Below are 144,179 nucleotides of genomic sequence, written 5' to 3'. Positions count from 1 at the left end.
AAAAAAAGAGCAAAGTATTTGTAAGGTGTTAAGCATGGGTCAAAAGATGCTTAAAACTATTAAAATACAAAAAATCTAGTGTGATTGTGTTTGTTAGGTATTAAGCATTGGTTAAAATATGCTTAAAACTATTAAAAGACAACACATCTAGTGTGATTGTGTTTGTTAGGTATTAAGCATGGGTTAAAATATGCTTAAAAACTATTTAAAAGACCACAAATCTAGTGTGATTGTGTTTGTTAGGTTTAAGCATGGGTAAAATATGCTTAAAACTATTAAAAGACAACAAATCTAGTGTGATTGTGTTTGTTAGGTATTAAGCATGGGTTAAAATATGCTTAAAACTATTAAAGACACAATACTCTAGTATGATTGTGTTTGTTAGGTATTAAGCATGGGTTAAAATATGCTTAAAACTATTAAAAGACAACAAATCTAGTGTGATGGTGTTGAATTGTGTTTGGAAAATAAAGTTAGACGTGGTTTTAAAAAGGTAGTGGTAATATTTCATTCAGTACAGGCTGCTTAACTGATTCCCCTTCTCACCCACACAACACCCCAAAACGACAAAGTGAAAACAAGTTTCTAGTATTTTTTTGAAAATGTAGTGAAAATTAAATACCAAAAGATCAACTTACTTTGCCCCATACTATGTGCCAAGAGCACTTTTTTGGGACAAGCTATGTTATCAAAACTGTAATGTTAACATGAATTCTGAATATTTACAGAGATACACCACATCCTGAAATATACTGTATGTGGATATCTTTGTTAGAGAGAATACAATATTTCCCTTGAAGGATTGATGCTGAATGTAAAGAATGGCTCAACATACCCCACTCCCCCCTACAGTAGTTATTGCACGACTTTACAATGTCATAGACTTGTTGCTGTAATGGCAGTTTGCATTGTGTTATTTAGATCAAGTGATTTTAGACAGGAGTTGTGCAACCCTTTAACTTTATCATCTTGAGTGTGTTCAGTTTTTCTAGCAGGTTGCCATACATAGGCCTTAATCAAAATAATACAGACATAACACAGATGGATGCAGTGATATTTTTGTGAAAATTGATTATTCGTTTAAAAATGCGCATTTTCCTTGATCTGGGTTCTTAGACTAGGCTGTAGATACACTGCAACCAACAAGCTCCCACAGACTCCAAAACATTCACTACTCAATGTTCTCACTATTTAATTGTGCAGTTGCTAACAGATAACTAGTGTAGCTGCCTGCCCCGGTGAAACACTGTCACATAACATATCATTGATCTGTTAGAAAGGACTACTTTGTCAGGTTGCCTCTGCCCATGGCCATCTTTGCCAAGTTAAAGGGTACAACAGTAATGTATTCAGTGTGTGTTTGTTTAAAAACTAGGCCAATCTTTGGGCTTGCCCGAGCAAGCTACCCTCACTACCCTTGATTGTCTTTCTGCTTCTGATCCATACTCATTTGGCCTGCATATTTTCTTCCAGGGAATGTCTAAGTTGTGTATCAGTACCTCGGCATACCTCCTATGTCAGAGTTGATTGATTGATTTTATTTTGGGTAAAACAATTTGTACAGTTTAAAAACAGTTTTACAATAAATCCAGAGGATGACACATGAACGCGTAAAACCACTTATTTCCAATGTGATCCTCTGTGTAGGACAAAAACAGGACATAACACACAGAAAAATACAGTTGATCTACTTTTCATTTTGACTAGCCTGGTGAGGACATCCAACCAGAAGGACAGACGTCCTCTATGAGGACTCTACTACACTAGATAAATGCCTCCTTTATTCTGCGTCTCCTCCAATGTCAGCTAGTGAGGTTGGGAGAGTTGCAGTGACCCAATTATCTTTGGAAGCAGAGTCACAAGGGTCCGCTTAGATGCTCTTTGTTTTCCACTTCTCAGAACAAGGCTGTCTGATTCCGTAGAATCTGGCCGCGCCGAGGCTCTTTCCCCCTAGAACTCTGCCACAAATCAGGGGGAGCAGATGCGACAGGACTTACCGCTCGGCTCTTCTCTATTTGAATATGTCTGTCTTTCTCTTTAAATTTGTCAAAATGTACAGATAGCAACCAATAACTGTAAAGAACAGATACATTGTATTTGTTGTTGGCCTCTATAGGTCTAACAGATACCCAAGCAGCCAAAGAAACAATGATTTCCACCATATTCTCACAGTTTGCAAGCCTACTTTTTCTCTTCACAGCATATTGCTCCTTTTCATCCCTGGGGTTCATAACAAAGGTATTCTTTGCTTCCCCCCTCTGTTCCATGTGCCCTCGAAGAGATAGTTGTAGATATGACTTCCACCTCCCTTCCCTAGCCTCCAACAGTTGAGCTGTTTTCTGAGTGCCCTCTCCCTGGGGCCATAGGGGTGATAAATTACATGAGCTCAGTTCAACACACACATTGGCCACATCTACTGACATCCCTGAGTAGGTCGCCACAGCCGCACAGCCCTCCCCCTCACAAACTGTCTGTTTTGATGTTAATGGAAAGTCCGTCTGTTGCATAGCGATCCGCAATGTAGTGTCCCTCTGTACCCTGTTAAATAAATTACAGAAAACATTCAAATATTCATGGTATTTTATTTTTCTTCTCACATCCCTGACTTATTTTTTACATCTGTATGGCTACTTTGCATAGTGAATCTTTTTTCCTCCGTGTTACAGTGCGTGATGTGTAGTGTCTCGTGATTGAGATGAGTCACTCTAGTCATTTGTAAGAACATGAAAATGAACATCAGAGGAATCCTTGTTTGGCTGAGGTTAACTACCCTTGGCTGCCTCTCCTGGTTCCTAAACTGGAACTGTGATCGCATTACCCCAGTGAACCAATGTGGTCTGCTGTTCTATGTGTTCCTGTGGTCTGGTGGACCTTTCCTGGGTGTCTGATTGTCCTCTGGTTGATCCTCAACCAATCTCCATGTAAGCTACATGGTCCCTACGAAGGTCCAGTGAGGTCCAGTACAGACCATAATCATGTATCTTACACTCTTGTTCCACGCAAAGCAGACAGAGAAAGTTGACAGACGGATTCTAAAGCTTGAGGTTCAATGAAGCATAAAGACATTTAAATGGAAATTGTTTTAACTATTTTGTCATGTAAGTACTGTAGGATTAACTGATGCTTGAGTACAGCAGAGAACAGCTAGTCAAATTCCACAATGCCTGAAGTAGACACACAGCCATGCAGGCAACAGATGTTTTCCTTTGTTTTCATGTCTCATCCTAGTGCAAAATGTAGTTGTGCAGGCAATCTTTAAAGGGATAACCAACATGGCAAACTCTTTTGATAGGCGTCTTGTGGTCCGTGGTAAACAATATGGTTCCTATATATCTGGTTTCAGATGGGAATGAAACCTCCAATTCTATAATGTTAAAACAGACGTCAGTGTTCCATGACTATACCTCATGTTGTTGACTTCAAAATCTAGGTCAAAGGTTTTTGCAGTGACATTTCTGTTGGAATGCAAAATGAACCAACTAATAGTTGTATCTCTATATTTCACCATAATTATTCCAACCCTTCTTCATTTTCTATTCAATTATTATTTTTATCCAGATAAGCATTCATTGCCCTTATTGAATTTCAGATTACAATTAATTTCATTTTTCATAAAATATTGGATTGAAGTGATGTAGCATACATTGGAATGAGCTACCCAGCTTCAATTTGCTGAGGTGATTTAACCCCAAATTGAAACTTGTTCCAGAGAGAAAAATCTGGCTGCAATAGAATGCTGTACATGTACTGAGACGATAACATGGTGTAGAACCATTCTAGAGAAGAATGGAAATCATTCCGGTGAAGGTCACCTAAGTCACATGTTGGGATTTCTGCCGGATTCACGACATGACAGTCCAGTTTAGTACTAGTTTTCTCTTTGTTCTCACTTGGTCAGCCAGCCTTCTTTCCAGATGATCCAACTCAGGGAAAAACAGCGAGAGAAGAAATGTGCATATAGAATTAGCAGCTGAATATGTCAGACTTTGAAGCAATTTTGTACTTACTTCATGATAAACCCTGACTCATTGCAGCACTAAGGGTGTGCAAATGAGAACTAATTGGATCTCTCATATGGTTCATGTTGCAACATCAGCGCCTGTTGGCACAGCCAAGAAATTCACAACAAGATCGGAAACATTTAAAAAGAATGAAATTGAAATCCATTGCATTTGAGTCATAGATTAGCACACATATTTTCAGCCTTTGATAATGGAAAGGGAGGACATCTGTTGTCTCTTTGGGGCTGTAATGAAACTAAATCCTGTTCCTTGACAAAGATGTTTGCGTTTACAGTTTTTCTGTAGTGTCATGTTATTATCATACCCTTGTCAGAGTCCATAAGCAAATTCATTTTCTTTTTCTTCAATCACTTTTTCACATTTGATGTCCAAACTATCAAGTTATGCACTGTCAAGTCTGACTCCAAGGCAAGTAAAATGTGCATCATTAACCCCCCCCCGTAATACTTTAATTTGTTTGTTTTATAGGAATAATACGGGACGATACAGTGAAAAGGGTTGAAAATGTTTCATTAACCAGGTTTTCATACAACCTTTTTATGTGAGTAAAGTGACGTTGGGATAAAAAAAAATGTCATGACAGGTCCGATAGAAACAGAACATTTCGACAAAACACTAGATACTAGATGTTCTGTTATAATCTCCACCCGGCACAGCCAGAGGAGGACTGGCCAACCCTCATAGCCTGGTTCCTCTCTAGGTTTCTTCCTAGGTTCTGGCCTTTCTAAGGAGTTTTTCCTAGCCAACGTGCTTCTACACCTGCATTGCTTGCTGTTTGGGGTTTTAGGCTGGGTTTCTATACAGCACTTTGAGATATCAGCTGATGTAAAAAGGGCTTTATAAATATATTTGATTTGATTTGATTTGAAGGTGGGATGTCTTTGTGTTGGTAAAATGTAATTAATGATAACTTGTATTCATTATATGGTACATGGGAATTTAACCGCAAAAGGTATTTTTATGTGCACTACGTCATCACGCACAGCTTTTTATATTCAACAAGTCAATTTGATGGAAACACATCTCTGTTGGGACAATGCACATATTGTTTTTATGTGGATTTTTGAATATTCGCATGAAAATCTGTCGCCAATTGGATGAAAAACGTGCTATTGACAGACATTGGTAGCAGCATTTCATAGTTCCTCATAGGAAGGGAGTTAGGATGGTTATGAGTCTCTATTGACGTCTCAACAAATTGTATTATTATTTTGGTCTACTTGTGAATATAAATGGATGTCATTTTTTAAATGATATCTACTGTAGCAACAAAGAGACTTCTGTACAGATGATTTGCATGGATCAGCAACTTGGTGAATGAGAAAAGTGTTTAAATGGCAACTTGGTCCTTGGCCCCTTCCTTTCAGAAGGTGTGCTGGCCGGCATACTAAGTAGCCTGGATTTATTTATTGTTCATGGAGACGTTTGACAAATGTCTTATTGATGTTGTCCAGGAGCCGTCTCTCTATTTTTGAATGGGAAATCAATTAGAGGTGGCAGAGTCTGTGTCCTGAAAACCTCTAGATAACTTGGAGCTTTCAGACCTGCCATCTCTCCTTTATATCACCCAAATCCAGAGATTTAGACCTTACACTGTAAATTGGATTCAAGTTGAATCCAAGATGGCGTAGCAGTCGGACGTGTGTTTGTCTTGTCTTGTCCCGTGTAAATAGTCCTCGTATTTTTCGTATACATTTCGTATATATTTTAATTTCACTTTCCATCTAGGAACTGAATATACATTCCTACATTCCGCCTCACCCAATGTGGTACGGACCTGCTATTTTTTTATACTTTAGAACCGTAACCCCAATCAGAAGCTAGCCAGATAACTAGCTACTAGCTAGTAGTCAGTTAGCCACTGCTGCGGTCTTCACCCTTAACTCGGACACAACCAGCTTCAGCTCGGGCCAATACCTGCCAGTCTGCATGCGCGATATCAACCCAGAGCATATAGGACTGCTTTTTCTCTACCACATCACCGGATTCCTGACGCAAGCTCTGGACAATTACACCGTATTCATCACAGGCTAGCTAGCTGCAACCGAGTGGCTACTACTGGCTAACACCTCTGTCCCGAAGCAAGCACCAGTTAGCCTTGAGCTAGCCTCGAGCTAGGCCCATCTGCCGGCTAGCCGAAGAGGTCTACCAGCGAATTCTTGGGCTACAATACCTCTTTTGCCAATTGGACTGGACCTTTTTTTTTTTTTTGCCGACACAGAGCCCTGCCAATCCATCACAACTGGTCTAAATCAGCTACAAGCTAATTTAGCCTTTTTTCTTGCCGCTGCTATAGCTTTTACCTTCTGCACAGACACCAGCCCTGTTATTAGCCTGGATATTACTCACCAATTTACCAGCATCGGACTGTCTCTCGACAACAACGCCGGATTCCTGCCGTAATCCCTGAGCCACTACTTCTGATCCTCACAGCTAGCTTGCAGCTAGCGCAGCTAGCGCCACTGCCACGAAGCTAGCACCAGTTAGCAAACACAATTCTACAATTCACAACCTCTCTTTCGCTACCGCCATCCGGCTTGGATTCTCTCATGTCGACACACGACCGTCTGTACGGCAGACCCCCTCCGTCGACAGACCACCCCGGCTCCCTTCTAAACTCGCAGCGTGCTAGCTTAGTGGAGGCCTCCCTGCTCCATCTACGGCTGCCCCCTGGACACTATGACACTCGGCTACATAGCTGATGCCTGCTTGACTGTCCATTAATTCACGGTACTCCATTCTGTTTATTTGTGTTTTATCTGTCGGCTCTGTGCTTTAACTCAGGATCTGTGTGTAGTTAATCCGACCCTCTCTGCCTAGCGTCGCCATTTTTACCTGTTGTTGCTGTGTTAGACTAGACACCCTGTTATTGCTGCTGTTATCTTACCTGTTGTTTTAGCTAGCTCTCCCAATCAAGACCTGCATACACTATGCCTTATTGTATGTCTCTCTCAAATATCAATATTCCTTGCATACTGTTGTTCAGGCTAGTTATCATTATCATTTGTTTTGGTTTGCAATGGACCCTGTAGTTCCACTCTCCGTACCTCTGATACCCCTTTGTCCCACCCCCCACACATGCGGTGACCTCACCCTGAGACCAGCATGTCCAGAGATACAACCTCTCATTATCATCACCCAGTGCCTGGGCTTGCCTCCGCTGTACCCGCGCGCGCCCACCATACCCCTGTCTGCACATTATGCCCAGAATCTATTCTACCACGCCATAAATCTGCTCCTTTTATTCTTTCTCCCAACGTCTAGGCGACCAGTTTTGATAGCCTTTAGCCGCACCCTCATCCTACTACTCTCTGTTCCTCGGGTGATGTGGAGGTAAACCCAGGCCCTGCATGTCCCCAGTCACCCTCATTTGTTGACTTCTGTGATCGAAAAGACCTTGGCCTCATGCATGTCAACATCAGAAGCCTCCTCCCTAAGTTTGCCTTACTCACCGCTTTAGCACACTCTGCCAACCTGATGTCCTTGCGTGTCCGAATCCTGGCTTAGGAAGGCCACCAAAAATTCTGGGATTTCCATACCCAACTATAACACTTTCCGTCAAGATAGAACTGCCAAAGGGGGAGGAGTTGCAATCTACTGCAGAGATAGCCTGCAAAGTTCTGTCATACTTTCCAGGTCTATGCCCAAACAGTTCGAACTTCTAATTTTAAAAATGAATCTCTCCAGAAATAAGTCTCTCACTGTTGCCGCCTGCTACCGACCCCCTCAGCTCCCAGCTGTGCCCTGGACACCATCTGTGAATTGATCGCTCCCATCTAGCTTCAGAGTTTGTTCTGTGTAGGTGACCTAAACTGGGATATGCTAACACCCCGGCAGTCCTACAATCCAAGCTTGATGCCCTCAATCTCACACAAATCATCAAGGAACCCACCAGGTACAACCCTAAATCCGTAACATGGGCACCCTAATAGACATTATCCTGACCAACCTGCCCTCCAAATACACCTCTGCTGTCTTCAATCAAGATCTCAGCGATCACTGCCTCATTGCCTGTATCCGCCACGGGTCCGCGGTCAAACGACCACCCCTCATCATGCAAACGCTCCCTAAAACACTTCTGCGAGCAGGCCTTTCTAATCGACCTGCCGGGTACTGGAAGGATATTGACCTCATCCCGTCAGTTGAGGATGCCTGGTCTTCTTTAAAAGTTACTTCCTCACCATATTAGACAAGCATGCTCCGTTCAAAAATGCAGAACCAAGAACAGATATAGCCCTTGGTTCACTCCAGACCTGACTGCCTCGACCAGCACAAAAACATCCTGTGGCGAACTGCAATAGCATCGAAGAGCCCCCGCGATATGCAACTGTTCAGGGAATCAGGAACCAATACACGCAGTCAGTCAGGAAAGCAAAGGCCGCTTTTTCAAGCAGAAATTCGCATCCTGTAGCTCTAACTCCAAAAGTTCTGGGATACTGTAAAGTCCATGGAGAACAAGAGCACCTCCTCCCAGCTGCCCACTGCACTGAGGCTAGGTAACACGGTCACCACCGATAAATCCGTGATAATCGAAGACTTCAACAAGCATTTCTCAATGGCTGGCCATGCCTTCCTCCGGCGACTCCAACCTTGGCCAACAGCCCCGCCCCCCCCCGCTGCTACTCGCCCAAGCCTCCCAGCTTCTCCTTTACCCAAATCCAGATAGCAGATGTTCTGAAAGAGCTGGAAAACCTGGACCCATACAAATCAGCTGGCTTGACAATCTGGACCCCTATTTCTGAAACTGTCCGCCGCCATTGTCGCACCCTCCTATTACCAGCCTGTTCAACCTCTCCTTCGTATCATCTGAGATCCCCAAGGATTGGAAAGCTGCCGCGGTCATCCCCCTCTTCAAAGGGGGAGACACCCTGGACCAAACTGTTACAGACCTATTATCCATCCTGCCCTGCCTATCTAAGGTCTTCGAAAGCCAAGTCAACAAACAGATCACTGACCATCTCGAATCCCACCGTACCTTCTCCGCTGTGCAATCCGGTTTCCGAGCCGGTCACGGGTGCACCTCAGCCACGCTCAAGGTACTAAACGATATCATAACCGCCATCGATAAAAGACATTACTGTGCAGCCGTCTTCATCGACCTGGCCAAGGCTTTCGACTCTGTCAATCACCATATTCTTATCGGCAGACTCAGTAGCCTCGGTTTCTAATGACTGCCTTGCCTGTTCACCAACTACTTGCAGACAGAGTTCAGTGTGTCAAATCGGGGCATGTTGTCCGGTCCTCTGGCAGTCTCTATGGGTACCCAGGTTCAATTCTCGGCCGACTCTTTTCTCTGTATACATCAATGATGTTGCTCTTGCTGCGGGCGATTCCCTGATCCACCTCTACGCAGACGACACCATTCTATATACTTCCGGCCCTTCCTTGGACACTGTGCTATCTAACCTCCAAACGAGCTTCAATGCCATACAACACTCCTTCCGTGGCCTCCAACTGCTCTTAAACGCTAGTAAAACCAAATGCATGCTTTTCAACCGTTCGCTGCCTGCACCCGCACGCCGACTAGCATCACCACCCTGGACGGTTCCGACCTAGAATATGTGGACATCTATAAGTACCTAGGTGTCTGGCTAGACTGCAAACTCTCCTTCCAGACTCACATCAAACATCTCCAATCCAAAATCAAATCAAGAATCGGCTTTCTATTCCGCAACAAGCCTCCTTCACTCACGCCGCCAAACTTACCCTAGTAAAACTGACTATCCTACCGATCCTCGACTTCGGCAATGTCATCTACAAAAATAGCTCTCAATACTCTACTCAGCAAACTGGATGCAGTTTTATCACAGTGCCATTCGTTTTGTTACTAAAGCACCTTATACGACCCACCACTGCGACCTGTATGCCCTAGTCGGCTGGCCCTCGCTACATGTTCGTCGTCAGACCCACTGGCTCCAGGTCATCTACAAGGCTATGCTAGGTAAAGTGCCGCCTTATCTCAGTTCACTGGTCACGATGGCTACACCCACCCGCAGCACGCGCCAGCAGGTGATACTCACTGATCATCCCTAAAGCCAAAACCTCATTTGACGCCTTTCCTTCCAGTTCTCTGCTGCCTGGCGCTGGAACGAATTGCAAAAAATCTCTGAAGTTGGAGACTTTATTCTCCCTCAAACAACTTTAAAAATCTGCTATCCGAGCAGCTAACCGATCGCTGCAGCTTGTACATAGTCCATCTGTAAACTACCCACCCAATTTACCTACCTCACCCCCCATACTGCTTTTATTTATTTACTTTCTGCTCTTTTGCACACCAGTATCTCTTCTTGCACATGATCATCTGATATTTATTCACTCCAGGTTAATCTGCTTAAATTGTAATTATCGATTTATTGCCTACCTCATGCCTTTTGCACACATTGTATATAGATTCTCTTTTTTTTTCACCATGTTATTGACTTGTTTATTGTTTACCCATGTGCTAACTCTGTGTTGTCTGTTCACACTGCTATGCTTTATCTTGGCCAGGTCGCAGTTGCAAATGAGAACTTGTTCTCAACTAGCCTACCTGGTTAAATAAAGGTGAAATAAAAATAAATAAAAAAACACTGTAAACCCCAAGGCATTGTTTTGTGCGGGCGATTGGTACTTTTGGAGGCCGGTTCAGTTTTTGATATCGGTTTCGAATATTTTTAATTTTATTACTTTATTATTTCATTCCAAGTCATCATCTCATCTCCATTGAGCTGCTGCCTACGCTGTCTGACAATATCACTGTTTTAATAGTTCTTCAAGGTAAATAAGGCATACTTTTATGACTGCTGAACACCGACTATCAATCACTTAGATCAGGTATTTTCACGTAGAGAGGTAGTACCTCGCGAAGAAACAGCTTTCTAGAATTCAAGTAATTGAACCTATGTCCATCAATTAGTTGTTTAATTTCGGTTAATCATTTTAGTAAGTTGAAGTCAAAGTAATTGAAAAGTAATTATTACTTAAAATGTTTATGTGGTACTGACTACAAAACGAAATGAGAAGTAGCTACATTTTTGGGATTTATGTTAACAAATAAAAAATTTACCCAGCATGCTCTAATGCGGGTTCGTTTTTTGGAATTGTTTTTAATATCTGTGTTTTTGTATGTACATTTCTTTGTTTATGTAACATGGTAAGTCAGTTAAGAACAAATTCTTATTTACAATGACTGCCTTGTTCAGGGGCAGAACTACAAATTTTTTACCTTGTCAGCTCGGGGATTCGATCCAGCAACCTTTTGGTTGTTTTGTTAATCTGTCGGCCCCAGCCTCGAACTCAGGCCCTGTGTGTAGTTAACCGACCCTCTCTGCCATTCATCGCCATTTTATCTGTTGTTGTTGTCTTAGCTGATTAGCTGTTGTTGTCTTACCCGTTGTTGTCTTAGCTAGCTCTCCCAATCAACACCTGTGATTGCATTATGCCTATGTCTCTCTCTAATGTCAATATGCCTTGTATACTGTTGTTTAGGATAGTTATCATTGTTTTAGTTTACTGCGGAGCCCCTAGTCTCACTCTACATGCCTCAGATACCTTTTTGTCCCACCTCCCACACATGCGGTGACCTCACCCAGCATAACTAGTGCATCCAGAGATGCAACCTCTCTTATCGTCACTCAATGCCTAGGTTTACCTCCACTGTACCCACACCCTACCATACCCCTGTCTGTACATTATGCCCTGAAACTATCCTACCACGCCCAGAAATCTGTTCCTTTTATTCTCTGTCCCCAACGCACGACACAACCAGTTTTGATAGCCTTTAGCTGTACCCTCATCCTACCCTCCTCTGTTCCTCGGGTGATGTAGAGGTTAACCCAGGCCCTGTGCGTCCCAAGACGCTCTCATTTGTTGACTTCTGTAACCGTAAAAGCCTTGGTTTCATGCATGTTAACATCAGAAGCCTCCTCCCTAAGTTTGTTTTACTCACTGCTTTAGCACACTCCGCCAACCCTGATGTTCTTGCCATGTCTGAATCCTGGATTAGGAAGGCCACCAAAAATTCTGAGATTTCCATCCCCAACTACAACATTTTCCATCAAGATAGAACTGCCAAAGGGGGAGGAGTTGCAATCTACTGCAGAGATAGCCTGCAAAGTTTTGTCATACTTTCCAGGTCTATGCCCAAACAGTTCGAGCTCCTAATTTAAAAAATGTATCTCTCCAGAAATAAGTCTCTCACTGTTGCCGCCTGTTATAGAACCCCTTCAGCTCCCATCTGTGACCTGGACACCATATGTGAATTGATTGCCCCCAATCTATCTTCAGAGTTCATTCTGTTAGGTGACCTAAACTGGGATATGCTTAACAACCCAGCAGTCCTACAATCTAAGCTAGATGCCCTCAATCTCACACAAATCATCAAGGAACCCACCAGGTACAACCCTAAATCCGTAAACATGGGCACCCTCATAGATATTATCCTGACCAACTTGCCCTCCAAATACACCTCTGCTGTTTTCAATCAGGATCACAGCGATCACTGCCTCATTGCCTGCATCCGCTATGGGTCCACGGTCAAACGACCACCCCTCATCACTGTCAAACACTCCCTTAAACACTTCTGCACACAGGCCTTTCTAATCGACCTGGCCTGGATATCCTGGAAGGATATTGACCTCATCCCGTCAGTCGAGGATGCCTGGTCATTCTTTGAAAGTAATTTCCTCGCCATCTTAAATAAGCATGGCCCTTTCAAAAAATGTAGAACTAAGAACAGATATAGCCCTTGGTTCACTCCAGACCTGACTGCCCTTGACCAGCACAAAAACATCCTGTGGCGGACTGCACTAGCATCGAATAACCAATACACGCAGTCAGTTAGGAAAGCAAAGGCAGGCTTTTTCAAACAGATATTTGCATCCTGTAGCTCGAACGCCAAAATGTTTTGGGACACTATAAAGTCCATGGAGAATAAGAGCACCTCCTCCCAGCTGCCCACTGCACTGAGGCTAGGAAACACTGGCACCACCGATAAATCCACGATAATTGAGAATTTCAATAAGCATTTCTCTACAGCTGGCCATGATTTCCTCCAGCCTACTCCAACCACACCCAACAGCTCCGCACCCCCTGCATCTACTTGCCCAAGCCTCCCCAGCTTCTCCTTCACCCATATCCAGATAGCAGATGTTCTGAAAAAGCTGCAAAACCTGGACCCGTACAAATCAGCTGGGCTAGACAATCTGGACCCTCTCTTTCTAAAATTATCCGCCGCCATTGTTGCAACCCCTATTACCAGTCTGTTCAACTTATCTTTCGTATCGTCCGAGATTCCTAAAGATTGGAAGGCTGCCGCGGTCATCCCGCTCTTCAAAGGGGGTGACACTCTAGACCCAAACTGTTACAGACCTACTGTATATCCATCCTGCCCTGCCTTTCTAAAGTCTTCGAAAGCCAAGTTAACAAGTAGATACTTCTCAGATATAGTTCAGTGTGTCAAATCGGAGGGCCTGTTGTCCGGACCTCTGGCAGTCTCTATGGGGGTATCACAGGGTTCAATTCTCGGGCCGACTCTTTTCTCTGTATATATCAACGATTTCGCTCTTGCCTTGATCCACCTCTACGCAGACGACATAATTCTGTATACATATGGCCCTAATTTGGACACTGTGTTAACAAACCTCCAAATGAGCTTCACGCTAGTAAAACTAAATGCATGCTCTTCAACCGATCGCTGCCCGCACCTGCCCGCCCGACTAGCATCACTACTCTGGACGGTTCTGACCTAGAATATGTGGACAACTACAAATACCTAGGTGTCTGGCTAGACTGTAAACACTCCTTCCAGACTCATATTAAACATCTCCAATCCAAAATGAAATCTAGAATCGGCTTCCTAATTCGCAATAAAGCCTCCTTCACTCACGCTGCCAAACATACCCTCGTAAAACTGACTATCCTACCGGTCCTCGACTTTGGCGATGTCATTTACAAAATAGCCTCCAAAACTCTACTCAGCAAACTGGATGCAGTCTATCACAGTGCCATCCGTTTTGTCACCAAAGCCCCATATACCACCCACCACTGCGACCTGTGGCCCTCGCTACATATTCGTCGCCAGACCCACTGGCTCCAGGTCATCTATAAGTCTTTGCTAGGTAAAGCTCCGCCTTATCTCAGCTCACTGGTCACCATAACAACACCCACCCGTAGCACGCGCTCCAGCAGGTATATCTCACTGGTCATCCCCAAAGCCAACACCTCATTTGGCTGCCTTTCCTTCCAGTTCTCTGCTGCCAATGACTGGAACAAATTGCAAAAATCACTGAAGTTGGAGACTTATATCTCCCTCACTAACTTTAAGCATCAGCTAGATGAGCAGCTTACCGTTCGCTGCAGATGTACACAGCCCATCTGTAAATAGCCCATCCAACTACCTACCTCATCCCCATATTGTTTTTATTTACTTTTTTTGCTCTTTTGCACACCACTATTTATACTTGCACATCATCTGCTCATCTATCACTCCAGTGTTAATTTGCTAAATTGTAATTACTTCGCTACTATGGCCTATTTATTGCCATACCCTTACGCCATTTGCACACACTGTATATAGATTTTTCTATTGTGTTATTGACTGTATGTTTGTTTATTCCCCGTGTTTAACTCTGTGTTGATGTTTGTGTCGCACTCGCAGTTGTAAATGAGAACTTGTTCTCAACTGGCCTACCTGGTTAAATAAAGGTGACTGGCCCCTCTGAACACTTGGCTACCTGCCACATTGAGTGATTTATTGATTAATCTTACGCAACAAAAATATAAATAACATACATTTTTCTAAACTAGATTTTTTTTAACCTCTTACTGAATTTCCAGTTTAAATGGTTTAAATGGGTTAGGTAGTCTCCTCACACTATTCCAAACCCTGGCAGTTATTATGAATGCAGGTTGTGGGTAAATGAAAAGTCTAACTGTTGGATATCCTAATTCCAATAGGAATTACACATTGCTTTGCAAGCCAGCATAATGTGACTTGCAGGTAGGGTTGTAAAATTCTGGTAAATTTTCCAGGTTTTCCAGAACTCCTGGCTGGAAGATCCCTGGAACCTCCTAACAGGATTTTTTTTACTGGAAAGTTATAGAATTGTGCCACCCTATTTGTAGGCCTGATGTGGCCTGTAAACCATGTGTTTCAGGCCACTGTAAGGGTAAAGCGTGGCCTCAAAATAAGGACTAAAAGATAAGTAGTGTTGTATAGAGTTGAAATATAATGATAATATTCACCTAGGAACTCATTTGGTGAAGATCCCAGTCCTGAACAAATTCAACAACCATGTCTCTGTCACTAACTAATACAATCATGGGTAGTAACTGCAGTTCACTTGAAAAGGCATAGCACACTGGGAAATTATATTTGAGGCGTAGCTTTGTGGCGGCGTTAGTCAAAAATGTCAAGCTGATACAAATTAAAACTGGACTCCATACAGGGTCACAGTGATTCTATCGGTTTGAGTAGTGATTACAAAATCACTTTAAGTAACTGTACTCAGATATATTAAGTGCAACAGGTTTTCTCAAAAGTTTTCAATAATGACAGCACATTGAGGTTTACAGTGATCAAGTGCTCATTTGGCAAATGCCTAGATTCTTGAGATCTGTGCAGTTGTGAAAGGAATGTTTGGCAGAGTTGACTCCTTCCTCGTTACTCCAGGTTAGGGGAACCACGGCCAACAACAATAGTTCCATTGGGTAAATCTACGATTATGTTGGGAGAAATTTGGAGCATGGTGTTGAACTATTATTTATGAATGTTCTATGATCTAAATACAGATTTTTGATATTAATAGATTTTTACCAAAGTGTATTTTTTCCATGGTAACATATGCATTTAAAATGGAACATCAGATTTGTAACATACCTTAACAGAAGACCTTCAGCTAAGGGAAGCTAATTGAAAAAGACTCTTCTCATCCCCATAGTGACATTGAAGAGCTAGTCAACTATCCTGCCATGCAAACTGGCTCCCTTAGCTCCCTCGCTCTCTCCTTATTCTCAACAAGCGGCTGATTGTAGTCTTACAAGTCACACAGATTCCCCAATAACACCACAGTCAACAAATGGGTTTTAACAAACAATTCCACAGGAAGTGAAGGTCTAAGCTGCCACTGTTGAGCAAAGGAAATAATTCTGAACAATTAAATGTGTCTGTACCTGTGAAATGGGGCACCCTGCTACCTCTACTCAGTGGTGAACCTCTTATGCTGGCCAAAAATGGACATCTGTAAAAGGAAATATTACCTCAAAGGTCTGGGATTGATTTAACATAAGTGTTGCCTAGCTGTCTATAGACATCACCAGATGAATTTGATGTGTGTGTGTGTCCACTGCTTTAAAAGCTGTCTATCTGTCTGCTGTCTGTCAGCTGCTGTTCTACTGTACCAGCAGGCACAGTGCTGGAATGCTCTCCTTATTGACTTAGACACATGTAGTAATGTATACAGACATACAGAATCAGGGTGTTACTCACATACTAGTGTGTTCTAGAAGGTTGGCTCACGATTCATGAACTCTGTAGATATTCTTGTTGATATTGATGGCAAATATATGACTGAGGCTGATGACAATCCTTTACTCAACTACTCCAAAACACAATATCAATTCCTGTTTTCATTAAATAAAGTAAACAGTAGATATCCCCTCGCTCTCAGTGATACCAAGAAATTCCCTTTTCTATTGGTTGTCCTTGACCTGTTGGGCGGAAGCCCTGCTTGACCATTAAGCGGTGCATTGAGAGTTGGCCATTTGGCCGACAATGAATAGACTGGGCCTGGAGAGCACTGTGGCCTCCTTGGATACCAGATAGCAATGCACTGGATCGATGGTGAATGGCATTGTGTGTTTCCCCACAGCGGCCCCTCTTTATTTTTTATATTTTTTTATTTCACCTTTATTTAACCAGGTAAGCTAGTTGAGAACAAGTTCTCATTTACAACTGCGACCTGGCCAAGATAAAGCAAAGCAGTGCGACACAAACAACAACACAGAGTTACACATAGAATAAACAAGCATACAGTCAATAACACAATATAATTTTTTTGTCTATATACAGTGTGTGCAAATGGCGTGAGGGGGTAGGCAATAAATAGGCCATAGTAGCGAAGTAAATACAATTTAGCAGATTAACACTGGAGTGATAAATGAGCAGATGATGATGTGCAAGTAGAGATACTGGTGTGCAAAAGAGCAGAAAAGCAAATAAAAACAATATAGGGATGAGGTAGGTAGATTGGGTGGGCTATTTTCAGATGGACTATGTACAGCTGCAGCAATTGGTTAGCTGCTCAGATAGCTGAGGTTTAAAGTTTGTGAGGGAAATATAAGTCTCCAGCTTCAGCGATTTTTGCAATTTGTTCCAGTCACTGGCAGCAAAGAACTGGAAGGAAAGGCGGCCAAAGGGGGTGTTGGCTTTGGTGATGACCAGTAAGATATACCTGCTGGAGCGCATGCTACGGGTGGGTGTTGTTATTGTCACCAATGAGCTGAGATAAGGCGGAGCTTTACCTAGCATACACTTATAGATGACCTGGAGCCAGTGGGTCTGACGACGAACATGTAGCGAGGGCCAGCCGACTAGAGCATACAGGTCGCAGTGGTGGGTGGTATATGGGGCTTTGGTAACAAAATGGATGGCACTGTGATAGACTGCATCCAGTTTGCTGAATAGAGTATTGGAAGCTATTTTGTAGATGACATCGCCGTAGGATAGTCACTTTTACAAGGGTAAGTTTGGCGGCGTGAGTGAAGGAGGATTTGTTGCGAAATAGGAAGCCGATTCTAGATTTGATTTTGGATTGGAGATGTTTAATATGAGTCTGGAAGGCGAGCTTACAGTCTAGCCAGACACCTAGGTATTTGTAGTTGTCCACATATTCTAGGTCAGAACCGTCCAGGGTAGTGATGCTCGTCGGGCGGGCGGATGCGGGCAGCGAACGGTTGAAAAACATGCATTTGGTTTTACTAGCGTTTAAGAGCAGTTGGAGGGAGTGTTGCACGGAAGGAGTGTTGTATGGCATTGAAGCTCGTATGGAGGTTAGTTAACACAGTGTCCAAAGAAGGGCCAGATGTATACAGAATGGTGTCGTCTGCGTAGAGGTGGATCAGGGAATCACCCGCAGCAAGAGCGACATCATTGATATATACAGAAAAAAGAGACTGCCAGAGGTCCGTACAACAGGCCCTCTGATTTGACACACTGAACTCTGTCTGCGAAGTAGTTGGTGAACCAGGCGAGGCAGTCATTTGAGAAACCAAGGCTATTGAGTCTGCCGATAAGAATGAGGTGATTGACAGAGTCGAAAGCCATGGCCAGGTCGATGAAGACGGCTGCACAGTACTGTATTTTATCGATGGTGGTTATGATATCATTTAGTACCTTGAGTGTGGCTGAGGTGCACCCGTGACCAGCTCGGAAACCGGATTGCACAGCGGCGAAGGTATGGTGGGATTCTAAATGGTCAGTGATCTGTTTGTTAACTTGGCTTTCGAAGACTTTAGAGAGGCAGGGCCGGATGGATATATGTCTATAACAGTTTGGATCTAGAATGTCACCCCCTTTGAAGAGGGGGATGACCGCGGCAGCTTTCCAATCTTTAGGAATCTCGGACGATATGATAGAGAGGTTGAACAGACTGGTAATAGGGGTTGCAACAATGGCGGCGCATCATTTTAGAAAGAGAGGGTCCAGATTGTCTAGCCCAGCTGATTTGTACGGGTCCAGGTTTTGCAGCTCTTTCAGAACATCTGCTATTTCGGTGAAGGAGATGCTGGGGAGGCTTGGGCAAGTAGCTGCAGGGGGGGGGGGGCAGAGCTGTTGGCCGGGGTTGGGTAGCAAGGAGAAGCATGCCAGACGTAAAGAAAGCTTATTGAAATTTCCGATACCATGGATTTATCGGTGGTGACCGTGTCACCTAGCCTCAGTGCAGTGTGGCAGCTGGAGGAGGTGCTCTTGTTCTCTATGGACTCACAGTGTCCCAAATTTGGGGAGTTAGAGCTCCAGGATGCAAATTCTGTTTGAAAAAGCTAGCCTTTGCTTTCCTGACTGACTGGATTGGTTCCTGAATTCCTGAACAGTTGCAATCGCGGGACTTTTCGATGCTAGTGCAGTCCGCCACAGGATGTTTTTGGGCTGTGCAAGTGCAGTCAGGTCTGGAGTGAACCAAGGGCTATATCTGCTTACGTTCGTACTAAATTTTTTGAAAGGCCATGCTTATTTAAGATGGCGAGGAAATTACTTTCAAAGAACGACCAGGCATCCTCGACTGACGGATGAGTCAATATCCTTCCAGGATACCCAGGCCAGGTCGATTAGAAAGGCCTGTGTGCAGAAGTGTTTTAGGAGTGTTTGACAGTGATGAGGGTGGCGTTTAACCGTGTACCCATAGCGGATGCAGGCAATGAGGCAGTGATCGCTGTGATCCTGATTGAAAACAGCAGAGGTGTATTTGAGGGCAAGTTGTCAGATAATATCTATGAGGTGCCCATGTTTACGGATTTAGGTTGTACCTGGTGGGTTCCTTGATTATTTGCGTGAGATGACGGCACTAGCTTAGATTGTAGACTGCTGGGGTTTTAAGCATATCCCAGTTTAGGTCACCTAACAGAACGAACTCTGAAGATAGATTGGGGCAATCAATTCACCTATGGTTCCAGGGCACAGCTGGAGTGAGGGTGGTCTATAACAGCGGCAACAGTGAGAGACTTATCTGGAGAGATTCATTTTTTAAATTAGCTCGAAATGTTTGGGCATAGACCTGGAAAGTATAACAGAACTCTGCAAGCTATCTCTGCAGCTAGATTGCAACTCTCCCCTTTGCAGTTCTTCGATGGAAAATTGTAGTTTGGGATGAAATCTCAGAACTTTTGGTGGCTACCTAAGCCAGGATTCAGACACGGCAAGGACATCCGGGTTGGCGGATGTGCTAAAGCAGTGAATAAAACAAACTTGGAGGAGGCTTCTAATGTTAACATGCATGAAACCAAGGCTTTACGATTAAGCAAGTCAACAAATGAGACTGCCTGGGACACGCAGTGCCTGGGTTTCTCCACACACCAGAGGAACAGAGAGGAGTAGGATGAGGTACGGCTAAAGGCTATCAAAACTGGTCGTGTAGTGCGTTGGCAGAGAATAAAAGGAGCAGATTTCTGGCGTGGTAGAATAGATTCAGGGCATAATGTGCAGACCGGTATGGTGGAGTGCGGGTACAATGGAGGTAAACCCAGGCGCTAGATGATGATAGAGAGGTTGCATCTCTGGACGTGCTGGTTATACTGGGGAGGGTCACCGCATGTTGGGGTGGACAAAGAGGAATCTGAGGCATGTAGAGTGGGATTAGGGGCTCCACTGTAAACTAAACATTGATAACTATCTTAAACAACAGTATACAAGGCATATTACATTTGAGAGAGACATAAAGCGAGGCATAAACAATCACAGGTGTTGATTGGGAGAGCTAGCTAAGACAACAATGGGTAAGACAACAACAGCTAATCAGCTAAGACAACAACAACAGGCAAAATGGTGATGAATGGGCAGAGAGGTCGGTTAACTACACACAGCCTGAGTTTGAGGCTAGGGCCGACAGATTAACAAAAAAAATAAACAAAATGGAGAACCGTGATAAATGAACAGTCCAGCAGGCATCAGCTATGTAGCCAAGTGATCATAGGGTCCAGTGAACAGCAATAGATGGAACAGGGAAGCCGCGGGTGTCATTACTACGCTAGCACGCGGGAGACACAGCGTTTAAAGTTAACAGGCCGGGATACGTAGAAGCGTCTGCTCCGACGTCCGGCAACGGCCGTTGGGCATAGCGGATGGATTTACGCCTGCGTACCAGTTGTGGCGTACGGGTCGACAAAGGGTCCGGGCCAGATGGCGAAAGAGGTATTGTAGTTGTAGTAATTTCGTTTGCTAGCCGGGAGATGCGCCTGCTCACGGCTAACTGGCGCTAGCCTCGGGGCAGGTGTTAGCCACTATAGCCACTCGGTAGCAGCTAGCTAGCAGCGATGATCCGTGCAAAGGTCCAGAGCTTACGCAAAGTATCCGGTGGAGTAGTGGATTCTAGCCGTGTCCGGGAGGCATCGGCTGGGTAGCCGGGTGATCACAGAGTAGGCCGGGAGGTGGGGCTGGCTCAGGGCTAGCTTCGGGGCTGGGTCACTCGGTGGCAGCTAGCTAGCTGTGATGATCAGGAGTAATGGTCCAGGGTTTACGGCAGGAATCCGGCGTTGTAGTGGAGAAAAACTGCCTGAGGCTGGTAGGTATTATCCAGGTAAAAAAAAAACGGTTGGTGCTGTGCAGAAGGTAAAGGCCGCTAGCAGTGGCTAACAATAACTAAATAGCTAGTAGCTAATTAGCTGGTTAGCCTCTGATGGTTAGCTTCTGATGGAGGTTCTGGCTATAAGGTCGAGAATTTTTTTTGGGATCCGTGTCACATTGAGTGAGGCGGGTTACCGGAAGGTATATTTAATTTAAAAATAGAAAAGAGATTGAAAATAAATGGAAATATATACAAAAAAGATGAAAAATACAAAAAGTAAACGAGAGGACGACAAACCACGTCTGCACTGCTACGCCATCTTGGGGGAAAAAAAGATTGAAGTTAGTGAGGGAGATATAAGACTCCAGCTTTAGTGATTTTTGCTATTCATTCCAGTCATTGGCAGCAGAGAACTGTAAGGAAAGGCAGCCAAGGGAGGAGTTGGCTTTGGGGATGACCAGTGAAATATACCTGCTGTAGCGCGTGCTACGGGCTCCAGAAACAGAGGGACTGGAATTTATGCCAGTGGACAGCAGGTTGGATTCACTGACACTGCAAGTCTAGGGCTAACCTAATTTAGCAGGCGTAAAAGAAAAGCATGAGCGGAGTTCCCACGGAAAAGGAAGCTAGTTTGAAGATAGCTGTATCACTGAAAACCGGAACGATCCGGTTGGTGGCAATTCCGCTAAGGGTGGTCTGGGGCTAACCTCTGATCTGTCATTGGTTCCTTGTCCTTGTTGTCTTTCTTGGACAGGACAGCCTAGCTGACCTGACAACTTAACACCTTATCCAAAACATTGGATTACTGGGAGCTTCAGGGGTACATCACAGGACACTGCAGCATTGAGAATAAGCCTTGGCTTACCCTGCAATGCTAAACTTGTCTCACCAGACAAATATAATTTTGGGGGTATTATTTGATGTGTCATTTCACTTGAATTACACGTTTATTACATTCCCTCAAAACATCTCAGCTAAGGCATTATGTGGATAATTTAACCCAGGTATCGCCTTTACCCAAGCAATGGCACATTTTCATTGATCTAAATTTAGACCAGTGGTCTTTTATCTGGACCCCCATAAGAATGTTGTGCATGCTGCATAACTGGGCTGAACAAAGATAAAGTATCTGGTGTTGAATGAGCAACAAACTTGTCACAGTTGTCATCTGAAGAGGGGCGCGTTAAGGGGCCTAAGCACTACGCTGTCCTGTCCTACCCAGACCTACACACTAATCCTCCGGTGGTGACGTCACTCAGCCTGTCTCCAAACGGGACGCGGTGCAGCAACAACTTTGTGGACTAGTTAGGCGTTCGTTGTGCATCTCCGGACGCAACATCACCCGTTAGCTGAACTTTTAACAGACTCCTCAACTTCGGAAACTCTGGGAAACTAAAAATGGGTAGGTTTAAAATTAAATATAAATACATGTTTATGTATGACTTAACGTTTAAGATTGACCACTTTTTCCGTGATTGTTGATTCTTTTTGTCCTCCAATGAGATCTCTCCGCGCAAACCACATCTAAAGGTGTCATGTTTACAATACTTTCCACCCAATTTATTTTTATCTGACCCGGTTTAGTAGGCTATCAGCATTAGAGTAGTTGACCAACTCGACACAAGACGATTATAGGGAGATAAGTCTGAAAGGATTTCCCTACTACCAGGCGCAACTCGGCATGGGCTGAGAAGTTCCAACTGGAGTTGATAACCCACATCATTATCAGCTGTCTGAGGATGTACATTCCTCATATTGCTCTTTGGTTTCTCAACCACTAACTCAATGAGTTATTGATCACAAATACATGTTTATAATGCCATCTTGTATGAGTCATTTTCCAGTATAGATTGGTTTTGATTGAAGAGATCATAATGTTTTGACTATATAATTTAGTTGATGGATTGGAAATGCATTCTCCAATAGCTTTTATAGCGATGTTTCAGATTGTTATTGAATAATTGGTGGTGTAATATCCATGGAGCTTGTGGAGCTTTAGTTGCAGCTACATCTGGGTATGCAACATGCAACATATTGAGCTGTTACTAACGAGTTTGAGAGTTGTGTGGGCGGACAGTGGATGAGTTTTAGTTTATAAACAAAAACCTATATTATGCTATATCATTTGGGTATCAAAACCAACGTAGAGTCCATAGACTATACACCCTCCATCAAGTTTCGCACTGTCTCAGGCAGGCTAGGCAAGTGATGCAGTGCCGTGCCTGTGAGGGGCTGGGAGTTGTACTGGGGTGTAATTCCTGTGTCCCTCTTGACTCTCTGACTCAGTCCCAAGTGTTGACCATCTGTGTTTCGACCCAGGGGATGCCTGCCTGGCAATAGGGAGCTAGGCGCCAATGCTATGGATATTCAGCAACTTCTTAAAGGCTCCCAGCGGACTTATGGGCTTTGGGGCTCTAAGAGGCTGTCGGCCAGATGGGACAGACAGTATAGATTGAGAAAGAGCACTCTCATTTACCCCCAAAGTGTCTATGAGACTGTTAAGCTATAGTCAGTGTCTTTTATGTTCTTAATATCATATCACACGGTCCTTCATTAATAGGAGCAGAATCATTCTCATTAATGCAGAAATAGATTGTTGATGCTCTCCAAGGCAGGCCTAAATGTTGCTTTTTTTATTGGGGGAACTGAGCCTTCCCTCTTACAGGATAGATGGATTCTAAGAAAACAAATAGAATAGCGCTCTCACATAAGCCTGTTGATTTGCAATGGAGCAGCTGAGGCTATGGGAGGACTGGGAGGAGAGAACACTGTCAGTGTGAGAATGTGTATCAGCATTCATTAATTCCCTATGAAGCTCCCACAGTGGCCTCTTTGTGTTCCTAATTTGGCCCTGCTCCTTTGTGTGCAACTTTAGTGGCTGTTGATGCCGAGGGAAGTTCACTGAATTGCAAGTTGCAGAGTAGACGGACTCCCTGTGAAATAACACATTGAGGCCCCTCATCCTGTATCTCTCTCTCTCTCTCTCTCTCTCTCTCTCTCTCTCGCTCTCGGTCGCTCTCTTGCTCTCGCTCTCTCTCTCTCTCCTCTCTCTCTCTCTTCTTCTCTCATCTCTCTCTCTCTCTCTTCTCTCTTCCTCTCTCCTTCCTCTCCTTCTCTCTCTCTCTCTCTCTCTCTCTGTCTCTCTCTCTCTCTCTCAGAGGATATTGCCTTGCATTGCAATTGACCATTGTCCACTGCCCCAAGGCTCTGTTCACATTCATATGTCTCTCAGTAGGACATTAAGACAATAGGTCCCCTAGGAGGGATAGGAATGAGAAGTTAGTTGTGTATTCACTTCAACCTATCATTGAGTATAGTAGTGCTGGTGAGCTTCTTATAATGAGGTATTGGCTGGCGGTGTTGTTGAATTTTTCCCTAAGATGTTATCCGTAACGCACGAGAAAGACTAATAAGACGTGATCTAACAGGATGTAATGTGTTGATGACTATATTATCACTGTGGAAAAGTGGAAAACAAGCACAAGGATCTTTCCAGTGGTTCTGATGGTTGACCTGTTTTGCATAATGAAATGAATGTCTTACAGCTGTTTAGGGATATGTTTTGTTCTCCGTGCTTCATAGGAATACACAGAGAAGACTCTGCTGTAGATTAAATCAGGAATGCAGGCATGGACTGGTGACTACATCCCAAAAAATACAGGATGCCTTGAAGACATGGAGAACAGATGATGCCCTTCAGACATTAGCCTGTAGGTTACTGGCACTGTCTAAATGGATTCCCTGGTGACTTTCTCATGGAGGTGGTGTCACATTTAAAACATTCCCCACTGTTTCTCTGATGCCTCTATGGTGTTAAAGAGGTTTTATAACAGTGGATATATGGACAATGTGGGAGGATGCTTGGCTCTGACTGGGACCTCCGAAGTCCAAGACTTAATTCAGTGAGTAAGCAGCATGGAGTTAGATGTTCCAGATGTTTTGCCAACTTCTACTCAGCTCTATAGTCATGTGACTCTCACCTGTTTACTCAGCATTGGCCTCTGTTGCTATGCATCTCCTCCATGCCAACAGCCCAGAGTAGAGATTGTGGACGCATGCAACACTATTATGGGATCTAAACTATCACCCCTTGGGATATTACCATGATATAATTGAGGAAGGATAACTGTTTTATAGTGCTTGTGAGGATCATGCATGTTTATGCAGTACAGCAGCTAAGAACTTACGTTTTTGTTTGCAATACAGGGGCCTAGGAGTGGCTTCTGGCTGTTTCATTAGTCAAAGTACTTTACAGATGGCATCAATATGTTTCTGCCATTTCTTGATCTACTGCCGGTTTATAGATACTCTGAAAGGAGAGAAGGGGCAGATGCGAAAAGGGGAAACTTACAAGCCTGTCATTTTCCATTTTATAGAGACAATTTAATTATATGCTCGTTCACATTTGGGGCTGTCTTGTGACTGCAGGAGTTAAGGCTAATCAAATACAGCGAATTATGGACTTACTTGACTCTGAACAATTCCTCTCTGAGCCAGACCTTGAGAGCCAAAAAAATAAAAATAGTTTTTCCTGCATGGAAACTCTCAAACCCCAAAAACTGTTTTGATCTGTACTTAACATAATTGTTCTCTGGAAAGAGTGATTCACCACTGGCGTCATTGTTTATGACTGTAATCGGAGAAAGAGAGAAAAAATCACTTGATTGCTAACCCAAATCAATAATGTAATTTTGAAAGACTCATTTGATTAAACATCTCATGGGTGCTGTTGTCTGTCATACGATTGGCTTATCTCTATTACTCATGGTTTACGGGTAGAGTTTAGTGGTGACATAAGTCTTGTGCCAAATGTTGTTAATCTCCCTCAATCCCAAAGTCAATGTCTCCATTGACTGTAATTTCAGAACGTCATTGTTGACTACATTGACACACCAATTGAGAAAACAGACATATTGTTTATTTCTGCTTCATGGAAATTATCTATCTCAGATGTTGTCCCTCCTTGGGACTTTTTTGAACTGCCTGTCTGCCTGGTGTTTGTGCAACCATCTGGGATGTCCGGAAGGTGTCAGATTATTTTTGTCACACCAAGCAGGGTTACTGTGACAGGGTTATATACACAGTGCGCACACGACTGTGCAGTGACCCTGCATCCTGAGAGGGACGAGAGGAAAGGAGAGGAAATGTTCCACATCTTTGAATGTCATGCCACTGGGCGAGTGTTTTTTTGCTCTCAGAATCAGCGGCTTGTCAACCGATGCCTGAGCAATAACAGAGGGTGAGATTATTTTTCTCATGCTCTGAGATGATTCAAGGTTATCTCTGTGTGTGGGAGCACAGCTGGTCCAGGCCAGGCCCACTCCAGATAATGGATACTGGAACAGAGGACAGCTCATGAATAACTTTTACATCCATATTTTTGTGAAGTCTGCAGAGACCCAGTTTGGCCTGTTTTCTGTTCAAATACCTGGTATTCTCACATGTGACCGCTGTCATTTTACCACCTGTGTAGGAATGATGAAGTTAGAAAGGATGACATTATAACACATTTACTCAGCCACTGATGCAACCATTTGTTTATTATGTTTCATCAACCACAATTTCACCCCCCCCTCTCTCCACATACTCTATGTTTTTGTTGTTATTATGAAGACAATTTCATTTTCAGCATTCACGATTTTTCATTACTCTTTATTATGGGTTTGCGGGCATCAAATATGCTTAATATCCATGTTAATGAGGTATTTGTTGTAATAATTTAACGATTTCTGGGCTTCTTTCCATTTGGCAGAGGATCTTACTGAGCATCTTTGGCAATTAAGCAGCAGATGAGGCCCACATATCCTCTCAGACAATCTGAGCTGCTCTGATGTGAAACCACTTAGTCCAACCAAATAAACTCTGCTATTTAATCCCTTTCTCTTTCTCTCCCCTCCTCTTTCTTCTCCTGTTCCACCTTCCCACCTCTCCTGCTGTCTCTCCTCCTTCTCTTCATTTCCTTCTCCCCTCTTCACTTCTCATTCTCTCCACTTGTCCACACCTCTTATCCTCTCTTCTCTGTCTTCACTGTGGATGGTTGATTGCCCGGCACCAACATTGCGGCTCCGTCCAAGCGCTCATGTTAATTTGTTGAGCTTAATAAGTCCTCCTCCTGTCACAAAGAGGGCCATTGTGTATTGTGATATGAAATGATAGGAATAGAAGTTCCTGAGTGGGAATGCTTGCTCAAGCATGGCCCGTCCCCCTCACTTTTATTAAGGGGCTATTCACATGCTTCCACAGGATGTTGGGGCGAGGGGGGGGGGGATTCACTGTGCTAACCTCCAGAGTTCACCCTTGTTAGAGAATGTCACATTGGTGCTGGAAACAGGATGGAATCTCAATGCCTAAAATATCCAGGATATGTAAATGAGTACATCCTGCCTCCTCCAGAACACTTGTTTTGACATGGTCGGTCATAATATAGACATTGACTGTGCGATTGTTTGTTGAGCTTGTTTTTTAAAAAAAATGTAACTGTGAGTTTTTGTTATTGAACATTACCTCCAGAGTAACAAAAACTTTTTCTACAATAGCCTTTTTATTAATAATTTTAAAAATCGCACTGATAGTATAAAGTACCTTATAACATGAACAACCCATGATGGACAAAGTGTCTTCAGATACTCTGTATGCTGGCAGTGGCCCGAGCCTAGCTGAGGGATATTTGTCATCCCTGTCTGTGGACAAACAGTCTGTATCAGTTTTTTTGTACAGCACAGAATGTGTGGTCCACACAAACATTTCCAGAAGGCCGGGTGAAAGCCGACAGTGGACCACAGACCAACACAAAAGCAGACAGTGCCACAACTGACACAAAGCAGACAGTAGCCACAGACCGACACAAAAGCAGACAGTAGCCACAGACCGACACAAAAGCAGACAGGGGCCACAGACCGACAAAAAGCAGACAGTGGCACAGACCGACACAAAGCAGACAGTGGGCCACAGACCGACACAAAAGCAGACAGTACCCACGACACAAAAGACACAGTACCACAGACCACACAAAAGCAGACAGTAGCCACAGACCGACACAAAAGCAGACAGTAGCCACAGAACGACACAAAGCAGACAGTACCACAGACCGACACAAAAGCAGACAGTAGCCACAGAACGACACAAAAGCAGACAGAGCCACAGACCACACAAAAGCAGACAAGCCACCAGACCGACAAAAAGCATTATCGGCCACAGACGACACCAAAAGCAGACAGTGGCCACAGACCGACACAAAAGCAGACAGTAGCCACAGACCGACACAAACAGACAGTAGCCACAGACGACAAAAAGCAGACGTCGGCCACAGACCGACACAAAAGCAGACAGCTGGGCCACAGACGACACAAAAGCAGTTAGTCGCCACAGACCGACACAAAAGCAGACAGTGGCCACAGACCGACACAAACAGACAGTAAGCCACCAGACCGACACAAAAGCAGACAGTAGCCACAGACCGACACAAAAGCAGACAGTGGGCCACAGACCGACACAAAAAGCAGACAGTAGCCACAGACCGACACAAAAGCAAGCAGTAGCCACAGACCGACAAAAAGCAGTTATCGCCACAGACCGACACCAAAAACAGACAGTGGCCACAGACCACACAAAAGCAGACAGTGGGCCACAACCGACACAAAAGCAGACATCCACAGACCACACAAAAGCAGACAGTAGCCACAGACCGACAAAAAAGCAGTAGCGCCACAGACCGACACAAAGCAGACAGTAGCCACAGAACGACACAAAAGCAGACAGTCGGCCACAGACCGACACAAAAGCAGACAGTGGGGCCACAGACCGACACAAAAGCAGTAGCCACAGACCACACAAAACAGACAGTGGGCCACAGACCGACACAAAAGCAGACAGTAGCCACAACCGACACAAAAGCAGACAGTAGCCACAGAACGACACAAAAGCAGACAGTCAGGCCACAGACCGACACAAAAAGCAGACAGTAGCCACAAGACCGACATAAAAAGCAGACAGTGGCCACAGACCGACACAAAACAGACAGTAGCCACATCCACAAAAAAGCAGACAGTTACCACAGACCGACACAAAACAGACAGTCGGCCACAGACCGACACAAAACAGACAGTGGCCACAGACCGACATAAAACAGACAGGGCCACAGACCGACACAAAAAACAGACAGTGGCCACAGACCGACACAAAAGCAGACAGTACCACAGACCGACACAAAAGCAACAGTAGCCACAGAACGACACAAAAGCAGACAGTCGGCCACAGACCGACACAAAACAGACAGTAGCCACAGACCGACATAAAAGCAGACATGGCCACAGACCGACACAAAACCAACAGTAGCCACAATACCGACATAAAAGCAGACAGTGGACCACAACCGAACACAAACAGACAGTCGGCCACAGACCGACACAAACAAAGCCCAGACAGTCGGCCACAGACTGACACAAAAGCAGATAGTGGGCCACAGACTGACACAAAAGCAGACAGTGGGCCACAGACTGACACAAAAGCAGACAGTGGGCCACAGACCGACACAAAAGCAGACAGTAGCCACAGACCGACACAAAAGCAGACAGTAGCCACAGAACGACACAAAAGCAGACAGTCGGCCACAGACCGACACAAAACAGACAGTAGCCACAGACCGACATAAAAGCAGACAGTGGCCACAGACCGACACAAAACCAGACAGTAGCCACATACCGACATAAAAGCAGACAGTGGACCACAGACCGACACAAAACAGACAGTCGGCCACAGACCGACACAAAACAGACAGTCGGCCACAGACTGACACAAAAGCAGATAGTGGGCCACAGACCGACACAAAACAGACAGTCGGCCACAGACCGACACAAAACAGACAGTCGGCCACAGACTGACACAAAAGCAGACAGTGGGCCACAGACTGACACAAAAGCAGACAGTGGGCCACAGACCGACACAGTGCTGATGTGCATTCACACCCTCATTGAACAGGCCACTGTAGTGCATCATGCACTGCTGCATGCTGCCCAAATCAAATTACACAACACTGGAGAGAGAGAGAGAGATGACACCAACACACCATTTACTTTCTGATACACTATCATCTGTCCAGCCTACGCTTGGGGACTGTATTGATGCGACGGAAATCAATAACCATTTCCAACATGACCCAGAACTATTGCCAAGCTTCGGTTAAACAAATAGCCTACACAGATCATAAAGTATATAGGCTAGGGCATAACAGTCACTTTGTTTCAGGGTCAGGAATAGTGGCTTGACATAATTGGTATATAGTGATAGACAGCATCATGCCTAGCTACTGATACCAGGGGGCAGAGGTATCTGTAGGTTGTGACATCATTTCCTATACTAGTAACCCAGAGGCCCCAACCCTTCAGTACTAGATCAGGATCTGGGCCAGTGAATTAGCTAGTAGGTCAGAGGGCGAGATGGGGGTTAATGATAGTGTCGTCAAAGATGGGGCTGATGCAATTAACAAGACAGACTACTTCCTTTGGATTTGTATCTTAATTTTGTGGGAGCAATAGTATTTAATGATACGAGTACGAAATCTTTCTGTATCTCTGCAGAGAAAGCAAAATAATGAAATAAAATCCAATTGGACCGAAGTAGCCCCAATAATCTTTCACCTTCCATTTTATAATGTGCCTGAAATAGACAACTGGCAGACCCTTTTGCGGTGATTTCGCTGTCAACAGTGATAGCTCAAGTGAAATATTGGAGCCATTCAACACACTTCAACATACTGCGGTCAGTATCTCTCATTGTCTTCTGACCTTGTTCAAAGCCACCGCTTGAACTTCTCATGTTGTAGCCTTGATCTGTTTTGTTTTGTATTTTAGTTCAGTTCAGTCTTTGCTTTTTATGGAACCGTAAAAAAAAAGAAAAAATAACTGTTTGGCTGTGGATGGCAGTTAGGGTAGCAGCAACAGAGTTAGCTTCCAGCTAATGCCCTCCAGGGTCATCTGCAGAGAGCCAGAGAGAAAATACCCCCAGAATACATTACGCTGTGGGAGACTGGGAATGTATTGTGGTGGTGGAGGACTGTTATATACCTTTCATACCTAGACGTTTTTTCGCTTACTTTATCATGCCACCAACTTTTTGACACCTTTTCTCTATGTCTGAAAGGTATTGCAACAAAACCTGTACTATTATTACTGCCAACCAACCAAGCCATGATTGCGGTAATGTATTTAAAAGTCCCGCCAACCCCTCTCCTTTCATCTTACCGTCTTTGGCACACATTGAATTATGAACATTCTATTGTTGTCCGACATCAAACTTGTCCTTGTCGACCACAGAAATGCTTTTAATGCATTTTTTTCTCTCCATTTAAATGTATGTAGTTCTGTACTTGAGTTGTTCTTGTCTATTGTCACAGAAATGCTTTGTAATTTAGCTTGGGGGAATGCACACTACCATTTAATCTTTTTTTTCTTGACTTTGATGGGTAAATATTTAAAGGCAAGTTTGTGGTCATACGCACATGCTTAAAAACATAGGTGCTGGGCTAATAAAGAATACTAGTACAGAACAAGAAGGCCCACACACTGTTAAAGCTCCCAATTCACCGCTTTTCGATACGAAACGGATCTTCGTCAGGTATTTAAAGTCTTCATCTCCAGCACCACCCCAACATCAACATACTATTGTGAAAATGGCTCGTTGCTATGTTCTGTAGTAAAAAAACACAGAGAAAGATAAATGTTTCCAATGACATCATCAACCAATTAGTAGGCAATGCCTACTCATAATTGGTTAAAATCATACGATGCACACCAATGATATTATTGGAAACACTTATCTTTCTCAACAAAAAAAATACTACAAAACATAGAAGCGCACCATTTTCACATTGATGTTGGGGTGGTACTGGACATGATGAATATGAAATCTCCCTTTAAAGGCCCTTATATTTAGCTAATARATTCTGGATTAAAGTCGCTCCGCCATTTCCTGGTTGCAAAAATTCTAATAAATCGCCTAATTTCAGTTTATGTGACAAAACAAGCAAGTATAGTGTAGAGTCATTGTGCCATCTAAACTGCTGTGAAAAAAATATTTTCCATAACCAAAAATATAGTATTTTCAAGTTTGAGGCTGATGTACAAAACTGGAAGGTAAAGACGCAAAAACTAAACTTAAGAAAAGGAAGCATAGAAATAGCGCACATAGAACAGATCTACCACTTCTTAGACTTGCTTTCACAGAGAAAGACAGATCTATAGCACACATTTCTATGCAAATTTGATTGGGTCGCCCAAAAAGTTACATATTGCAGCTTAAATACTTAATATGCATAAGTTTCTAATTTAAACTAGAAATCGCTAGTAGGCTATCTGTCATCAGCCAATATAGCTGTTGGGGAGTTTGAAAGGAAAGAAGGTGTGCGATTTTGTGATTACATCCAATGTGGATAAAAAAAGGTGCTTTCTGAAATCATCCTACAGAGTTTCATCCAGGTCAGAGGTTTTTATTCTGTACATGATCGAACAGAGCAGATTCTAATGCCGTTCCAAATATTATTTCCATTTTATTCTGTTATATTCCTTTAAATGAATTCTTACAATAAAATATAGGCCATATGTGTGTTGGTTGTGATCAGGGCAGTGGAATGTAGGCTAAGTGTGTCTCTTGTCTGTTTAAAAAATAACTATTGATTTCATTTGCATGTTGCAGCAGACCAGTAACATAATAAACTCAAATGCTATGCTATTCTGTTCTTTCGAAAATACATTTGATTAGTCTTATAATGTTTTTTAGGACCTGCATGAACAAATTAATAATGGATTTCTTTGTCTAGCCTGCTCATATAATTACCAGAACATAGAATGTTTTGAGTAGCCAACTTTTTATTCACCATAACAGGAAAATGCAAGGTCATTAATTACTAAAATTTACAAGTAGGCTATGACAAGCTGCTAACCTACCATTGTGAATGTGAAGAAATGAAAGCAGTGGAACGTCAGAATTTAAATAGGGGAATAGAAACTACAGCTGTCAGGTTACCGTGACAACGATCACAACAACAGGGTCAAAGTTGAATGTCTCTTGCTCTTTCCCGGCAAAAGCAATGGCTAGATAAAGAGAGAATGCCCACAAGAAAGAGGTAAAAATAGGGCTGTTTAAAAGAAACATTGACCAATTGTTTTTACAAGCAACATACTGTGAATCCTATGTGAAAGCAAAATTACAGAAGAAGGCTGTAGGACCAGCCTGTTGGCCAAGTGCCCATGGAGAATATTCAACAACTTCACAGATAGCTCTTTGTGCTCGGCTCCTTTAGCACTGCTGCTAAACAACCGTAAGACAAAGGCATCTGGGGTTCCCCCAGTGCAGCGCTAAGAAGTGTTCACCATATGAAGAGGCATGCTGGCCTGCCCCGGGCCATTCACATGCAGCCAAAAGGGTACGCTGTATCGAGCAGACTTTTAAATGCAAACTAAAGTAACCCTCTCATACTTCCTCTGGGCCTCTTCAGGACAACATGAAAAATAATACTTTTGTGAGATCTGGTTTAACAGCCAAGTATCTGGTGGTGTTTACCTGTTGCATAGCTGTGGATGGATACTGCTTCTGGCATTCTGATGGAATTTGCTAATGGCCCAATACAGTGATTCTTTTGACTCGTTTTATGTGAATAAAGAGAACTCCGTTTAATATTTATCAAATCCAATCAAGCAAATTCCAACCCCCAAATACTGTACAAATGCTCAATGTTTACGAAAAGATGTCAAATGAAAAGACACTAATTAGACCAGCGTCCTTATAAGCAAGTCATAATTGATCACTGCTATTCAAAGATACATTTAAGAGATAAATCAGTTGAACTGTTCCAAAGGTCGACATGTACACACATTGCCTAACTCCTTTTAATTGAAGAATATTCTTAGCACATCTTCGATGTTACAGAATGTACACATGATGACGATGTGTATAAGAGACCCCCCCCCCCCCCCCCCCCCCCCCCCCAGTCAGCTCACTGTGATTCTAATGCATGTGACTATGGAGCCAGTGTCTCAGAGCTTTGACCGTGTTAGCCGAATTGTTCCGCTAGGAATGCTTTTCCTGTGGAATGAATGAAGGCTCTGAGTCAAGCTCACATTGTCCACCTGTTATCCTCCTAGGATTATCTTGATAGACATAGAAGACACCTCTGCCCAGCAGATGAAAATATCGGTAATAGCTGAGCATTCTGTCTGGTTAAAGCGACAGCTGCAGGAAACCCATTAGCTTGTGTATCCAGGGATCACATTTGCCGCTAAGACTGTTTGGGGATTGAAAAATTGGAATAAAGAATGTAGTTTACAGTATCTAGATGCATGACTGAGCCTCATATTCTCTCAACACAAATATGAGAGATGTAGAAAGATATCTGGTGTGTTGGCTGGTAAAGAATTATCAATGTTATTGGTAACATTTATATCTTGACCAAACTATACTGGAAGCATTTTTTCTGGTGTCTAGCTAGCATCACTATGGTTCTTTGGTTAATGGGACAGTATTTAAGCTGAGAGGATTTTGTATCCTTCTAGTTCATTTATGAGGAAATGAGAAGTGAAAACATTGAGAACAGTGTGAGAGCTGCAAAGCCCTGGACTAAGAGAATGTCAATGAGAATGAAGCTTCAGGGCCTGGGAGAGGAAATCCCAGATGTTCCTGTCTGAAAAACAACTTGACCCCCGAAACTGTGTTCAGTGAGCAACACAGACCAAGGGAGACCAGGGGAGAGGAGTTAGCGGTGCTGTGTGATATTTAAACTGCTGCTATGTCTCATAATTCATTTCAATGTTGGACATCTGCTCTATAAGAAACTAATGCTGTAACAATAGAGAGGCCACAGCTGAGATGAAAAAATAATGCAGTGAAGGGGAGAGAACATCTGGAACATAGGGAGCGACCAGCTTCCTGGTTTACTGTTACCCAAACAGGGTTGGGACCAATTAAAGAGCTTTGTAGAACCGTATTGGGGATAGTGGACCTTATTAACCAGATGTACATGAGAAGTAGGATTCAGTGTGTGTGTGTGCGTCATCTATTTGACTTGACCAAGTTCAAAGCTGCTGGTTTCATTTAGGCTTAACGAAAGCTGTTTAAGTCGCCTGGCTGGCTTTTCAGCTATGGTCAGTTTTTTTCTGAACATAAAAAATGGGATGATCATTTGCTATGTTTTTAGATCTGATGTTTGGCTATTGGCACTAGAATTGAGGGATGTCTGTGTTTTTCGTCTGTGGTTCACAATTGGATGGGTGAATCTAATGAGGAATAACATGGCTTCAGTACATATTAAAGTATGCACTGTCAGATGCATGAGCCAAGCAGTTGGAAATTGGAATTCAGCTTGCAGTCTATAGTGTTTATGAAATGATGTCTGTTATTTTTCACATTCAGATATACCAAACAGTTGGTATAACTGTGTTGTGTCCTTCAGGATGGTTTAATGTACACATTCAGCTACAGCTGAGAGCAGGAGACATTTAGAAGTACAGTACAGAGGCTGATGTTGGCATAAATGGGTCATCCACCGTCTGTGTTTTCATTGCTCCCTCTACTCTACCTCTCCTTAGACATACCAATAGACTTGGAAATTATCCAGTGTGAAAACAAAATAAAATGTGGGAATTTTGGGACCCTACTTGCAGTCCTGTATGAACTGGGGTACAATTATGCACTTATAACTAAAGGTACATAGGATGACCTTACAGGGTACCACTACAGGGACAAGTGAATGGATGAATGCAACAACCATGTCTCTGTCACTAACAAATACAGTCATAGGTGTTAACTCTACAATTTACTCGAAAGGCAGGGCACTCCGGGAAATATTTGAATAAGGCTTTACTCTAAGCAGTGTGTTCACTTAACACTGAGTATATGGGTCCACATACTCAACACTTTCAGTGTTGATTTCTTTGAAAAAATAACACTGGAGAATTTTCTGTGTAGAGTAATGGAATGACCCACTTACTAAAATAGRTTAGTTTCCATCTTCATCTTACAACACTTGTGACCCTATATTCACTTTAGTCAGAATTGAATAAAGGATAACTGGTCAACACATCTCCTGGTTGGTGCCTGGGGCCAGCAGCGGGGTGGAAATGCCAAGTTCAGGTTGCAGCAGGTCTTTGTCCTTCCAGGATCCAGCTCCAGGATGCAGATCATAGCTCACATAGCCGGGTTGGGAGGGTTAGGAGTGCTGCGTGGCAGAACAAAGGCATTAAAGTGAGCTGCCCCATCCATTCCTCTGTTGTCATAGCGCTGCTGATGAATCCTGACACTCCTTTAGATGCCTGGCCTGTGGAGATAGAGAGAGAGAGCGAGAGAGAGAGGGGGGAGCTCTGGCTGGGCTGAATGGAGAAGGAGGTCCCCGTGTTAAAGATGTCTGGGAGCCTCGAGCCCCGGAGTTAGAGTAGGGTAAACTGTTGGGTCAGGGGTGAGAGGTTGGCAGCGTGATGCTGGAGACAATAGGTATGCCGATACGGAGACCGCTGGAAGAGAAAGAGCTCCCAGCAGCTGTGAGAGAAGGAGGGAGGAGGAGGGAGTAGGGGGTGGTCATGGGAAACCCCAAAGATTAGCCTGGGAGTTTTGTGTCTGTGTTTCATTATGTCTCCATTGTGTGTGTGTGTGTGTGTGTGTGTGTGTGTGTGTGTGTGTGTGTGTGTGTTGTGTGTGTGTGTGTGTGTGTGTGTGTGTGTGTGTGTGTGTGTGTGTGTGTGTGTGTGTGTGTGTTGTGTGTGTGTGTGTCCCTACCCCCTGTGTGACAAGTAGCAAAATTAAAGACCTGATCAGAGATAATGTTATGCACAATCATAGCAGCTGCAGCATGGGAACTTCTAGAAAGTGATTATAGGCTCATTAGAAACCGTTGGGACACAAGTAAAGCACTTTTCTTTGAGATACTATCTGAACAATAAGCGTATTTTTGCCCTTAATAGAATACAGGCTTATATGAAATTTAGAGCATGAGCAACCTCATGCTTTCATACATGCAAGGAATATTAAATGCATTATAATTCCTTGGCCACAGGCAATGGCCAAACTGTATGATCCATACTAACCTTCTCATAGATAGCGAGGTAGGCCTACTTATCCATTCAATTCCAGCACTTTTATATTGAATTCTATAGGAGCAGCTGTTGTTACTAATGAATATTCATGTACACAGTTGATTTCTCAAGTCTGAGGTTATTCACATGGCTGGCTAACAATGTCAAGTTTGTGTGCCTCTCGTTGCCTGAAGGACATGTTCAGATGTACTGAGACGTGAGAAAGTAGCATAAAGAGGGCAAGAAAACAGTATTCAAGAGTCAAGTAACACAGTATTCTCACGATGGAGATACAGCAGATGGCTGGTAATATTAGTGTTTACTGCTGAGTAATTACAGCAATGAGTTTTTGAATTATTTATGATACAAGTAGCAGTACCATGAACCTTTTGCTGGGTTAAATATAAAAGGCTTATGATGATGAACATTGTATTTAGGAGATTAAGATCACTGAGGTGAGGTTCTGTTTCATGCTGTATACGGTCCAGCTCCAATGAACAGTACACACTTCAGATCTGAGCTTATTGAGTCTTCTCTGTCTTCTCTGTCTTCTCTGAAATTATAGATCAGCAGAACAAGTGGGTGCAATTTCAGTTCCGTTATCGTTTGTCATCACGGAGACTTAGAGCTTTATTAGCAGGGCTGTGATGTGTCAATGTGCCCCTCTCTTCCCCTGAGAGATAGATAGATAGATAGATAGATAATAGATAGATAGATAGATACAGTGAGGAACGGAGGGGACAGATTGACTCAGATTAGAGGGATTTCATCCACCCGTGCGGCTGCCTGACTAATGCCTTTACCAAATGAGTCTTCAGACACACAGAGAGCATACACTTGGAAACAGTTTCTCTAAAAGGGTAGATCAAGCCTGGTGATCAGCCTGTTTGTACTTTAGTCAAAGACAATGATAGAAGACTTGGCTACTGTACAGCAGAATTGTAGCACCAATTTTTTTTCTGTACTGCTCAATGTCAAATACAGTTTGTTATTGTCACTTGGGAACAAAGAGGGTTGTGCCAATTGACTTGATAAGCGTCGCTTTTACCACAAAGAGCCTTGTCCAGGCCAGAGGCACAAGTCAAGGATCCCTCGTCTTTTCACTTTGAGTAGAGAACAGTCTTCTATACTCCATTGAAGAATGTCAACAGGCCCATTTACTTAGAAAAGGAGCCAAACGAGATGGTTTCATTCTACCTGGAAACAACTACATTACCAAAGCGCTGTAAACCGCATCTCATAAAGTTTTTTAAAATATATATACAGTTGAAGTCGGAAGTTTACATACACTTAGGTTGGAGTCATTACAACTCGTTTTTCAACCACTTCACACATTTCTTGTTAACGAACTATAGTTTGGGCAAGTCGGTTAGGGCATCTACTTTGTGCATGACACAAGTAATTTTTCCAACAATTGTTTACAGACAGATTATTTCACTTATAATTCACTGTATCACAATTTCAGTGGGTCAGAAGTTTACATACTCTAAATTGACTGTGCCTATAAACAGTTTGGAAAATTCCAGAAAATGATGTGATGGCTTTAGAAGATTCTGATAGGCTAATTGACATCATTTGAGTCAATTGGAGGTGTACCTGTGGATCAAGGCCTACCTTCAAACTCAGTGCCTCTTTGCTTGACATCATGGGAAAATCAAAAGAAATCAGCCAAGACCTCAGAAAAAAAATTGTAGACCTCCACCAGTGTGGTTCATCCTTGGGAGCAATTTCCAAATGCCTGAAGGTRCCACATTTATCTGTACAAACAATAGTACGCAAGTATAAACACCATGGGACCACGCAGCCGTCATACCACTCAGGAAGGAGACGCGTTCTGTCTCCTAGAGATGAACGTACTTTGGTGCGAAAAGTGCAAATTGATCCCAGAACAACAGCAAAGGACCTTGTGAAGATGCTGGAGGAAACAGGTACAAAAGTATCTATATCCATAGTAAAGCAGGTCCTATATCGACATAACCTGAAAGGCCGCTCAGCAACGAAGAAGCCACTGCTCCAAAACCGCCATAAAAAAGCCAGACTACGGTTYGCAACTGCACATGGGGACAAAGTTTGTACTTTTTGGAGAAATGTCCTCTGGTCTGATGAAACAAAAATAGACCTGTTTGGCCATAATGACCATCGTTATGTTTGGAAGGAAAAGGGGGAGGCATGCAACCCAAAGAACACCATCCCAATCGTGAAGCACGGGGGTGGTAGCATCATGTTCTGGGGGTGCTTTGCTGCATGAGGGACTGGTGCACTTCACAAAATTGATGGCATCATGAGGAGGAAAATTATGTGGATATATTGAAGCAACATCTCAAGACATCAGTCAGGAAGTTAAAGCTTGGTCGCAAATGGGTCTTCAAAATGGACAATAACCCCTGACCTCAATCCTATAGAAAATTTAAAAAGCGTGTGCGAGCAAGGAGGCCTACAAACCTGACTCAGTTACACCAGCTCTGTAAGGAGGAATGGGCCAAAATTCACCCAACTTATTGTGGGAAGCTTGTGGAAGGCTACCCGAAACGTGACCCAAGTTAAACAATTTAAAGGCAATGCTACCAAATACTAATTGAGTGTATGTAAACTTCTGACCCACTGGGAATGTGATGAAAGAAATAAAAGCTGAAATAAATCATTCTCTCACTATTATTCTGACATTTCACATTCTTAAAATAAAGTGGTGATCCTCACTGACCTAAGACAGGACATTTCTACATGGATTAAATGTCAGGATTTGTGAAAAACTGAGTTTAAATGTATTTGGCTAAGGTGTATGTAAACTTCTGACTTCAACTGTATATGTACACAGTTATAATAACCCAGCCTTGTCCTGGTGGCAGCGTTAAAATGACGGCAGGGTCCTGAGGCTTTCATCCTCGTCGCTATCTGCATTCTGCCCAGCCAATGGCTCTTCAAGCCTGATGGCAGTTTCCAAGGTGGAACAGACAGGAAGCACGGGTAATATGAAACATCTGGTGCTGCTCACCACAGCCAATCCCAAAGGCCCGCTGGAGGTGCCAGCTCTGGGAGTGTAAAGTCACATGAGAGGCGAAACATGGCTGCCAGGCATCCCCCAGTGTGGCTTCTCCCCTTCTTTTCTTCCTTCTTCCAGACCTAAAACGACAGCAACACAAACATGCAATTTGAGAAGCACTGAGTCAGAGGTCCGGGGGATTATTTAGTCAAACACTAGCTCGCAATTACACCACAGGCAGAGAATGTCTCCTAGACCAGAGAGAACAACACAATGAGTAGTGTGTCAAACATCAAACTAACTTCAGCAGATATGGGTTTCTAAAGAGAAGCATAGTATCTATGAAGAAGATAGCTAAGGTTAGCTAAGGTGATGAACTTTCAAACACAGCCAACATGTTGACATGGTGTAAATAACGCCTGTCAGGCTACTGGAGTTTTTAAGCACAAATGCCTAATGTGTTGGTATGCATGAAGAGACTTCTGATGCACCACACAATGACCCTGTGGTTTGTTTGCAAGAGGTTAACAATATATCAAACTGTGGCCCCTCAAGCAGTTGAAGGAGTTTGGACATATTCCATGTGTTTTTGATCAGCATTCAAAGGCTACCAGCTTGAGGTGTAAACAACATGGTGTTGTGTGAAGGGAATTTATTTCCCCAGTCCTTTAGTTGTGGATTTGTGTAAATTTGAAAATTTAGAGACCCTCGGTTAAATCTTGTCTGCCCATTTAGCGTCACTTGATTCTAAATTCACTCTGTGAGGTTTTCTTTGCAAATCCTTGTATGCAATACTTTTAGTTTACAAAGTTGACTTCATCAAATCAGTTGTTATAGCTAGCATGTCAGTTTTACTGTAAGCTCAAATATTTTCACAAGTGAAGATTGTATTTCTATTATGACCATTCAGTAGCGAGTTCTACATTTGTCCTAGCCCGTTGCCTTACTGAGGCTCATTACTGACAGAAAGCCTGTTGTTGTATCCTCCTCCCTACATGAATCTCTCTGTAATGAATGAGGACAGTTATTCTTAAACAGCAGTTTCTCAGCAATAAAAGAGAGGTATTTCCCAGAGGAGGTAGGTTCAAGGGCCTCAGACGGTACATCAGAGCATTAGAACAATGACTGGGCAACATTAGCTACACTCCTGGGGTTAATTGGAAGCATACACGTTGAATAATGCTTTCTTAAAGACCTTAGCAAGGTCTCCTTTACATGGACATGTGGACTGCATTTTGTTATGGGTTTGGTACGTACACTGAGTATACCAAACATTAGGAACACCTTCCTGATATTGAGTGATTTGTTTCCCCCTTTTGTCCTCAGAACAGCCTCAATTTGTCGGGGCATAGACTCTGCAAGGAGTCAAAAGCGTTCCACAGGGATGCTGGCCCATGTCGACTCCAATATTTCCCACAGTTGTGTCAAGTTGGGTGGATGTCCTTTGGGTGGTGGACCATTCTTGATACACACAGGAAATGTTGAGCATGAAAAACCCAGCAGTGTTGCAGTTCTTGACACAAACCTATGCGCCTGGCACCTACTACCAATACCTTGTTCAAAGGAACTTACATATTATGTATTGGCCATTCACTCTCTGAATTGCACATATCCACAATCCATGTCTCAATTGTCTCAAGGCTTAAAAATCCATCTTTAACCTGTCTCCCCTTCATCTACGTTGACTGTAGTGGGCGGCAGGTAGCCTAGTGATTAGAGCTTTGGACTAGTAACCGAAAGGTTGCACGATCGACTCCCTGAGCTGACAAGGTAAAAATCTGTTGTTCTACCCCTGAACAAGGCAGTTAACCCACTGTTCCTAGGCTGTCATTGAAAATAAGAATTTGTTCTTAACTGACTTGCCTAGTTAAATTATTGAATTTAACAAGTGACATCAGTAAGGGATCATAGCTTTCACCTGGTCAGTCTATGTCATGGAAAGAGCATGTGTTTTTAATGTTTTGTAGACTCAATGTAGGTGTGCGCTGCACACTAGGCTAACTATAAGTGGTAGGTTGAGACTTGTTCAGCTAGATAAACTACAGGGCTCAATGTTATATGTGTTGCATTTCAACTGCCTTTGTTCTTGTGGAGCCACTTACATTAAATGGGTCAACAAACAACAGAATGGATATGCATAACAAATCAATGACATAATGGATGGTGCAGCATGCCAACCATGATGTCAGAAATATAGATCATGTTGACTTATGAAGTTCTCCCAAAAAGTGGGTCAACACAGTCTACTCTGGCGTGAAGTTATCTGGGGTTATCGCCAATCGAATCCTGCTTCATGGTTTCCTGGCATAAAAGTCTACCAAAATGTTTGAATATTTCCACCCTGGCCTGCTACACCACATAACTCACAACTCATCAAACTTGATTTTTCTCTGTCCTTTCTGTCATAGACAAGGGACAGGATGTTCASAACTCCCTGTGCCCCACCCCACCCTCCTTGACCCAGTCATCAGTCCCAGTAAAAGGAGATAGTATGTTGAGTCTGAGCCTGTTCTGTTGTTAGTGTGTATGAATGAATGGTGTCGGGGCTGAGGCCATAGGCTTAAGGCTTGGGAACTCCTTGGTCCATGAGAACGCCTTCCTCTGTATGGGCCAAGCAGGGCGCAGGTCTTCACGGGTGAGTGAGCACTCAGGGAGCATTCAGGGCCAGTCTCACGCCATAATGACTGAGCCACAATGACTGAGCCATAATGACTGAGCCATAATGACTGAGCCATAATGACTGAGCCATAATGACTGAGCCATAATGACTGAGCCATAATGCAGCTCCCTGCATTCTACTGTGCTTCATCAGCGTTCAGATTGTGCCCTTGACAAGGGGGCTGGTACACACTCTTAACACTGGTACTGAGTACGCAGTGACGCCCTGCTTTGTCAAGTATGGCCGACTGATCTTCTCACAGTCATTTAGGCAGTCAAAGTAGTGTTTGGGGACCTCAATGGCTATCATGTTTCAGGCAGAGATACACATTTGGTAGTGTTGAGATTGTTCTCATGGAAAGCTATCCATGTAGTCTGAAAGGCCCACTGGTGCTTTATGAAGATAAACACACATTAACATTTCAGGCTGATGTTATATTTATATCATATCAACTTGTGCACCGCAATAGTTTGGACCCTAATTACTACAACTGTTCATTTTCTGCCTCTGAAATGTCCTGAAGTCCACAAACATGTTTGCGGTGTTAGAATACAATAAGGATAGAGACATGTGGTTTGAATGTGGAACGTAAAAGGGAGGGAGTTAATGTTTGGAAGCTGGTACTTACAGGAAAGTGCAATATCCTCACAGGCAGGGTTACACAGGCCATTCTTTCGTTTTTTTCTCTTCCAAGATCTGGCCTCTTTTCCCGCTAATGTTTTCTCTGGTGGAAATAGGAATTGATTTGCTGCAGCATACCCTAGGACAATAAACATCAACTTGAGCAAATTATGTTTCCTTGTTCTGATCTTGTCTTGAGTGAAATTRGCAGTTCTTCGAAAAATAGCATTCTGAAATGTCATTTAGACACTTTAGAATGCGATAGTTTTGAACAGTGGCCAGAGATGTAGCGTTTGTGCAATGCAAAAGTAATAAAACAATGACGACCTTTGCGGCATAACATTACATATTTAGGATGATTTATGTTAAAACAACAGTCAACTGCTGATGACCTGATTAAACAAAGCCCTATTTGGCCAGGGGGAGACACACACAGAGAGAGAGAGAGGGAGAGAGAGAGAGACTGCTTTCACATAGGATTTACGGTGGCTGTGTCCGAAAAACCATACTAGTGTACTACATATTAAACTGCATACTATGTACTCATCATCGCATACTATTTAACATGTACCGTTTAGTAAAAGGTATGCTGTATGCCACAGCTGCAACGCGGTATTTGACTTTATTTATTTATTTAACCTTTATTTAACTAGGCAGTTAAGAACAAATTCTTATTTACCATGACGGCCTACACCAGCCAAATCCGGACGACAAGAGAGACAACACAACACTACATAAAGAGAGACCTAAGACAACAACATAGCAAGGCAGCAACACATGAGAACACAGCATGGTAGCAACACAACATTGTAGCAGCACAAAATATGGTATTGGGCACAGACAACAGCACAAAGGGCAAGAAGGTAGACACAACAATACATCACGCAAAGCAGCCACARCTGTCAGTAAGAGTGTCCATGATTGAGTCTTTGAATGAAGAGATTGAGATAAAATTGTCCAGTTTGAGTGTGTGTTGCAGCTCGTTCCAGTCGCTAGCTGCAGTGAACTGAAAAGAGGAGCGACCCAGGGATGTGTGTGCTTTGCGGACCTTTAACATAATGTGACTGGCAGAATGGGTCTTGTATGTGGAGGATGAGGGCTGCAGTAGATATCTCAGAAATGGGGGAGTGAGGCCTAAGAGGGTTTTATAAATAAGCATCAACCAGTGGGTCTTGTGACGGGTATAAAGAGATTACCAGTTTACAGAGGAGTATAGAGTGCAGTGATGTGTCCTATAAGGAGCATTGGTGGCAAATCTGATGTCCGAATGGTAAAGAACATCTAGCTCCTCGAGAGCACCCTTACCTGCTGATCTATAAATTATGCCTCCGTAATCTAGCATGGGWWGGATGGTCATCTGAATCAGGGTTAGTTTGGCACCTGGGGTGAAAGAGGAGCGATTGCGATAGAGGAAACCAAGTCTAGATTTAAATTTAGCCTGCAGCTTTGACATGTGCTGAGGAAAGACAGTGTACCGTCTAGCCATTCTCCCAAGTACTTGTATGAAGTGACTACCTCAAGCTCTAAACCCTCAGAGGTAGTAATCACACCTGTGGGTAGAGGGGCATTCTTCTTACCAAACCACATGACCTTTGTTTTGGAGGTGTTCAGAACAAGGCTAAGGGTAGAGAAAGTGCTGTAACATATATCAATTAAATTAAGTRTTCTAGTATACACACCAAAACGTTTCAAAAGTTCAAATCAAAAGGCTATTGCACAGTCGGGGGAATCGCAAATTCAGAACCGCTGGATAGCAACATAATAAACTAAAGAACTGATCATTGGGAACGAGATCAGAATGACTRCTAAGGCTTGATCCATAAATTAAATAATTAAAAAGGTAGCTTAGCCTACAAAACTAAAACAATCCATATGTTYAAATAAAATACTATAAAACTATAATTTTTTCGCATTTTCAAATGGCCTACTATTTAGGACGTAAGTAAGTATGGGTATTTAGACACGGCCGGTATGTTGCCTTTATTTCACACAGACCTATTTTTACCTCATTCTTGTGCCGGGAAGGAGCAAGAGGCATTCAACTTGGAYCCTGTGGTTGCAACTGTTGTCACGATAACCTGAAAGCTAGCAGCTTGCCATAGTCTACTTGTAAATATTTGTAAATAATGACCTTGTTTTTTCCTGTTGGCTACTCAAAACGTTGTCGGATAGCCTATGTTATGGTAATTATATGAGCTGGTTAGGCAAATAAATCCATGATTAATTTGTTTATACACTATGCAGGTCTTAAGAAACATTATAAGACTAATCAAATGTATTTTCAAAAGAACAGAATAGCATATTTTGAGTTTATTATGTTACTGGTCTGCTGCAACATGCAAATGAAATCAATAGTTATTTTTTAAAACAGACAASAGACACACTTAGCCTACATTCCACTGCCCTGATCACAACCAACACACATATGGCCTATATTTTATTGTAAGAATTAATATAAAGGAATATAACAGAATAAAATGGAAATAATATTTWTTGAACACATTCTAACTTGAACGTCAAGAACATGTGGAACCGTGGTCATGTGACAAAAAAGTATCATTTTGAAAGAGAGCCCATGTCCACATGTTTTGGCCCATGTCGTCATTTGTAGGATTATTTCAGAAAGTWGCTTTTTTGATCCACGTTGGATGTGATCACATCGCACACTGTCTCATCTTTGAAACTCCCCAACAGTTATTTTGGCTGAAGAMAGCCTACTGAGCGATTTGTAGTTTAAGTTAGAAATGTATGCATATTAACCTATCATGTATCATGTAATATAAGGGTCTTTAGATATTTACCTGTCAAAGTAAAAAAACGAATGCAATGGCAGTGCATTTCCCCAGGCTAAATGCCAGGCTAAATGCCAGGCTAAATGCCAAAGCATTTCTGTGACAATTGACACGAACATCTCAAGGACAGAACTGAACATGCATTTAAATGGTGCGAAAAAAAATGYATTTAAAGCATTTCTGTGAAGCTTTGTGGTTGACAAGGACAAGTAGAATGTTCATAATTCAATGTGTGCCAAAGACGGTAAGATGAAAGGCGACATTTATGCTGAGGGGTTGGCGGGACTTTTAAATACATTACCTCAATCATGACTGTGTCGGTTGGCGGAAATAAAAGTACAGGCTTTGTTGCTGGCAATTCCTTTCAGATATAAAGAAAAGGCATCAAAACGTTGGTGGCATGGTAAAGTTGGCGGAAAAAACGTCTTGGTATGAAAGGTATAAGAGAGAGTGAAGGAGAAGAATTCTCATGGGGAGTTCTACTGTATCTCCAAAAGAGAGAACTGAACTCTATCTCTTGGCCAGAGAAAGGAGAGCTGACTGTGGATAGGGAGGGACATGATTGTCATCATCATTCATTTGTTCGCTCGGCAGTTCTCACAATCTATTTAATTGGATAATTACAAGGTTCGCCATAATGCCAAGCCTCAAATGAACCACTTATATCAATTAGCATCAATCACATCCAAATCACAACAGAGCTAAATCTGTGTCATCCTCACATGTAAAATGCAAACCTGCATTTCTATYTTATGAGATTTTGCTCATGAAGAATTAGCTTTAGATGTAGTTAGCCATACTCATGTTCTGACCGTTTTTTTTCTTCTTCAAACGATGATGTAAACTCTTTAGGTTTTATAGGGGAGATAAATGAAAAAGCTTGCAGATCTGTGCAGCCTAGCGTTTGTTGTTGTGAGACCCCTGCTAAGTTCACTTCCCTGACCCCTGAGGCTCCCCTCTCCTTTTCTCTCCCGCTGCTCCCCCTCCTCTCTGTGGTGTGGAATCCATGAGAAGACCCCACTTTACCAGCACTCCAGCAGCAGGGCTCCACACTCAAAGATGACTCTCTCATTAGCATGCCTCAGGACTCTCCCCAGACCCAGACCGATTCAGATAAACAAACACAGCCTCTCTCCAAGACTCCTCTCTCTGTCTCTCTCTGTCTGTGTCTGGATGTCTCTATATGTCCCTACTCTGTCTCCGGTCATCTCTCTTGTTGTCTCCTTGTCTCTCTATCTCTGTCCCTGTCTGTCTCTGGTCATCTCTCTTGTTGTCTCCTTGTTTCTCTTCTCTGTCCCTGTCTGTCTTGGTCATCTCTCTTGTTGTCTCCTTGTCTCTCTATATCTGTCCCTGTCTGTCTCTGGTCATCTCTCTTGTTGTCTCCTTGTCTCTCTATCTCTCTGTCCTGTCTGTCTCTGGTCATCTCTCTTGTTGTCTCCTTGTTTCTCTATCTCTGTCCCTGTCTGTCTCTGGTCATCTCTCTTGTTGTCTCCTTGTTTCTCTCTTGTCCCTGTCTGTCTCTGGTCATCTCTCTTGTTGTCTCCTTGTTTCTCTATCTCTTGTCCCTGTCTGTCTCTGGTCGTCTCTCTTGTTGTCTCCTTGTTTCTCTATCTCTGTCCCTGTCTGTCTCTGGTCATCTCTCTTGTTGTCTCTTGTCTCTCTATCTGTGTGTCTGGCTGCTGTCACTCTGTTATCTCTCTGTCTCTCTGTTCCTATCTCTATCTGTCTCTGTTTCTATCTCTATCTGTCTTTCTGTTTCTATATCTCTGTCTCTCTGTTTCTATCTCTATCTGTCTCTCTGTTTCTATCTCTATGTCTTTCTGTTTTCTATCTCTATCTGTCTCTCTGTTTCTATCTATTATCTGTTTCTCTGTTTCTATCTCTGTCTGTCTCTCTGTTTCTATCAATTCAATTCAATTCAATTCAAGGGGCTTTATTGGCATGGGAAACATGTGTTAACATTGCCAAAGCAAGTGAGGTAGATATTATACAAAAGTGAAATAAACAATACAAATTAAACAGTAAACATTACACATACAGAAGTTTCAAAACAATAAAGACATTACAAATGTTATATATATATATATCAGTGTTGTAACAATGTACAAATGGTTAAAGCACACAAGTTAAAATAAATAAGCATAAATATGGGTTGTATTTACAATGGTGTTTGTTCTTCACTGTTTGCCCTTTTCTTGTGGCAACAGGTCACAAATCTTGCTGCTGTGATGGCACACTGTGGAATTTCTCCAGTAGATATGGGAGTTTATCAAAATTGGATTTGTTTTCAAATTCTTTGTGGATCTGTGTAATCTGAGGGAAATATGTCTCTCTAATATGGTATCAACATTGGGCAGGAGGTTAGGAAGTCTCTATCTGTCTATCTCTCTGTCTCTCTGTTTCTATCTCTATCTGTCTCTCTGTTTCTATCTCTATGTCTTTCTGTTTCTATCTCTATCTGTTCTCTGTTTCTATCTATCTGTTTCTGTTTCTATCTCTATCTGTCTCTCTGTTTCTATCTCTATCTGTCTTCTGTTTTATTCTCTGTCTCTCTGTTTCTATCTCTGTTTTCTATCTCTATCTGTCTCTGTTTCTATCTCTGTCTCTCTGTTTCTATCTCTCTGTCTCACTGTTTCTATATCTATCTGTCTCACTGTTTCTATCTGTCTCTCTGTTTCTATCTCTGTCTCTGTTTCTATCGTCTGTCTTGTTTCTATCTATATCTGTCTCACTGTTTCTATCTCTATCTATCTCTATCTGTCGCACTGTTTTCTATCTCTATCTGTCTCTCTGTTTCAATCTCTATCTGTTTCTCTGTTTCTATCTATCTCTCTCTGTTTCTATTTTCTATCTGTTTCTCTTGTTTCTATATCTCTGTCTCTCTGTTTCTAGCTCTGTTTCTATCTCTCTATCTGTCTCTCTGTTTCTATCTCTATGTCTTTCTGTTTCTCTCTATCTGTCTCTCTGTTTCTTTCTCTATGTCTTTCTGTTTCTATCTCTATCTGTCTCTCTGTTTCTATCTCTATGTCTTTCTGTTTCTATCTCTATCTGTTTCTCTGTTTCTATATCTCTGTTCTCTCTGTTTCTAGCTCTGTTTTATCTTCTCTATCTGTTCTCTCGTTTCTATCTCTATGTCTTTCTGTTTCCTGCTCTATCTGTCTCTCTGTTTCTATCTCTGGCTGTCTCTCTGTTTCTATCTCTATCTGTCTATCTCTCTGTCTCTCTGTTTCTATCTCTATCTGTTTCTCTGTTTCTATCTCTGTTTCTATCTCTATCTGTCTCTCTGTTTCTATCTCTATGTCTTTCTGTTTCTATCTCTATCTGTCTCTCTGTTTCTATCTCTATCTGTTTCTATCTCGATCGGTCTCTCTGTTTCTATCTCCATCTGTCTCTGTTTCTATCTCTAGCTGAGTCTTTTCTTTCCCTCTCTCAATCTCCCTATCATAATTTCAGGCATCCTTTCTCAGCCTCTTCTTCACTTCTCTCTCTCTCCTTCTATTTCCTAATGCCTCTACAGTTCTCATGTTTTTTTCTTTCTCTTTCTCCCTTTTTCTCCCTGGCTTTCCTCTTTCACCCGTACAAACATCGGAGATGCTCCTTTTGCTTGTTCGGAGGAGAGGGATCATCCACCTTTTCTTGTGTGCTTTTATGTGGGAGTTAAAAGTTACCAGATGGAGAGGAGACAGCGTTCAGAGGTTGTGAATGTACGCCACGGGAGCAGGGGGCATATGGTGCAAATCAGTGGCCTGCCCCTCTCCCCCAAACTCCCACCCTCCCCCTCCCCCTTTAACTGTGGATGGGAAAGAGAGGCTGTGTGCTGACATGCATTCTCCCCCATTCTCTCCCAGCAGCACACAAATACAGAGTGGGGCTTTCATCMAGTGGAGCCCCCCAGCAGCCAAGGGAGGGGGTCCCTACTCTCCCACACACATCTACTCCTGTGATGTAACCAGTCCATTCTTACCAGGCAGGCAGGGCAAGCAGCCCCCTAATTGTCATTCATGGTGCGCCTCCCTGAGCCCGAGACGCCTCAGAGGAGGGAGTGTCTATGTGGGTTGAGCAGGGGGGGTCGATGTGTGTGAGGGTGTGTGTGAGGGAGGTGTATGGTTGATGCGACAAGTGGTTCCATAGCTACCCAGACTGATTGCCCAAACAGTCAGTGTAAATAAAGCAGACTTCCTGAGAAAGTGGAATCTCACGAGACGTATGGTGGAGCATTAGGTTAGCTGGCAGCGTTGCTTCTGGACCTCTAAGCTACAACCAAATATCATCCGACAAGACCTCTGCATCTTGGAAAGGAACTGTGATATACTAGGAGCGAGGGAACGTGCAAGAGAGAGAGGGAGGGAGGGAGAAAAAAAGAGAGCGAGAGTGAGTGGAGGAGAGCGAGCGAGGGAGGGAGAGATAGGAGGAGAAAATTCTGCTGAAAGGAAGCATTTTTGGTGGATGGGATAAAACCAACCATGGAAACTACATCAGAAGAGAACCAAGAGCAGAGCCAGGAGAAAAAAGGTACCAGAATGAACAGTAACAAAAGAGATGTTTAACTCTTCTCACCACCTTGTTTACTGGGGCTTTAGCCTACTTGAGGCTGCTTGTGTGGCAGTCTACCCTGCCACACAATAGCAGGGTAGACTGCTCAGCAGGGGGCTCCATTCACACGCTCGATATCTCATCGCTCCGCTTTAAGCAATTGCAATCTCTCCGTTTTCCTTCATTCAGTACAGTCGATGATGTGATGGTTGTGTGTGGCGTTGTATTTCCGTGTGTACATCTGTTGGACAATCCACAGTAGATGACCCATGCTGTATGTAGGGTATGAAGAATATGTGAGAGGCTGTTGCAAGTGTATTAGTAAGGCGTTGACTGCTTGGTTTTCTGTGTCGGTGTCTCTGTCTCTCAACGTGTGGTGGATGCTGTATCTTATGTTGCTGTTGTCATTGGCATTATTGGTCCCCTTATGAAGGACCTATTTCATGCCTCATCATAAGTGAACATTTATTACTCTACTGTGAGAATTGGATGTTATTGGTGGGTCGATGTTAATGAGGTGGATGAGAGAGAGAGAGAGAGAGAGAGAGAGAGAGAGAGAGGAGAGAGAGAGAGGAGAGAGAGAGAGAGAGGAAGAGAGAGAGAGAGAGAGAGAGAGAGAGAGAGAGAGAGAGAGAGAGAGAGAGAGAGAGAGAGAGAGAGAGAGAGAAGAGAGAGAGAGAGGAGAGAGGAGAGAGAGAGAGAGAGAGGAAAGAGAGAGAGAGAAGAGAGGAGAGAGAAGAGAGAGAGAGAGAGAGAGAGAGAGAGAGAGAGAGAGAAGATAGATTTGGGGATCAAGACAAAGAGACAAGCCCATCATCAGTCCCATACACAGCGCTACAGATTAATCACTCCTCTGCGGCTGGCTGATCTGTCGACACCACACACATGCACACACAAGCACGCATGCCCACAACGGTAGACATTCTCACACATGCACACACACACACGTCTTCAGGGATATATTGATTTGTTTCCTCTTTCTTCTGTTTCACCCCCAGGAGAAAAGGCTACCGTTTCATATCAAAGCACACAAATGATGTGTGTTTTTATGTCATTGATGTTAGATGTATCGAACAGTAATCAAATACAACAAAGGCAGATGGGATGGTRATTTATTGGTCATTATAGGAACCTTTATTTATTGAAATGATTATGTTTTGTTAGTACCAGATCACATTTCTCTCTGATCAGGTGGACAGTTCTAGCAGGATTGTTGCTTTGGAACATTGGCTGTTTTCCAGAGTTAAAGCTTTTGACAAGACCAGAGTGGATTTACCAACGCACTCAGTTTGTCACTACCTTTGTTTACAATGCCTTTGGAAAGTATTCAGACCCCTTGCCTTTTTCACATTTTGTTACGTTACAGACTTATTCTAACATTTATAAAAAAATAAAAAAATAAATCCTCATCAATACAATACCCCATAATGGGGTTTTTGCAAAAACGGAAATATCCCATTTCCATAAGTATTCAGACCGTTTACTCAGTACTTTGTTGAAGCACCTTTGTCAGCGATTACAGCCTTGAGTCTTCTTGGGTATGACGCTACAAGCTTGGCACACCTGTATTAGGGGAGTTTCTCCCATTCTTCTCTGCAGATCCTCTCAAGCTTTGTCAGGTTGGATGGGGAGCGTCGCAGCACAGCTATTTTCAGGTCTCTCCAGAGATGTTCGATCGGGTTCAAGTCCAGGCTCTGGACTACTCAAGGACATTCAGAGACTTGTCCCCAAAGCCATCCCTGCGTTGTCTTGGCTGTGTGCTTAGGTTCGTTGTCCTGTTGGAAGGTGAACCTTTGCCCCAGTCTGAGGTCCTGAGCGCTCTGGAGCAGGTTTTCATCAACGATTTCTCTGTACTTTGCTCAGTTCATCTTTCATCTCCCTGTTCCTGCGGCTGAAAAACATCCCTGCAGCATGATGCTGCCACCACCATGCTTCACCGTAGGGATGGTGCCAAGTTTCCTCCAGACGTGACGCTTGGCATTCAGGCCAAAGAGTTCAATCTGGGTTTCATCAGACTAGAGAATCTTGTTGTCATGTGCCTTTTTACTGAGGAGTGGCTTCCGTCTGGCCACTCTACCATAAAGGACTGATTGGTGGAGTGCTGCAGAGATGGTTGTCCTTCTGGAAGATTCTCACATCTCCATAGAGGAACTCTGGAGCTCTGTCAGAGTGATCATCTGGTTCCTGGTCACGTCCCTGACCAAGGCCCTTCTCCCCCGATTGCTCATATTGGCCGGGCAGATAGCTCTAGGAAGAGTCTTGGTGGTTCCAAACTTCTTCCATTTAAGAAGGATGGAGGCCACTGTGTTCTTGGGGACCTTCAATGCTGCAAATATTTGTTGGTACTCTTCCCCAGATCTGTGCCTCGACACAATTCTGTCTTTACAGACAAGCTCTACAGACAATTCCTTCAACCTCATGGCTTGGTTTTTGCTCTGCCATGCACTGTCAACTGTAGGACCTTATATAGGCAAGTGTGTGCCTTTCCAAATCATGTCCAATCTATTGAATTTACCACAGGTGAACTCCAATCAAGAAATAGGATGCACCTGAGCATAATTTCGAAGTCTCATAGCAAAGGGTCTGAATACCTATATAAATAAGTTATTTCTGTTTTTTATTTCGAATAAATTAGCAAACATTTCTGAAAACCTGTTTTTGCTTTGTCATTATGCGTTATTGTGTGTAGATTGTTGAGAAATTTGTTATATTTCATCCATTTTAGAATAAGGCTGTAACGTAACAAAATCTGGAAAAAGGGAAGGGGTCTGAATACTTTCCGAATGCACTGTATACCTGAAGATGTCATATCACACACACACACACACACACACACACACACACACACACACACACACACACACACACACACACACACACACACACACACACGAACAAACAAACAGACACACACAAATCTCAATCTAACATTATGTCATTATGAATTACAGTCAACAGCAGTCTGAATAGGCAACCCCAGTCATGGGCGAGCGTTAGCCAGCGTAACATTTCTTTGCTCTGCAACACAAGTAAACAATACGATCCTTTGATGTGTGAGCGAGGTTAGACCTCTTCATCCCTAGAGAATGATCACTGTTGTCTTTCTAACTGCTGATCTACCTCGTGTCTAGGAGTGTGGAAAATCCTTATGTCTCATAAATGGTGTTTTGGCCGCGCCTCAGTGAGTGGAACAACAAGCAACAACACTTAGTCCTAGCAGCAACCAAGGCACATCTGTTAATAATGAAGATAGATGGCAGATTAGGCCGGAGAGTTGTTATTAGCTTCTCAGTGCTGCTCTGTGCTGCCACGCTGACTGGGTTTAGTAACAAAAGTGAGGAGGAGGCTCCATGGAAGAATCACACTGGAACTTTGTGTCCCCTTTACGTATTTAGCTAGAGGGCTGTGGTGTGTGCGCTCATATAGAACAGAAGTTAATTTAAGAGGAGTAATGGGAGGACGTCCAACATGCTGTGTTTCTGTTTTTAATTTTGTCGTTTGTTTTCTCTGTTGGCAGCTTCTACCTTGATACAGCAGTAGGAAAAACAACCCAACACATGTCAAATGGCATAACTGTCCTGACTGTAAATCACATATCTATAGTATTAATAGGGAGCCAGGAAGCTACAAAGCATTTCATATATACGTAACAAAAATATAAATGCAACATGCAACAATTTCAAATATTTTACTGAGTTACAGTTCATATAAGGAAATCAGTTAATTCAAATAAATTCATCGGGCCCTAATCTATGGATTTCACATGACTGGGAATACAGATATGCATCTGTTGGTCACAGATACCTTAAAAAAAAGGTAGGTGCGTGGATCAGAAAACCAGTCAGTATCTGGTGTGACCACCATTTGCCTCATGCAGCACGACACCGTCTCATTTAGAGTTGATCAGGCTGTTGATTGCGGTCTATGGAATGTTGTCCAACTCCTCTTCAATGGCTGTGCAAAGTTGCTGGACATTAGTGGGAACTGGAACACTCTGTCGTACATGTCGATCAAGAGGATCCCAAACATGCTCAATTGGTGACATGTCTGCGGGCCTTGGAATAACTGGGACATTTTCAGCTTCCGTGAATTGTTTACAGATCCTTGCGACATAGGGGTGTGCATTGCTGAAATATGAGGTGAGGAACGACAACGGGCCTGAGGATCTCGTCACGGTATCTTTTTGCATTCAAATTTCCATTGATAAAATGCAATTGTGTTTGTTGTCCATAGCTTATGCCTGCCCATACCATAACCCCACCACCACCATGGGGCACTCTGTTCATAACGTTGACATCAGCAAACCGCTCGCCCACACAACGCCATACACATGGTCTGCGGTTGTGAGGCCAGTTTGATGTACTGCCAAATTCTCTAAAACAACATTGGAGGCGGCTTATGGTAGAGAAATTAACATTTCATTTTCTGGCAACAGTTCTGGTGGACATTCATGCAGTCAGCATGCAAATTGCACACTCCCTTAAAACTACACATTTTAGGGTGGCCTTTTCTTGTCCTTATCACAAGGTGCACCTGTGTAATGATCATGCTGTTTAATCAGCTTCTTGATATGCCACATCTGTCAGGTGGATGGATTATCTTGGCAAAGCACAAATTTGTTCACAACATTTCTGAGAAATAAGCTTGTAGAACATTTCTGGGATCTTTTATTTAAGCTCATAAAACATGGAACCAATACTTTACATGTTGCATTCATATTTTTGTTCAGTTTACAATGGAAGTGTTTTTTCTCATGCAATAGCTACCTGTCTGCAGTTATAGAATCCCCATACAATAATGAGAACAGCTGTTATGATCTGCATTGCTCAGCCTAAAGATTCAAGATTTTTCTGGTGGGCTTTATTCGGACAGCCTCGGTTCCACGGTTCCCACAGAGGGTCCCAGGCAGCTGTTGGGGATTGAGAGGGTCTGAGTGGGGGCTGTGTGGGGGTGTTGACAGGCTGTGGTGGGTCACGTGACAGCTGGTGTTGAGGGATGGACGGGCATGAGGAAGCAGCCCCAGCTGTGGATGTGGAAGGAAGTGGAGTCCATGGAGGGGTCTGGAGCTAGAAACATGGGGATGAGCTACAGCAGCAGGGTTAGAGGTCAACACCCTCTCCCACCCCCACCTTCCATATCACTTTCTCTCTCTTTCGCGCTCTCTTTTACACACAAACGCACATAATGTCTCTCTCCTTCTATTTCTCTCTCTATCTCTAATCCTAGTCTCTTTTTCTCGTCTTCTCTCTCTCTCTCTCTCTCTCTCTCTCTCTCTCTCTGTCTCTCTCTCTCTCTGGACAGTCTGCTCTCTCCATGTCTCTCCTAATGAGCCATCTGACACAGGGGATGAGTCCTGTTTGTCTTGTCAGATGCCCAGATCAACAGGATGCTTCTGGAGTGTGAAGTGGGCTGCCACCCATCTCCTCCGCCGCGCTTTGTAGCCGGCGCAATGCATGCTGGGTGGACAGGATGGAGCTCTGTGGTTGGCCTGCCCTGTGCTCCAGTCCAAACTAAGAGGCTGGAAGAGCAGGGCCCTGGACCAGAGCTGCTCTGAATGAGCCTTCTCCATTGAGACTGCAGCTTGACGAATAGTCTGGGGCTACACACACTGGCTCTTTGTGTCAGGGCTCTTTTGACTGCCGTCCATACGGCAGTCTCTCTCTCTGTCTCTCTGGCTCAATCTCTCTTTGTGTTTCTGACTCAGTCTCTATAGCATGACCAGAGTAATGAGAGACTCAACAGTTTGGCATGGTGTGACTGCAGATGGTCACAGTTGTTCTGTACTCACTTTTCACGTCCCTCCTGGTCTCCCTATTTGTCTGTCTCTCAGAATACTTCTTTCCATCTCTGTCTCTCGCTCTCTTGCCTACTTAACCTCAGCCTCTGTCCCTCTTTCTGTCTCTCTCTCTCCCTTGCTCATTCTGTATTTCTCTCTCTCTCCCTTCCCTCTCTCTCTCCCTCTCTCTCTCTGTCTGTTTCTGCCTCTTTCTCACTCTCTCAGTCTCTCTCACTCTTGCTTAGTCTTTCTGTCTCTGTCTCTCCCTCCCTCACCCTCTCTGTGTCTTTTCAATCAGGAGGGAGGGGATGAGTGGAGGGAGAGTCACGGGAGTGGTTTAACCGGGATATCAATCAGGCTCTATGAGCATATGAAAGTCATCAAAGAGAAGAGGGCCAATTAGATTTTCCTTTGGAACAGTTTTCTATTCGGAGTATGCCAGGAGGCTCCATCTTGTGTGTCACCCAGAGAGAGAGAGTCAACAAATCCCCTTCTCTCTCTCTGAGGAGGACTTTACTACAGAAATCAAGACCTGTAATATCCTGTAATATTTGGTGTATCATAAAGTGCTGGATTTATAGTCTCCCGGGTGGCGCAGTGGTCTAGGGCACTGCATCGCAGTGCTAGCTGCGCCACCAGAGTCTCTGGGTTCGCGCCCAGGCTGGGCTGGGTTCGCGCCCAGGCTCTGTCGCAGCCGGCCGCAACCGGGAGATCCGTGGGGCGACGCACAGCGTCGTCTGGGTTAGGGAGGGTTTGGCCGGTAGGGATATCCTTGTAAAAAAAAATAAAAAAAATGTATGCACTCTACTGTAAGTCGCTCTGGATAAGAGTGTCTGCTCTTGGCCGGTAGGGATATCCTTGTCTCAGTATGTAAAAAAAAAAAAAAATGTTATAAAATGTATGCACTCTACTGTAAGTCGCTCTGGATAAGAGCGTCTGCTAAATGTCTAAAATGTAATGTAAATGTAAGAGGTTTATAGAGAATCCTCTGATCTGACTTGTATGTCAGGTTTAGCCAGCATGAAGGGTTTGTGTGTTGTTATTGATCTAGTCCCTGGTGCCAGGCCACTACCTGTTGATGGCCAACATGTTCTTACACTGTACATCACTCCTCTCACAACCGTATGCCCATTTACTCTCACTCCTGTACAGAAGCTCTCTGGTGAAAACGTTGTTTCAATATCATCTTTGATAAAGTTGTAATTTGTAAGTGGTGAATGGGAGAGCAAATAAGCCTAAGGGCTCCGTTCAATCCGTATCGCGGAAATTCTGTGTTACAGCGCACTTGAAATTTAAAGGCAATGTTCCCGCGGTAGTGAAGGCTTAACTTCCGCTAGACGCTGCCAATGTCAGCTCAATAGGAAATGACCTTATACATTTTACCGCGCTTTCTGTAACGCTCCAGTAATACAGATTGAATAGAGCCCTGATTGAATACAGCCCTAGATCGCGATGGCAAAAACAGGGACTGAATATTGTCTAGTGGCCCTGGAGACTTCAGTTATTGTTCTGACTCTACAGTGTTTCTCACAGTCTGATATTTGGACAAAAATAGCTACAGGGCTAACACTGCTCTCGTCCTATAGTGTACTATCTACACTGACATGGAAAGACTACCACACTATGTATGTGTGTGAGAGAGACTGTACTTACTGTTCATCACTGTGCTAAACGACTTACCCATAGGGGACCTCCTATCTCACATCCATAATCAGTACTGGATATTATTACTCCTCTGTACTGAATGAGTCTCTGCAGAGATGAGAAGAGATAAGAAGAGATTAATACCACATAATGCAAACATGATGCATGATGGTCAAGCCAGACAGCCCTCTCTATGGTTCTTTGTGAAGGACCCATTGAGGATCTGCGTAGGCGATAGATTATGTTTTTTCAATTTCCTCCGACTCATGCACCAAAGAATAAGTCCTTTATAGTGGTTCTATGTAAATAGAGTGGTATTATTGTGGTGGTTAAACGCTAAACCATGTCAGTGGGCCTGTCTTGGTGCCAGTGTTGTTTCAGGGTTAGGGTTAGACGTAACACACAATCCAGCCAACAGCATGGCAAATGTTACTCCAGCTGAGAAAACACCACCTCCGATTTATAGAGTAATTAAACACAACACCTTAGGAGAGAGGCCTAAAGCTTCTCCATGGAGAGAAAAGGAGCGTTGTGTGTGTGAGGAGTGGTGTTTAACAGCACTCCAAGGTGTAATAGCATCACAGTCAGTGTTGAGGGGACAGAGAGGTCACATGACAGCATACTGTAGTACAGTAGAGGACAGTACAATAGCTTTCCAGTTTAACTAATGTGTTCTGGGAATTGAAAGCAGGCCAGGTCAGGCCATTGTTGAAGGACCTCTTATCAAATGGATGGTAAATTGATTGGATTTGTGGCCTTTAATCACCGATGCCCCCTCCCTCTTTCTCTCTCTCTCTGTCTCTCTCAATTAAATTTCAATTCAAGGGGCTTTATTGGCATGGGAAACATACGTTTACATTTTTCCTATTTTGTTGCCATACAGCCTGGAATTGAAATGGATTTTTGGGGGGTTTGTATCATTTGATTTACACAACATGCCTACCACTTTGAAGATGCAAAATATTTTTTATTGTGAAATTAAACAAGAAATAAGACAAAAAAACTGAAAACTTGAGAGTGCATAACTATTCACCCCCAAACTCAATACTTTGTAGAGCCACCTTTTGCAGTAATTACAGCTGCAAGTCTCTTGGGGTATGTCTCTATAAGCTTGGCACATCTAGCCACTGGGATTTTTTCCCATTCTTCAGAGCAAAACTGCTCCAGCTTCTTCAGCTTGGATGGGTTCCGCTGGTGTACAGCAATATTTAAGTCATACCACAGATTCTCAATTGGATTGAGGTCTGGGCTTTGACTAGGCCATTCCAAGACATTTCAATGTTTCCCCTTAAACCACTCGAGTGTTGCTTTAGCAGTATGCTTAGGGTCATTATCCTGCTGGAAGGTGAATCCCCCTTCCCAGTCTCAAATCTCTGGAAGACTGAAACAGGTTTCCCTCAAGAATTTCCCTGTATTTAGCGCCATCCATCATTCCTTCAATTCTGACYAGTTTCTCAGCCCCTGCTGATGAAAAACATACCCACAGCATGATGCTGCCACCACCATGCTTCATTGTGGGGATGGTGTTCTCGTGGTGATGAGAGATGTTGGGTTTGCGCCAGACATAGCGTTTTCCTTGATGGCCAAAAAGCAAAATTTTTGTCTCATCTGACCAGAGTACCTTCTTCCCTATGTTTGGGGAGTCTCCCACATGCCCTTTGGTGAACACCAAACGTGTTTGCTTATTTTTATCTTTAAGCAATGGCTTTTTTTCTGGCCACTCTTCCGTAAAGCCCAGCTCTGTGGAGTGTACGGCTTAAAGTGGTCCTATGGACAGATACTCCAATCTCAGCTGTGGAGCTTTGCAGGGTTATCGTTGGTCTCTTTGTTGCCTCTCTGATTAATGCCCTCCTTGCCTGGTCCATGAGTTTTGGTAGGTGGCCCTCTCTTGGCAGGTTTGTTGTGGTTCTTTCAATTTTTGAATAATGGATTTAATGTTGCTATGTGGGATGTTGAAACTTTCAGATATTATTTTATAACACAACCCTGATCTGTACTTCTCCTGAACTTTGTCCCTGACTTGCTTGGTGGTGCCCCTTGCTTAGTGGTGTTGCATAATCAGGTGGACTTGATTTAACTAATTATGTGACTTCTGAAGGTAATTGGTTGCACCAGATCTTATTTAGGRACTTCATAGCAAAAGGGGCGAATACATATGCACGCACCACTTTTCAGTTATGTGCTCCGCCTCTCCTCGAGCACGCTCACTTGGTTGTGGTTAATGCGCTGCCATGGAAACTGTTATTCACCAACCCTGGGACAAAAATGTTTTTATCCCTCTGTGTGACACAAAAGGCTACAGGATGAACTTTCTGTTAACACACAACTATTGAGTGGCTCTGTTCTGGCTCTAATATATTAATGTTTCATTTCCTTTGTCGCCAGAGAAAGAGGACAAACACAAACACACTTTCAGGATTCCCACCTCATGGAAGAGGTTTGGATTTCGATAGGCATATTCTGCCTTGTCTCTCTTATCTCAGACTTTTGCATTGGAGTAGTCTCTAGAACATGCACCAATGGGCTTTTTATGTTCTGCTGAAATCCTGGCTGGGCATTTATTGAATGCCATGTCCACTGACAGTTAGTAAGCCTCCATTCAGGCCATATCCAATGGAGGAAACAGTTGTCTCTAACACAATTTTCCACACTTGAACAAATCAATGTGAATCTCTGAATCTATCCATACAGTTTTATGGAACACACATTAGTAAGGCCTTCACATATGCAGCTCACTCTCCAACCAGGATCAGGCTATGCTATAAATCTACAGCCTGCTGTTTGAAATACAACATCCTTCTAGACAAACATGTGGATTTTATTGGCAACACATTGTGGTCTGTTTACATACTGTCTGTCTAAGAGGCACTGCTCTGCTGGTGCGTCTGTACCAAATAGGCTACAGTGCCTTCGGAAACTATTCAGAACCCATTACTTTTCCCACATCTTGTTATGTTACAGCCTTATTCTAAAATGGGTATATAAAAAAAGAGAACTCAGCAATCTACACACAATACCCCATAATGACAAAGCGCAAACAGGTTTTTAGATATTTTAGCAAATTTATTAACAATAAAAACATAAATACCTTATTTATATAGGTATTCAGACCCTTTGCTATGATACTCGAAATTGAGCTCAGGTGCATCCTGCGGGGATGTTTTTCAGTGGCAGTACCTGGGAGACTAGTCAGGATCGAGGGAAAGATGAACAGAGCAAAGTAYAGAGAGATCCTTGATGAAAACCTGCTCCAGAGCGCTCAGGACCTCAGACTGGGACGAAGGTTCACCTTCCATCAGGACAACGACCCTAAGCACACAGCCAAGACAACGCAGGAGTGGCTTTGGGACAAGTCTCTGAATGTTCTTGAGTGGCCCAGCGAGATCCCGGACTTGAACCCGATCTAACATCTCTGGAGAGACCTGAAAATAGCTGTGCTGCGATGCTCCCCATCCAACCTGACAGAGCTTGAGAGTATCTGCAGAGAAGAATAGGAGAAACTGGCCAAATGCAGGTGTGCCAAGCTTGTAGTGTCATACCCAAGAAGACTTGATCCTGTAATCGCTGCCAAAGGTGCTTCAACAAAGTACTGAGTAAATGTGCTATTTCCGTTTTTTATTTGTAATAAATACGCAAAAAAATCTAAAAACGTGTTTTTGCTTTGTCATTATGGGGTAGATTGATGAGGGGGAAAAATTATTCATTGCATTTTATAATAAGGCTGTAACTTAACAAAATYTGGGAAAAGTCATGGTGTCTGAATACTTTCCAAAGGCACTGTGTACCATAATGCAGTAGTGGAAATGGATTCTACAGTACAACTCATCTGGTCACTTAATTCTGCCATTATGAATTGCCATTGATTTCCATTAGGGTTTGGCTGGCTTCCACAGCCCAGTAGTGACCTGTCTGCCTCCCATTAGTGCACTTTAATTCTAGCGATGAATAGTCAGGACAGGCTGCTCTCGCTGGCTGCACATGCAGACACAGCTAGATGACCCTACTGAGTGGCAACGGTAACGGTCAGTCTCATTCTAGCATGATAATCAATGTATGATCAACCGTCACTCATAAATCGTCATCAAAATACCACTCCACTCTCCACTCTATGTCTGATGAGGAGTGTGTGTTGGCAGTGTGTGTACATTGTTTTGTAGTGTATTGGTAGATGAGGATTCCGTGATGATGGGTCATTTGGAGGAGGTTGAGGAAGTCAGTACATGTTCTTATTGAGTTCTGATGAATAATGAATAATTAATTGACCTCTACTGTACTGTCGTTGGTTATGCAACAGCTCATTTAAATGTTTCAGTGAGTTGAACTTGAAACGTCTCCCTAAACTCATTACTGCAAAGATGGCTATGTATATGATTTAAATGCATTGTGCACCAATACTTCAGCTCGTCTGTGTATTATAGAGTGAAACACAACCTCCTTATATGGACGTGTCACTGTTACACTGCAGCCTACAGTAAAAAGTTCACCAAAGAATTTAAAGAGAATGTCAGAAAGAAAATAACTTCACTTTAACTAGTCTGTGATGAATGATGATTTCAATAAATTGACTGATCTCACACTCTGTTTCTCTCCATCTGTGTTTCCATGTAGGTTGCTTTGAGTGCTGCATCAAGTGTTTAGGTGGGGTGCCGTATGCGTCACTGGTGGCTACGATCCTGTGTTTCTCTGGCGTGGCCCTGTTCTGTGGCTGTGGCCATGTGGCCCTCACCGGCACCATCAGCATCCTGGAGAACCACTTCTCCAAGATCACCTCTGACCACGCCATGCTGACCGACGTGTGAGTGACCGCACCTCTTTATACTGACCCCATGAGTATGGTTAGGATTTGTAGACCATAACCTGACCATGAAACACGATCTAGAAGTAGGGTCTGGCTAACCATAAGTAGTCTACTGTATGGTCAGAGTAGAGCAGCAATTAGATACTATTGGATCCCACCTCATCCCAAAACCTATACATCCTGATGCTATCTGCAGTAGCACAGTGACTATATGTCTACAGCGATATCTCAAAACACATTTTTTTCCACTTACAGTACCAGTCCAAAGTTTTGACACACCTACTCATTGAAGGGTTTTTCTTAATTTTTTACTATTTTCTACATTGTAGAATAATAGTGAAGACATCAAAACTATGAAATAACACATATGGAATCATGTAGTAACCAAAAATGTGTTATATTCAAGATTCTTCAAAGTATCCACCCTCCGCCTTTTTTTATTTTACTAGGCAAGTCAGTTAAGAACAAATTCTTATTTTCAATGACGGCCTAGGAACAATGGGTTAATTGCCTTGTCCAGGAGCAGAACGACTGTTTTTTACCTTGTCAGCTTGGGGATTCAATCTTGCCACCTTTAGGTTACTAGTCCAACGCTCTAACCACTAGGCTACCCTGCTGCCTTGATGACAGCTTTGCACACTCTTGGCATTCTCTCAACCATCTTCATGACGTAGTCACCTGGAACGCTTTTCAATTAACAGGTGTGCCTTGTTAAAAGCTAATTTGTGGAATTTCTTTCCTTCTTAATGCATTTGAGTCAATCAGTTGTGTTGTGACGAGGTAGGGAGGGTATACAGAAGATAGCCCTATTTGGTAAAAGACCAAGTCCTTATTATGGCAAGGACAGCTCAAATAAGCAAAGTGAAACGACAGTCCATTATTTCTTTAAGACATGAAGGTCAGTCAATCCGGAAAATTTCAAGAACTTTGAAAGTTTCTTTAAGTGCAGTTGCGAAAACCATCAAGCTCTATGATGAAACTGGCTCTCATGAGGACCGCCACAGGAAAGGAAGACTCAGAGTTACCTCTGCTGCAGAGGATAAGTTAAATTCTTCACAGAGTTCAAGTCAACATCAGCTGTTCAGAGGAGACTGCGTGAATCAGGCCTTGATGGTCAAATTGCTGCAAAGAAACCACTACTAAAGGACACCAATAAGAAGAACAAGAGCCAAGAAACACGAGCAATGGACATTAGACCGGTGGAAATTTGTCCTTTGGTCTGATGAGTCCAAATTTGAGATTTTTGGTTCCAACCGCCATGTCTTTGTGACACGCAGAGTAGGTGAATGGATGATCTCAGCATGTGTGGTTCCCACCGTGAATTATGGAGGAGGATGTGTGATGGTGTGGGGGTGCTTTGCTGGTGACACTGTCAGTGATTTATTTTGAATTTAAGGCACACTTAACCAGCATGGCTACCAAAGCATTCTGCAGGGATACGCCATCCCATCTGGTGTGCGCTTAGTGGGACTATMATTTGTTTTTCAACAGAACAATGACCCAACACACCTCCAGGCTGTGTAAGGGCTATTTGGCCAAGAAGGAGAGTGATGGATTGCTGCATCAGATGACCTGGCCTCCACAATCACCCGACCTAAACCCAATTGAGATGGTTTGGGATGACTTGGACCGCAGAGTGAAGGAAAAGCAGCCAACAAGTGCTCAACATATGTTGGAAYTCTTTCAAGACTGTTGTAAAAGCATTCCAGGTGAAGCTGGTTGAGAGAATGCCAAGAGTGTGCAAAGCTGTCATCAGGGCAAAGGCTGGCTACTTTGAAGAATCTAAAATATATTTTGATTTGTTTAACACTTTTTTGGTTACCACATGATAMCATATGTGTTATTTCATAGTTTTGATGTCTTCCCTATTATTCTATAATGTAGAAAATATTAAAAATAAAGAAAAACTCTTGAATGAGTAGGTGTGTCCACACTTTTGACTTGTACATCAACCCCTTTTATCTAAATAAGCTGAGCCTCCTAGTGTAAGCATAGATAAGCCCAATCCATAAATTACAAGTACTTTTATATAGATATGTTCTTTCTTCAATGAGCTCATCACTGCGACTATTTTTAACTGATAATATCCCCTGTCTGAACCTCATCCTGTAGACAAGGCCTAATATGGAGCTCTTCTTATCTGGATCCATTAGTCTAAGGAGAAAAACAGAGGAGAGAGAGGACAGGACAGAGCATGTGTTTTGTGTTGAGGTTGAAAGGGGAGTCTCTGTGAGTGCACTGTTTAATTAAAGATGTCTAGCAGGCCGATCGGTCTTTTAGCAGATTATTTCCCCAGGCATGTATCCCCTGTTATCTGTCCAGGCTGTGTTAAGGGTTTGGGACTGTTTCTCCTTTTTTTGGGAAACTGAGACAGTCATCCTCCACTCGAAGACATCTGTTTACAGTTCATCAGCCAAAGTTGTTAATGATTTCAAGATTTTCACAGAATGAATGGTATAGGTTGCAGTTTTCCAACCCAAGACTAATGTAAACTAATTCAGCTCTGTGCCTTTGATCACACACAGGACACTGAGATGGTTTATGTGTGATTTGCTCCTATACAGAATACAACTGATGCAGTACGTCATCTATGGCATCGCCTCCTTCTTCTTCCTCTATGGGATCATCCTGCTGGCCGAGGGCTTCTACACCACCAGCGCTGTCAAGGAGCTGCACAGCGAGTTCAAGACCACCATTTGCGGGCGCTGTATTAGTGGGATGGTACGTCACTATCAACACCACTGGACTGTGATTGCCATGAACTGAACTTACACAAAACACAAATAACCAACTCACTGCAGTCTCGACTGGCTATCAAACCCTTTTGTCAACAAGATCGAAAAGTATTTCCACCAAACCACATGATATTTTAATCCTGGGTAGATGCAATCAATCAAACAAGTTGATGAAAACCATAATGAGAAAATATTGTTGCAATTGGACACAATTGGACACATAAACAGTCTCTCCCACATGACCTACTCGTCAAATAGGCTGCGAAAATGTTTATGTTTATGATTCCGTTCTGCCTAATGCTAATAGGATGATGTGTAATTTTGTCTGTCTGTGTGTGTGTGTGTCTGTGTCCTCTCAGTTTGTGTTCCTGACCTACATCCTGGGTATTGCCTGGCTGGGAGTGTTTGGTTTCTCCGCCGTGCCCGTCTTCCTCTTCTACAACATGTGGTCCACCTGTGCCGCCATGAGGTCACCAGTCGCCAACTTCACCAACGTGGACTCTATCTGCGTGGACGTCCGTCAGTACGGTAAGAGAATGCCTCAGTCACAGTCAGGGTCATCTTCATTAGGCACCATGTGAAAGAAAACAGACTGAAATTAAGGAGGGACTACCTAAACTTGTCCAATAAGAAACGTATATTTTCGTTTTCTTTTAAACGTTTTGTTACGGTGTGCTTTACTGAATATGACCCTTATTTCACCATAGTGGCTGAGAGCCAAGATGGTAGTGGGATAAATAACGAATAGGATAACAAACCACGTGTGGCATCTTTTCTACAGCTCGATTGCCTCCCTGTCTCCTCTCAGGCAGAGTTTTATAGCAGCAATAATCATCATAATGTTCAGTGTGTCGCGTTTAGCAGCTTTAATACACTCAACTCTCCAATTATGACATTTTAATGGTGATTTGAAGTTGCAACCATTCTGTAAATTGTAATGTGATATGTGACATTAACGAGTTTACTCTGATTCGTTTACTGCATGACTATCTGATTTATATGAACACGTTTTATGAAGACATGATGTGAAGAATTTGCTCAGTGTAAATATTAACCTTTAACGACTGTCTGCAGGTATCATCCCCTGGAACGCTACACCAGGCAAGGCTTGTGGGTCCACACTAGGAGACATCTGTAATACTAGTGAGGTAAGGCTTCTCTCCTCTAATTTGGAGACATTCATTCACATCTGTAATACTAGTGAGGTAGGGCTTCTCTCCTCTAATTTGGAGACATTCATTCACATCTGTAATACTAGTGAGGTASGGCTTCTCTCCTCTAATTTGGAGACATTCATTCACATCTGTAATACTAGTGAGGTAGGGCTTCTCTCCTCTAATTTGGAGACATTCATTCACAGGTGACATACTGTCTATTATTTGGTGTCATTACTTTGAGATGCATGCGCTCACAACTATATTAAGTGTTTGGGGGCCACAAAGGCTCAACAAATCGTATTCACAATGTGTTAAAAAAAAAACGAAACAAAAAAACACCCCTTCCTTTCTTGAACACACTCGTACTTGTCTTTTTTTACTTGCTGACAGGTACTTTATTGAGGACAAATGTACTTACTATGACTGTGATATGGGGTTGTCTCACCTAGCTATCTTAAGATAAATGCACTAACTGTAAATCGTTCTGGATAAGAGCTTCTGCTAAATTACTCAAATGTAAATGTAAGTTACTGTACTGTGGTACTATGTTCATTCACATAAATCATTGTTTTTTCTTGTCGTTTTTAGTTCTACCTGTCCTACCACCTGTACATTGTAGCATGCGCTGGAGCCGGGGCTACCGTCATTGCTCTGGTAAGCTCACCTCTCTCGCTATCTCTCTCTCATCCTCCCACTCAGTCTATCCTTGCACGGTTTGTATCTGACTGTAGATCATGAATCCAGTGCTACTCTCCTCATTTCCCATATGGTTTATGTAACCTCTGTAAAGCAGATTACACATAGGCTTTTCCACATCTCCAATCCCATTCGCTGTAAACCATCTCCGTAGATGCCCCTGGCCCCAGTCTTATTATAGGAAAAAGGAAACAGGGTGGAGACTTGCCTTGACAATGTTTATACAGTATCAAGGAGAATCTCTGTAAGGATATAAACATTTGTAGACTAAATCAGAGTGCTTTGAACTAAGGGCACCCCATTTCCAATCCCATCTTGGGTGTTTTGAAAACAATGAGTTTGATAGTGGAGGAAAATTCTCTGTCTAGGCCATGGGGACCATTTTGTTCTCTGATTGCTTCCAAAGATAGTTTCATACGTTTCTACTTCACTCACATCTGAAAGTGATAAACAATAATATTTGACTAATACTTATTTTTTTTACAAGTAAAAATGTGAACGTTGAAAGATCAGTTGTTGCCAATATGGCAGCCATGCACGTTCCTGGAGTGTTCTCTTACCGCCTGTATTCTGTTCTCTTCCACCAGCTGATCTACATGATGGCTACCACTTATAACTTTGCCGTTTTGAAGTTTAAGAGTCGAGAAGACTGCTGCACTAAGTTTTAACTGGTGTTCAGAGACACAGCACAGCACAGTCTATGACACTACACTGAGTAGAGACAGCAGCCACTTACTACATGAACTAAAAACCAACAGAACATAGACAAAAACATCTTCCCCATTAGTATTCACCTAAAACGTAAATAGCTGAGTGTATGCGTCCTTTAGCATTTGATATCCAGGGACAGGCCTGTCGGAAGGTTCAACGGTACCCGAGGAGAGTTGTCTTCAGAATGGGGTGGTGTATAGTTAGCAGGGTTATGCTTTTCTCCAGGTCATGTTAAGGTCTTATAAGGACATTAAATCAGTAAGAACTCCCTTAAATGAATAGCACTCAAGCTATTGTAGAGTAGGCTTGGAGGAGGAAGACAAAACACACTTAATCTGAGGACAATACAGTATTCAGTGCTATGACTATCGCTCTTACATTCGGGGTGAAAAAAATTATTTGTTTTTTATTAATGGTCAATTTGTCCGAGGACCAGCCAGCCTTGGCATAGTGCCCTTTCCCCATTCATGTTTTCGGTTTGATCATGTGTACTTTTGTATTTTCTTGGTGCAAGACACAAAGTGTTACATAGAGAATTGTCAGTATTACAAGCTTCTGTCACAAACTAGCTCCTAAATCGTATCATGATATAGACACTTCATCTGTAAGATGACATAGACAAGATGAACAATGTTGTACAGTAGTACTTCAAAAATAACTGCGCATATAACTAGTATTTTGATGGGTTAGGGCAGTACCAGGGGTATATTTTTGCTCAAGGTATATAGCCTCAGTTTATGACTTCATACATTTTATAAAGGAGGTTTTCCTATTTTAGAGGAGTAATGTGATTTTTTTATGCAATCTGATGCCTTCCTAGCTTCAGCTGATAGTTTCATGTTTTGTTTAATWATTTTTTCTTTGACTCATCCAGAAACTGCCAATCAGTTGTTTAAAGAGCCGCTGTTGTTGTTTTTTAACACTGAGCCTGCATGCGTACTTGTAGTTTTTTTGTATTACTTAATCTGTTTATGATTACTTATATTCCATATTTCATAAATATTTAATTATTTCCTAAGATTTTTGAAGACTGTAGTTATTATTTTTCTCTTTCTATACAAAATAAACAATCTTTGTGTACAAAATATCCCTATTGGTCTATGTTATTGTCAAATGAAAGACAGACACTAACTAAGAACAGTACCAGTGACAGAACACAGGAAGATAAGGTTGACTCCATCTCATGTCTCAATCTAATTTCCCACTAACCTCTAACCTTCACTAACCACCATCCTCATCAAGCTTGCACGCAAAACCTCAAACCCCACTCCCCTTCCTCTCCCCTTTAAAATGTCTCTTCTGTAGTATGGTTTGTTCATGGTGTAATAGTAATGTTAGTTGCGTTGATAATGATATAACGTTACTGTGCAGGTTTGTCTGTTGTCAGCTTAACGTTGTGTTATATGTGTGTGTGACGTAGCTCTGACTCTTGTAGCCTGCTTTGCATCTTGACATGCTCACCGGCCATCCACCCTCACCCTTCTCTTCCAGATCCACTTCCTCATGATTCTCTCAGCAAACTGGGCCTACCTAAAGGAYGCCAGTCACATGCATGCCTATCAAGACATCAAACTGAAGGAGGAGCAGGAGCTGCATGACATCACGTCTCGTTCAAAGGAACGCCTCAATTCCTACACATAAGGATTACGCTCTGGTCCCCCCTCACACCTCTATGGTCACACACACACACACACCCCCAGGCCATCTCAGGCGGTCTGACCAAGAGAACACTCTTCTCCCATAACCTGCCAGCTGCCCTCATTCAGCGCAGTACTAACACGGCTCCTAACAAACTAATGCATCGATGTCTCTTTCTACAACTAACTGATCAAGATGTCTGTCAGAACCTCTGTTTTGTGTTTCGTGTGTGACTATACTTTTGTTTTTATTTTTCACATTTGTCTAGGACTTTTTTGTAGCTATTATTATTTTGATTTTTGATTTTTTTCTAACCAGTGATTGCTGGTGAACTTGAAACATTGCACTATTCTAACACAAGAACGTAAAGAAATAGTGAAACTTGTTTTAGAGTGTTCTGTTATGATTCTGGCCTGACTGTTGGCCATTTATGAATAAGGGAGAGCAGGAAGTTCGTGTCAGCGAGAAGAGGATCAGATTTTTTTTAAATCAAAGATGCAGTTTTGATAACACTTCATAGCACAACATGAAACGCCTTACAAAATCAGTTATATTAAAGTAGTGCAATGTGTTGTTTTTAATTGCACACAAGTTTGGTCCTCCTGGCTTTGAATGGAGAGATTATAAGGAAGAGAAATATGAAGGCACAACAACATTCCATTGTAGAACAGAACATGCATTTGTTGGCTTCATTGACAATTTATGTTACCCCTCTGCCCATTGAAACTATGTTAGGTTTAGATACATTTTCTCTTGATAGTAGTTTTCCTATTTTAGGGCTGACATTTTGTTTAAATAGGTATGCTAATTCTAGTTACATTCGTCACGTACATAAATAATGATGCAAAATACTAATTCCCTCAGGTGTACAATAGTGGGCCTACGTAGGTACACTTTATCTACATACATAGGTATTTTACTTAACCACGTGCCCATGTGACTGTAAGCGAAACCGTGGTGGTTTCAGATTTTAGTTTTAGTGCTTTTGGAAGGGAGGAATCCCTTACACTAAAATACATGCAAAGGTTTTTTTTCTTCTCTTAGACTTAAAAAAAAAAAAACTCTGGCAAGTGAATGGTGCCAATAACAATTCTACTGTTAGACTGACCAAAATATATTTCATCTTAATACATCACCAAAGTGTGATGCCATGGGTAATAATTAGTATCATTTTTTTTTTTTTTAAATGCAGCAATTTAAAATGTCATGGTTAATGTCTTTGTGAGATGAAAAATAAATGTCAAATTTGACAATAGAGCATGAGGATGGTATGCTACCCTGTTGGACAGAGGGGCTTGTATATCCAAAGTATTGTTGGGATGAATAAATGCTTCCCATTGTATAGTGTATGATCTCCCACAGTTCATTCCAAATTCCCATGTGACTTGAAATTCCCATTTGCGATTGTTAAATGTTCATCCCTATAACTACAAGATACAGGATGCTTCCATTATACTTGGTTGAGAAAAAAACTGTCTGTAACGAAACATTTGATATAATGTGATGTGCTTTGTTACCATGGCAGACCTTACAACTTAGACAGTGCAAGTAAAATGTGTGAATGTTATCCCTTCTACATCCAGGCTAACTCAGTCTTAGGATGTGGATCTACAAACAAAATCTGTGCTTGTATGTGTACAATGTAAAGATGTTACAAGTCAGGAATCTTTTGGTGATGTTTCAATCTTGTTTTTTTATTGAATATATAACCACTTAAAAAAGAAAAAAAGTTTCAAAACCTCTTGAATTTGCATCTCAGCATTGTTTTTGACCTGCAATTGTTAAAATACTGACAAGTACTGATGTAATCTTTTTCTTTACGTAGAGAAGACACAGGGATATTGATGTTAATTCATTATTGCATGAAGGAGAAAGCTGTTTCTGCAGTGATACAGGTGATGTGTAGTCATATGTACTGACAACTATCGTAGGCAGTGTTTGCCTGTTTCCTTTTTTTTTTCTAACAAGAGAACCAATTAATCCATTGTATGTCCATTGTATGGCATAGTAGTCCTAGGTGTTTCCAAGTCTGACGTATGTGAATCCTCTATAGTATTTTGTAACCTAATAGTGTACCCCATTTTTTTCTATGAGTGTCAAGGGCTTCCTTGTGAATTTATTTCAGATGATACTTAATGCATCACAGTATTATGAATATTAATCATCACTCATCACCATATAATTAAAAATGGCAATCTGACCATGAATGGAATACGGTTCAGCCAAAGTTTATGCCACTGTAACTCTTGATTGACAACATCTTGTTTTGTGAATAAAGCGGTCTCAGAAATATTGTAGAAGAGATGCAAAAGCGGCCTGCAGGAAGATGACTGATGTGAAGTGAATGTCTTTGATCATGCAGTCTCATTATACAGTGTTTCCTGTGTATAACGTACCAAAAAATTATAGAAATCAAAATGGCTACTGATCAATCACCAGGAGGACACCAATCCAACATCCTGTCTGACTGGGATCCCCTCTGACATCTCTCTCTCTCAACAAGCCTGTTAACTGTTTTTATGAAAATAAAGAAATACAAAAATGAACTCCACTCAATTATGTACTGCATTTATTTTCCATGTCAAATGGGCATAGAACCTAATGTCAAGGTACACACACATACAAAAAGTTGTAAGCAAGTGTCGATAAGTCATTTTGAGGCACTGTGTGATTTATAAATCAAAGGTTTATTCGTGTTAATGAACCAAGAYTGACATTTATACAACTTAAACATCTAAAAACAACAAAGTAAAACGTACAGTAGTATTGTACCTTTCACACTCACACTCTGTGCAACCTCACCAGAACTCATCTGCATCTTCATGTGAGAAAGCAACGCTAAAGAGGAATAGAATAATGATCTATTAACAGTAGTCTATGGATAGGATTGAAAAACACATGTTCTTGATAAATTGGTCTAAAAATCAAAAGACTGGCATATCAGAGGAGAGGAGGTCCTTTCTTGTGAAGTGAGTCAGGAAACCTCACTGGCAGTCTCTCTGCCATATCTAAAATCTGCCCTGCTCTTCTCCTCTCTCACAAGCACTGTGAAATGTTTAGACTTACCTATCATCTTTCTCATCAGACAAACTCTTTGCCTCGGGGCTTCTGTGTTCTGGCTCCTCTCTCCCAGCAGGGCTCTAAAAAAAAAAACACAAATTCAAACACTCCGCTGTATACACTCGACTGCCGCTTCCGTTCCGCAAGAAAACCGGGTCTTCACACTTCAGAGGACAGAAAAGTGTGTGAGAGTGTGTTGCACCTGTACATGCGGACTCCGTCTTTGCTCCATGATCATCTTCAAGTACTTCTCGAGTGGATCTTTGTTTAAGGACGGGGCTTTCTCCTCCTCAGGCTCTTCTGCCTCCTTCAGTTCTTCCTGCCCTCCTCTCTCCTCCTTCTCTTCATCTCCCCCCACCTCCTCTCCATACTGCTGCACTTCTTCCAAAAGCTAAGAAACAGATAGGTCAATCCATCAATGCTAAGGTCAATCCATCAATGTTAAGGTCATTATAGAAGGAGGTGAATGTGTCAATGCAACAGCCTAGAAGTTAATCCCCACCCTTTCTTTCTCCAATCTCTCCAGTTCTCTCAGCTCCCTCTCCTGGGCTTCTTCCTTTTCCCGCTGTCGTTTTTCTTCTCTCTCTCTCCTCTCTCGCTCCCACCTCAGCTCCTCTTCTTCCTCCTGTCTGGCATGTTCATCCAGCGTTTGTTGAACTTCTACAAATCAAAGTGGGTTCACTTGGGTTAAAAGAATGAGCGGAATCGGTGCTCCCTGCACAGCGGTTTTAAAAACGGGACTACCGTATTGCAGTATAGTGGTAAGCTATCAAACATCAGCTTGGATAAAACATGGGCAGAGTATAGCCAGTGCATTGTGGGTGGGGTGACAGATCAGTTAGTCTAAAAGTTGGGTGTGCTCTTCTAGGGAGAGGGGATGTGCTCCCTTACTCACCCCCCTGCAGCTGAGCCTCTGTGAGGTCCCAAGGGGCCCGAGACGGGGGGACAGACAGGGGCCCATCAAGGGCCTCCTCATCAGTGCCCGCCGTGTCCAGGAGCAGCTCTGGAATGTGGCTGGGCTCTAGAGGGTGGGGGGGGGGGGAGATAGAGAGAAAGAAAAAGTCACAATGAGGCCCTTTATGCTCAGGCCAGGAGGACCAACACAGAATACATAATCAGCTGCCCTTCATCCTTACCATTGTGCCGGGCCAGTGAGAGGCCACTCTGGAGGCCAGTCACACATTAAAAAGCAGCCATAACTGATTTAGCAGTAGGTGTTGTCGTTACAGTGATTTATAGATTACCTGTGTAAATATATGGAAAGAGTCATTCCTGATTAAGGCCACCTTAACCTGATATGTATTACTAGATGTCTAGCAGTCATTCTAAATGGGATTCCCCAGTAAAAGTATGGGACTTAATGCGACACATTGGGTTAGGAGGGGCATTTGGTATGGGCAGACATATGGCATACTGTATGGCCCATACCCTCTGTTACCTGGTACTGATTCAGCACTGAGAGTCATAGGTGAAAACATGCCTGGATTTGCAAACACTCCCAAATCTAATATGGATCAGTCAATCGGCTACATCAGATGCAGAAAACCTTGGATGCATCATTGATAACGAAATAGGTGAATATTTCAATGCCACTGGTCAACAACACAAACCAATATCCCAACACCATTCCTGCAGTGCTGCAGGTGTTTGCTCCCCCCCTTGCCCCTCCCAAGGTATGATTCCGGTATTACAGCAGTACAGTGGGGAAACGCACAGGTGCTGTTTGTTTAGGAAGGAAAGCATGCTGGGAGCACAGAGGGCTGTGTCATCTCTGCCTGGCGTCCTATAGAGAAGGCGTCTGCCATCTCAGATATCTCCAAGCCACAGCAGTTATTAATAGACCGACTACAGCATGGCGAACTGCCGACCACGGATTAAGGTGACATTTTAACCATACCGCAGTTCGATGGTTACGGTCAAGAGAGATTATATAGTGGAATGTAATAACACGACTGGAAACAGACACATCAATCACAATCCTGCTTGGTGTTCTAGCGCTTTGTATTTTTCACGGCAGAATGGAAAGGCTGACTGGTTATGAAGTAAATCCCACTAGTTAAGGGCGACGATGTAGAATAAAATGCACGTAGCAGCACATAGTCGACATAATGTGAATTGAAGTACACTAGAGTCGTCAGTAGTGGAAATCATCATGGAAACTAAACGCCATGTTGAAGAAAGAGAGACGGAGGAGTCATTTTGGTCCAATTTCAAGTACATTAAAACAGTACAGAACATACCCCCCCATCACAGTATCCCAGGAATATACCCTGAACCCGTTGTTTTTTAAGAAGCAGCAGATGACACAAGACGGACACCAACACAACATAACGAAACTGATCTGGGATTAAGAGTACCTGGCAAAGGCTCCGTGAGATCTTCAATGGTTATCTTCTCAGGCTGAGGAGAAGACTCTGACTCGGAACTGGAGAAGATGATTTGCTGTACCTGTGGTGGACTACAGACGAACAAACAACTGTACAACTGAACTGATCGTAATATATTGTTATAATGCCGATCATGTGGTGAACCCCGGTGCTACCTGCATTGGCCTCGTGCAGTGCTCCTGAGCTGAGGGCTGCGAGGTGGGGAGAGATCGGAGGTAAAGTCCCCTGAGCATGCCACCACTCCGTGGGGTAGGGGGAGGGGGGAGAGCTGCCTCTCAGGAGACAGCACAGGAAACGCCACAGACGATACCTCCTCAGCCCTTGAGGATGACAGGAGTACCAACTGTTAACTAGAGAATACAGCAAACGACAGAAGATACAGCTTCAGCACTGTCACATGGGGTTTCAAAATGCTTGAAGTGGAAGGGCTCAAAGGGGGGAAATATGGAGATGACAAGATGTCGACTAAAACTCAGAACACAATGGTATGGACTGACTCAATGACTCACAAGTTATGAATGGGATATAAAATACTAACTATACACCAAGACAAGCATTGTTTCGAGCAATGACAGTAAATTATTTCCAAAACACATTTACAGTCTTAGCAGTAAAGCGCTTGGGACATTAAATCCATTTGAAGTGAAACAACCCACTAAAACAGATTGCACGCTCCTACCTTCCACAGGCTCTGTGTGAAGCTGCCTCCTGGAGAGGGAGAGGGGTGTGGAAGACAGGCGTCTGGGGGGAGAGGAGCTGCCTTCCTGGGGGCGTCTGTCTCCTGAAAACCGGGCCTCACTGAAGTCCAGAGACTGGAAGTCCCTTCCGCTCCCTGGACCAGGGTACTGATCCTGCGACTGGTCTTCAGCGAAGGTCACTCTGGGTTGGGGAGAGGTTGGGGCTCTGGTACGCTGGGGAGGGGTTTGTCGTGGAGGGGAGAGAGGTCTGTGGGAGACCTGTGGATGCTGGGGTGAGTGGGGGCAAGGATGGGGGGGGACTTGTTGTCTTTGGGGCGAGCGAGGGCGTTGGTGAGAGATATGTTGCCTCTGAGTTGAGTGAGAGCGGGGTGATACCGGTGCTCGTTGGGGTGAGAGGCATCGCGGGGGCAGCATGTGAGACACAGTGGCGTGCACCGCCCTCTGCTGGTAGTTCCTGTAAGCTTCCTCCAGTGTCTCCGCCTCCTTCTCCAGCTCTCTGATCCTGGCCTTGGCCCCGGCCACCAGCTCAGTGTCAGAGTCTGGGGAGCTGTTCCGCCCCCAACGAGGCCTGCGCCCTCGAGAGGGCATCACACCTGCTTCACACACGTCATCATAACCCGCCACCCAGGCTCTCAGGACACCTCTGTCCACATAGATATCAGGGGGCACTAGTTTATCAGGACTGAGCTCCAGCACTGAGCGGTCCACTAGGGAGGGCTTAGGGTTACGCAGGACCTCGTTCTCTAGAGCTGCCCACCGCAATCACACAGAACACACAGAACCAAGAGATCGAAGAGGGGAAAGAAATGGGGATTGAAAGAGGAGAAGATGAGGGCAAAGACAAAATACCAACCACTATAAGGAGATAAGATGGAGAAAGTGATTTGTAGACTGATCTCAGAGAAGTCTAAGGGTGCATGTCAATATCATGAAGTGGATTCCTCTCCTTGCCTCCATTCCTTCATCTGCACTGATCTGAGAACAGAGATTAAGCGAAAGTAGTGTATCGAAAGCCTACTGTAGGACTTGCTTTCACCTGTTCAACTTTTGAAGATCAGAGCAGGTGAAGGAACAGGAATGAAGAGAGTCAGGAAAGGCCACCATTGAGATGCAGACTACTATACAAGCTAAGCTACAGAAGCTAGGCTTCATGCAAAATACAGAGATGTGAAGCAGAGCTAGATAAAGGAACTACAATATGCACACATGATTCAGGGTGACTAGCCATGTCTAAAAAAATATAATACGCCACAGGGACCATGCACACTCAGTGTACCTAGTTGTGTTTGTCGGAGCTGCATCTTGATGTCCTCTGCATGGGTGGTCATCCACTCAGTCCTCTCCTCACAATCTATGAGCTGGGCCTTCAACTGGGCACAGCGCTCCACCTGGTATACACAGGCACAGTCAACAAGGGGTTAATACAGAGAGAGAACACCTCCAACAGGTGGACAGAGCCAACAAGGGGTTACAGACAGAGAAGAAGACCCTGCAACAGGTGCAAGATGACATGCAGGCTCCCAATTGGACCAGAACTCAGATGTAAGGCCTAACCATAAGCACAAAGAACTAAACGTCAAGCCAGATGTGTGTTAAAGAGAAGAAGTCTCTCTACTTTCCACATTGTTTCCCACACCATCAGAGAAGCATTGTGTCACTGACCTCATTGTGGAGCTGGGCCTGCAGCACCTGTCTGTGGCTGTCAAACTCCTCCTCTGACAGCCTCCTGGCACTCTCCAGCCTCCTCAGCTCCGTCTGCAGCGCCAGCTGTTCCACCGACGGCCTGCCCAGATCTATGGGGAGACAATCGGCTAAGAGAGTCACAACATCCCGGCAAACAGCTTACACATTAGAGCACTCATTGTACAGTATATCCAAATACCAATCTTYAACTTTTCAATTAAGGATAAGTTGTAATGGGCTTAGGTTAGGTACTTTTCTTAAAATCATTGTGACAATGCCCCATAAATGTCAAGAGAGGTTTTGTGGCAAAAACGTTAACTTGTGATTTTCACCTGACATTATGTGATACGTTCCAGTGAATCTCCTCAGCTAGCTACAGTATATTGGTTTGGCTGAGATGGTGCTGGGAGGTTGACATTATCGAGCACATGGTACTAGCCTAACTTGGTGGTTAATGAAGCCTACTGTTAGGGAGGAAGAGAGCGGCCCATTGGTCCCCCATCCACCCTTCTCCTCTGACAGGAAGAACATTGTGTCCCTCAGAGAGAGATGAAGCATTGGCCCTCTGCCCTCTGTAGAGAGCCCTATGTCCCTCCTCCTCCGCAGTCGCCTGGACTCTCCACCCCCACATCCCCCCTGCTTTCACTTCACAGAGATGTCTGTAAAGCCACAAACACTGCAGAGAGGGTCCCGCATTGACAGTCATCTAGAGCACATCCAAAAAGACTCTGCCACAGTGCCAAGACCAGCTGGGCAGAGTAGACTGAATATTTCCCAGTAGAGTCTATACAGACTCCACACAGTCAAACCACAAAGCCTTTGAATGCCTCAAAAATGACATACTGTATCCTCTCTGGGTTGGAAAAGAATTTCATGCATTATTTGTATGTTTCTCAACACATTCCGTTTGACCAGAAAATGGAGAGCATCTCTAAACAAGGTAACCTCTGAACCAGCGACAGTGAAAAAACAAACGTTTCCCCCTTAGAGAAAAGGACTAGTCAAAGAGAGAGAGATGCTAGAGGCTAAAATGGAAGCAAAAAGTGAAGGGAAATTTCACTGGTTCCCCACACGCCCAGAATAAGCCCACCAATGCAAAACTGAAAGAAGGCAGTAGCATATCTCATATGGTAAGGCCACCATTCCTCACCTGCCCGTAGGCGCTGGTTCTCCTCCTGAGCTTCCTCCAGCTGTTTCTTCAGCAGCCTGAGCTGGGCCTGCTGCTCCACCCTCTCTCGTCTCAGGGTGGGGTAGTCATTCATGGTCTCCAGCCTCTCTCTCAGCAGCTCATTCTGCTGCGTTAGCAGAGAGTACTGAGACTGGGACGTGTCCAGCTCCATCTAAATTACAGAGTAGCATGCGTACAGTAAGGGCCGAATCAGTATGTGAAAATGTTATGTCTGTGTATCTCATGGTACAGTGCCATGCAAAAGTACTCATCCCCCTTGAAGTTTTTCCTATTTTATTACATTACAACCTGTAATTTAAATTGTTTTTTATTTGGATTTCATGTAATGGACAAAATAGTCGAAATTTGTGAAGTAAAATGGAAAAAAATGACTTCTTTAAGCCGTACACTCCACAGAGCTGGGCTTTACGGAAGAGTGGCCARAAAAAAGCCATTGCTTAAAAGAAAAAAACAAGCAAACACGTGTGGTGTTCGCCAAAAGGCATGTGGGAGACTCCCCAAACATATGGAAGGTACTCTGGTCAGATGAGACWAAAATKTTGCTTTTTGGCAAGGAAAACACTATGTCTGGGGCAAACCCAACACCTCTCATCACCCCGAGAACATCATCCCCACAGTGAAGCATGGTGGTGGCAGAATCATGCCGTGGGTATGTTTTTCATCAGCAGGGGCTGAGAAACTGGTCAGAATTGAAGGAATGATGGATGGCGCTAAATACATGGAAATTCTTGAGGGAAACCTGTTTCAGTCTTCCAGAGATTTGAGACTGGGAAGGAGGTTCACCTTCCAGCAGGACAATGACCCTACGCATACTGCTAAAGCAACACTCGAGTGGTTTAAGGGGAAACATTGAAATGTCTTGGAATGGCCTAGTCAAAGCCCAGACCTCAATCCAATTGAGAATCCGTGGTATGACTTAAAGATTGCGGTACACCAGCGGAACCCATCCAACTTGAAGGAGCTGGAGTAGTTTTGCCTTGAAGAATGTGCAAAATTCCCAGTGGCTAGATGTGCCAAGCTTATAGAGACATACCCCAAGAGACTTGCAGCTGTAATTGCTGCAAAAGGTGGCTCTACAAAGTATTGACTTTGGGGGGGTGAATAGTTATGCACGCTCAAGTTTTCATGTTTTTTGTCTTATTTCTTGTTTGTTCCACAATAAAAAAAAATTGCATCTTCAAAGTGGTAGGCACTGTATGTCTCAGTTGTACACATTAACTTACTCAGCTTAAAACTGCATACCATTTGATGACAATCTGTCTCAGGACAATCCTACAAAACAGGGCCAGTCTCTGCATTACAGTGTCATTGGTTGCCAAGTTTACCTGCAATCGTCTCAACTCAGCACAAGCTCTGCTGTGTTCCTCTAGCTTGGCATCGATTGCAGCAGACTCCTTCTGCATACGAATAGTCTCCACTGAGAGAAAATGAATGTGTGATAAGACATTTGTATAAAATGATACAAAGCACAACAGTTAATACATTGTTTATAACAACAGCCTACAGGAAAAATACAGACCTTTGTTTCTTTTTTCATTCTCTGTGAGATTTTCAGTCCTTTTGGTGTACTCTTCATTCAACTCAAGCTGATATCTGATAGCCAGAGAGAAATATCAAATAATCACTCAAATTATTTATACAAGGAAAGCATTGACATCAACAGCATGGAATAATGACTGACAGTAACATAAATGTTAGTAATACAGTATAAGACAGTAATGTAATAAACTGGGTGGTTCGAGCCCTGAATCCTGATTGGCTGACAGCCATGGTATATTTCAGTATTAAGGCCCGAGGAGGTGTGGTATATGGCCAACATACCACGGCTAAGGGCTGTTCTTATGCACAATGCAACGCGGAGTGCCTTGACACAGCCCTTAGCCGTGGTATATTGGCCATATACCAAACCCCCGAGGTGCCTTATTGCTATTATAAACTGGTTACCAACGTAATTAGAGCAGTAAAAATAAATGTTTCATCATACCCGTGGTATATGTATTACATCAAACTTCTTATACTTAGACTGTAACTATCCCAAAACCATGACATGAACAAAATATGCATTGTGGATATGAAAGTGAATGTCAGAATATACATATTTTTTCTCTACACAAGAGTGCCACCTTCTGGATGCAGAGAGAAGAGATGTAATGGAATGATGACCTCTGTGTGGGAGGTGAAGGGAAATCAAACAGATAGAGCAAGTAACTATCATCTTTAAAAAGTACAGAACAGTCCAAGTAGGCTACATTTAGCAAAATGCCATCATAACACCTTGAAAGCTCATTCTTCAGCTTTTGGTCATRGGTGTCCTCCGTTGTCTTCACTGCAAGCTCTCTTCTTCTCAGCAGCTCCTCCATTGTCTTGGTCTTGTCTTCCTGTATTTTGCAAGTCCTGTGGTGAAAAAGCATTCTGTGAGTAACATGAGAAACCAACCCTGAGAAACATGGTGCCCAGTATGACAAAGATTCAGCATGAGTATGGCAATATGACTTCATCTTACTTTTCAAAAGCCTCCATCCTTAACCTCAGCTCAGCTTCTCTATTCCGCACRGTTTCTATTTCTTTCAACACAGCTTGTCTTTGCATATAGACATCTTTTTCCTCAATCTGAAAAACACAAATGAAATAMAAAGTAATTCATAACATCACATAAMCACACAACACCCGAATGCAAAAAGTTTAAGAAAATAGAACGACCCAAGTAAAACATGAATTGGCCACTGACTCGATGATTGGAGAGCTGAGAATCAACTACCTCTTGTTGTTTCTGTAAACGATCAATGGCATTCTTCTCCCTATTGATCAATGCCCCTGACTTCATCTCATAAGTCCTCTCCATGTCCTGCCTCAGCTGCAAAATCTCTTTGCGAGATTTGTCTTTTTCCTCCATCTTCACTTTGGATATTTCCACATCTTTATAATGTTGCAGCTGAAGAAGCAAAAAGCACCATGTTTCTCAATACAAACATTTCCAACACTAGAACATCAGAATGCATAAAGAGGCGTTGAGAAATAGAGTCATACCTTTGCATTCATTTCTGCTTGAACCTGTGCTTCAACTTCTTTTCGATATGCAGCAAGCTTAGATTCATAGGACACCCACTTGTCCCCTTTGTAGCGGAGAGCTTCATACTCATCATCGATCATTTTCATCTTGTCAACTGCACACAAAAGGTCCATTATTTTGTTATTAAATGTACGTTACTATAATACTGGGTCAACTTGAGAGTGCTTCATGCTTACCAAGAGATTCTCTATAAGCTGGCGTAGTGGTGGTCTGAGTATCAGCATCACGTTGTTCTCCATGCAGATGATGGTCTGTTAATTCTATCAAGAGACTCATCAGGAAACCTGGAAGAAACATCAATAAGGGACATGCCAGGATGCTTGAGCTAACAAGATGGGGCTTGGCATATGAAAGTAAACATCACGCAACATACCCTTATTCTCTTTCTGTGTGCTTGATGCCTGTTGAAAAATATACAAATAACCATCATTCACATCATTAGGTACAAATTATATAATTTTGTATAATTTTACCAAGATGATGTGATTACCAGAGATTTGTAAAGTAGTGACTGCGGGCTGATTTTCATAAGTTGAAGAAGGTCCCTTGAAGTGAAAATCTGTCAGGGTGTAGATGAGAGCATAGTCAACAAAAGAGTATAACGTAAAGGAAGAAGCTGAGAGTTCAGCACAAGCAAAGCTGACCACACATTACTGGAGTGGGGTCATTCAGAGCTTCAACATAATACAATGCATTGTACAGGACAAAACATAAGGTAGTGTGTAGTGATGGGGGGTAGGGAAGAAATCCATAGTTACATGTCAGGATCTTATCATTTTGACAATATCATATTTGCGCTAGTTGGCTGTACCTGCACCAAAACATCATAGGTTGTTCTTCTTTTTAAATACGGAGCCAATTTGATTTCAGCACTTTTATTTCCATGACTGATCAAAACCTTTTTCTCATGGCTCTCTTGTCCCTCTGCAGCAGACATATAGTTAGCAGTATGTTTGGAACATCGAATCGCAATAAAATCACAGTATTGAATCACAATACATAAAGAATTGTGAGAATTGCAATACATATCGTATCAGCACCTAAGTACCGTGATAATATCGTATCGTTGATGTCCCTGGAAATTCCCAGCCCTAGTACTGTGTTACTGCCCCAAAGCATAAGTGCAAGTGCTCACCTTATCTTTGCCCATGCTACATTCAGGGTAGAACACAGACAGGGTGTACTCATACCCAGAGTTCCTCAGATGATCTGCCACCAGACTATTAGAAGCGGTGACCAGGACAGAGTCTGACTTCATAGGGACTGGCCTAGGAACAGTTTCTCCACTCAAGATGGGGTGCTTCAATTCATGGATCAATTGATTACGAAGCTGCGTCTGGAACAAGGAAATAACGTTTGACAAAGGGAGAAACAATGGTCTTTGGTAGTAAAATACTAAATACCAATGTAAATACTTACTTTAAGTGTGTCAAGCACTCCTCGATTCTTAAAAGTTTGGTAAAGCCTCTTCCTCAGCTCATCTGGGGATAAAGCCTCCTCCTTGGCAACAGACATGTTGACTTCAATTGGGGAACAGAGGATCAATCAATGAATACTTGCTAGCTGTTTTTTCTTGCTGAAGACAAGTACCAAATTCTCTGTAACGCGACTAACATGTATATAGCTCGTGTTTATGGCACGTATTTCAACGTATTCTGGTTTAAATGACCTGCTTAGTAACCAACGGCGTCCTCTCCAAGTGCCCAAAGCCTTGAATTCAACGAACTGGCCTGTTATCGTTTTAGTTCCGGTCGCACAGTTATGATGCAACAATTATGTCTTTGAAATCAGAAATAAAAACAAATACATTAGTCAACTAACAGATATATTACTACATATGTATACATAAAATGTAATATAAGATATACAAAATTACTAAATCCCTTTTCATTGCAAATTTATTTTATATTCAACTTTTCAAGTCGTTATCAAACAGCGACGTTATTACGGAAAGGAGAGGCTCGTTTTTAACAGGTAAATACACATTTGATTTATCAAATTAAAACCATTGCTTTAGAGGTAAATGCACATACCTATAGGATCTTTATGACAATTAAGACTTTTGTAGTTCGCTTCAATGTGTTTAGCTTGACGATAATCACGTATTTGCAGCACGCTAGCTACGTTAACGTTAGTTACAAGCTAACTTAGCTAGCTAGTTAAGGATTTAAGTACAGTGTCCATATTACTACTATCCAATAATGTGTATATATTTCTGTTCACACAGAAAATTGCAGATTGCTGGAAAGAAACATGTCTGGGAGTTTCTATTTTGTCATGGTTGGGCATCATGATAATCCTGTCTTTGAAATGGAATTCTTGCCTGCTGGTAAAGCTGAGTCAAAGGAATGTATCGTTATGATATACTCAACATAATATATAGATTTATATATGTGTGTAATACATACATACATACATACATACATACATACATACATACATACATACATACATACATACATACATACATACACGTGTATATGTGTGTTCCTGATAACTGTCTAAAGGGGCAGCTAGCCTATAAAACGATGTATTGAGATATTGGTCTACATCCAGTAAAAAGAAGAGGATACTGTAATGCCCACTCAATTACCATTTTTGTCTCTTATATGTAAACAGGATGACCACCGGCATCTGAACCAGTTCATTGCTCATGCAGCCCTCGATTTGGTGGATGAAAACATGTGGCTGTCTAACAACATGTACCTGAAAACTGTGGACAAGTTCAACGAGTGGTTCGTCTCTGCCTTTGTCACTGCAGGACATATCTTTTTCTAGCTTTTACCCAATACCTACAGATACAGTTGAAGTCGGAAGTTTACATACACTTAGGTTGGAGTCATTAACACTCGTTTTTCAACCATTCCACAAATTTCTTGTTAACAAACTATAGTTTCGGCAAGTCGGTTAGGACATCTACTTTGTGCATGACACAAGTAATTTTTCCAACAATTGTTTACAGACAGATTATTTCACTTCCAGAGGGTCAGAAGTTTACATACACTAAGCTGACTGTGCCTTTAAACAGCTTGGAACATTCCAGAAAATTATGTGATGGCTTTAGAAGCTTCTGATATGCTAATTGACATCATTTGAGTCAATTGGAGGTGTACCTGTGGATGTATTTCAAGGTTTACCTTCAAACTCAGTGCCTCTTTGCTTGACATCATGGGAAAATTTTTAAAATCAGCCAAGACCTCAGAAAAAGATTGTAGACCTCCACAAGTCTGGTTCATCCTTGGGAGCAATTTCCAAACGCCTGAAGGTACCACGTTCATCTGTACAAACAATAGTACGCAAGTATAAACACCATGGGACCACGCATCCGTCATACCACTCAGGAAGGAGACGCGTTCTGTCTCCTAGAGATGAACATACTTTGGTGCGAAAAGTGCAAATCATTCCCAGAACAATAGCAAAGGACCTTGTGAAGTTGCTGGAGGAAACAGGTACAAAAGTATCTATATCCACAGTAAAACGAATCCTATATCGACATAACCTGAAAGGCAGCTCCACAATGAAGAAGCCACTGCTCCAAAACCTCCATTAAAAAAGCCAGAYTACGGTTTGCAAATGCACATGGGGACAAAGATCGTATTTTTTGGAGAAATGTCCTCTGTTCTGATAAAAGAAAAATATAACTGTTTGGCCATAATGACCATCGTTATGTGTGGAGGAAAAAGGGTGATGCTTGAACACCATCCTAACCGTGAAGCACGGGGGTGGCAGCATCATGTTTTGGGGTGCTTTGCTGCAGGAGGGACTGGTGCACTTCACAAAATAGATGGCATCATGAGGCAGGAAAATTATGTGGATACATTGAAGCAACATCTCAAGACATCAGTCAGGAAGTTAAAGCTTGGTCGCAAATGGGTCTTCCAAATGGACAATGACCCCAAGCATACTTCCAAATGTGTGGCAAAATGGCTTAATGACAACAAAGTCAAGGTATTGGAGTGGCCATCACAAAGCCCTGACCTCAATCCTATAGAAAATGTGGGCAGAACTGAAAAAGTGTGTGCGAGTAAGGAGGCCTACAAACCTGACTCAGTTACACCAGCTCTGTCAGGAGGAATGGGCCAAAATTTACCCAATTTATTGTGGGAAGCTTGTGGAAGGCTACCCAAAATGTTTGACCCAAGTTAAACAATTTAAAGGCAATGCTACCAAATACTAATTGAGTGTATGTAAACTTCTGACCCACTGGGAATGTGATGAAAGAAATGAAAGCTGAAATAAATCATTTTCTCTGCTACTATTATTCTGACATTTCACATTCTTAAAATAAAGTGGTGATCCTAACTGACCTAAGACAGGGAATTTTTACTATGATTAAATGTCAGGAATTGTGAAACTGAGTTCAAATTTATTTGGCTACGGTGTGTGTAAACTTCCGACTTCAACTGTAAGTAAGTAGCCTTGTCTGAGCCAGAACAGTCCATAGTGCAGGAGCATATCTCCTGTTTCTGCAGCTTGATTCAACAGCTACAATTCAACTCTACATAGGATGCTAGTCTATCACAGGGACATACTCCCAATATTGAGTGCCAGGCAGAGAACCACTGGGTCCTGTTTTTTTTGTCTTTGGGATTTAGTAATGAATGGTGTGGCTGTTGAGCAAGTTGAGGAGACTTAATTAGGAGACTTGTTACCTTTGATTGTAAACTGTCATGGTCAAAACATATTGATTCAATGGTTGTAAAGATGGGGAGAGGTCTGTCTGTGATAAAGAGATGTTCTGCTTTTTTGACACCACACTCCGCAAAGCAGGTCCTGTATCCTCTAGTTTAATCTTTATTTAATCTTATTGTTCAGTCATATGGTCAAGTGCTGCAAAGAAAGACTTAGTTAAGCTGCAGCTGGCCCAGAACAGTGGCATGTTTTGCTCTTCATTGTAATCTGAGGGCGAATATCAATAGTATGCATGCCAGTTTCTCTTGACTAAGAGTTGAGGAAAAACTGACTGCATCGTTTCTTGTTTTTATAAGAAATATTAATGTGTTGGAAGTTCCAAATAGTTTGCATAGTCAACTTACACACTGCACTGACACACACACTTACCCCATCAGACATGCCACCTGGTGTCTTTTCATAGTCCCCAGGTCCAGAACAATTTCAAGCAAACATACAGTATTATACAGAGCCATTATTGCATGGAACTCCCTTCCATCTCATATAGAGAAAGTGAACAGCAAACCTGGTTTAAAAAAATAAAGCAACACCTCACGTCACAACGCCTCTCCCTCATGTGACCTACTTTTTGTGTGTATGTACTGACATGTATATGTAACTGAGAGCTGCACACACACACTACATGTTAAAATACTTTACATACATTTAAAAATATTGTCTGTAATGTATTTTTTGCTATGTGTCGGACCCCAGTAAGACTAGCTGTCGCCATTGGCATCAGCTAATGGGGATCGTAATAAAATCAAGACTTGACTGGGGATTGAACCCACAACCTACAAATTTCAGGGCGGACACCAACCACAAATCCACAGAGACCTATATAGCCCTCTGGAAACATTGCAACAAAACATAAATATTATGTCTACAGTGTTGAATTCAACAAATCGTCATTGTTACAAAGGGCTCAGACAAATAATTAGTGTGTTCGTGTGTGTGTGTGTGTGTTCCATTTTTCCCTTAACCATCTCCATCACATATGAGATTCATCATGCTTCATGATGTACGACAAGAAGATGGAATCAAAAACTTCTTCAATGACGTGTATGATTTATACATTAAGGTGAGTTATCCTTTCTATAAACAGTATATTCATGTATAATTCATATTCTGATTTATTCTTGTTCATTATTCTGTGCTCTTTTCCAGTTTGCAATGAATCCTTTCTATGAAACCAATGCTCCAATCCGGTCGACGGCATTTGACAGGAAAGTACAGTTCCTTGGAAAGAAGCACCTCTTGAGCTGATGAACTAACCTGGACAACATGGTTGTGTAGCTTTTTTAATGTCTTCATTGTGTGCAGTTTCCAGTTGAAATATGTTTTAAGACATACATAATATAAAAATAATTTGTCTATGATCACCTGTTGTATGTCTTATAAATTCAGTATGTATTACTGATACTTCCCAACCACTGTATAAAAGCTATTGTAAGCATGGAACATTGTTGCATAATGAATGGATGGTACACTATATATATATTTACAAAAGTATGTGGACACCCCTTCAAATTTGTCGATTCGGCAATTTCAGCCACACCCATTTTTTGACAGGTGTATAAAATCGAGCACACAGCCATGCAATCTCCATAGCTAACATTTGCAGTAGAATGGCCTTACTGAAGAGCTCAGTGACTTTCAATGTGGCACCATCATAGGATGCCACCTTTCTAACAAGCCAGTTTGTCAAATTTCTGCCCTGCTAGAGCTGCGCAGGTCAACTGTTCAAGTGCTGTTATTGTGAAGTGGGAAAGTCTAGGAGCAACAATGGCTCAGCCGTGAAGTGGTAGGCCACACAAGCTCACTGAAAGGGACCGCCGAGTGCTGAAGCGTGTAAAAATTGTCTCCTAGGTTGCAACACTCACTACCGAGTTCCTAACTGTTTGTCGGGAGCTTAATGAAAGGGGTTTTCATGGCTGAGCAGCTGCACACAAGCCTAAGATCACCATGTGCAATGCCAAGCATCGGCTGGAGTGGTGTAAAGCTCGCCTCCATTGGATTCTGGAGCAGTGGAAAAGCGTTCTCTGGAGTGATGAATCGCGCTTCAAAATCAGACGGACTAATCTGGGTTTCGCGGATGCCAGGAAAATGCTACCTGCCTAAAATGCATAGTGCCAACTGCAAAGTTTGGTGGATAAGGRATAATGGTTTGGGCCAGGTCCCTTAGTTCCAGAGAAGATAAATCTTAATGGTACAGCATACAATGACATTCTAGACGATTCTGTGCTTCCAACTTTGTGGCAACAGTTTGGGATAGACCATTGCCTGTTTCATCATGACAATGCCCCTGTGCACAAAGCGAGGTCCATAGAGAAATGGATTTTTGAGATCAGTGTGGAAGAACTTGACTGGCCTGCACAGAGCCCTGACCTCAGCCCCATGAAATCCCTTTGGGATGAATTGGAACACCGACTGCGAGCCAGACCTAATCGCCCAACATCAGTGCCCGACCTCACTAATGCTCTTGTGGCTGCTGCGTTCAATGTTCCAACATATAGTGGAAAGCCTTCCCAGAAGATTGGAGGCTGTTACAGCAGCTAGAATGTAGCCTATCTTCTTGAGTCCAGCAAAGGGGGGACCAACTCCATATTAATGACCATGATTTTGGAACGAGATGTTCGACGATCAGGTGTCCACCTACTTTTGGTAATGTAGTGTATGTGTGAGTGCCACCAGAATGTTGTTTGCAAGTTTGATAATAATGACAAGGTTTGTATGAGGCTTTTCTCTGAACTTGAATGAGCTTGTTAAACACTAGCCCATGCAAAAGACGGTAATGTTAAACATTCACAAAGCATGCCGCCTTAGGGGAATTCTCTGGCGCTGCCCAAATGCTCTGTGCAAATGCAACTATGCCCTGCACACAATAGTTTTGGAAACATTTGCAACCTTTCATATAAGCGAGAAATAATTTTTCAAATACAAAAAACACAACGTACGCAGTTCAGGAAAGTTGCACCCGGCTGTATTTTGTGGAACACTCAAAATCTGGAGTGGCATGTGTCGTAGCCGGCTGCAACTTTGCTAAACTGCGCAAAGTAAGTGTACCTTTTTGTATTTGAAAGATTCTTTCTTGCTTGTATGAAAGTTAAGTTCCAAAGGTTTCCAAAAATGCATTACAATTGAGGCGTATTTGCTTTGAAACAGAGCGTCTGGATTGTAGTTCACATGGAGGCAGCTGTGGTCCGTACCATTGGCTGAGAAGCCAAAAGGGTGGCCGACTGTAAGCTGGTTATACCCCCCCTTGGGTTCTTGAGAGCTAGTTAAATCGATGTAGGGTGAGTTTACACAGGTAGCCCAATTCTGATGAGATCTGCTCTGATTGGTCAAAAGACCCATTGTTGGCAGAATATCAGAATTAGGCTGCCCATGTAAACTAAGCCATTCATTCATGAGGTTTGTGAAATGTTCTGACTCACTGTCCAGTTTCTCTGATTAAATACTATCATTAACATAATTTGGGGATTTCCTCTGGTGATCTTGTTCCAAATAATTCACTGGTTCACATGTTTGTGCCGTACAAAGTAATGTTGATTCACCAATCAATTTCTGCTAAACTGAAATCGCATGACAATTGACTGAGGGAATGGTCTGCCTGTAATGGGCTCTTTATGAATGCAACAATCACACCAAACATTTCTCAATGACTTCCTGCTGAAGTCTTACTCTGATATCAAGTGTTTATTTTCATAATTTGTAGGGGTTTTTTCATAGTGGGGAAGAAATACAAACATGTTTTCAGGGGAAATTATTCATTCATGGACAGTTTATTCAAATAACATTTTCCATTCAACTTGCATTCCAATCATTCTGGACAACACTGCTGTAGCTAAATAATATGAAAGTGTTCTCAGCACTCTACCTGAATTAGATGAAATATGAATGAGGAATTTGTGATAATGTACAACACTGTAAAATCAATAACTGTTGAAATCCAAAGTCTTAGTATCAAAACTAAACTAGCAAGTAAGAAAATGAAATTGATCTCCATAAATGTAAATAAAATGCATGTAAGATTAGATGTCCATAGAAAAACTGGCAGTGGGTTTTGCTGATGACATGACGGTGGTAGGCCTGATTACTGACGATGATGAGACTGCCTATAAAGAGGTCAGTGACCTGGTAGTATGGTGCCAGCACAAAAACCTCTCCAATGTCAGAAAGACAAAGGATCTGATCGTGGACTACAGGAAACAGAGGGCTGAGCACACCCCCATCCACGGGGCTGTAGTGGAGCGGGTCGAGAGCTTCAAGTTCTTTGGTGTCCACATCACTAAGGAATGAACATGGTCCACACACCAACACCGGTTGTGAAAGCACGACAGTGCCTCATTCCCCTCAAGAAGCTGAAAAGATTTGGCATGGGCCTTCAGTTCTACAGCAGCACTAACTCTTGACTCATTACATACAGTGCTGCTAATGTTTATTATCTATCCTGTTGCCTAGTCACTTTACCCCTACCTGTATGTACATATCTACCTCGTACCCCTGCAAATCGACTCAGTACTGGTACCCCGTGTATATAGCAAAGTTATCGCTACTCAGATTTATTCAGCATTGTTAGGAAGGGCCCGTAAGTAAGCATTTCACTGTTTACAAAGCATGTGACAAATACAATTTGATTTGAGGTACATGCAGCATATTACTTTGTTCAGTCATATCCACCTAATTAATCACCCATCTAAATTACAATTATCCAAGATATTGGATCACTGAAATTCTGGTATGATGAAAAAAACAATTCTTTACAAACTATTAGTGGTAGTGAGCATAAAATGTCATGCAGTACATACACATAGGATACCAACTCAACTATTTATTGAACATTCCTCATCTCTTATCCTTCTGTGCAGGTGTTAAAACATGGAGTCCATTACATAATGATAACTCATTAATTACGGTATGTTGAGAACAAATATTGCAAGGCCAGCAAGTTGTACAGAATTCTCAGCACCTATGATAAACAGTAATAAATCATAAGCCTTCATTTCTGCTTACATTTCTCCCTCTACAATAAAGTAGTGACAGTAAACCTTGAACTTAATCAAATAAAAATACTGCATAAATTACTCTATCAACATTTGTTGTTATAAATATATTATGTATATTCTTAACCCATTCAGGTCAGTTGATTAAAGTGACTTGCTTTTAAAGTATCACATATCTGGATAAGGTCTACAATACAATTTGAATGCTATCAAATATGTTCACTGGTAAGGCAGCACATCTCAACCTTGGTTTCAGTCACAGTGTAAGAAACCCTTTCTACAAAAAAATAGAAAATGAACTTAGTGTGACATGAATTGGAAATTAAACTTTGGAAATATATTTCTGGCAACCACATTGTTGTAATACGTTTTAAGACTATATAATTCAAATACGGCAGATTGAAATTATAATGCATTTCTTGGAATCTGACAAATAATACCATTCTTCAGTACCCTCTTCACATCAATGAGTCCAGAGACCAATAAGCCCAGTGGATTATCATCCACAGACACTAGCCAGTGCTTGCACATGTTATTTGAGAGAGCATGAGTGTTGGTAAGCCTGTGTGTCTTCCTAGCTCCAGTTCTTTGTAGGTTGTAGGCCCTACATTATATCAACAGCAGGAAGCACTGGAGCGGGGCTTTCTGTGGAGGTTAACTGTGTCTGTGGGGATGAGGTGGTCTGCCCTCTCCTCCATGGCTAGCACATTCCGCACCGCCTCCTCAAAGGCTATAGCTACGTTGGTGGAATCCTTGGCACTGGTCTCATAGTAAGGGTGATTGCCATTATCTCGACACCACTGTTGAGCATCCTCAGCAGACACCTGTCTCTCCGTCACATCCACCTTGTTCCCCAGCACCACGAAGGGGAACTTCTCGGGCTCCTTGACGTCAGCGTAGTAGATGAACTCCTTTTTCCAGTTGGCCAGGTTGTGGAAGCTCTGGTTGTCATCCACGCTGAAGGTGAGCAGGCAGCAGTCGGAACCGCGGTAGAAGGGAGTCCTGAGGCTGCGGAAACGCTCCTGTCCAGCAGTGTCCCAGATCTGCATGGTGACCAGACGGCTGTCCACTTCCAGGTCCTTGTTGAGGAATTCCACGCCGATGGTGTGGAAGAGGTGCGTGTCAAACTTGTTGGTGACGTAGCGGTTCATGAGGGARCTCTTCCCCACTCCTCCGTCTCCCAGCAGGATGACTTTCAGCAGGGATGACTTGGCGGTCATGGCTCTTAAACGACACGTGGACTCTTCGTCTGGAGAATAGGACCTTGAGGACAGTAATGTGTAACTAACAACTGTAGCACAATAGCCTTCAAGTTTCTCAAACCTGTTTTTCCACCTAAAAAGTATATGTCTAGGAGCTAGACTTACCTTTACTGCTCAGTGTAGRTATTCTGAAACCTATGGAAAACACTTGAATGTTATCACTATATCTTACAACAACTAAACACTAGTCAAATTACACAAATAGGGAGAGGTGAAATGTGGTTGACCTTCACCAAAGAGACTTGACTTACCCGTGAATTATTGAATCCTCCCTCGGTCTCAGCTGGCCCGGATCATGTGCTACAGACAATGGCCGGGTTCTTAGTCACGTGTGTCTGTTTCGTGTCGGTCATTATAATGTGAAGCATAGTCAACATTCAAACAGCTGGAATGAAATATTAGCAAGCAATGTGTTGACTGAACCTTCAAGTATAGCTACATAACATAAACATTCAGTACAGTGACTGCACAGCTGTCTATATTACCAGCCTTTTTTACAAAACATACCGATACATAGTTAAACTGACAAGTCATAGCTACTGTTTGCTAACAGTAGTTAACAAGTTAAATTGCTAACTAGTTAGCTAGCTAATGTTAGTTAGTATTGTATAACTAACGTTAGTTAAATAGCTAGGTAATTATGACACGGAAGAAAAAAAATCGCGGTGAAATATTGTTTGTAACGAACTTATAATAAAATAGGGCGCAACGCCCTCACAACAGGCTGAGGTTGGATGACAATCAATATTTAGCTAGCGTTGTTATGCTAGCTAGCCAAGCTACTATAGCTATTAAGCATGCTGAAAACGATTTAGCAAACGTTAGCTAGCTGAACCTTCAGACACTTAGTTACCTTACCGTTGGCAGGTTTTGAAGAACACATCCAATGACTGTGATAGTTAAAAGCTTTTTTTCAAGCTGTCAATTGTTTGGCTTCGATAGGAGTTAGCTAACGTTAACTAGCTGGCTCTCGCTCGCTCAACACTGATGGCTGCGTTGGCGGGCAAGCCTCTGTTTCCACTCATGTGACCCAAGAAGTCTCGAGCTTTTTACAGTACTGTCAAATATTTTCGAGTCTCATCACTCAGTTCACAATAGTATATTATTTATAATAAAAAGCAAATTTAAACGAATGCAACTATACTGGTGACTGTTTTAGCCATAGAGATTGATAGAGGACTCATCTTTGTATCTGTGCTATATAGCATCTGTGCCAGTATTGAGGCTATCTCCACGTTAAAGTAGTACATTTTCTTTATGATTGGCTGATCTTTCCTGATGACCCAGTTGGACATGACTCCAACAGGGTCACCAGGTGGGATCAGCCAATAAAGTTGGAAGTCCCACCCAGTTGGCTACATTAAATGGTGGAAGCCCTCAATGCAAGGAGCCAGGGTTCCTGTTTAGAAGCACAGTTTCAGGGGCTACAGTTTTGCTTAGGTACTGCAGTTTAACTGACGCCCGGCCCAGAAATACAATTTCTATACACTCCCATATAGTGAAATCAGATTAGAATATTCCTAATAAGACACTTTAGTCATCACCTTTTTTCACAATACATCCATTGAATTATTCAAATAATTGTTGCGAAGGCCGACAATGTTAAATGTTTTTTCATCCAATGTTTGCCATGTTTTTAGGTGACGTGTGACATTGTCACTGTTCGCACTGCTCCCTGTGCGCACTGAGTGCTACCCGGATATAGACTGTCCATGAATCAGTGTTTGCAAACGTGAGTAGATTACCTTGAAAACAACGGTCAGACATCTTGAACGCAGCCTCTAGTTCTTATTATACCAATGGCGTTGCCCATGCTAAAATTGCCTTTTGGCCACTAGAGGTCTCTATCATTTTCTATGGTTTTAGCCAGTAAATAGCTAGCTAGCTGCAGTACTCAATCAACACCACTTCTGATAATTACAGAAACAGAGCCACCAGAGGGCGATAAACACACGGTAGACAGGACTAGATCAGTACCAAAATCAAGCTACTTTTTTCATAACTTTTGACCAGAGGACAGACAAAGTTAAAGATAAAGCATTAGCCTGGTAAATTGGTTACGATTATTTATGATTTCTAACATTGTAGGCCCATATTTTACACAGTCTGACAGCTGATTTGATGTCTGTAGTAGGCCTAATATTTTCATGGTGTTGTCTATTAAAGAGTAAAAACTGGCCAATTAAAGATAATTTTTCTTTTGCAATGTCTATGGAACACATTCCACTACGTCAGTGGTTGCCGACCAGAGGACCCCTGGGGGAACTTGAGAAGACTCATGAGACAGACCATAGGTCTACTGAATATAGGCCTATTGGTAAAATGTACACAAGGTATTTCAGGGGTACTCCAGGCAGAGCAAAATCCAGTTGGTGGTACAGTAACTGAAAAAGGTTTGGAATTACTGCCCCTAAGGCTTTTCCACTACCCCACTAATTTGTTTTAAGTGAACATGTGTTGCTTTCTGTGAGAATGAGTTTGGAAAACAGCATTTCAATAGCAGTAGTGCTGAGCGATTAAAGTCCCATGATGGTAGTGACTGCCCTTACTGCTTATTAACTATTATTTATTCACATTACTTTACATTAATAAAATATTTCAGTTGTTGTATATGTTACATTTATTTTATTTGACGACTTCATTATTTAATTCCAAGTCATCTCTGTAACGTCATGGGGCTCCCGAGTGGCGCAGCGGTCTAAGGCACTGCATCTCAGTGTTAGAGGCGTCACTACAGACCCTGGTTTGATTCCAGGCAGTATCACAACCGGCTATGATTGGGAGTCCCGTAGGGGGGCGCACAATTGGCCCAGTGTCGTCCGGGTTATGGTTTGGCCGGGGTAGGCCGTCATTGTAAATAAGAAGTTGTTCTTAACTGACTTGCCTAGTTAACGTTCTCAAGGCGCCCTCTACCGGCGGCGTCATTGTGATGCCCTAAAGTGGTGATAGACTCCGTCCAGAATGACTAGGTTTAACTACTGTTTTGTCTAAATTACACTATAGTGCCTGGAAATACGATGACATTGCTAAAGTAGTCATATTTAGTATGAAACAACTTTTCCAGCATTATCATGTTGTCAAATTTACTTTAGACAGCAAAGTTTGTCAAAAATAGCTAGCAATGCTAATGTTAGCTAGCTAAAACCCTCCAGTTTAGCTAACAATCTAATGTTATACTGCATCTAAAGTCAATCTGGCATCATGAAAATAATGACAAAAGGTTTTCCTACTAGTTATTGGCCTCCTTTTGAATGCCATTGTATTTCAAAGCCACAGTTTTTTAAAATTCAGTTAAGAACAAATTCTTATGTACAATGATGGTCAACCCCGGCCAAAACCGGACGACGCTGGGCTAATTGTGTGCCGCCCTATGTGACTCCCAATCACGGCAGGATGTGATACACCCTGGATTCAAACCAGGGACTGTAGTGATGCCTCCTGTACCAGATGCAGTGCCGTAGACCGCTGCGCCACTCGGGAGGACTGTAATGCACTTTTGATGAAATCTTCATCAGCGCTCATTGACAATGCATTGAATAGAATACTCAACAATAACGTTCAAAACAATATTGTGAAAAAACATGCAACCCATGAATAGAGCTGCTGCCTATACTGTCTGACAAAATCACTATTTTAGTAGTTCATAGTATATAAGGCATACTTTTRTGACTGCTGAATACCAACTATTAATCACTTAATAGTTGGTAGAAATACCTTGTGAAGCAACTGCTTTCTGTCCCTCTCAATCACGTATTCTCTCTTCTCTCCATCTCTGTGTCTGCTCCACACAGAAGAGACAAGTAGGCGGGCTCAATGGATTATGGTCATTGTAGTTAAATACCATGTTTTCTGCGCTAAACTATATTGAATATTGGCCAGTTGGAAACTACAACTCCCTACTACATCGCACAGTCCTAGTTTAATCTGATTTATCTGTCGAGAAACTGTGCATCTAGCTCACAGATTATTATTTTTTAAGTAATGGAATTCAAATAATTGAACCGACATCAATAATTAGTAGTTTAAAAACCTACAAATAACAGAAATTTTGGTTAATCGCTCACTAATATCTAGCAGTTATGACAGATCAAGCTTGGTGTGTGAGAGGTTGTGACCGTTTTAGTATACATGGCCTCAGACAATCAGCTGGTGACCACAAGCAAAGACCATTAGAATGAAATATGGACAGAGTCCTTATAAAAACATTTATGTATTACGATATGAAAGCACAATTTACAGCAGTTTATTCATTGTTACATACACATATGATCTTAAGAACCGAGTAACCTTCAAGTGAAGACTTCTTGATTAATCTAATATTCATATTTTGATTTCACATAACTACAAGTTGCATATCTTAGTATATCTTATTTCTTTCTTGCAGTATTTCACTATCACTTAAAAATGAAAAAGCAACACAATTTTGTTTTTTGTAGACATGCCATATTCGCACATATAAAAATCTGATATTTAATGTGAAAATAATTGAATAAATGAAAAGTATTTGTGAACATTGAAATCCGCACTGTATATATGTGTCGGATCATTTATTTCTGGACATTACTCTTTGTCTTGGTGGCTCAAATTAACAGAAAAGTTCAAAAGCAGAGTCTCGTAAACGTGCAGAAATCCCTCCACATACCATTGCTCAAACTCTTATGCAACACTTTCCAATGTGGACGGCTGAACAATACTTGTTGCACATACAGTACAGCAAAAATACACCTTTAGTTTGGGATTAGGAAGATGTGTGCGTGTTCTCTGAAAAGAGCAGACTAAAGGTAGAGACTTCTGCTCTGCCTCTGAGCTGTGAGTTAAACACAGTGGACTGATTCTATGGTGTCACTGAGTTGAGCAGTTTAAAAGATGGCAGCGCCTTCCTCTTGACAGGCGCCTGAGGTCAGCACCACGTTGTCCAGCCCAATCTCTCCCATAACTCGATTCCCACGCTCAGCTTCAAAGATGATCTGCAGAATGAGAGCAAAGATGTTGATGAGATGTTTTGGAAATTGGGACTTGTGTAGTGTATCTTGTTTGCTTCGGCAGTGGTCATATTGGCAAGTGTGGTGATTAAATTAAAAACCTCTCTAAACCTTGTGCTAGTAAATACGGCAATCATAGAACATACAGTGTATTGGTAAAGTACTCAGACCCCTTGACTTTTCCACATTTTGTTACGTCACAGCCTTATTCTAAAATTGATTGAATTGTTTTTCCCTCATCAATCTCACACAATACCCCATAATGACAAAGCAGAAATATACAAACCAAAATATTAAATTTTCAGTTGAAGTCAGAAGTTTACATACACTTAGGATGGAGTCATTAAAACCTGTTTTTCAACCACTCCATAAATGTCTTGTTAACGAACTATAGTTTCGGCAAGTCGGTTAGGACATGTACTTTGTGCATGACACAAGTACATGTTTTCCAACAATTGTTTACAGACAGATTATTTCACTTATAACTCACTGTATCACAATTCCAGTGGGTCAGAAGTTTACATACACTAAGTTGACTGTGCCTTTWAACAGCTTGGAAAATTCCAGAAAATGATGTCATGACTTTAGAAGCTTCTGATAGGCTAATTGACATCATTTGAGTCAATTGGAGGTGTATCTGTGGATGTATTTCAAGGCCTACCTTCAAACTCAGTGCCTCTTTGCTTGACATCATGGGAAAATCAAAAGAAGTCAGCCAAGACCTCAGAAACAAAATTGTAGACCTCCACAAGTCTAGTTCATCCTTGGGAGCAATTTCCAAATGCCTGAAAGGTACCACGTTCATCTGTACAAACAATAGTACGCAAGCATAAACACCATGGGACCACACAGCCATCATACCGCTCAGGAAGGAGACGCGTTCTGTCTTCTAGAGATGAACGTACTTTGGTGCGAAAAGTGCAAATCAATCCCGGATTAACAGCAAAGGACCTTGTGAAGTTGCTGGAGGAAACGGGTACAAAAGTATCTATATCCACAGTAAAACGAGTCCTATATCGACATAACCTGAAAGGCAGCTCAGCAAGGAAGAAGCCACTGATCCAAAACCGCCATAAAAAGCCAGACTACGGTTTGCAACTGCACATGGGGACAAAGATCGTACTTTTTGGAGAAATGTCCTCTGGTCTGATGAAACAAAAATAGAACTGTTTGGCCATAATGACCATCGTTATGTTTGGAGGAAAAAGGGGGATGCTCTTAAGCCGAAGAACACCATCCCAACCGTGAAGCATGTTGTGGGGGGTGCTTTGCTGCAGGAGGGACTGGTGCACTTCACAAAATAGATGGCATCATGAGGGATGAAAATTGTGTGGATATATTGAAGCAACATATCAAGACATCAGTCAGGAAGTTAAAGCTTGGTCGCAAATGGGTCTTCCAAATGGACAATGACCTCAAGCATACTTCCAAATTTGTGGTATAATGGCTTAAGGACAACAAAGTCAAGGTATTGGAGTGGCCATCACAAAGCCCTGACCTCAATCCTCTAGAAAATCTGTGGGAAGAACTGAAAAAGCGTGTGCGAGCAAGGAGGCCTACAAACCTGACTCAGTTACACCAGCTCTGTCAGGAGGAATGGGCCAAAATTCACCCAACTTCTTGTGGAAGCTTGTGGAAGGCTACCCGAAATGATAGACCCAAATTAAATAATTAAAAGGCAGTGCTACCAAATACTAATTGAGTGTATGTAAACCTCTCACCCACTGGAAATGTGATGAAAGAAATAAAAGCTGAAATAAATAATTCTCTCTACTATTATTCTGACATTTCACATTCTTAAAATAAAGTGATGATCCTAACTGACCTAAGACAGGGAACCTTTTGACTAGGATTAAATGTCAGAAATTGTGAAAAACTGAGTTTAAATGTATTTGGATAAGTGTATGTAAACTTACGACTTCCACTGTACATAAGTATTCAGACCCTCTACTCAGTACTTTTTGTTAAGCACCTTTTGGCAGTGATTACAGCCTCAAATTTCTTGGGTATGAGGCTACAAGCTTGGCACACCTGTATTTAGGGAGTTTATCCCGTTCTTCTCTGCAGATCCGCTCAAGCTCTGTCAGGTGGATGGGGAGCGTCTCAGCACAGCTATTTTCAGTTCTCTCCAGAGATGTTCAATCGGGTTCAAGTTGTCTTGGCTGTGTACTAAGGGTCGTTGTCCTGTTGGAAGGTGAACCGTCACTCCAGTCGGAGGTCCTGAGCGCTCTGGAGCAGGTTTTCATCAAAGATCTCTCGGTACTTTGCTCCATTCATCTTTCCCTCGATACTGTCTAGTCTCCCAGTCCCTGCTGCTGAAAAACATCCCCACAGCATGATGCTGCACCCACCATTCTTCACTGTAGGGATGGTGCTAGGTTTCCTCCCGACGTGACGCTTGGCATTCAGGACAAAGAGTTCTTGGTTCATCAGACCAGAGAATCTTGTTTCTCATGTCTGAGAGTCTTTTAGGTGCCTTTTGGCAAACTCCAAGCTGGCTGTCATGTGTCTTTTACTGAGGAGTGGCTGCCGTCTGGCCACTTACCATAAAGGCCTGATTGGTGCAGAGATGGTTGTCCTTCTGGAAGGTTCTCCCATCTCCACAGAGAACTCTGGAGCTCTGTCAGAGTGACCATCGGGTTCTTGGTCGCCTCCCTGACCAAGGACCTTCTCCCCGATTGCTCAGTTTGGCTGGGGGGGGGGGGGGGGGGCAGCTTCAGGAAGAGTCTTGGTGGTTCCAAACTTCTTCCATTTAAGAATGATGGGGGCACTGTGTTCTTGGGGACCTTCAATGCTGCAGAAATGTTTTGTTACCCTTCCCCAGATCTGTGCCTTGACACAATCCTGTCTCGGAGCTCTACAGACAATTCCTGCGACCTCATGGCTGTTTTTTTGCTCTGACATGCACTGTCAACTGTGGGTTCTTTTATAGACAGGTGTGGGCAGAACTTTCCAAATCATGTCCAATCAATTGAATTTACCACAGGAGGTCTCCAATCAAGAAACATCTCAAGGTCAATGGAAACAAGCTTGATCAAGGGAAACAAGCTGAAACTGAGCTCAATTTCGAGTCTCATAGCAAAGGGTCTGAATCCTTACAGTACCAGTCAAAAGTTTGGACACACCTACTCATTCAAGGGTTTTTCTTTATTTTTACTATTTTCTACATTGTAGAATAATAGTGAAGACATCAAACCCATGAAATAACACATATGGAATCATGTATTAACCAAAAAAGTATATATATATATATTTGAGATTCTTCAAAGTAACCACCCTTTGCCTTGATGACAGCTTTGCATACTCTTGGCATTCTCTCAACCGACTTAATGAGGAATGCTTTTCCAACAGTCTTGAAGGAGTTCCCACATATTTCTTTGCAGCAATTCGACCATGAAGGCCTGATTCACGCAGTCTCCTCTGAACAGTTGATGTTGAGATGTGTCTGTTACTTGAACTCTGTGAAGCATTTATTTGGGCTGCAATCTGAGGTGCAGTTAACTCTAATGAACTTATCCTCTGCAGCAGAGGTAACTCTGAGTCTTCCTTTCCTGTGGCGGTCCTCATGAGAGCCAGTTTCATCATAGAGCTTGATGGTTTTTACGACTGCACTTGAAGAAAATTCTTGAAATTTTCCAGATTGACTGACCTTCATGTCTTAAAGTAACGATGGACTGTCGTTTCTCTTTGCTTATTTGAGCTGTTCTTGCCATAATATGGACTTGGTCTTTTACCAAATAGGGCTATCTTCTATATACCACCCTACCTTGTCATAACACAACTGATTGGCTCAAATGCATTAAGAAGGAAAGAAATTCCACAAATGAACTTAAGGCACACCTGTTAATTGAAATGCATTCCAGGTGACTACCTCATGAAGCAGTTTTTATTTATTTATTTTTATTTAACTAGGCAAGTCAGTTAAGAACAAATTCTTATTTACAAAGACGGCCTAGGAATTCTCTGGTTGAGAGAATGCCAAGAGTGTGCAAAGCTGTCATCAAGGCAAAGGGTGGCTACTTTGAAGAATCTCAAATATATATATATATACTTTTTTGGTTAGTACATGATTCCATGTGTTATTTCATAGTTTTGATGTCTTCCCTATTATTCTACAATCTTCAAAATAGTAAAAATAAAGGAAAAACATTGAATAAGTAGGTGTCCAAACTTTTGACTGGTACTGTATGTAAAAAAGGTATTGCTGTTAAAAAAAATATATAAATTAGCAAAAATCCTAAACACCTGTTTTCAATTTATCGTTTTGGGGTATTGGGTGTAGATGAGGAAAACAATTAATTCAAGAATAGCGCTGTAATGTAAGAAGGGGTCTGAATACTTTCTGAATGCACTGTACCATTATCTGCTGACATTGTCAGCATTCTATGTGTCCTTTATCATTCTAGGCGTTTGAATGGAATGGTAACTTACAGATTCTGGGGCCTGGTTCTTCCAGGCCACAGTGAGCAGTTCTGTCTGCCACTCCTGGTCTTGGCTGCGGCTCTGCTCCCACACCGGGTAGGCATTGTTGTTCAGCAGCACCCGCAGCGAGCCCACCTGGTTTCCAGTGACGCGGTAGTTGAAGGTGAGGCAGAAGCTTCCCTGTTTGGCCCGGTCACTGAGGAGCAGTTTTAGCCTAGCCTGGTCCTTCTTCTCCCCCAGAAGACCACTCATAGCCATGTAGTACTCCATACCTGGGGGTTAGGGATCAGGGAGTGGACACAGGCTGATCAGTGATAGTCGTTAACGTATTACTAACAGCTATTTGGGAATACATAGATTAAGCACAGCAAAGAGCAACTTCTGGAAGATAGATTCAGATGATCATGTGGATAATAAAATATTTACCTTATCGGTCATTGTATAAACATATATGCATCTACAAGGCAAATATAGGAGGTAGAAATACTATTAATGCCCCATTAGCATTATGCTATGTACCGTTTTCATGGTAGGACACGCTCCAGTCAACGTTATCGTCCTTGTCCTGCACCCACTCACAAGCACCCTGATCAAAGTTGCAGTCCATGAAGAACTCTGGAAGGCACAGTCAGATGTCAACGATTCACAGTAATTAGAAAGGTATTCTTTATTACCCACCTTATGTCAACAACTTAACCAAGGATTACCTTCCTGGGCTGAAGTTATTTCAATCTCTTTGACTTCTGTTGGAGGACCAAATACCGACTCAAAGTCCTCTGGAACTGCTTTGGGAGAGAGAGAACTCCGTTATGATATGGTCCATCAAATGTCAAGATAATGTAGTTCACTTCTGCTGAAAGCACAAAAAGACCAGACATAAGACAAGACATATTGAAACAGGATATTAACCACCTTGATTAGTGTGTATGTATAACCTTGTCTAAACAGTTATGAATGCTTAATATTGCTCTATCAAAACAAGGCATTTCAGATCCAAGCATTCTTCTGAAGATATGTGGTCCATGGAGATCATCCAGATGATTATGCAGTGGAAAGATTTCCCATCATAAAACAAAAGCCAGTCAGGGAAGTGGAAGCCTACAAGTGGAAGCCTGCCCTGTTGACATTTAGGATATTATAACTGAAGCATCTTAAAGCTCTCCCAAGAAACTTCCCCCTTCACTGAGTTGCTCTAGACAACCAGATGTACAGCGGCTTTGCTAATTGAACCTGCCCAGCCAGAGTGGGTTGGTGTTTGAGGGGATTTGAGGAGCTGATGACAGACTCTCTCTGTCAGGGAGTCAGGTCTGTTTGCTCAACAGCTGTTCTGGGGGATGATAATAAAAGGCTTGGAGTCTCTGCACCCCCCCCCCCCCCCTAGTGGATGGGGAGTAGAGGCGCAGGGAGAGCTGTGTGTATCCCAAGGCGCTCACATGGCGGCAGAGTGGAATTCCTCCATGGAGCTGATGAATGTCTCAGGGCCTGTCTCCTCTTGCTATTTGAGTCATCCTGACGAAGGCTCAGGCTGCTGTCTCACTTGTTTCCTTAAAGAGATCAACATTAGCGGCGAAAGGCAGCCTTGTTACTGTCTCACTGAGAGGCATACCATCACGTGTGATCCTTTGCCCACACTCATCTTAAGATGAAGAGCCAATAATAATAATCCTAGCTATCTAAACCAAATAGCTACAGAGGCAACTTAAAGGCATGTGTGTTTTATCCCAAGAGCTATGAACTCCACTGTCTGTTGTATCTATGTTGTATCTGCACAAAAGGATCGATTTGGCATGAAAGGCATATTTCATTGCTTTTATGCATCCTGGCCTCATTATACTCATCTCTATGCTACGGTATCTCCTCAGCAGTGGATGGCTCATAATAATGGCTGGAACAGAGCGAATAGAATGGCATCAATACCTGTGTTTGATGTATTTGAAACCATTCCACCCATTCCGCTCCAGCAATTACCACCAGCTCATCCTCCAATTAAGATGCCCCCAACGTCCTGTGTTCCTCATGATATGCCGGGGCGGCAGTGGTTAGAGCGTTGGACTAGAAACCAAAAGGTTGCAAGTTAGAATCCCCAAGCTGACAAGGTACAAATCTGTCATTCTGCCCCTGAACAATGTAACCCACTGTTCCTTGGCCGTCATTGAAAATAGCTTGTTCTGAACTGACTTGCCTAGTTAAAACTTCTTTGGGATAGGTGGGACGGCAGCGTCCCACCTCGACAACAGCCAGTGAAATTGCAGAGTGCCAAATTCAAAAACAGAAATACTCCTAATAAAAATTCCTAAAACATACAAGTGTCATACATCAGCTGAAAGATAAACGTCTTGTTAATCCAACCGCTGTGTCAGATTTCAAAAAGGCTTTACGGTGAAAGCAAACCATGCAATTATCTGAGAACAGCGCCCAGGAGACAAATCATTACAAACAGTAACCAGCCAAGCAGAGGAGTAACAAAAATCAGAAATAGCGATAGAATTTATCACCTACCTTTGATGATCTTCGTATGCTTGCACTCACAAGACTCCATGTTACACAATAAATGTTTGTTTTGTTCGATAAAGTCCCTGTTTATGTCCAAAAACCTCAGTTTTGTTCGAGCGTTTTGTTCAGTAGTCCATTGGCACAAAGCGCGGTCACAGCAGGCAGACGAAAAATCTAAAAAATACCATAAAAGTTTGTAGAAACATGTCAAACGATGTTTATAATCAATCCTCAGGTTGTTTGTCATAAATAATCGATCATATTTCAACCGGACAATAGCTTCGTCAATAGAAAAGGAAAAACAAGAAAGGCGCGCTCTCGGGATCGCGCAGGACACATCTCTGGAAATTTCCACTGGCCTCTCATTGAAAGTGGTGTTTCTCCCTCATTTTTCAGAGTAAAAGCCTGAAACAATGCCTAAAGACTGGCCACATATAGTGGAAGCCATAGGGATCRCGAACTGTGTCATAAGTCTTTGAATGGTGGATAGGCTTTCAATGGAAAAACAGGCATTTCAAAACAATAGCACTTCCTGGATGGATTTCTCAGGTTTTCACCTGTCATATCAGTTCTGTTATACTCACAGACATTATTTTAACGGTTTTGGAGACTTGAGTGTTTTCTATCCAAATCTAGCAATTATATGCATATCCTAGCTTCTAGGCCTGAGTAGCAGGCAGTTTACTTTGGGCACCTCAGTCATCCAAACCTCCGAATACTGCCCCCTATCCCCAAAAAGTTAAATAGAGAAAAAAATATATTTATTTCCCACAAGTCAAATGAAATGATCTTCTCTCAAGGGTTTCTACTTGCTTTTCAACTTTCAGTTTCAGCCCATGGCCAGAGAAGGTTAGAGAAGTTATTCTGTTTGACAGTTTGACTGATGGCCTCAGTGCGTCCACCTCTTTCCCAGGCTTGGCTGTGTGGGATTGTCACACTGCTATTCAGCACAGCTGTTTTTCTGGCCTTAGTCTCCTTTCAATGGCAAATGACAGGGGTGAAACAGAATACTCTTTCAAACACTAGGACCAGATCTAGTTTATTACATCAACCAACATGCGTAGAGCATGTACTGAACTATACACAGCATTTAACCAGTGGTGGAAAAAGTACCACGTTGTCATTCTTGAGTAAATGTATAGATACCTTTATAGAAAGTTACTCAAGTAAAAGTGAATGTCAGCCAGTAAAATACTACTTGAGTAAAAGTCTAAAAGTATTTGGTTTTAAATATACTTAAGTATCAAAAGTAAATGTAATTGCTAAAATATACTTAAGTATCAAAAGTAAAAATGTAAATCACTTACAATTCCTTATATTAAGCAAAGCAGATTGCTTAATACCATTTTCTTGTTTTTAGAATTTATGGATAGTCAGGGGAACTCAGAGATTATTTACAAAATATTAATTTGTGTTTAGTGAGTCCGCCAGGCCAGAGGCAGTAGGGATGACCATGTGTTCTCTTGATAAGTGCGTGAATTTGACCATTTGTCCTGCTAAGCATTCAAAATAGATATAAATACCACCCAAAAACGACTTAAGGAGTACTTTAAAGTATTTTTACTTAAGTACTTTACACTAATGCATTTAACAGTAACTTAGTTCAACTTCATGGTTGAATATATTCACTCTCTTGCTACATCTTATTTAGGGTTGGAGGTAACACATAACACTGGAAGATCTCTTCTAGCGTAAGCTAATGTGTTGTTGTCTTGTCCTCCAACCACATTAGCTATTTATACCTCACAGGATGTGTTGTATTTACAACATGTGAATCTAATATGTGAAAGAGGCCATTCTCTGCTTACCAGGGTTGGGCTCAATTAAACATTTTGGATTTGACTCCCATTCAACTCATGAGTTGAAATTCGAATTTAATTGGACATACCCCACAGGATGTAGAATTGGAGTTTGAGTGACAGGAAGTAGAATTTAATTCAGTGCATTTCAAAGAAATTCCACTCAGTCATAGAACATGACCGTTTAATTGAATCTGACTGGTCACACTGCCAGATACCAAAGAATATATCACATTTCTCTGAAAACAATGTTCATATACTCCTTCAACTTTAGTGCTTAGAATAGCCAATTTTATTTCCAGCAACCATTGCATTTATTTGGCTTCTTTTTAAAGGCATCTTGAGGGTTAAACTAATGCATTCTGGGAAATGTAGTATTTCCCTCATATTTAACAGAATTTAAGTGATTAATGAAATATAATTACTTAGAATATTTGCATACAGGTTTTGTTATGTTTTCCTTGAACATTCATTTCAACAGTTTCCCCAAAAATGATATGCACGTATATAACGACATGTTTGATGATTTACAGTATGTAGAATATTTATATTTGTATAGACTACACCTATATAATGAATAGAAAAGGGATTGGAATTTTATTGAATTTCACTGAATTAAATTAGATTTATTTTAATTCAAAATGTACTACTTCAAATCAAATTCAAGATTTGAACTAGAATTTGAGGCATTCTCAATTTAATTTGAGCCCAACCCTGCTGCTTACTGCAAATTAGCTTTCATTCTAAGCCATAGATCTACTCAGTGCCCAGAACATGAAGCAACAGGCTGAATCCTGACACACACTTAGGTCCAGGGCTTAGAACTGACCTTTTATTGTGGAATGGTAATCCTCAAGCTTACACTGCCTGACATCACATTGCAGCTTTGAGATGTCTTAAACAAGGTTAGAGTCAGAAGGGACTCAATCCATACGTTTAGTCCAGCTAACCGTGGATCTGTAAAGGAATCCAAAGCACTCCCCAGTCCTTGTGTCTCTGAATAAAACTGTCAAGTGACAGTGGATCATCTGACTCCTATAGATAAAAAATAAAAGCTCAGATGTTGTTTATACATAGTTTCCAAGACATGTGTGCATGCATATGTTTGTATATCAAGTAGAACTGTGTTTGATAAGCGATATAGGTTTTATTGTATACCTCAGGTTTATGTCAAAGACACCTAATAAATAGTACCCTTCATTTTAACAACGACGATGAGTTTAACTCCCTGGCAGTTGACAAGAGATACATAGGACAGATAGATAAGACTAGACTTCCTTCAAGCAAGGCCAAGAAACCTGAGGCCAGCCGGCCAGAGAAATGTGAAGTCAGGTTTGGAGGGGGGGGGGGGGCTGTAATTAGGCCAGACCTTAGACTCCATAAATTCCCCCTGTCTTGAGACATCTGTAAAATATGTCCAGAGAGGATATACTGTGGGTCTCTGAAGGCATGGGGGTAGCTAATAGAAAGAGTAGACAGATGTGCAGCAGGGTCATAGGGTCGTTGTAGGCTACACTAACCCTCACAGAACAGGGCATAGAGCAAAAACCCTGTGATCTAACCTAACTTTGACTGAGTGTTGAGTGTTTGAGAGCATCCTGTTTAGTGTTCTATGAGGCCATAGAACATGTGTAACCCTAAATATAACTGAGTGAAAAGAAGAGTATACATCACAAAGTTCTTGCCATTCCTATTTAGCTGATGCAAATGGGGGATAGTATTTCTGAATAACTATGAGTGCTACACACCACCACAGCAGTAATGGTGTGTGAAAATCCATATGATCAGTGTTGGTGTAATCAGATTTGGGACCACCCACGATGGAAATAAATAGGGGGATTAGTGGGGAGGAGTTAGGGAAAGGAGGCTTACTGAAAACATCTCCTCTTGGATTGAGTTGGTTGTCCACATCTGCCTCCTCCTCGTCCTCTTCTTCCTCCCCTACATTAGTGAAGTCCACCTGGCCCACCTTCTCTGAGCCACCGATGTAGGTCTCGCCATCGTAGTCGAAGGGCTGCATGCGTATCTGAGGGGGGACGGTCACCTGGGGCTCGGGGATGACGTTCTTGATCTGCTCGTTGTCCAGCTTTCCTGGCAGTCTTGGTCTCACTGGGGAGTCTGGGATAGCTGCAGGAAGAAGAACCAGCTCAGACCTCTGGAACTACAATCACAGGTGGAATCTGATGCAGTTATAGAGTTTTAAAGAGTTTAGGCATAAATCCTGTGTTTATACAGCCATTATAGTTTATAAAGCAATTATAGTTTTTTAAAGCCAAAACATGTCAGAGAGTATGTCATGGGAATTTTTCTAAATGACTTACCTTGTTTTTTTTATGTATTATTATWATTTATTTTTTATTGGCCCACCCACCAATGGATGGACAAAAATAATGTTGTTTTTACATCTTTTAATTAATAATTAATCTATTGATGCTAAATCTGCAGAGCTGAGATGGTTGTATTCCCCTTACACATAACATTCTGTTGGTTGCAATATGGAAACGGCACATCGAAATTCTCTTCCCCAACTTTTTTGCAACCTCTATGGCACTGATTTCAACATTTTGGTCCTTAAAAACTGGTTTATTTTTCTATTCATGACAATTTTTTTGTGTGCCAATTTTTGTCTTTAATAAAGGGCAGACAAACAAGTTCCCCCTCCACTAACCTTCTCCATTTTTTGCTGTAATCAGTTGGTTGTAAGTTTGGATAGAACATTTACATATATTTTTGTTAGCTGCACATGTGACATAACTCCACCTTTCCTATTCATAATATAATTAACAAAGATCATTTAAAAAAGGCGATATTTTGAAAAAGGTTCAATTTTCAGGCCATGTTTTAACAAGGGGTGAGCCATTCTTACTAATCTACTGGAGAACGAGTTCAGGTTTATGTATAACTTTTGTCTGACATGCTTTAAGTGAGGTTTAATGCTGTAATTTTGAATAATTTTTATCCCTCCAAACTCATATTCATTATATAAATAAGCATGTTTAAGTATTGTTTTTGATCGCATAATTTAAAAAAGAAATTGTTCGGCATAACCATAAGTAAATTGGTAAGCTGGGATATGACTAAAGACTTAATTAGACTTACCTTGTTCATTGAAATACATGTATTTCTTTTGTGTAAACATGTTGTCATAGACATGAAAGATGAGCACATAGAGTAGGACGACAGACAGGAATATCATACTCCATGCATGGGAAGCATGACAGCCAGCTTCAGCCATATATACTGTATGTGCTTGCAAAGTCTAAAATGGTTTCATGCTGACTTCTACATGGCAGATCAAGCTGTGTGTGGTGCGGATAGGACGTAGCCAGCCTTGAGCCATGAGAGGGAAGGAAGGGGGAGTTCACAAAGCAACAGTGGTAGGTAGGAGGGGGGTGGGGGACGCTGCAGGGCGAGGTGCGAACAGAGGAAGTGGAAAGCCTTGTTGCATTCCATACACATCTCACCATTGAGGAAATTATCATCTGCACTGCCTTTGTCTCCCTGGTCCCAGGAGCTTTGATAAAAGGGTTTGACTACAAAAACATAAAGGCATCTTTGTTTACACAAAGCCACGGCGCACCTATCATGTCACCTAGGCTACATCAGCTAGTGCCAACTGCCTGGTTCAGAGAGTGCACTGTGGCCCCTCTGCTACTCACAGACAGACAGACAGACAGACAGACAGACATGCCTCTCCTTTCCTCTGTCCTTCAGATGGCTGGGTTCGGTAGAACAGCAGATATTTACACAGGTGTAATTTGAATCAGGGGCTCTCCCTGAGTAACATCTGTAGAGTGCAGGGGTTGTCTGAAAACAGGAAACTGGCTTTGGCAGTGCTGATGTTTTAAGAGCACAGTTAAAATATGCTATAGTGAAATAACTGTCTGAGAGACTTTTCACTCTTGTATCGGATATAAAAGGTGAATATATAGTTGAAGTCGGAAGTTTACATACAGTTAGGTTGAAGTCATTAAAACACATTTTTMRACCACTCCACAAATTTCTTGTTAACAAACTATAGTTTTCGCAAGTCAGTTAGGACATCTACTTTGTGCATGACACAAGTAATTTTTCCAACAATTGTTTACAGACAGATTATTTCACTGTATCACAATTTCAGTGGGTCAGAAGTTTACATACACTAAGTTGACTGTGCATTTAAACAGCTTGGAAAATTCCAGAAAATTATGTCATGGCTTTAGAAGCTTCTGATAGGCTAATTGGCATCATTTGARTCAATTGGAGGTGTACCTGTGGATGTATTTCAAGGGCTACCTTCAAACTCAGTGCTCAACTGTATACCTCCACAAGTCTGGTTCATCCTTGGGAGTAATTTCAAATGCCTGAAAGGTACCACGTTCATCTGTACAAACAATAGTACGCAAGTATAAACACCATGGGACCACGCAGCCGTCATACGGCTCAGGAAGGAGACATGTTCTGTCTCCTAGAGATGAACGTACTTTGGTGCGAAAAGTGCAAATCAATCCCAGAACAACAGCAAAGGACCTTGTGAAGTTGCTGGAGGAAACAGGTACAAAAGTATCTATATCCACAGTAAAACGAGTCCTATATCGACATAACCTGGAAGGCCGCTCAGCAAGGGAGAAGCCACTGCTCCAAAACCGCCATAAAAAAAGGCAGACTACGGTTTGCAACTGCACACGGAGAAATGTCCTCTGGTCTGATGAAACAAAAATAGAACTGTTCGGCCCTAATGACCATAATTTTGTTTGAAGGAAAAAGGGGATGCTTGCAAGCCGAAGAACACCATCCCAACTGTGAAGCACGGGGGTGGCAGCATCTTGTTGTGGGGGTGCTTTGCTGCTGGAGGGACTGGTGCACTTCACAAAATAGATGGCATCATGAGGCAGGAAAATGATGTGGATACGTTGAAGCAACATCTCAAGACATCAGTCAGGAAGTTAAAGCTTGGTCGCAAATGGGTCTTCCAAATGGACAATGACCCCAATAATACTTCCAAAGTTGTGGCAAAATGGCTTAATGACAACAAAGTCAAGGTATTGGAGWGGCCATCAAAAAGCCCTGACCTCAATCCCATTGAAAATTTGTGGGCAGAACTGAAAAAGCGTGTGCAAGCAAGGAGGCCTACAAACCTGACTCAGTTACACCAGCTCTGTCAGGAGGAATGAGCCAAATTCACCCAACATATTGTGGGAAGCTTGTGGAAGGCTACCCGAAACGTTTGGCCCAAGTTAAACTATTTAAAGGCAATGCTACCAAATACTAATTGAGTGTATGTAAACTTCTGACCCACTGGGAATGTGATGAAAGAAATAAAAGCTGAAATAAATCATTCTCTGCTATTATTCTGACATTTCACATTCTTAAAATAAAGTGGGGATCCTAACTGACCTAAGACAGGGAATTTTTACACAGATTAAATGTCAGGAGTTTTGAAAAACTGWGTTTAAATGTATTTGGCTAAGGTGTATGTAAACTTCCGACGTCAACTGTAGTATATGCAATATGGGAAAAAACACTGTCCGATTGTGGCCCCCTTGCACATCAACAACTTTTCTATCAAATGGTTTTTACTCTAAGAATGTTTTGATGATTGATGAATAGTAAATCTGTTCAGATCTCACCAGAGCATTCGAAGCCACTGCCACGGAAGCCTTGCTTGCACTTGCACTTGTAGGATCCCTGAGTGTTCAGACAGACTGCATGGTGGCTGCACTTGTGTGTGTTGGCCGCACACTCGTCATTGTCTGAAAAATACATTTACTGATTTGATATCTCCTCACAGATTGTTTTAAAGTAAATTGTTGTGTATGTGAAATGATTGTATACCTTACCTACACAGTCATATTTCCCACTAACATACGTCAGATCGTAGCCATTCTGGCACTTGCAGTAGTAGCTACCAAATGTGTTGACACACTGTCTGTTGTATGGACACAGGTTCATCCCAGTTACACATTCATCAATATCTAAAGGCACAAGGAAGGAAGGGAGGAAGACGGACAGATTTGAATAAACATGGAATGACCGAGTTCTGTTTTCTACATTGAAGCATAGGGTTAAATATTTGGATCAATGTCAACCATCCCTGACTGACACTTTAGTTTAGCACCACAATGGGACAATGGCTCCCAATCCACTCAAGTAGTTWTGTGGGAAGAAACACTACCCCATTTTGTCCAACCGGCTGCTACAGATGATTAAGTTCTTATGTGAGAAGCCTTGAGATGGAGCAGGAATGTGAAACCACATAATGGAGGCTTCACAGAGCTTTACAAAGCTCCAACATGTTGACCCCTTCTGTTGTGTTCAGTAGCTGCTAATCCATGAGGTGGAGTGGTCCAGTGAGAACCAGCATAAACTCCTCATGAAGTGATATACTGCAGTGTCAGGGTTGGTGGTCCAAGGTGGTGGTACTCACCCACGCAGGACCTCTGGTCCGGCCCCAGCTGCAGACCTGCAGACGGGCAGAGACAACGGATCTCCCCCTGTACCTCCTCACAGCCATACTGACAGTGGGCCAGGGAGCACGTCCTGGAGTCTATACACACACTCACACAGGAAAGAGAACTTCTTAAACAGTACTGGTACAGTATAAAACTAACACCATTTCTTGAGTGAATAGCAGCAGGTAAAGTAGGGGTTACAGTGCCCACTCACTGGTACAGGAGCCATCAGGCATGAGGGTGTATCCGTTGAGGCAGTAGCACATGTAGCTGCCATGGGTGTTCATGCAGCGATGCTCACAGGGACGGGGCTTCAGGCCACACTCATTCAGATCTGGACAGAGAGACAGACAGTCGTCCTCAGTTATGTACTTCAGGGATATTTATGGCTATACTATATTAGTTTGTAATCAGAAATAATGCACCTGTGGCTTCTATAAGTCTGTTGGCTTCACCAGAGACATCAAACTTGAAAATTGTCCCATGGACATCATATCTTACATGGTCCCAGGGGTAACATATTGAATACATTTTAGGTTTCTCCAGATTAAGTATTCTATATAGCAGAAAATGTATAGTTTGGTATTGAAATATTGAGGTATCTGTAAAGGTGTCAACATGATGATCAAGTGATTTACAGTGCGTTGCGAAAGTATTCACCCCCTTGGCATTTTCCTATTTTGTTGCCTTACAACCTGGAATTCAAATAGTTTTTTKGGGGGGTTTGTATCATTTTATTTACACAACATTCCTACCACTTTGAAGACGCAAAATATTTTTCTTGTGGAACAAACAAGAAATAAGACAAAAAAACTGAAAACTTGAGCGTGCATAACTATTCACCCCCCCCAAAGTCAATACTTTGTAGAGCCACCTTTTGCAGCAATTACAGATGCAAGTCTCTTGGGATATGTCTCTATAAGCTTGGCACATCTAGCCACTGGGATTTTTGCCCATTCTTCAAGGCAAAACTACTCCAGCTCCTTCAAGTTGGATGGGTTCCGCTGGTGTACAGCAATCTTTATTCATACCACATATTCTCAAATGGATTGAGGTCTGGGCTTTGACTAGGCCATTCCAAGACATTTAAATGTTTCCCCTTAAACCACTCAAGTGTTGCTTTAACAGTATGCTTAGGGTCATTGTCCTGCTGGAAGGTGAACCTCCGTCCCAGTCTCAAATCTCTGGAAGACTGAAACAGGTTTCCCTCAATAATTTCCCTGTATTTAGCGCCATCCATCATTCCTTCAATTCGGACCAGTTTCCCAGTCCATGCTCCGTGGGATGTTCAAAGTTTCTGATATTTTTTTATAACCCAACCCTGATCTGTATTTTTCCACAACTTCTTGCTCGTTTGTGCTGTTTGCTTAGTGGTGTTGCAGACTCTGGGGCCTTTCAGAACAGGTTGTATATATACTGAGATCACGTGACAGATCATGTGACACTTAGATTGCACACAGGTGGACTTTATTTAATTAATCATGTGACTTCAAGGTAATTGGTTGCACCAGATCTTATTTAGGGGCTTCATAGCAAAGGGGGTGAATACATATGCACGCACCACTTTTCCGTATTTATTATTATTWTTWWTWTTTTTTAACAAGTTGTATTTTTCATTTCACTTCCCCAATTTGGACTAGTTTGTCTATGTCCATTACGTTACATAAAAAATAAAAATTACAGGTTGTAATCCAACAAAATAGGAAAAATGCCAAGGGGGTGAATACTTTTGCAAGGCACTGCATCAGGGGCTTGTGAAGTAGAGAGGGATAACTACAGAGACAGGCTACAAATCTGAGCTGCAAGTTGATCTCCATAAAGAGACCACTTTGGCTCACATTTCTCTGACCTTTGACCCTCATTCCATTGACTCTAGTTACCCCACTGACCTTGATTGCACGTCTTTCCGGTGTATCCTTGGTAACACTTGCATTTGTTGGGGCCAACACACTCTCCGTGCTTGCAGCCATGTTCACACTGAGCTGGTAAAGCATTCAAGGAGAGAAATACCACCAGCGGCAATAAGAGGGGTTATGCAGGTTCACTGAGGTTCAAACATGCCAGGTTTACTATCCCAGAGGTAATTTAGTCCACATTTCTTCTGGTGCAGGAAAATACCCAGCCACAAAGAATAACAAATGTGAAAACCCATTATTGTGGAGAACAATTTGAGTTCTTAAACTTGAGGTTTTCATTCATTGAATATCCATTTACAGTATACAATATTTTCATTCAACGAAASAAAGAAAAAGTTAAATTGATGAGCAGAGCTATACAAATAGATTTCTATTCACCATTCAAACAAGTAACATGACAAGGTCAAATACAGTACATTTTGACTAAACGTAACCACAGTTTGTTTTGTTGAGATGCTTACCTTCACATTGTCCTTTGCTGTTCTTTTTCCAGCCATAGCAACACTCTAACCTCCTGCCAAAGCGACATACACCTGGTTGGCCACCGGCAGGGACTTGTCTGCGGACCCTGTGCACATAAAGGGCAGGGGAAATAGGTGATACACAGCTCTACCCTGTTAGATCTTTGGTTCCATTCCTTGAGGGGCAGTTGAATCATGATCATAACTTGATAATGGATTGCAGAATAAAAACAAATACCCAAATAAGCACAACTTGCAGTAAATATGCATCAAATAGAGAAGATAATTGGATCACTAAATTAGTGTACCCCTCCCCCAAAGACAAACAACCCTAAACAGGTACTCCAAAGCACCCCAAACAACCCCAGGTGCCCCAAAATATACCAAGCAACCTCAAACAACCCCAAACAGGTACCCAAGAGTACCTGAAAGTACCTCCAACTTTTATAGATCTGACCCAGGAGAATGCAGCCAAGTAGTGAAAATATAGGTGGGAATCAGATAGTTGCGAGAATTTAAGCGTAAATGCATATTTTTATATTATTTACAGTATACATATTATCTTTGACAGATTCCCTGAGGCTCAAATGTTGATCAATAAGGCTTTTTTTCATTTCAAGTGCATTGTCCAATAAAATATAATGCACAGGCTTCATCCAGACAATGCATGCCTTGTTTATTTTTAAAAGCTTAGATATGGTGCCACACGGGGCCCCCCCAGGGGTGTGTGCTTAGTCCCCTTCTGTACTCCCTGTTCACACACGACTGTGTGACCACGTATGTATAGGGTACTTTGGGTTACATGTTACATGTTTGGGCTTGTTTGGCATACTTTGGGGTACCTGTTTGGAGTTTTTGGGTTACTTTGGGCAGTGTTTTAGTCACTTAACCTCGAATCCGAGTTGAGTCCCAAGTCCATTGTGCTCGAGTCCGAATCGAGTCACGAGTCACTATGGCTAAGTCCGAGTCGAGTCCAAGTCAGAGTCACCAATGGTCGAGTCACGAGTTGGGGTACTTTGGGGTACCTGTTTGAGGTTGTTTGGGGTGATTAGTACAGTGCCTTGTAAAAGTAGTCATCCCCCTTCGCGTTTTTCCAATTTTGTTGCATTACAACCTGTAATTTTAATGGATTTCTATTTGGATTTCATGTACTGGACATACACAAAATAGTCCAAATTGGTGAAGTGAAATGAAAAAAATAACTTGTTTCAAAAAATTCAAAACTATAAAAACGGAAAAGTGGTGCGTGATTATGTATTCACCCCCTTTGCTATGAAGCCCCTAAATAAGATCTGGTGCAACCAATTACCTTCAGAAGTCACATAATTAATTAAATAAATATAAAGTCAACCTGTGTGCAATCTAAGTGTCACATGATCTCAGTATATATACACCTGTTCTGAAAGGCCCCAGAGTCTGCAACACCACTAAGCAAGGGGCGGCACCACCAAGCAAGCGGCACCATGAATACCAAGGAGCTCTCCAAACAGGTCAGGGACAAAGTTGTGGAGAAGTACAGATCAGGGTTGGGTTATAAAAAAATATCAGAAACTTTCAACATCCCACGAAGCATCATTAAATCTGTTATTAAAAAATTGAAATAATATGGCATCATAACAAACCTGCCAAGAGAGGGGCGCCCACCAAACTCACGGACCAGGCAAGGAGGGCATTAATCAGAGGCAACAAAGAGACCAAAGGTAACCCTGAAAGAGCTGCAAAGCTCCACAGCGGAGTATCTGTCCGTAGGACCAATTTAAGCCGTACACTCCACAGAGCTGGGCTTTATGGAAGTGGCCAGAAAAAAGCCATTGCTTAAAGAAAGAAATAAGCAAACACATTTGGTGTTTGCCAAAAGGCATATGGGAGACTCCCCAAACATATGGAAGAAGGTAATCTGGTCAGATGAGACTAAAATTGAGCTTTTTTGCTAAAAAAATCAATAAAAAAAAAAAGCTATGTTTGGTGCAAACCCAACACCTCTCATCACCTCGAGAACACCATGGTGGCAGTATCATGCTGTGGGGATGTTTTTTCATCGGCAGGGACTAGGAACCTGGTCAGAATTGAAGGAATGATGGATGGCACTAAATACAGGAAATTCTTGAGGGAAACCAGAGATTTGAGACTGGGACGGAGGTTCACCTTCCAGCAGGACAATGAAGCTAAGAATACTGCTAAAGCAACACTTGAGTGGTTTAAGGGGAAACATTTAGATGTCTTGGAATGGCCTAGTCAAAGCCCAGACCTCAATCYAATTGAGAATCTGTGGTATGACTTAAGTATTGCTGTACGCCAGCGGAACCCATCCAACTTGTAGGAGCTGGAGCAGTTTTGCCTTGAAGAATGGGCAAAAATCCCAGTGGCTAGATGTGCCAAGCTTATAGAGACATATAGAGACTTGCATCTGTAATTGCTGCAAAAGGTGTCTCTACAAAGTATTGACTTTGGGGGGGATGAATAGTTTTGCACGCTCAAGTTTTCATTTTTTTTGTCTTATTTCTTTCACAAGAAAAAATATTTGCATCTTCAAAGTGGTAGGATTGTTGTGTAAATAAAATGATACAAACCCCTCAAAAAATCTATTTTAATTCCAGGTTGTAAGGCAACAAAATAGGGAAATGCCAAGGGGGGTGAATACTTTCGCTAGACACTGTAGGACTCATCCCCGGCTACTTTTTGGTGACATTTGACTTCAACACGTAGTCTAATATAGGCATCTCAAATGCATCCTTGCAGACACCCCAGCTAATTGTCACCCTAATAGCACTGTGGCAGTGGTTTGGAAAACTAACAGGCCAAATAAAATTCCCCCGACTCCCTCCGATAGGAAGAAAAAGTGGKCTCTCTATGGAAAGCAGACATCCTGACAGGATGTAGGTTACAGATTGGGAAAAGAGCATGTTATACTCTCTACTTACACTTAATCAGTCACTCCTTAAAGTCCTTACAGAGTTACATGAATAACTCAAGCAGGAACCTATTCCCTCCATTTTCATGACCCTCATCCGATTACACTTAAAGTGACCGTCATCAAGTCAGCACTTTGGAAATTATATGCATAGTGATTGAATTGCACGTATATTTTTACTGTAAATTAAATTGGGATGGGATGTCAATCTGCTGCTTCCCCTTTCATTGCTTGAAGTGTACCCTCAAGGATCATAAAATAACTTTAGCTTTTGAAGCACACATCTGGATGGGGAAACCTTCTGATCTGAGGAGCCCTCTAACCTCTAGCCCAGTGCCAAACTCAAATGGCCCAGATATTTGGCATTCTGGCGTTCCCCTCATGGCTTCCTAAAAGCAGCCCTGGCTCAAGGGGACGGGAAGAATCTGAGACCTGGTAGAAATCAACCAGAATAGCCTACAGGAGGAAAGGGCTAGGGGCCCCTATGTGTGACAGGTGTCCTTCGGTGATTAACAGTGCCATGAGCAACATTTAGCTGACACAGCCCCCATACCTCACATAGTCCCTGGCCAAGGCGCAGACAGCCTGAGAGTGAGGACATGCATTGCACCAAAACACCACTTTTCCCATTATTACATATTGAAACCAACTGACATGCCTGTGATTGTCATTAGCTAAACTGAGTCACCCTGGATAAAAGTGTCTGCTAAATTACTAAAATGAGCTTGTCACATGTCTCATTAGTTAAAGTTAGGATCAGGCTACTGGTAATGGCAGTTCAATAAGAGGAGACTTCTACTTGAGCAATAAGGCACGAGGGGGTGTGGTATATGGCCAATATACCATGGCTAAGGGCTGTTCTTATGCACGACACAACGCGAAGTGCCTGGATACCTCCCTCAGCCCAGGTATATTGGCCATATACCACAAACCCCAGAGGTACCTTTTGGCTATTATTAACTGGTTACCAATGTAATTAGAGCAGTAAAAATACATGTTTTGTCATACCCGTAGTGTACGGTCTGATATACCACAGCTGTCAACCAATCAGCATTCAGGGCTCGAACCACCCAGTTTATAATACTGTATAAGTAATGGAATATAATGCATTTACAACACTTACAACACACAGCTGTGTCTGCTAGTAGCTGCTAGGAGTGTTAGCTAGGGATGTGACAATTGCTTTTGCAGTGCTGTTCCCTTGACCCTGCAATGGAATGTCCATACTGAATGCTCTACTATCCAGATGAATCATACCAATAAACACTGAGCTTTACACCTGCTGCAGGCATCAGAGTGAACAGATACAATGACAGCAGCATGAACTACATTATACTGTATGAACATGTATATCTMTCTGACAATCGTTTCCTACAGCAGTACATAGGATTGATTGATTGATTGCTTACTTACCTGTTGGCGTCTGCACTTCCAGAGGAAACATAGAACAGGAAGAAGAGTGCACCGATCCAGCTGAGGGGCTGCATGTTTTTCACTGGGTACAGCTCACGTTCTCTCACTATCTCTCTCTGTGTTTCTCACAGAAGCTCTCACTCACTCTGTTTCTTGCTCGGTTGTGCTCTGCTCCTCCCAGGGGCTTGCTATTGCTCCATGCACTAACACAGGGGTCCCAGCCCAGGAACAAGTCCCAATTGAGTCTGGTGTTTCCCCACCACACACACTCCCCTCTAGTAAGTAGACTTTTCTCTCTCTCTTTTTCTCTCACTCTTTTTCACTCTCCTGATAGAAGCCTCTGTGATCTGTATCCTCCTCTTCCTTCTCTCTTCTCACTCTCTCTCTCTCTCTCTGATTCCCCTTCTGCCACTCTCTCTCTCCTACTCTTTCTTTCTCTCTTTCTTTCTCTCTCTCTGCTGAAATTCCAGAGGTAGGTTTTCATTACAATGAGTGACAGTGGGGTGTGAGCATGGTAAGGAGTCTGGAGTGGTAGAGGGGATGGGAAAAGGAGTGGAAGGGGGTCAGCCTGTATGTTGGAGAGTGCACCAGACATCTATACTGGTAAACCCAATCCAGAGACATATGATTGATTATAGTTTTCCTGCAATATTTCACCAGCAGGGACAGATATGTGATCACCTTTGCGACTATACTTGTACATAAGGAAGTGTAGTATTAAATACCAGATACAGGTACAGGAGGTCTGTGAACTTCACCTATATGCCCTGACCTGGTGTTAAAAACAGTGTTTATCTTTTGCTTCATGATGATAAAATTCCTATCTTGCATGTTCCATCGATCTTGGCTCTTGATGCCATGCCTTGCTCTGACATTGTCCTGGTTGGTAATTAGCTGGATCTCCTGTGTTAATTGTAGGGCCCAATCGTGACCAGGCCTGTTATTAGGAGCTGCACGGTCCTTTGATGTCCTGCTCATGACCAGCACCCATAAAGCCCTACTCTCACACATGCTAATACCAAGTTCAAGCGAAGCTAATCTCAAGTCATGAAAGCCCTTAATGAGTTAGCATACTTTCAAAGTGAACTCTAACATCTGGTCTAGATCTGGCTATGCCCCCAGTATACACAACAGACAATAGTGTTGTGGGAATGTTTGGGTGTCAGGTTTTGCTTTAAATTCAGTGAAACATGGCAATGTGCTATTACCCTTTCCTATTGGATGTCTATGATCCAATTGCTTAAGTTTACAATGACTTTTGCAACATATTTGGGGTTTAGATTAAATAATGTATGTCTGAACTTGTTAATAAGTTGCCTTTGATACTTCTCAGTGCTCTTTCAATAATTCAATAAAAACTACACACTCTTAGAAAAAAAGGTGTTTTCTAGAACCTAAAAGGTTTATTCAGTTGTCCCTCTAGGAGAACCCTTTTGGGTTCCAGGTAGCACCCTTTTCACAGAGGGTTCTACATGGAACCCAAAAGGGTTCTACCTGGGGAACCCTTTTTTCTTAAAGTGCATTATCACTATTACATCTGCATCCCCCTCCTGTTCTTTCCCCCTCAACTTATGATTTATGGAGAGTGACATTTTATGTTTGAAAGCTTTGTGCGGTATTGCCCATATTACGGAACCACACCTTCAAAAGAGTCAGTCTACCTCCAAGCTTTCAAACAATGATTTTGGAGGCACAACAGAAATTGCTTTCACATGAGGAGAAGAAAGCCTTTTCACAGTCAGGTAGTGTAGTTAAACTGTAAAATACGACCCTGTGATTTATCTGCCATGGCAGGATATATTGTACTGTACCTAACCACAACCAAAGCTGAGGGGGGGAGGTCCTTTTAACTGCGGAAATCTGAGAAAGTGAAGGCTGGAAAAGTGGTTAATGTTTCCCGACTCATTCAGGAGAAAGGGGTAACAGTAATAACATAGAATCAGATTCTATGTTAAATTGACCTGATCATAACTGGGTCATTCCACCATTTGGGTGCCTTTAGAGCAGTGTAAATTGGTAAAAATAAAAAAAAACATTCTGTCATAAAGAGCACCTGTTCAACTTCATAAAAAACATGTTTTCCCATCTCAAGAGGTTATTAAATACCAAATTTACTATATTAAGTGCCTAGTAGTTGCTAACCAGGGTTGACTGTAACAGGATTGAGGATTACATCTTAAATCAGCTTGTGACAGGGGCAATGGAAATGTGTTGTGGGCAACAGGGAGGGGCAGTTGAATGCAAGCTTCACCAACAACAAAAATAATTAAAACATTTCTAGCCTGTCTATGGCTAACAGAGTTGATGTGTTATGCCTGATCCGCTCAGTTTTCTACCAGAAAATGCCCGTAAAAGAGTAGAACCAGTTCAGTGATTGTTTTCAACTTGAAATTATTAAAAAAAGGCTTCTTAGCAAAGATACATTTCTCAAGCAAGAATTTTGTGGGGAGGGGAAAACATGGAAAATCATGTGGTTTTGGAACACTTCAAATGTCATGATATTTCACAGGAAGTGAAATTATTCCTGGCGAAAGCCAAACACTGCATTCCACAGTAAGAACCTTATACCAACGGTCAAGCATGGTCAAATCATATCAAATTTTATTTGTCACATGCTCTGAACACAACAAGTGTAGACCTTACAGTGAAATGCTTACTTACAAGCCCTTAACCAACAATGCAGTTTTAAGAAAAATAAGTGTTCATGAAAAAATAAGTAAGTAAAAAATAAAAGTAACAAATAATTAAAGAGCAGCAGTAAAATAACAATAGTGAGGCTATTTACAGGGGCTACCGTACAAAGTCAATGTGCGGGGTCACCGGTTAGTCGAGGTAATGTGTACATGTAGGTAGAGTTAAAGTGACTATGCATAGATAATAAACAGAGAGTAGCAGCAGCGTAAAAGAGGGGGGGGGGGGTCAATGCAAATAGTATGGGTAGCCATTTGATTAGCTGTTCAGGAGTCTTATGGCTTGGGGGTAGAAGCTGTTAAGAAGTCTTTTGGACCTAGACTTGGAGCTCCGGTACCGATTGCCGTGCGGTAGCAGAGAGAACAGTCTATGACTAGGGTGGCTGGAGACAATTTTTAGGGCCTTCATCTGACACCGCCTGGTACAGAGGTCCTGGATGGCAGGAAGTTTGACCCCATTGATGTACTGGGCCATACGCACTACCCTCTGTAGTGTCTTGCGGTCGGAGGCCAAACAGTTGCCATACCAGGCAGTGATGCAACCCGTCAGGGTGCTCTCAATGGTGCAGCTGCAGAACCTTTTGAGGATCTGAGGGCCCATGCCAAATCTTTTCAGTCTCCTGAAGGGGAATAGGCTTTGTCGTGCCCTCTCCACGACTGTCATGGTGTGCTTGGACCATGATAGTTTGTTGGGGATGTGGACACCAAGGACCTTAAAGTTTTCAACCTGCTCCACTACAGCTCCATTGATGAGAATGGGGGCGTGCTCTGTCCTCCTTTTCCTGTCAGTCCACAATCGTCTCTTTTGTCTTGATCACATTGAGGGAGAGGTTGTTGCCCTGGCACCACACGGCCAAATGTCTGACCTACTCCCTATAGGCTGTCTCGCCGTTGCCGGTGATCACGTCTACCACTGTTGTGTCAACTGCAAACTTGATGATGGTGTTGGAGTCATGCCTGGCCATGCAGTCATGAGTGAACAGGGAGTACAGGAGGGGACTGAGCATGCACCCCTGAGGGGCCCCCGTATTGAGGATCAGCGTGTCGGATGTGTTGTTACCTACCCTTACTACCTGGGGGTGGCCGGTCAGGAAGTCCAGGATCCAGTTGCAGAAGGAAGTGTTTAGTCCCAAGGTCCTTAGCTTAGTGATGAGCTTTGAGGGCACTATGGTGTTGAACGCTGAGCTGTGCTTCCCTTTGTAATTTGTGCTTCCCTTTGTAGCCTTTAATAGTTTGCAAGCCCTGAATTATCTGACGAGCGTCTGAGCCAGTGTAGTACGATTCAATCTTAGGCCTGTATTGACGCTTTGCCTACTTGATGGTTCGTTGGAGGCAGTGGTGGAAAAAGTACCCAATTGTCATTCTTCAGTAAAAGTATAGATACCTTAATGGAAATTTACTCAAGTAAAAGTAAAAGTCACCCAGTAAAATATTACTTGAGTAAAAGTCTAAAAGTATTTGGTTCTAAATATACAAAAGTATCAAAAGTAAATGTAATTGCTAAAATATACTTAAGTATCAAAAGTAAAAGTATAAATCATTTCAAATTCCTTCTATTAAGCAAAGTAGGAGGCACCATTTTCTTGTTTTTAAAATGTATGGATAGCCAGGGCCACACTCCAACAAAATGTACAAAATATACATTTGTGTTTAGTGAGTTTGACAGATCAGAGGCAAAAGGGATGACCATGTGTTGGGATGACCATGTGTTGGGATGACCAAAAGGGATGACCATGACATCATTGATATATACAGAGAAAATATTTGGCCCGAGAATTGAACCCTGTGGCACCCCCTTAGAGACTGCCAGAGGTCCAGACAACAGGCCCTCCGAATTTGACACACTGAACTATCTGAGAGGTAGTTGGTGAACCAGACGAGGCAGTCATTTGAGAAGCCAAGGCTATTGAGTCTGCCGATAAGAACACGGTGATTGACAGAGTCGAAAGCCTTGGCCAGGTTGATGAAGACGGCTGCACAGTACTGTCTTTTATCGATGACGGTTATGATATTGTTTAGGACCTTGAGTGTGGCTGAGGTGCACCCATGACCAGCTCGGAAACCAGATTGCATAGTGGAGAAGGTACGGTGGGATTCGAAATGGTCGGTGATCTGTTTGTTAACTTGGCGTTCGAAGATTTTAGAAAGGCAGGGCAGGATGGGCTTAGGCAAGTTGGTGCAGGGGGTGCTGAGATGTTGGACGGGGTAGGGGTAGCCAGGTGCAAAGCATGGCCAGCTGTAGAAAAATGCTTACTGACATTTTCGATTATCGTAGATCTTTCGGTGGTGATAGTCTTTCCTAGCCTCAGTGCAGTGGGTAGCTGGGAGGGGGTGCTCTTATTCTCCATGGACTTTACAGTGTCCCAAAACTCTTTGGAATTAGTGCTACAGGAAGTAAATTTCTGTTTGAAAACCTAGCCTTAGCTAGCTGACCTCCTAGCTAGGGGCTATTCTTTTTTAGCTTTCTAGACATTTTCATGTAGTCTTGATTGTGTATTAGCTAGCTAGCCTCCTAGCTGACTTAGTATATTGTTTCCTGACTTCACTGAAAAGTTGCATATCGTGGGGGCTATTCAATGCTAATGCAGAACGCCACAGGATGTTTTGTGCTGGTCAAGGACAATAAAACCTGGGGTGAACCAAGGTTTATTTCTGTTCTTAGTTCTACATTTTTCTAACGGGGCATGCTTRTTTAAGATGGTGAGGAAAACACTTTTGAAGAGCAACCAGGCATCCTCTACGGACGGGATGAGGTCAAGATCCTTCCAGGTTACCCGGGCCAGGTCGATTAGAAAGGCCTGCTCACTGAAGTGTTTTAGGGAGCGTTTGACAGTGATGAGGGGTGGTCGTTTGACCGTGGACCCATTACGCACACAGGCAATGAGGCAGTGATCGCTGAGATCCTGGTTGAAGACAGCAGAGGTGTATTTAGAGGGCAGGTTGGTCAGGATGATATCTAAGAGGGTGCGCATGGTTACGGATTTAGGGTTGTACCTGGTAGGTTCCTTGATCATTTGTGTGAGATTGAGGGCATCTAGCTTAGATTGTAGGACGGTCGGGGTGTTAAGCATGTCCCAGGTTAGGTCACCTAACAGTACGAACTCTGAAGATAGATGGGGGGCGATCAAATCACATATGGTGTCCAGGGCACAGCCGGGGGCTGAAGGGGGTCTATAACAAGTGGCAACGTTGAGAGATTTGTTTCTGGAAAGGTGGATTTTTAAAAGTAGAAGCTCGAATTGTTTGGACACAGACCTGTTTAGTTTAACATAATTCTGCATGCTTTCTCTGCAGTAGATTGCAACTCTGCCCTCTTTGGCAGTTCTATCTTGTCAGAAAATGTTATAGTTAGAGATGGAAATTTCAGKTTTTTTAGTGGCCTTCCTAAGCCTGRATTCAGACACGGTTAGAACATTCGGGTTGGTGGAGTGTGCTAAAGCAGTGAATAAAACAAACTCAGGGAGGAGGCTTCTGATGTTAACATGCATGAAACCAAGGCTTTTACAGTTACTGAAGTTAACATATGAGAGCGCCTGGTGAATGGGAGTGATGCTGAGGGCTACAGGACCTCGGTTAACCTCTACATCACCAGAGGAACAGAGGAGGAGTAGGATAAGGGTATGGCTAAAGGCTATAAGAACTGGTCGTCTCGTGCAATCGGAACAGAGAGTAAAAGGAGCAGAATTCTGGGAGCGGAAGAATAKATTCAAGGCATAATATACAGACAAGGGTATGGTAAGATGTGAATACAGTTGAGGTAAACCTAGGCATTGAGTGACAATGAGAGAGGTTTTGTCTCTAGAGGCACCATTTAAGCCAGGTGAGGTCACCGCATGTGTGGGGGGTAGAACAAAAGGGCTAGCTAAGGCATATTGAGCAGGGCTGGAGGCTCTACAGTGAAATAAGACAATAATCACTAACCAAAACAGCAATAGACAAGGCATATTGACAATAGGGAGAGGCATGTGTAGACGAGTGATCATAGGGTCCAGTGAGTAGCTAGGCGAGCTGGAGACACGGCAACTCAGACAGCTAGCAGGCTGGGGCTAGCAGGCTAGCAGATGGGCCTCAGGGGGACGCCGCAATGGAAGAGCCTGTTAAAACCCCCTYGGACGGTTACGTCGGCAGACCGGTCGTGATGGATCGGCGGGGCTCCGTGTCGGCAGCAAAGGGTCCAGGCCAATTGGCAAAAGAGGTATATAAACCCAGGAATTGTCTGATGGATCTCTTCGGCTAGCTGGGAGATGGGCCTAGCTCCAGGCTAACTGGTACTTGCTTCGGGTCAGAGACATTAGCCAGGAGTAGCCACTCGGATAGCAGCTAGCTAGCTGCGGTGGTCCGTTGTAAAGGTTCAGAGCTTGCGGTAGAAATCCGGAGACGTGGAAGAGAAAAAGCAGTCCGATATGCTCTGGGTTGATATCATACTGTGCAGACTGGCAGGAATTTACCGGGCTGAGGCTGGCTGATGTCCGAGTTAACGGTGATGACCGCTAGCAGTGTCTAACTGACTACTAGCTAATAGCTAGTTAGCTGGCTCGCTTCTGATGGGGGTTCTGGTTCTAAAGTATAAAAAATAGCAGATCCGTACCACATTGGGTGAGGTTGCAAGAGAGGATGTTCAGTCTGTAGATGGAAATTGAGATTTAAAAATATGAAAAATATATAAGAAATATATACGAAGAAAACGATATCTACACGGGACAAGACAAAACAGACGTCCGACTGCTACGCCATCTTAATGTCCCGTTGGTAGGATATACAGTACGTGCTCGTAGTTTGTCTATTTTATCATCCAATGATTGTACGTTGGTTAATAGGGCCGATGGTAAAGGCAGATTACCCACTCGCCGTCGGATCCTTACAAGGCACCCAGACCTACGTCCCCGATATCTCYGTCTCTTTCTCCTGAGAATGACGGGGATGAGGGCCTTGTCGGGTGTTTGGAGTAAATCCTTTGCGTCCGACTTGTTAAAGGAAAGAATCTTCTTCCAGTACGGGGTGAGTAATCGCTGTCCTGATATCTAGAAGCTCTATTCAGTCATAAGAGACGGTGGCAGAAATATTATGTACAAAATAAGTTACAAAGAAAGCGAAAAAAACCACAATAGCAGAATTGGTTAGGGGACCGTAAAACGGCAGCCATCTTCTCCGGCGCCATTATCTCCGCCATTATCTGGTGGTAGTGGGATGGTTTGGTAATGCCTTGCTGCCTCAGGACGTGGACGATTTGCCTTAATAGAAGGAACCATGAATTCTGCTCTGCATCCGAGAATTCTACAGGAGAATGTCTGGCCATCCGTCTGTCAGCTGAAGCTGAAGCACAGCTGGGTCATGCAGCAAGACCGTGATCCAAAACACACAATCAAGACTACATGAAAATGTCTAGAAAGCTAAAAAAAAWATAGTTTTGGAATGGCCTAGTCAAAGGCTAGACCTAATTCCAATTGTGATGTTGTGGCAGGACTTGAAACGAGCAGTTCATGCTTGAAAACCCACAAATGTCGTTGAGTTAAAACAGTTCTGCATGGAAGAGTGGGCCAAAATTCCTCCACAGCTACGTGAGACTGATCAACAACTACAGGAAGCGTTTGGTTGGAGTCATTGCAGCTAAATGTGGCACAACCAGTTATTGAGTGTAAGGGGGCAATTACTTTTTCACACGGGGCATTGGGTGTTGCATATCTTTGTTTATGAAATAAGTATGTAATTGTTGTGTTATTTGCTCACTCGGGTTCCCTTTATCTAATATTAGGTTTTGGTTGAACATCTGATAGCATTCAATATCAAAAATATGCACAAGTAGAAAACCTTTTTCACAGGACTGTGTAAAACACAGGAAAATCACATGCCTTTAAAGAGTCGCTCGAGTCTCCTTTTCACTTCATTTAACACCTGATTTACTTCACAAACGGCACATCTCAATAGGTGGTCCAGGTGAGTCATGACATCGCACAATTTGGGGGTGGGCCTTTCCTCTATTGCTCCTCTATTGTTCCTCAAGCAAGGGGGAGGCTGATGACATCACGGGTTCCCATCAGACCAACTGCTTGAAGTTTTCAGTTGTGTCTAAAAACACTATTTTACCCAAAAAATGTTTTTTTACACTTTAGTGTGTGTACGTCTTTTAAAAGGAAACTCTCAGTGAATACACACTTTATTCTGTGACATAGGCAAACAGTAACATGAATCAACATGACACAGTTCTTCATGTAGCCCATAACCTTGACTTGACTTGAGCATGAATCTCAGTCTGAGTTAAAAGCAAATTAGGTTTATTCTGTCTCAGAGATATTCTGCAAAAGCAATCCTGGGGCAGTCTACACTGCTAAATGGAGAGACATTGCTTAGAAGTCTGCAAATGGAAAACGAGATGAGACCAGATCTTTACTAGGAATAATAATCGAATCAGACYTCTCAGTATGACTGCCTGTCCTCTGACTGTGGAGTCTTAAACATGTATGTAACCTAAGAAGACATGGTTGTAATACAGTAAGTAAAGAAACGGAAGTCAAATATAGCCCAAGAAAAAATATTTCCCTCAAGTAGACCTATGGCAGACAGACAATACAGTGCATTTGGAAAGTATTCAGACCCCTTCCCTTTTTTTCACATGTTGTTAAGTTACAGACTTATTCTAAAATTGATTAAATGAAATGTTTTCCTCATCAATCTACACACAATATCCCATAATGACAAAGCAAAAATAGGTTTTTAGAAATATTTGCAAATTTATGAACAATAAAAAACAGAAACACCTTATTTACATAAGTATTCAGACCATTTGCTATGAAACTTGAAATTGAGCTCAGGTGCATCCTGTTTCCATTTATTGTCCTTGAGATGTTTCTATAACTTGATTGGACATGATTTGGAAAGGCACACACCTGTCTATATAAGGTCCCACAGTTGACAGTGCATGTCAGAGCAAAAACCAACCATGAGGTCAAAAGGAATTGTCCATAGAGCTCTGAGACAGGATTGTGTCGAGGCACAGGTCTGGAGAAGGGTACCAAAACGTTTATGCAGCGTTGAATGTCCCCAAGAACAAAGTGGCCTCCATCATTCTTAAATGGAAGACGTTTGGAACCACAGTCTCTTTCTAGAGCTGGCTTCCTGGCCAAACTGAACAATCAGGGGAGAAGGGTCCTGGTCAGGGTGGTGACCAAGAACCCGATGGTCACTCTGAGAGAGCTCCAGAGTTCCTCTGTGGAGATGGGAAAACCTTCCAGAAGGACAACCATCTTTGCAGCACTCCACCAATCAGGCGTTATGGTAGAGTGGCCAGACGGAAGCCACTCCTCAGTAAAAGACACATGACAGCCCGCTTGGAGTTTGCCAAAAGGCACCTAAAGGATTCTCAGTCAAACCAAGATTGAAGTTTTTGGCCTTAATGCCAAGTGTCATGTCTGGAGGAAACAGTGAAGCATGGTGGTGGCAGCATCAGCAGCATGTGGGGATGTTTTTCAGTGGCAGGGATTGGGAGACTAATCAGGATCGAGGGAAATATGAATGGAGCAAAGTACAGAGAGATCCTTGTTGAAAACCTGCTCAAGAGCACTCAGGTCCTCAGACTGGAGTGAAGGTTCACCTTTCAACAGGACAACAACCCTAAGCACACAGCCAAGGCCACGCAGGAGTGGCTTCRGGACAATTCTTTGAATGTCCTTGAGTTGCCCAGCCAGAGCCCGGACTTGAACCTGATCGAACATCTTTGGAGAGATCTGAAAACAGTTGTGTAGCGCCACTCCCCATCCAACTTGACAGAGCTTGAGAGGCTCTGCAGAGAAGAATGGGAGAAACTCCCTAAATACAGGTGTGCCAAGCTTATAGCGTCATACCCAAGAAGACTCGAGACTGTAATCGCTGCCAAAGGTGCTTCAACAAAGTACTGAGTAAAGGTTGAGTCCTTATGGAAATGTGATATTTTAGTTTAATTTTCTATTTTTTTTTTTCAAAATTAAAAAATATATTTTTGCTTTGTCATTCAAATCAAATCAATTCAAATACAACAGGTGTAGACCTTACAGTGAAATGCTTACCTACAAGCCCTTAACCATCAATGCAGTTTTAAAACTTCTTATGGCTGAGATCCCGCTAACGGGATCGATATGACAACAGCCAGTGAAAGTGCAGGGCGCCAAATTCAAACAGAAATCTCTTAATTAAAATTCCTCAAACATACAAGTATTTTATACCATTTTAAAGGTAATCTTGTTGTTAATGCCACCACAGTGTCCCATTTCAAAAAGGCTTTACAGYGAAAGCACCACAAACGATTATGTTAGGTCACCGCCAAGTCACAGAAAAACACAGCCAATTTTCCAGCCAAAGACAGGAGTCACAAAAAGCAGAAATAGAGATAAAATGATTCACTAACCTTTGATGATCTTCATCAGATGACACTCATAGGACTTCATGTTACACAATACATGTATGTTTTGTTCGGTAAAGTTCATATTTATATAAAAAAATCTCAGTATACATTGCCGCATTTTCAGTAGTTCCAAAAACATCCAGTGATCTTGCAGAGAGCCACATCAATTTCCAGAAATACTCATAATAAACGTTGATCAAAGATACAAGATTTATACATGGAATTTTAGATCCACTTCTCCTTAATGCAACCGCTGTGTCAGATTTCAAAAAAGCTTTACAGAAAAAGCAAACCATGCAATAATCTGAGTACTGCACTCAGAGCCCAAACCAGCCAAAAAGATATCCGCCATATTGTGCAGTCAACAGAAGTCAGAAATAACATGATAAATATTCACTTACCTTTGATGATCTTCATCAGAATGCACTCCCAGGAATCCCAGTTCCACAATAAATGTTTTGTTCGATAATGTCCATCATTTATGTCCAAATAGCTACTTTTGTTAGCGCGTTTTGTAAACAAATCCAAAGTCACGAAGCGCGTTCTRTAGGAGCAGACAAAATGTCAAAAAGTTCCGTTACAGTCCGTAGAAACATGTCAAACGATGTATAGAATCAATCCTTAGGATGTTTTTAACATAAATCTTCAATAATGTTCCAACCGGAGAATTCCTTTGTCTGTAGAAAAGCAATACAATGCGAGCTACCTCTCACGTGAACGAGCGTCACGAGCCTGTGGCACTCTGCCAGACCACTGACTCAAAGAGCCCTTATGAGCCCCTCCTTTACAGTAGAAGCCTCAAACAAGTTTCTAAAGGCTGTTGACATCTAGTGGAAGCCTTAGGAAGTGCAACATGACCAATATCCCACTGTATCTTCAATCGGGAATGAGTTGAAAAACGACCAACCTCAGATTTCCCACTTCCTGGTTGGATTTTTTCTCAGGTTTTTGCCTGTCATATGAGTTCTGTTATACTCACAGACAGYATTCAAACAGTTTTAGAAACTTCAGAGTGTTTCYTATCCAAATGTACTAATAATATGCATATATTAGCAACTGGGACTGAGTAGCAGGCCGTTTACTCTGGGCACCATATTCATCCAAGCTACTCAATACTGCCCCCAGCCATAAGAAGTTTTAAGAAAATACCTAAAAAAAGTAAGAGATAAGAATAACAAATAATTAAATATCAGCAGTAAATAACAATAGCGAGGCTATATACAGGGGGTACTGGTACAGAGTCAATGTGCGGGGGCACCGGTGTCGAGGTTATTGAGGTAATATGTACATGTAGGTAGAGTTAATAAAGTGACTATGCATAGATAATAACAGAGTAGCAGCAACATAGAAGTGCAAATAGTATGGGTAGCCATTTGATTAGATGTTCAGGAGWCTTATGGCTTGTGGGTAGAAGCTGTTTAGAAGCCACTTGGACCTAGACTTGGCGTTCCGGTAGTGCTTGCCGTGTGGGAGCAGAAAGAACAGTCTATGACTAGGGTGGCTGGAGTCTTTGACAATTTTTAGGGCCTTCCTCTGACACTGCCTGGTACAGAGGTCCTGGATCTGAGGACCCATGCCACATATTTTCAGTCTCCTGAGTGGGAATAGGTTTTGTTGTGCCCTYTTCACAACTGTCTTGTTGTGCTTGGACCATAGTTTGTTGGTGATATGGATGCTCTCAACCTGCTCCACTACAGCCCCGTAGATGAGAATKGGGGCGTGCTCGGTCCTCCTTTTCCTGTAGTCCACTATCATCTCCTTTGTCYTCATTATGGGGTATTGTGTGTAGATTGATGATGGAAAAAAACGATTTAATCAATTTTAGAATAAGGCAGTAACGTAAACGTGTGGAAAAAGTCAAGGTGACTGAATACTTTCCGAATGCTCTGTACATGTGAAGATTGGAAGTTTCTTTGTTGGGAGTAGAAATTTTAGCAAACGTCTTTTGTTTTTACATTTTCCTATGACACGTCCTCTTATTCCTGTCATCGCTGAGATGGGATGAAAGTGAGATCGCAAATCTGACACCTTTCAGCAGATACTGCCTTGTTTGACCAAGGTCTTTCTTCCTAGCCTGTCTTACAAATACTCCCATCTTTCACAAGTCTGCCTCTATTTCTGGAATGTTTGGCTGATGATATCTATTTGGTATATGACATAATAATATTCTAATGGATAGATCAAATTGGGATACTTGAAGGGGACTCCACACATTACAAAATACCATGTATGCTGCTTTATTCAGTGAAGTGATAGAAAATTACTTTGTTCAGCTTTTATCAGTGAAGTGATAGAACACCATGCTAACTGTTAGTTAAACAGTACATAGATGTACAGTTGATTTTATCAGTAAAAAGTACAGTTTGAGAATATTGGAATCCCCCTGTTATATCCTGGAACTGTTAGAAATTATTATTTTAAAAGTTTTTGCCCCAGAAGATATGATATATAATTACAGTAATTCAACTGAACTCAATTGAAATATTTGCCCTCAACCTGCACTGTTTCAAGTTCAGCAACAGTACATATTGCACTTTGCCGATAAATAAGACAAGGAATTATAATGGATTACTTCACCTCATGATAAATATATATCATAAATTCACACATGACACGAATGTATGAATATCTCAATCATTCACACTCTGCTACCGACACCACGTATGCCCTACTTCTTCTGATCAGTGAAACCKTATGGTATTCATCTCAGGCATGTCAGTCATGCAAGCAGTCGAAACTGGAGCTGTTTCCTGATGTCCAGGCTCCTACTCACAAGGCTCTGGGCAGTCCAAGCTGAGAGGTGATGGAGACTGATCTATCTGCACGGCTAACTGGCTCCCAGCTGGCTATGATGAAGGGATTATTTCCACTTCAACAACAGCACCCTCTTCTGTCCTTAAAGTCAATCTGTGGTTAAGTCTGAGGAAACACCAGTGGCCCCATGACTTTGATCCAGAGAGGATCCTGTTTCCCCTGATTGGCTTTAAGCCTTTGGGACAGATGGTGCCTCTCTATTGGTTCATTCTGCTGTTTAAATAAAATTGTATTTGTCACCTGCTTCGTAAAACAACGTGTAGACTCACAGCGAAATGCTTACTTACGGGCCCAACAACACAGAGAGAAAAATAATAGACAGGTAATAACACAAGGAATAAATACACAATGAGTAACGATAACTTGGCTATATACACGGGATAACAGTACCGAGTTGAAGTACAGGAGTACAAGGTCATTTGGGTTGGTAAGGGAATGTGCTATAGACCTTTGTTGTATGTCGTACATCAGGCAGATGGTGTAGGCTGGACTGTGTTCTTGATTTTGAAGGTTATGTGACTATATGAAGTGTTGCTGCAGTAGGAATCAGAAAAGTGAAATATTGAAATTAGCTATTGACATTAAATTAGTTTTGTTTTTCCCCCTCATCCTTTATGTAACCCGGGAAATACCAAATTAAGATGATGTACAAGAGAGTTTAATAACCCTATAGTCTATATGATATAATATATACATGAGTCAAACCAACAATAAGTATGTTTTGTTTCTATTTGCGTTTACATTTTAGCCATTTAGCAGATGTTCTTATCCAGAGCGATTTACAGTTAGTTTATTCATCTTAAGAAAGCTAGGAGGGACAACCACATATCACAGTCATAGTAAGTAAAATGTTCTTCTATAAAGTAACTATCAGCAAAGTCAGAGCTAGGAAGGAGGAAAATAGTCAAGTGTGAGTTCACAAAAGGGGGGGGGGGCTGTGGGATTATTTAAGATACTCTTAAACAATTTTAACGTTTCCGGATGTTTTCGGGAAGATGTGCAGATATTTTTGTTATGCGATGAAAGTATGGGCCAAAACAATTGGATGTGCAAACTTGCTTCCTCTTGTTTTCAATGACAGTTTTCTCCACATGGGGGAGTCCTGCGTTTCCTAAACTCAGAGCCTCTCGTTACACTGCTCCCACATGATAGGACTGTACAGGCTGAAACATAAACTTAGACTCACCACATAGACTAAATATGTTTGTTTATTGACAGATTTATCCTCACAGGCTGAAATTCCATTGATGATAACCTAATAAAAAAGACAACCTCAAATCTTATTTGGCTGAAGATATTCCACCAAAACATGTATTTTTCTAACGGCATTTCAATTACACAAACAGAGGTGGGCCCACATGTCTCTGAGGTAATCACAAGTACAGTATGTACATTATGTAATGAATTGTCTATGCTCATCATTCACTAAGTTTAGTTCTATTTCTCTATTTCCATGCCATATTATGGTCTCTGATGTCTTATTCTAGTGTCTGGCCTGAGCAGACATCTCAGTTCTTTGTGAGTGGAATTTTACCAGGAGCAGCTAACTTATTCAACCATCTGAACATTTCTGTCACCAGAGGTCTCTGTCTGCTTATGTTTCAGTCTGCCTAGGGGAAGTTCCATATTTTCACATCCTGAATGAGAATACAGCATGAAACATCACAAAGAGAAGTGCTGGCCATTCGTCCATTTTGATGTCTATGTGATGCAAATACTGGCAGGCTTTACATAGTAAGAGGATCATTTGTCAGATCGTACAGTATGATGAAAGTGAACCCATTTCACAATCCTTACTTTCTCCTCCTTGCTCCCACAAACAMATTCATGTAATTGTTTGTTTAAGCAAGTACATTTTTGATCATATCAGTTTCTGAAATGAGAGCTGTTACGGGGCCTAAAGTAGTATCATATTGCATGATGCTTTTTACTCGATTAAGGTGCTTTACAATACTGTGGAGTCATTGACAACATCTTTCAGGAAGTCTTTCAGACTACTTCCTGGAATTCACATGCAGGCCTGGAATTCACATCAATTAACCCCAGGCCTATAGATCAATATCAAGAAGTCAAGTCTGATAATCAAGGGATAATGCAGTAGCCTCTGTTAAGCTATGTGACTAAAGCACATATATATCAGGGAACATGGTAATAATGCAGAGTTTGATAATGCAAGGACAATACAGAGGTTGGTGTTCCTATAGAACTAGAATAAGAACACTGCTGTAAGTCACATGTATCAGTGTGGGTGTTCCTGTACATAGACAGTAGCTTAAACCTCTGCTGGCACACTGAATGGAGGGTTCATTACCTGTGACATCAGGATGGAGACACCCACTCTCTCAGGTGTCTCACACTGTGACATGGCCTGTGACACAATGCATGGAGAACAACATGGCTTTGACTATAAAAGGAGAAAGAAGACTGTTGAAGAGTTATTTTGAAAGTGGCGTCGACACGACCACATCCTGCCCTGTGTGGAGACAAGATGAGTAGTGTGAGTTTGTGCGCGTGTGTTTGTGCATGTGTAGCGATGACAGTGACTGCTGTTAGACTGAAGGCCATATACCATACAGGATCAAAGAGACTGTTGGACAGTGGGTAGCTATGGCTCAAGTGATGGGGTTAAACACAATATGAAACAGTGCTAAGTAACTTTTTTCCATCCAGCTTCATAATTTGCATAGGTTTTTGGTTCTGTTATGTATGAGGATCACCGTCTGGTGCAGTATAATTAGTATGGTGTCACAATTACCATTATGTGTGCCATCAACAATTTCCTGGCAATTTCCACTGAATATGGGCCTCCAAACAAAGACACACTTAGACCTAAATAAGAAGCTGTTTTCTCTCACAATGATAAATGGCTATACTGCTTTAAGAGCCTCTACCAAATTAGACATCCTGTAAGCTGGGCCTAATGTCTTTTAAATGTGTCTTTCATCATAGTGTCATATGATGGGTATGTGAGCTGGTCTGATCTGAGGGTAGTGCTGCTGCAGGGATAGGGAGGGAGAGGCTGAACTCTGCAGGTAACAGCTGTAACCTTGGAATCATCCTGAAATAATTCTGTCTGAGCAGTGAGTAGGTCCACCTCACTGCAGTGTGTCATGAAAAATATTTTAATGACATTACATTTTCATTTTAATAGCATTTTCACACTTTGGGAAGGACATTTCACCCACTTCTATGGGAGGTGGACATACAGTGGCTTGCAAAAGTATTCACCCCCTTGGCATTTTCTCTATTTTGTTGCCTTACAACCTGGAAATAAAATAGATTTTTGGGGGGGTTGTATCATTTGATTTACACAACATGCCTACCACTTTGAAGATGCAAAATATGTTTTATTGTGAAACAAACAAGAAATAAGACAAAGAAACGGAAAACTCGAGTGTGCATAACTATTAACTCACCCCAAATTCAATACTTTATAGGGCCACCTTTTGCAGCAATTACAGCTGCAAGTTTCTTGGGGTATGTCTCTATAAGCTTGGCACGTCTAGCCACTAGGATTTTTGCCCATTCTTCAAGGCAAAACTGCTCCAGCTCCTTCAAGTTGGATGGGTTCCGCTGGTGTACAGCAATATTTAAGTCATACCACAGATTATCAATTGGATTGAGGGTTGGGCTTTGACTAGGCCATTTCAAGACATTTCAATGTCTCCCCTTAAACCACTCGAGTGTTGCTTTAGCAGTATGCTTAGGGTCATTGTCCTGCTGGAAGGTGAACCTCCGTTCCAGTCTCAAATCTCTGGAAGACTGAAACAGGTTCCCTCAAGAATTTCTCTGAATTTAGAGCCATCCATCATTCCTTCAATTCTGACCAGGTTCCCAGTCCCCGACAATGAAAAACATCCCCACAGCATGATACTGCCACCACCATGCTTCACTGTGGGGATGGTGTTCTCGAGGTGATGAGAGGTGTTGGGTTTGCACCAGACATATCTTTTTCCTTGATGGCCAAAAAGCTCAATTTTAGTCTCATCTGATCAGAGTACCTTCTTCCGTATGTTTGGGGAGTCTCCCACATGCCTTTTGGCGAACACCAAATGTGTTTGCTTATATTTTTCTTTAAGCAATGGCTTTTTTCTGGACACTCTTCTGTAAAGCCCAGCTCTGTGGAGTGTATGGCTTAATTAAAGTGGTCCTATGGACAGATGCTCCAATCTTCCCTGTGGTTCTCCGTGGGATGTTCAAAGTTTCAGATATTTTTTTGTAACCCAAACCATGATCTGTACTTCTCCACAACTTTGTCCCTGACCTGTTTGGAGAGCTCCTTGGTCTTCATCGTACCGCTTGCTTGGTGGTGCCCCTTGCTTAGTGGTGTTGCAGACTCTGGGGCCTTTCAGAACAGGTGTATATATACTGAGATCATGTGACTCTTAAATAAAGTCCACCAGTGTGCAATCTAACTAACTATGTTACGTCTGAAGGTAATTGGTTGCACCAGATCTTATTTAGGGGCTTCATAGCAAAGTGGGTGAATTCGTATGCACGCACCAATTTTCCGTTTTAAATTTTTTGAAATAAATTATTTTTTTCATTACACTTTACCAATTTTGACTATTTTGTGTATGTCCATTATATGAAATCCAAATAAAAATCCATTAAAATGACAGGTTGTAATGCAACAAAATAGGAAAAACGCCAAGGGGGATGAATACTTTTGCAAGGCACTGTACAGCTTTGACAGTAAAGAGGGACAGTCTTGAGTAGTTAACACAGGAAAACAAAAGTTTCTGACCGTACTGAAAATACAGTAGTTTCTAAAAATAGACTCACTTGGTTTCTCTGCAAACAGAGCTGTTTGGTTTCGAAGAACATTATCCAACAACATGTTATCTTCTGTTCTTTGCTGACCTCTGCCCCAGGTGATAAATACTGYAGGCTACGGTTTCAGGTTGTCCCCGGTCAGTTGAGCTCAGTCACCATTGCATTTGTCTTGCATCAGCTTTCACTGTCTTTTACATTTGTCTTTCTTGGCATTTTCAGTCAGGTAATCAAGCCAAAGGGTAATGAACCTCAACCAAACACACCTGTTATTTCAAGGCCATTGACCAAGTTAATCCAGTTTGTCGTTTATTAACATTGGTTGTCCTCACATCATAATGGCTTTAGACCTATGCATGGTTCCAACAGGCACTGAAACTCAGTCAAGCAGGGAGTCAGACCCCAGGGATTGGCTAGCAGCCATCCTGTCCTTGAGATCAGACAGCTACATTCACTCCTCTACATGTCTGGTGTGGTGGGCTAAACACAGCCTGTCTCGTCTGCTGGACACCTGCCATTGTCTGCTCATTAATTATGCAGGATACACTGTTGTGCCATGTTATTAGCGGGTGCTTGATGAAGATGCTCAGACAGGCTCTCCCTGGAGGTTTGCAGTATGGCTGGCCATTACTTACTTATTCATCTGGTTGGCTGGAAAGAGATTTGTTTATTGTGGCACATTTGCTCTGTCATAGTCACAGACAAGCCAACTGATACTAGTCACTTATAAGGCTCTTGTCCTACGAGCCTGGTCCACTGAAGCAAAAGAGGTCTTCTAGTTTTCAATCTTATGACTGGATACTTTACCAAGTCATAGGGTGTTTCAGTGTTTCACATTGTGAAATAATCTGTGAACTGAACTGAAATAAAATCAAGACTGCAGTTACCAGACAATGGTATCTCATGTCTGCTTCTGAATGTGTTCTTCACTGCTTCTTCAGTTTGATCCACTAGACTCCATTTTCCCAGCCAATGTTTTGTGAGGATGTCAGGCTCTCCTTGGCTGTGCCAACACTGAGTTTATAATTAATCTCACTGGTGATTCACAGCATTCTTTTCCCATGATCCCGATTGAATCTTCTCTCTGAGGGACATGTACTCTCACTAGCCCCACAAGAGTGCAAAGCAACAACAAAGGCCAACATGACTACTCTGTAACCCCCGCAAAGCTAGAATGTGTTTTATTTACTCTCCTGCAGCTATCCAGTTATTTGCGATGAGTTTCAGAGTTAGATATTTGAGGAATGTGCCATTTGTTTTCTACATTTCATCATCAAACCTCACCACCGCACCATCCATTATGATAAGAGAGTGACACGAGCCTGGATCTTACGGCAGGCCTCTGCCAAGCAATTTCCCTTTCCTCTCAAATAACCAACGTARGCTCAAATGAAAGCTGTGTCCTTTGAATTAAGGTGTGTCTTTCCTCTTAGCAGATGTTCTCAAGCTAATCAGGAAATAGAACACACACATCTGACAATACCTTTCAGTGTATCCTTTGATTTGTTATTTTCTGGAGATATAGTGTACATTCCAGATATCCCACAGTACATACTGCTTAGTCCCTCTGGTGAGGATGAATGATTGCTAAGTAGCTCTTTTAGCTGTATTCCCTCACGGCTTTCACAAGAGGTAACTCCCCTTACATGAACTATTTTGCACTTAGGCCTATGCATCAGGGAAGGTTTCAAGAAATACAGTAATGTGTTTTAACTAGCCACTCACATCTGGAGCATGAAATTCTTCATGKTTTTTTGGGTCATGTCTCGTCTTGTTTTGGGTCATGTCAGTGCCATCAAAGGTAGGCCGCATTAGCTAACCATGCCACTCTATTGAGAGAAAACACTTCTCAGAAGTCTTAAGAAACTGAGACAGAAAACGAGACAGATTGGAGTAGATTAACAGTAGCTCACTTTTCTTTCCCTTTCATGTCAACAGGAGCGCATGGCTCAAATGACTGCGGCCATTTTGACCCCTTGACCAGGTCATGTCCTATTGGACAATGTGACAGGACTCAGAGCCAACTGAACAATAGAGGAGATACAGACTGTTGATAGCTTTAACTGCATTAAAGGATATTATTAATCTAAAACTTTGAGAAACCAAAGAAGTGTCTTTGTCAACATTTTGTGTTGAAAGTCAGTAAAGAGAGTTTCCATTTGACGACTGCTTCACAGAGCTTGTGTGAAACACCCACAGGTTCCTCTAAACTGGAGCACAATGAAGAAAGGAAGCAGCCAGCTACTAATGGAAAAGGAAAAAGTCTCAAAAAGTGGAAGACGGAAGTTAAAGTGCAAAAGAGTCTAACTAGGCATTTGTCTTAGTTAATAGCTTAGAAAGAACAGACACCTACATACCCAAACATAAAACACACACACACACGCACGCACGCGCACACACACACATGCACGCACACGCACTGCATTGGAAGTTGAATTGTAGTAAGATGAAGACATTCTCAGACTGTGCTGAAGGACCAAGTGGCCTACTTCTTACACCATTGTCCACTAGTTACCTTATTTCACAACAGGCAGGCTTTCACACTAATAACATACCCATTGGCGCTGGTCTGCAGCATGCTCAAAGGTGACATGATAGTATGAGTACCTCACAACCCAAACACAAACATACCTACAATTATTAGAATCCCTGTGTTAGGGCCAATACTACCAGGCAAGCTGTAACTGGCCTAGATGCTGAGAGGAGTGACAGATAAGCACATTCCTCAGATGGTTCTCATCAAGCCAGCTCAATCCACCACAGGGTTTATAATACGTCTCTGACAGTACAGATGTAGGATCTAAATTTGATCACCCTGTTGCAGGATAACTTTCCTGCAATACAGGAAATAAAAAAAATGTAGTTTATTTGAGATTTAAAAAGGCTTCTGAAGTTTGTAATTTCCCCTTTGAAATTTCAGACTTAATTCCCTCTTACGAGAAATGAATCAACCACTAGAAAAATGTCCATAAATTATAATCCACATAATAATTCACATTTCCTGTTGCTGCAGGATTATTTTCCTGCTGCAGCAAACTGGCTCAAATGAAGATCCTACATCTGTAAAGTCAAGATGAAATCTCTACTGTGGATGCCCTGAGAAGATAAACATCTCATCACTATTGGGGCTTTTTGTCTTATGAGCACAGAATTCTTGTTTGTTTTCTTTCATTACTCTCAGGGCCAAGAGTACAGTACCCAGGACATAGTGGAGGCTTGTTGAGTGTCGATCCTCAAGTCTCTGCACTGAGCTACTTATGAACAAGGGAGTAAATTTACATTGAGTATCATGACTGCCATAAATAGCCTGTAGTCCTGTAAACGCATTGTAATCTTATGTATGATGCTTGGGTAGGTCAGAGAAGGTCAGGGTACATACAGTACAGGATATGTATTTGTAGAGAACAAGGCCCAGATGTTACTATAGCAGGAGGCTTGCTGTCAACATGCTGCTCCTGCTGTTAACCACTTCCTGTCTACTTCACCTGGCGGTGTTCTTACTCACAAGCTATTAGTGAACACAACAAGCACACTCAAATTGTATTGTAGAGCTAAAGTAGTCAAACTACTCTTTGCACCAAGCGAATGTTTACACTCCTTTGTCTGATCAATGGGCAGTGTAGTAAGATCACAGGACTCAACATTGTCAGGTCAATATAGAATGTGTAGATAAATCTTAACTTTTGGCAAAAGATTGGATAAAGAATCTAGCTGTGTAGTCATTATTGTTATTGTTGGTTGTCTTTTGGAGGACTGACTGTGCACATTTTATGTTTAGACTGTAGTATCTAAAAATCCAGCCATAACCTGAACAAGCAGTAACGTGATTGCTGTAAAGACACAAGGCTATGGGAGATACAAATCATTTAAGCCAATGGAATCTTCTCTTGGTGGGACGACTAACATTGTAGACTGTAAAAGATAACTGACGTGATGGATTAGAGCATGAAATAGGAACATCGGAAGTGTGCATGACTGCTGAAGTGGGAGGGAGTGGATGTTATGGCACTTAAGGGACCTCGGAGGGTTTGTTAACAGCACTTCCTGTGCTGTTCTGGCTCAATGACAAGTTGAAACTCAGACTGTAATGTTAAAGGGATACTTTGGGATTTTGGCAATGAGGCCCTTTATCTACTTCCTCAGAGTCCGATTAACTTGTGGATACCATTTCTATGTCTCCGTGTCCAGCATGAAGGAAGAGGTAGTTTCGCGAGTCAATGCTAATTCAGGATTAGCGCAATGGCTGGAAGTCTATGGGTGTCTGCTGCTAGTTAGCGCAACTACCTCTAACGTCCTTCATACTGGACACAGTGACATAAAAAGGGCATCCACAAGTTCATCTGACTCTGGGGAAATAGATAAAGGGCCAAATTGCCAAAATCCCCAAATATCCTTCTAAGCACTAGAAAGAATCAATAGATCCTACCCAACTTAAAACAGCCTTAGCTGACCCTAAATCAGTCACGAAAATAGTTCACAAATATAACTACTGGGCACACATAACACACCGTTTCATGAAGAAAAAAAACAGTGGTCATTTTGTTTTGTTGTTACGAACTATTGTTCAAAATGGTTCCAATAGATTCTGTGTCACAGTTGTCAAGGCTTCCTGTTGTGTGCTCAGAGAGGCAGACAGAGCTGCCGAAATTTAGATTACGCTGGCCGATGTTGTGGAGCAGCTCTGCTGCTGTTTGAACCATGGGGGAGATAGACTACTGAGCACTTTGTCTCAACGGGAAGCTAGCTCTTTCATTTCCTGATATGACTTTGAAAATACAGAAGACATTAGCATTTCACTCTCTGAACATGTGACTCTAACTCAAGGATAATCACATAAACATAGCCCAAAACAAACACAAGTAAGACCAACTGAGAGTCCTCCTAGATAGATCTGCAGAGATAGAGGCTTTTGTCCCCTCCTCTTTCTAATTCACTGTCGGCATGGTAACCATTGCACAGACAGTGTCCCTATAGACAGAGGTCATGTTATCTGATGCATTCATTCATTCAGGAGTCATCATTGTCAACCACTGAGATTACTGTTAACTCAATATGCTCAACAATGTCAACTTTAGCGACAAGGCAAGAATTTCAGGTATGTTTTTCCTGTCCTAAGTTCGCATTTTTCTTTCGATTCAACTCATTTACTATAATTTAGGGAAAATTATACAATTATGTAAGAACAAGGTTGTGCTTTATATCACTGCATTTCACCCTTGGCTTTGTCACTGTGCTGAGATATAGGTCAAGTCAACCCACTGTTTCCTGTATAGAACCTCCCCCACACACCCCCCCACCTCCATTGCAGATGGGCTCCCGAGTGGCGCAGCGGTCTAAGGCACTGCATGTCAGTGCTAGAGCCGTCACTACAGACACCCTGGTTTGAATCCAGGCTGTATCACAACCGGCCGTGATTGGGAGTCCCATAGGGTGGCGCACAATTGGCCCAGCGTTGTCTGGGTTTGGCCGGTGTAGGCCGTCATTGTAAATAAGAATTTGTTCTTAACTGATTTGCCTAGTTAAATAAAAATAAAAATACAAACGTTGGAGATATGGTCTAAGATAATGAGCCAGTCTGATGTGCCCTGAGAGAGGCTGGTGT

At 42.4% G+C, this 144,179-nt stretch overlaps 5 protein-coding genes across 12 annotated transcripts; 2 read left to right on the top strand and 3 right to left on the bottom strand.

The window, feature by feature from the left end:
• The first annotated feature begins 22,564 nt into the window (after positions 1-22,564).
• Positions 22,565-70,163, top strand: gpm6bb (glycoprotein M6Bb). Of its 3 annotated transcripts, none has more exons than XM_023981315.3 (7): positions 22,565-22,679; positions 62,946-63,132; positions 65,700-65,856; positions 66,230-66,398; positions 66,945-67,018; positions 67,616-67,681; positions 69,926-70,161. In XM_023981315.3, the coding sequence occupies exons 1-7, from the start codon at positions 22,676-22,678 to the stop codon at positions 70,073-70,075; spliced, it is 807 nt and encodes a 268-aa protein (XP_023837083.1). In that variant the 5' UTR covers positions 22,565-22,675; the 3' UTR covers positions 70,076-70,161. The 3 variants fall into 3 exon arrangements, with proteins under 3 accessions (XP_023837083.1, XP_023837082.1, XP_023837084.1); XM_023981314.3 differs by lacking the exon at positions 22,565-22,679 and adding an exon at positions 50,538-50,896 and having other exon boundaries at positions 69,926-70,163; XM_023981316.3 differs by lacking the exons at positions 22,565-22,679; positions 69,926-70,161 and adding exons at positions 50,538-50,896; positions 68,311-69,047.
• A 2,461-nt stretch (positions 70,164-72,624) lies between these two features.
• On the bottom strand, positions 72,625-83,908 carry ofd1 (OFD1 centriole and centriolar satellite protein). 2 transcript variants are annotated; one of them, XM_070437747.1, is made up of 23 exons: positions 83,829-83,888; positions 83,579-83,679; positions 83,295-83,495; positions 82,650-82,718; positions 82,533-82,560; positions 82,336-82,443; positions 82,117-82,253; positions 81,848-82,021; positions 81,593-81,699; positions 81,364-81,483; positions 80,609-80,682; positions 80,415-80,506; positions 79,051-79,240; positions 77,880-78,010; positions 77,494-77,605; positions 76,191-76,966; positions 75,675-75,829; positions 75,490-75,590; positions 74,028-74,153; positions 73,635-73,792; positions 73,335-73,523; positions 73,139-73,212; positions 72,625-72,910 (listed from the first exon to the last, which is right to left on the bottom strand). In XM_070437747.1, the coding sequence occupies exons 2-23, from the start codon at positions 83,672-83,674 to the stop codon at positions 72,871-72,873; spliced, it is 3,258 nt and encodes a 1,085-aa protein (XP_070293848.1). In that variant the 5' UTR covers positions 83,675-83,679; positions 83,829-83,888; the 3' UTR covers positions 72,625-72,870. The 2 variants fall into 2 exon arrangements, with proteins under 2 accessions (XP_070293848.1, XP_070293847.1); XM_070437746.1 differs by having other exon boundaries at positions 83,579-83,908.
• Positions 83,909-84,048: 140 nt separating this feature from the next.
• LOC111959619 (trafficking protein particle complex subunit 2) lies at positions 84,049-88,212 on the top strand. The gene is made up of 5 exons (XM_070437749.1): positions 84,049-84,133; positions 84,387-84,507; positions 84,781-84,927; positions 87,830-87,911; positions 87,998-88,212. The coding sequence occupies exons 2-5, from the start codon at positions 84,413-84,415 to the stop codon at positions 88,094-88,096; spliced, it is 423 nt and encodes a 140-aa protein (XP_070293850.1). The 5' UTR covers positions 84,049-84,133; positions 84,387-84,412; the 3' UTR covers positions 88,097-88,212.
• A 3,564-nt stretch (positions 88,213-91,776) lies between these two features.
• LOC111959529 (ras-related protein Rab-9A) lies at positions 91,777-94,103 on the bottom strand. Of its 3 annotated transcripts, XM_023981146.3 has the most exons (4): positions 93,957-94,103; positions 93,350-93,398; positions 93,204-93,233; positions 91,777-93,099 (listed from the first exon to the last, which is right to left on the bottom strand). In XM_023981146.3, the coding sequence occupies exon 4, from the start codon at positions 93,054-93,056 to the stop codon at positions 92,451-92,453; it is 606 nt and encodes a 201-aa protein (XP_023836914.1). In that variant the 5' UTR covers positions 93,057-93,099; positions 93,204-93,233; positions 93,350-93,398; positions 93,957-94,103; the 3' UTR covers positions 91,777-92,450. The 3 variants fall into 3 exon arrangements, with proteins under 3 accessions (XP_023836914.1, XP_070293849.1, XP_023836913.1); XM_070437748.1 differs by having other exon boundaries at positions 91,777-93,233; positions 93,350-93,483; positions 93,957-94,087; XM_023981145.3 differs by lacking the exon at positions 93,957-94,103 and having other exon boundaries at positions 93,350-93,422.
• Positions 94,104-97,289: 3,186 nt separating this feature from the next.
• LOC111959606 (EGF-like-domain, multiple 6) lies at positions 97,290-120,383 on the bottom strand. 3 transcript variants are annotated; one of them, XM_023981294.3, is made up of 13 exons: positions 119,927-120,383; positions 115,603-115,709; positions 115,115-115,207; positions 113,440-113,559; positions 113,201-113,320; positions 112,614-112,748; positions 112,404-112,526; positions 110,259-110,327; positions 108,667-108,921; positions 103,210-103,287; positions 103,022-103,117; positions 102,512-102,774; positions 97,290-98,065 (listed from the first exon to the last, which is right to left on the bottom strand). In XM_023981294.3, exons 1-13 carry the CDS (start codon positions 119,998-120,000, stop codon positions 97,958-97,960), a joined length of 1,641 nt encoding a protein of 546 aa, XP_023837062.1. In that variant the 5' UTR covers positions 120,001-120,383; the 3' UTR covers positions 97,290-97,957. The 3 variants fall into 3 exon arrangements, with proteins under 3 accessions (XP_023837062.1, XP_023837063.1, XP_023837064.1); XM_023981295.3 differs by having other exon boundaries at positions 103,210-103,284; XM_023981296.3 differs by lacking the exon at positions 110,259-110,327.
• Positions 120,384-144,179: the final 23,796 nt, after the last annotated feature.

Source organism: Salvelinus sp. IW2-2015, linkage group LG36, assembly GCF_002910315.2.
Source record: "Salvelinus sp. IW2-2015 linkage group LG36, ASM291031v2, whole genome shotgun sequence".
In the NCBI taxonomy this organism is placed as follows: Eukaryota; Metazoa; Chordata; class Actinopteri; order Salmoniformes; family Salmonidae; genus Salvelinus; species Salvelinus sp. IW2-2015.
The sequence above is the reverse complement of the archived record's forward strand: the minus strand, read 5'-3'. Positions and strand labels throughout refer to the sequence as shown.

Bases quoted from the DNA above. Each gene is read 5' to 3' on its own strand.
- LOC111959619 (XM_070437749.1), top strand. From the start codon at position 84,413: ATGTCTGGGAGTTTCTATTTTGTCATGGTTGGGCATCATGATAATCCT. The intron at 84,508-84,780 runs ATGTATCGTTAT...ATGTAAACAGGA, and splicing joins GGTAAAGCTGAGTCAAAGGA to TGACCACCGGCATCTGAACC. The intron at 84,928-87,829 runs CTTTTTCTAGCT...TCCATCACATAT, and splicing joins TTTGTCACTGCAGGACATAT to GAGATTCATCATGCTTCATG.
- LOC111959606 (XM_023981294.3), bottom strand. From the start codon at position 120,000: ATGCAGCCCCTCAGCTGGATCGGTGCACTCTTCTTCCTGTTCTATGTT. The intron at 108,922-110,258 runs GTGAGATGTGTA...TTCTTCCTGCAG, and splicing joins AGATGATAATTTCCTCAATG to CTATCCCAGACTCCCCAGTG. The intron at 98,066-102,511 runs GTAAGTTACCAT...CTCATTCTGCAG, and splicing joins AGAACCAGGCCCCAGAATCT to ATCATCTTTGAAGCTGAGCG.